Below are 144,179 nucleotides of genomic sequence, written 5' to 3'. Positions count from 1 at the left end.
GGGCAAGGGGGCCCAAGACTCTTGGTTAATATTCAAGGATCACCTGCTACAAGCTCAGGAGTGTTGCATCCCGACCAGAAGGAAGTGCAGCAGGAGGGCCAGGAGACCTCCTTGGATGGATAAGGAGCTGCTGAGAAAAATTCACAAGAAAAAAGAGGCTTATAAAAAGTGGAAGCAAGGACAGGTGGCCTGGGATGAATACAGGGATGTTGTCTGGGTAGTTAGGGACCAAGTTAGGAAAGCTAAGGCCCAATTGGAGCGAAACTTGGCAAGGGATGTTAAAGATAATAGGAAGGGATTTTATAGGTATGTAGCGGCTAAAAAACAGACTAGGGACAATGTAGGCTCCATCCGGAAGCTTTTGGGAGAACTGGCTACACAGGACTTGGAGAAGGCTGAGGTTCTGAATGGCTTCTTTGCCTCGGTCTTCACTGGCAAAGGCTCTGACTGCAGCACCCGAGTCTTGGAAGGCGGACGCAGGGACTGTGAAAACCTAGACCTTGGGCCCACTGTACATGAGGATCTGGTTCGAGACCATCTTAAGAACCTGAATGTGCACAAGTCCATGGGACCTGATGAAATCCATCCACGGGTCCTGAAGGAGCTGGTGAATGAAGTTGCAAAGCCACTGGCCATCATATTTGAAAAATCATGGCAGTCAGGTGAAGTTCCTGATGACTGAAAAAAGGCAAATATAACCCCCATTTTCAAGAAGGGGAAAATGGATGACCCAGGGAATTACAGACCAGTCAGTCTCACCTCTGTGCCTGGCAAAAGCTTGGAGCAGATTCTCCTGGAAGAGAATACTCCACTGTTATTTTGTGCTCAACTGCTTTTTGAGATTAACACGGTAGTACCATAGGTAACAGGATACTTAACAAATAACCAACAGTTATATTATGGTGACTGTGCCTCAAAATACATGCTTTGGTGTTCAAATGATCAGCCCGGGAATATCAAAAGAAGAGCCCCACATCAAGCTGACAATAAACCCCTATCTGAGATGAGCCACATGGGGCTGCAATGCGATGGCTGGCATTAAGCCCTGCCCAAAGCTTGGCGCAGGCAAGCATGGGTTATAGTGGCACTGACCATAATAAATATCTCCTTAAGCGCAGTGCCAAGTCTTGAAAGACAAGTTGCACACCATGCCAGGAACTTGTGAATGTGCTCCCTTGCACTTCTATTTTCTGTCCTTACAGGGCATCCAACAAAACAATGCATCCTTCTAATTGTTGAGAAAGGTCTTCTGCAGATGCGTGTTGGCTTGCTGTGGGGACATAGACTACTCTGAGAGATGCACCTGACCAAGGCACTTGAAGAAACACCCCAGCTTGGTGCGCCTGTCTATTGCTTTCCAATCCTGCTGTTGAGTGGTTCTGGGTGGAATTTCTTTAATTTTCTGATCCATGGAATCTGATGGGCACTCTAGGAACATTTTAAAGGAGGAAGAGTGTTTGCCGGCAACTAAGGGAGACCACCAGCACTGGCAGAGACAATGACACGGGTGCAAGGAGGTTTACAGAAGTTCCTATGAAGCTGATATAATTTTTGGAGGTTTCCACTTGTATTTAATTAAGATAGGGATAGTAATATGATTCTATTAGTATAGCCTTTTTCATTAAACACTCAAGAAGTCCTGTAAGTTCCCCTTGATGGAAGGTGCTATGAAGGTGGCTGAAATTTGCCCTCACTAAAGTCTTCTCCCTACAGACAACCCCATCAGTCTGAGTGTGCTGTTCCCAAAGCCTTATAAGTCAGTCAGAGACCTGGGACCCATTCAGTGACCAGAAGCCCAACACCCCTTCCCCAGAATAATGTGCTCAATAACAGTTACCCTTCAAAATATCTTAATTAGCAGGTCAGCCTCAGGAACGGTACCAAACAAATCACTCTGTACATGAAATGTCTAGAAAAATTCTTTGGCTTTGGAGCAATTTTGAAAGAGGGAATAGAAGAAGATTATTAACTTTTTCTTTCAAGGGGGAAGCCCTCTGCTAGCTCTCTCAATCCCAGAGAAAATAGAAATGACTGGGGATGAAATTAATATGTATGTATGGGTGCTGCGTTGTACTGATAAGAGTCTCTCCAGTTCTGCTGGCAGCACCATCCCTCCTCTTGGGCTCCCTGCATCCCTCCTGCCAATGAGAAAAGGAGGAGGAGGAGTGCAAGGAGGAAGGAGCAGAGCCAGCAGCACTGTCACTGGGGCTTCGGCTTTCAGAACCCGCCCAGCATTGCTCTTGTACTTGGATGCAAACACACAGCAGTGCTCACTCCTCTGCAGAGGCTTTCCCCTCTCAGCCCCATGCTCTGAAGGGCAGAGGGACCATACCGGCAGAACAAAGCCAGGATCTTAGCCACAAACACAATAGGCATCTGCAGGCCCTACAGTGTCTCTGTCACCTGGGGATGGAGCTGAGGGGTCTGCAGGTGACACTCTCTCTGCCCTGTCAGCTGCAGCAACCTCACTGTCCCAGAAAGTTAACCAACCAAATATTGTTTTCTTGTACTTAATCTACAAATGCTTGTTTTGCCAGTTATCCTGATTTACCACCACCCAGTGCTGGCAAACTGCCGAGAGTCTGCCTGTTGGACATGCAGGCCCAAAGCTTTCAGGTCTCAGCATCACTTAGAGATGGGGCCAAGTGAGGTGATGTGCCATGCCATGCTGTGCTGTGCCATGCTGCCTGTCACCACCTACATCACCTACTGAGGCAAGGAGCTGCGCTGAGCTGAACAGGTCTCATGGGTGCTGTGCTGCCTGTGGCTAGGGCTGCTGGGTGAGGTACTTCCCTTGATCACAGCCTTGGTTTTGCTTGGCTGAAGCAGCTCATCTGTCATAGACCTCTCTCATATGCCCTATACTCCCACTTAGGTCTTCTTTGATACTGGGGCTCGCCAGTGCCCAGTTATATCCATGTTAGCATTAATAGAAACATTCTGCTGCTACATCCTTGGATCCCATTTCGCTGATCCATACTTCATGTCTCTCAGTCTGTTAGCAATAGATACATAGAGAGCAATCACTTCCAAATAATAAGCCCTCCACTTACAGCAGAAGTGCTCATTAAGTGCATTACCTGGTGCTTTGATGCTACTAAACTACATCTCATATTTATTCCCCAGTGGTCATATCTTCTCTGTGGTGAAAATGCCTCCAGCTTTCTTTCCTTGCTAAACATCATTAGCATGCACTGTTTGCAGAGGCTGTTAATACATGAAATAGGCTTAAGCATAGGCTCTTAGAGGAACAGCCCCTTTCCCATCTCTGTTGCTCTAAAAGATTCTGGTTTCTCACTTTTATCCAGCTTTTTGGAACCATCATCCAGTTTTCACACCAGTGCATTTTTAACTATCATAATCAATCCCGCCTGAAGACACCATCAGCAAACAACTTGAGGATGTGCAAGCCTCCTTAAGCCTGCTACATTTCTCTTGGTTTACAAATCAACTGTTATATTTGACTGAGATGACAACCTCTTCAATGCCTCTTTTTCCCAGATCCTTGGAGGCTTCAGTGAAATTTGCTGCTGAGTATTTCAAGGTAATAAACTTCAGAGGAAGCAATTAAAAGCACTTGGCTGCAAGTAGCTGTGATCATGTGAGGGAGGAAAAAGCCTTTGTTTAGCCCATCCCTAACAAGTCATGGTGCCCTGGCCCACAGGTGCTGTTGCCATCCTGTCTCATTCTTCCTATGGGCTGGGAATGAGCTACATTCTCCGTGTTTATCATACCAAGATGGTTCTGGTGTTATAAAAAGAGCTCTATGTTTAAGCTCATATTCAGAGTTGATGCAATTTAGCACCACTCTTTTGCTTGCCAGCATACAGCATGTTTGCACAATATAAAGAAGTTTCTTTACAGACAGTGAAGTATTAAGATAGCGATGTTAGCCCAGTTGGGTGTTATACTCCAAAAGTGAGGCCAAGTAATGAGTGGGAAGCTTGAAGCCCTCACCCTCAACCAGACCATGGGTACCGCACAGCATGGTAACTCAGGAACATGGAAAGGCTGAAATAGCATGCAAAATCAGTCCCTCTCCCACAGCACACACACCCCACGTGTGCACAGACACTGGTCTGATTTCTTTATTCCTTCATGTTCCCAGATGGTTATTCTTCATTAATGTATTATATGACTTTTATATACTTGCCCATTCAGCCAAGGAGATTCTAAGTTAGAGCACACCTAATGAAATAGTGGTTATTTATTGAGTACGTCTGAGCCCCAGACTCAGCCACCAGCTCAGACAGAGGTGATTCCAAGTGTTGTTATACCTTTTCTGCAGCCTGTTTATCTCCTTCAACAGAAAACAAAGGATGGAAAGGACTCAAGGTGCTTCTAAATTGCGAAAATATGCCCCAGATCTCCCTAATACTTATGAGTTGATACTAGAATGGCAGAATGTGGCCCAAGGGGGTCATCTCAAACCTCAACTGAAGGTGGAAAAAATGTGGTTATACTGGGAATAAGAGCAGACGTGGAGCCCCATTCCCTGAGTGGCTTTCCTGGGCCACCCACAGCTGTACAAGGCCTGGGGTTGAATGCTCTCCTTTTCATCCACACTTGACACTCACAGCTTTCTTTATGCTAGTAGTAGTAAGCATGAAGCCATAAGAATGGGTGGCTTGTGTTCAGCTCAGCTGATATCCTGTGACTCCACAGCAGCTTGATTCAGCAGCAGCCCCAGGGTTTATATTTACAAGCTATGATTTCCTGATACCTAGTCCCCCAGCATGTTGCTCAGTCCCTTGCCATCTTAGCAGCTCTCCAAGAATCCCTCTTTGTTTTTTCTACATCCCTTTTCAGCTGGAGGACCCTAAACTGGGTGTTTAACACCAGATGCATTGCAGGCAAGGGGTAAAGAACTTCTCTTGATGTGCTGGCAAGGCTTTCATGGAAGCTCTTAGACGTACTTAGCAAGTAAAGTTAGAAAAACAAATTCCCCTGGCTTATTTGGAGAAGTCAACTCCATGCATGTGCATTTTCTGATCTGTTGGAAAGAGTGAGATGCTCTTTGCTGTTAGCTGCGGGATCGGTACCACTGTCTTCTTTCTTGGCCAAGCAGAGGGCTTCACAGAGCAATTTCATGTGCAGCCATGACTTAGTGCAGGAGGAGGCAAAGCAAGCGCAGTGAGATCTGGGAAGGGATGAGAAGCTCCCTGTGCGCTGGGAGTCGCTCTCGCAAAAGGAGACATCCGGCCCCATCAAGTGGCAGCTCAGCAAACTGCAGGAAAACACGGCTCAATCAGTTGAACTCGAGGATTAAATGTTTCCCTATCTCATCTTCCTTCTGCCTTGGCACAGTCAAAGTTACCCGTCTTATGCTCTTTTGCAAATAAAAAAGGTGCTGGTCATTTTTAGCAGCACCGATTTAAATGGTTAAATTGCTAAAGGGAAGCTTAGAAGTGGTCACTTTCTTTGCAATAATAAGTTCATAGAATCACAGAATAGTTAAGGTTGAAAAGGACCACAGGATCATCCAGCTCCAACCCCCCTGCCATGGGCAGGAACACCTCACACTAAACCATGTCACCCAAGGCTCTGTCCAAACTGGCCTTGAACACTGACAGGGATGGAGCATTCACAACCTCCCTGGGCAACCCATTCCAGTGCCTCACCACCCTAACAGTAAAGAACTTCTTCCTTATATCCAATCTAAACCTTCCCTAAGTTTGAACCCGTTACCCCTTGTCCTGTCACTACAGTCCCTAATGAGGAGTCCCTCCCCAGCATCCCTGTAGGCCCCCTTCAGATACTGGAAGGCTGCTATGAGGTCTCCATGCAGTCTTCTCCAGGCTGAACAGCCCCAGCTTTCTCAGCCTGTCTTCATACAGGAGGTGCTCCAGTTTCCTGATCATCCTCATGGCCCTCCTCTGGACTTGTTCCAACAGTTCCATGTTCTTTTCATGTTGAGGACACCAACATGAGTTCAGTTAATTTAAGTCATTGAGTTCAGTTAATTTAAGAAGTACTAAGGTTATTTTTCAAATAGCACTATTTATAATAGCTGTTCCTCACTGGAAGTGTTGTCAGGTTTGTAAGTTTAGAGTTTAATGTAGTATTATTCAGTGTAATTAGTATGCAATTATTTAGTGTGATGCTTAGAATTGTAGCTAAGATTACATTATGTGTCTGTGCCTCACACATAATTGTACAAATACCCTATGTTCTGCATAAGTGGGTCATAAATGATACATCTATGGTGAAAGTAATGTGGCTGGTTTTAGCTCCAGTCACAGCTGCAAACCACCCAATTCATTGACCCTTACTCAGCACAACCCAGGCAGGGGTCCAAGTGCAATCTTGTAAATACAGTTTCCCACTATTGTAAGCTTAGTACAAAGTGAATTTTGGTTATTATATGTATTACCTATCATATGAACTACAGGCTTAGAAACCTAGGTGTCTATTTCAGCACTCAAACATTTCACAGCAGTAAATGGATATGAAATGATGCTGTTACTGGCATCGAAGTGTTGTCTGGGGTTACAAATCCTAGGGCTTGCATTGAATCAACACATAGTTGAGATGCTTGATGCCTTGATTACTAATGCTGCCTGCACAGGCAGGGAAGAGTAGAGAGCAGGCTCTGCTGTTAGCAAATCCCTGTATTCCTGCTCAGCCCCATTTCAAGTACACTGAAGAAAGCTTCATAGAGCAGAAAGTCATGAGACTCTTGCACAGGAGAAAAAGGACAAACAGCCCTTGCTGTGGCTCATAAGCAGTGTTCCGTTCTCCATATTCTGATCTGTCAGCAAGGAAATGGGTCCTTAGCATGGCTAGAAGGGGCCTGTCCAGCTGGTAGCTCAATCTCCAGCTAGAGATGCCTGGTTTAAACTCAGCCAACCTGAGAGCCCTTGTGACTACCACCATTTTACTCAGTATCTTCCCATCAGCTAGGTACTTCCCTTCTCAAGTACCTGTGAAGAGCTTTGAAAGCAATTCTGTGATTGAATCTGTTAATAATTTTCTCTCCTCCTTACCTTCTGTTATGTTCATTTCAGGAAACATCAATCTAATACCCACTTCTGTGCAAATGTTCTCAGACACCTAAAGAAAACATGAGCTGATTTGCATCTACCTCAGCATAAAGTATCCTACAAGAAAAACCCTACACCTCTGCTACCAAAAACCAAAAACTTCACTTTTGCTGAATATTGATCATAACATCATTGCAGCTTTTGGATTCAGAGCACAACTTTTCTGATGGATCACAGGCATGGAAAGCCACCATGCCAGCCATGCCAGTCCTTTTAGGGCTCTTGCATTGCCTTGGCTCCAGCAGCATTTGCTGGCCAGAGATTTAACAGAGAGCCAAAAGAGAGCAGGCCTGAAAGTAATGCAAGCTCCAGCAATCTCCATTGAAATTCAACAGAATTCTAATAATCTGCTAAAAGGTCACTGAATAAAGAGTAATTCAACACGCAGCCTATAGCAAGATGATAGCGTTACTGGCACACAGCCTATTTGCTCTCACAGATAACTTGCTAAGTGAGGCCATTTTCCCTGAAAGACAAAAAGCTTGGGCTGGAAACACAGCCCTCTCACTGGGAGCTGGGATTTTCAGTTTAATTTCATGTTAGAGGGCTTCTAATGCCCCCAAGGCACCCAGCTGGATCCTGGAAAGAGAAAACGAGCACAACATATTCCTAGTATGGTCCCATGCGACAGAAACAGCAGCCAAAAAACAGTGGCATCACTGGGGAAAGCACTTTCCTGGAGGGAGGGAGCAGGGCTCCTGTTTCTGGGTGCATTTGGGCAAACAGGGAAGGTGCTGAGAGGGTGCTGTGACTGGGTGTTTTCTTCCTGCACTGCCACAATGGTGCCTGCAACTGCAGCTCTGCCAAGTGCCTGCACCAAATCATGTCCCAGGCGGGTGCCTGATATTCTCAGCATATCCATCCAGCCACGGGGTCTCTCCAAGCTGTCCCCCAGTGTCCTCACTACTGGAGAGTCTGGTGATGGGAGTGGCACCACCTCAGCACAAGACAGTGCCTCTTGCAGCATCACCAACCAGGGTGATGCATCCTCCAACACAGGGGATCATAGTTGCTCTCCAGCACAGACAAATCTGACTGGATTGTGCAAGGCATTTGGGGTCACATTCTTAGCCAGCATCAAGGACCTTCATTCCTGAGGTCAGTTCTTGAACAAGGACCCAGTTCAGTCTGAGAAAACAGCAGAGTTTTGTGTTGAGGCAGGAGAAAATATGCAACTGCTGCTTCACACCAACAAGCCCTCTGCTCTTTACATTCCCAAGGATCTCAGACAAAACCTCTGATCTAGTGTAATAAATAGAGCATGAAAATCAGGTTTGGGCTTCAGTTTTATCCATGACGTTAGCTCTGTTTTCTTTTTTTTTCTCCTGCAGGGTGAAGTCCTAATGAAAAATGGCAAAAGTCAGTGCTAATAATCTGGGTATTGTTTTTCCCTTCCTCTCTTTCAAACCTGAATAAAGTGGATTTCAGCAAGAATGGATTTACAGCTCAGAGCTTTCCAACACGCCCTTACTGTGCTGCTGGCTAAGCCACTGCAGCATCGGCATATCCTAACAGCAGGGTCGTCCCTGTTCCCAGAAAGGATCAGCCTGACTTCCAACTTCTCACTCCTTCCTGCAGAGAAATGACTGATAAAAAAAGTAAAATAAAATAAATCCATTGATCAACTTCTTTCCTACCAAGCTGCTCCACTTTCTAAAAATGGAAGGGTTGCATGGCAATTACCCACTTCTGCTATTTTTTACAGGGGTTCTGTGGCCTGGGAGAGCACTGATATTAGAAACCCAAGGCTTGGATCACTCACCTAGAACACAGGACACATCTCCTGCCCCTTTCACATCCTCACAAAGCAAGGCTTTTTACAGCCTTCTATTTCCAGGCAGATACCCACCCTGGGCATCCAGTCTGGGAGGCAGTTTGCTAGAGATCTCCTGGCTTTGGGAAGTGCTGGGAGCATCCCTGAACATACTCAGCTGCTCAGAAGCAAAGTTGGGATAAAGTCATAGTCAGGTTTGTCCAAAGCTGTGAAAAGCCTGATGGACTCATCTCATTGTGTGTTTTGCTGTGCTCACTCATCAAAAGCAAAGCATGGCAGAGAGGCATCTCACTCTTGAAAGGGACTGGCACGAGTGTGGGTGGGAACACAGCTCATGGCTCCCATCAGGTTATCAATCATCCCTCCACGACATAGCCGTTGGTGCCACTCAAGTCACTGCTTGACTGAACATCCTGTGATTGCCAGAAAACCACATGGCCCAAGCAGCTGCTGAGCAGTCAGCCAAGGAAATGCTGAGGATGGTGAGGGGAGAAGCAAAACCTTCAGCCACTTCTCCTGATTCAGAGAGCAACTAAATCTAAATTTGATGGTAGGCTTGGTTATTATTTAACTGACATGGGGGATTGATTTGGGTTGAATGGCTGCTGAATTCAACCCCAGCAGAAAGCTGCCCTAAGCTCTGCTGAGGCAGAGAAGGATGGTTTCCTGAAGTGCAAAGTGCCATGGGACATATAAGCCCAGGCAAGGTCCTGGCTTTGCAAAGTGATTTGTTGTAGAGATCAGAGTCATCTTCTAATTCAGAAGGTGAGAATTCATTGCATTACTTAAATAATATTGCATGGTGATGAATAGTGCCTGGATTGTAAAACACTCCCTGGCTTGGCAGAAGTTCCCCCTTTGATGCTCACCTAAAGAAAGAAAGAAAGATTACTTTCCAGAAATACATAAGCAGCAGTTCCTTTGCATTACAAAAGTCTCCTATTGGTCCTATAACATTTTCCAGAGGATTATTTTGGAACACCATGCAGGATCAAGGTCTCTGTGCAACTGCACGGTCCATTTGCTACCTACAGTCCCATTAGTGCTCCTTTCAGCTCCACATTCTGTGGGAACCCTTGCCTGTTGCTAATTCTACTGACCTCCCAAAAGGCTTTGAGGTCCAGCGATGGCAAATGGTGTATAAGAGCATGATGTTATCGCAATTAGCCAGAGTCATTAAGTGCATCCTGGCAGGTAATGAGTACATGTCATATGTCTGGACAATAATTCAACAGCTTAAGAGTGTTGAAAAAGCATTTGTGTTTTCAAAATGCCTTAGGTTTTAAAGGGGGGAATGAGGTCACAACAGCTTTTCACAGAGGAGCCACATGAGGGGGAGATTGAGAGATGCCAAGGCTGTGGGAAAGGACAGACCTAGCCTAGCATCCCCCTTCATCCCCGTCATTTAACACCCTTTACATTCAGACCATCCAAGTGAAGGCTGTCTTACAGTGAGATTTTACCCTGGAGGTAGACTTTAGGCAACAAAACCAGCCACCCTGGTTGGGGAGTCACCGTGGGAGGGTGGCAGAGGACCCATGTCCTGAACATGCCCATGTGTGCCCAGCTTCCACAACAAGCCAGGTTTCAGAGTGGTCTCCTGAAAGTTCCAGGACTGAACCAGGACGTGGAGCACCCTCAGCTCCTGCTGTCATCAGAAGAGTCCCTGATGGCTTCTCCATCATGGCATGGTGTTTCTCACGTCAGAAGCAGGAAACTCTCTTCTCTTTAGCTGTTCTGTCTGGACTGATTCAAACAACAAATGTACAGCTTGAGTGTGAATCAACATCATGATTCAGCCTTCCTGCAATGTATCCTTTCACTGTGATTAAACAGCTATTCTGTAAGACATGAACTTCACTTAAGTCTACATGGTTTATTTGGGTTTGGAAATACAGATGCGGTCCTGTTCAAACTGCCATGCCTGGGAGCCAGTGACAGCATATAAAAATAGCTTATGCTGTCAGCATGGCTTTTTCTTATTTGTATTCTGAGTATCATCACTTTGGCAGGCACAGGAAGCTCTTCTTGTTTGCATTTTATTTTGCCTACAGAAAATTTACAGTTCAAATGACTTCTCTATGCTTCATCAGACTAATCGGATGACAAATTGCTTGAGCTACAGAGAAGAGACCTTAGACAACAGAAAATTGTAATAGAAGACAAAATTAAATGCTTGCTTTTGGTAGGAGCAAAGGTTTTGCTTCTTACCAATCTGTTTTAATTTTTCCCTTCTATGTTAAAGCAAAGCTTTGTGAAATGGAAATCAGATTATTTAACCTGATTACAAGGATCTATAGGCTTGAAATCATCATTTTCTTCAGTGACATGAAGCCTCAGAAATGCCTCCCAACAGAAACAGCTATGTACTCTATTTATGTTCCACTTCCTACTTCTATTGAAGCCTCATAAAGCATCCAGAGAGAGGCTTATTTTTTCCTCATCTTATTTATATTGGTTTTGATGGCTTGCTGCTATCCAGAATGTGCAGTTTAACAAACACCCAAAGATATGTCCCTTTTTCAGAAGGGCACAGGAGCTGGGATGGATTTTCTCTTCCTTGTCATGCTGGCTGACCTTGCCTGGAGTGACACAGAGCAAAAGCAATGAAGATACATTGCCCTAGTTTTCAATAAGAGCCTTAACACATACTAAATGTCAGGTTTTGAGCTCTGAACTGCCCTTGAAAGTAAGTTTGGTCTTAAATTTAGATGAAGTATTAGTTTCTGTGCAAGGACTCTTTTCTGGGCTGGCAATTCACAGGCAGAACTGTGGCACCATCTTCTGGATGACTCTTAAGACAATAAAACATAACCCACCTAAAGAGAAGATGTTTCTTTATCATCCCTAACAAAGAGAACAGCTTGAATATTCATTGACTGTGTACTCCTGATTACAGCAGGCTTTAAATCATTTAATTATGCCACCCATTTTGGAAAGACTAAGCGCTAGTCAGCCTCTTGATTACTGAATATTGGTGTGAGAGAATACAGATTTTGCTTCTGAAAGGATATTTCTACCCACAGAGTGGTAATAAGAAGTGCCCTATGTATTAAACACAGGGGCATAAATAATTGTGCCCTGTTGTGAGGTCATGAGCTCAAGCTGTTCCGTAGTGAAACAGCATGAGTTATTCTGCCTCACACTGTTACCCATTGAAAGTTTGCATTTTGTAAGAGGAAAATTGAAGAAAGAGGTGCACAAGAGGGCTTGAAAAGCAGCCTGGGAGTGCCTATAAATGTAATGCACAGCCCAAGATACCTGCTACAGCCTAACACAGAACTAAGAAATTAGAAGAGTTTACAGACTTCTTATAAGCATGGCTTTCCTGAACACAGATTTTAGAACACTAATTACAGCTAAACCCATAAGGCATGCAGCTATCTAAGGATAACAAGCAGCTCCTTGGCACTAGGGCATTTTGGGAAGGAGATGCTGATGCACAGCATTTCTGCTGCCCCTCAGCTGCCAGTTCTGTGCATCCTCCCAGTGTGAGTTTCAAAAGCGTTTTTTACTCATGTACTTGTGTATTTTCAGGTGTTTTTTTCAGTCGGTGGTGACCACTGAAAGCTCTGTAACAGGTGAGATTACCAGTTGCATTCCAGCTATGGACTGTGGGTCATCCATCAGGTTAGTTTTTTCTTTAGTTCTTAAGACACTCTGACATCTTCTCCTTGACTAAAATGAAGAGCTGTTTTGATTCTCTTTTGGCTGAAGACAAGGGACTGAGGGCTGCAGAGGCTTCTCACCTCTGCTGTGTTTTCCTCTACTGGCATAGGGGGGCTGCAAGTTTCCCTTCTTCTGCCTCCTGCAGGTACCACATCCAGAGCCCTCAATGGGTACTCACTGGGACAAGTATGTAAATCTTGTGTGAAAGGAACACCCAAATACCTAAACTGTACTTGAGGCTGACACTTGATAAATTCTCCTCAGTCTCACACAGCATAAGGTGCTCTGCCCCTCCTGCCTCAGGTATCAGTGCTGCTTTCCTTTGTGATGCAAGTTTTTCAGGGTATATTCACTTGCACTATCATTTCTCATTCTTAAATCCAGTGTACAAAGCATCAGCCCATCCAAAGGATCCTTTTGTTTTTCTCTGTGCTCCAAACCATGCTCTGTGCACTGGGAAGCACAAACAACACAGGTAGCTCCCATTCAAATGAAGCCAGAGAGCCTTAAGTGTTTGTGCCATATTGTGCTGACTTTTCATAGCCCTCATATGTTATATTTGATCACTGTAATCATGCCATTTTTCTTTGATGAGTGATAACTGGGCTGGTTTTCATAGTTCTATATCATGACATACAAAATCATTCCAAAGGAGCTTCATGACTGGTGTAGCTTGACATTACACCGTGAGACTGAGCTGCTCATTCATGTATGGAGACCAGCTATGGTTCCCAGAACCAGCAGCACATTATCACACCAAATGAGATTTCTGGGGGTAAGAGTCCTATGTCTATAAGCATAAGAGACAACTTAGGTTGTTTTCCTTAATGGCAGCTTGAGGATGCAGTATATTCCCTGAAATGCCCAATACCCAATACCTGGCAGTGTTAAGGCCAGGATGGACAAGGCTTGGAGCAACCTGGTCTAGTGGAATTGGGCTGGAACTAGATGAGCTTTAAGGTCCCTTCCAACCGAAACCACTTCGTGATTCTATGATTCTGTTAAATAATGCAGGGTATCAGAGACACAGTCCTGCCCCCAGGAAATTCACAGGACTCCTGTTGCCACCAGCAATAGTTTCTCGGCTCACTCTCACGCTTCTGCAGCATACAACACTCCATCCCTGCTGAAATTAGCAGCTACAACTACCCAGCTCATCCTGGTACTACAAGCAGGACCCAGCCACTCAGCACTGACTGCACAGGTCTGCTCTTGCTGAAGAAATGAGCTCCTGCAACTGCTCCGAGCTCCCCATGGGTCACTGCATGCCATTTACCCTGCACCACCACTAATCCCATCAGCAGCAGTTTCTTCACTCGGATGTCCAGTAATTAAAATCACTGGGAATTTTGGCTCACATGCTGGGTTATAGAAAAATATTATGGCTGGGTATTAAACTCCTGCTGTGAAACACAACATATGCCAGAGGAAAATATTAGATATTCCTGCTTCTTTTTCCTTTTGAGGTTGTACCTGGTCAAGGTACAGCAGGGGTCAGAGGAGCATGGGCAAAGGTTACCTCTCTTAGCTGGCTCAGTAGGTGTTAACATTAAGGGAAAAGCTATTGCTTAGACCTCTGTTCTATCTCCCAAAATTAAACTCTAGCTGTAGAGTGAAGCACAGACCTCTGCTCTTTTCTCTCAGCTCAAAATTAAAGTCAAGCTGTGTAATGGAGCACAGATGTCTGCTCCATTCCTCTCTCCCCAAAATTAAAGTCTACCTGCACAAAATAGCTCCAAAGAGAGCTTTTCATGCCATAGCTATAAAATGTATTAGGGAAAGCATATACATAGTGTGATTAAGGAGTCTATGCAATGAAAAATGATGTATACTTTGGCCACTTACTATCCCTGGTGTTATTCGGATGTCTTTCTATGTTGGCAGCTGAAGCAAAAGGAAAGCTCATTTGATATGCAAGTGCTTTGCTCTTCAAAGGCTCCAAAGAATATGGGTCCAGATGCCATGCTCTTGATTAAAAGAGGACCAAGGGTGTGCAAATGACATACAAATATATTTGAAATTTTCAGTTCTTGATGATATCTATTCATGTTTGATCACCTTTTCTCTTTTGCCTTTCTCACAATGATGTGTGACAGGGTCTCACTGGACCTCACTTAGGAAGGAACTCTCACCTGTGCAAATTCAAGGTCTCCTGCAGAAGAATTACATTCTGATCTGTGCTAGAAGTGCTTCCAGAACCATCTTTTCACCCTCAGCAGCTATTCAATTACCTACAGCAAATGCAGCTGAAGAAAATCAAACATCAGATATGCCAAACATCTTGTATGTACTTAATTTTCTTGGTAAAAGCATTTTTCTGCATTTCTACAGCTCCTAGCACATGAACAAGACTGTAACTTACTCTCCAACACAAGTAATAAATCCCAGCTCTGTTTCACTTGGAGTTAAACACAACCAGCTTTGAAACTCATATGCTTAAGCAGAGCCAGGCAGGGTTTTCCTTTATTCAGGAAGAAAAGATTAATTGCCCAGATAGTGGCTTTGGGCAGTATGAAACTCATTTGCTCACATCCTCTGGGAGAGGCAGTGATGCACCTGGAAAGAGCATAGGGTGGTTTGCTGCTGTTGGCGGGTCTGTTTACAGGAGAAAATAGTTCTGTGTGTGGTTAGACTGTGACCAGCACCAGAGCTAGGGATGGTAGATGAAATACAATGACTGTGTTTGCTGACAGGGTAAAAGGGGTTGTTTTATGATCCAGTGTGATCAGAGAATGGTTTGGGTTGGAAAGGACCATAAGATCATCCAGTTCCAGCCCCTTACCACAGGCAGGGATGCCTTCCACTAGAGCAGGTTGCCCAAAGCCCTGTCCAACCTGGCCTTGAACACTTCTCATGATCTATTCACAAGCCTTGCAATGCTTGGGGATTTCCCTGGAGATGTGGTGGTTGAGGAACAATTTCAGGCTATTTTTTGACAAAATGAAAAATGTCACCCTTCAAAACTGTAAAAAATCGTGATTCCTGTGTATCCTGAGTTCAGTTGCGAAGAATCCTAACTTTATTTCAGCAAAACATGCTTTAAGGTGCCAGGCCTGTGCTTGAGTGACAAAACTGAGCTGAAACACAAGGTAGACAAACAAGAAACGATAACAAAGATCCTCACACTGAAGCTAAGGTAAGTGCAGGAGCCCAATAAAAGGTGCAGACAGTCATACCCACACCATTCGAGAGTCGGCAGTGGCTGCAGAATGTGCCATCTGGTCTGGGATAATCTGCCTTCCCGTGCAGTGGCTTTATGCGAGGGAAACACCACTGATCTCGCAGGACTTGCTCCAGATATAGCTTTGTGTGGGATCAGAATGAAACCAGCTGCAGCTGCTCCAGGCTGCCAGCCCTAAAGCACTGAGCAGCTCTGGGTCAGTGCTGCAGCATCCTCCAGGCCAGGGGTCCCCTGGGAGGCTCTGAGTACCACAGGAGTGGGAATGCTGGATGGCTTCAGTGCCTTATGCTGCATTGGAATGAATGCATCCAGGAAAGGACTTTCTGCAGGTTAAATGAACCATCCTCAGGCAGACGTTTGGCTTGTCCCAACTTCTTGATGCACATCCCAGCTCTGAAGCAGAAAACATGCTGGAAATGCCCTACGGGGAGGGTGGTGAGTTAACAACCTGTAGCTGGTGCTCAAGCAGTTTGAAAGTCATTCTCTGGAGCTCCCATCACTGCTATAAAGCATTTGACTGACAGCTTTCTCTCCCCAATCCTTTCATGAATGTCTGGACACTGGTATTTTTGTCTGCTCTTTACCATCCCAAACCCACTAAGAATTTCAAAACCAGAGGTGGCAGAAAGCCTCTCTTCTGCCCTGCGGAGTACAGCCATGAAGCAGAGAAATGGAGATGGCAATTAGGATGTGTTGCCAGGGATGTCAAGGCAGTATGATGGCAATGCAGAGGAAGTTTGACTAAAAATATCCACCGTGACAAATTGCATAGTAAAACAAAATTAATATTTATAAAATATTTAGGCTTCTCTGATTCGCATTTTGAATGTTACAGTTTTTTTTCCAAGCTCAGATTAGTGTGTAAATATGCATATAATAGGGCAATTATTTGCAAAAGTTATTCCTGTCATCATGGAATCCAAGCTGGTTTTTCTTTTTGATGCATTTTTGGTAAGGGGACTGATTCTTACTCATACTTTATACTGTGCCAGCAAATTACACTTACTTTTAGGCACCTTTTGCTTTCCTAAAAATGTGTAAAAGGCTTTTGTGCAAATGAGGATTGAGAATGAACTGTTAGTATGTGAAATGGAACTATACTTCATTTGAATTCTGAAAGATAGAAAATATAGCTCAAATATTTGAAGAAGTGACACATTAAATATAAAACTCATGATCTTTAACACACACTGCTGAAATGTTATCACTTATCAGTAGTCCTCAATTTATGCATTTCCCCCATGATCTAAAGGTTTTACATTTACAAAAGAAGGCTGATAATGGATTTACTCACAGCAAAATGAGTTCTCTAAAAGAATGAGATGAAAGGCAACTGAACAACCCCAAATCCTGCTGCTCTCATATTCACACTGAACAGCACAGAGCAGATTTTGCACTAGATGTCCTGCTTGAGAGTTTTGAAAACCTTCCTAACAATCTATTTCCTCACATTGTTACAAGCACATAATTTTCATTACTGCTAAGGGTTGTACCAGAAAAATAATATATCCTTAAAAAACACATAGAATGTTGTTCTATTTTTGTTCTTTTGATGGCTTAATTGTTTTCTTCATTTCGTGGTGTGGTTTGTGGCAATAGAGGTTTTATTGCAAAACAAAGCAAACTGTCCCCTGTTTCCACATCAAGGGAATGTGATATGAAATACTTTTGAAAAGCATTTTAAGTGCCTGACCTGTATCTTTTTAAATGAATCAAAATATTTATATTGCTAGAGGATTTAATACAGCCTTACTTTTGAATCAATACGTCCCAATAAGGCATTTAATAGCAACCTTTTCACATCAATTTCCATAATCTTTTACTTCTGAAATGCAGCAGCTCCTGTGGGTCCTGAGCCTGCATGCTCAGATAGTGAATAATGAATGTGAGATCAGCTCTTCAGCTCAAGGAGTCCTTTCTTTTTCTCCTTCAATATGTTACATGGCCAGGATGGATTTTCTTTAATCTTTTCCTCCAGCACAACAGGATCAGATCAGGTGCTTGTACAAAACACATTTACTCATCCACTTTGCTTAAAGACCTCTATAATATTTTAGGATTAAAATTGATTGTTTTAACAAATTGTTCTTCAGGTTTTTATGCTTATTTCCCATTTTTCTCATTTCACTCATGATGGAGAGAAGTAGAGCCTGGCCACGTCAGCCACTGCTGTCTCTAATCAGAGCCCCTGCTCTCCCCTGGGGCAGCAACAGGATTAGGGAGCAGAGCACTCTGGATGCAACACTCCTGTTAGCTCATGTACGTATTTAGATTTCAGATTTGCAGGTAGTCTGTGTTAAACCCAGGACAAGAAGAAGGAGACTGTCTTGGGGAGGCCCATGAGCCTTTTGCATTATTTATAGAGCATACAAACCCAGATTATTAACTACTGCTGAGACACGAGCCTGGGTAATATAGATTTTGGGATATGCTCTTCTCTATCACACCAAGAAAAGCTGTTGTCAAAACACAACAGAGTTTCAGTCTAAACACTATGGGCATTGTTAGTTCCATTCTCAGACAGAAACCATGGAACAAACTAAGTTTCGATAGATGATCTTAACAACTCCTGCACCATGGTATATACTCAGGCACGTGCAGGGGTGCAAGTCAAGGGCTGTTTTCAAACCTCTTGGCCAACAGGTCAGCAGTAGGTGCAGAGGAAATGCTGGTCCTGGCCAGAGAAACTGAGCTTGAGACTTGAGCTTTCAGTATGCTTGCACACTTGGTACTTTTAGACAGGAGTAACACTCCCTTGCAGGTCTTATTTTGCTCAGAGAAGCATCTAAACTCTTTCACTCTCCTATTCGATCCTTTGTCTGTGATTACTTTTCTCATTCCTGAGTGGCCATAACATCACACAACATCTCACACTGTACTGGGGTACAAACACTCCTGTATCCCCATGGAAAATATCACCCCTGAAAGGATCCGTAACTGCGTCTGCCTTTTTGTGGCCATATTGCACTGCTGGCTCACAGCTGTATATATATGCATATACATGAATAGTCAGACCCTGTTCTTCTAGTCACACTTGCTGTGCTCCCTGCTTAATGCAAGAACAGCTGGACTTGGTCCTTTGGTCACATGTGTCCCCTATAGCTTACACTATTACAGGAAACACTGTCGATTGAGTCAGTGCTCCTTCTAAGTGCTAGAACTGTCACCCACTGAGATGCATGCATGAATACATATGTATACACAGAGACTGGGCTTCTCGACAGGTCTCCAACCTCATCACGAAGCTCTTGTGTATACAGGTCAATGAAATAAGCTGTGTGGCTTTCATAAAGAACAGGCTGCTCTAGAAGTTACTTCTGCCAAGGCAGATTTGGAGAAAAGCAGTGCAACATCACTACATCACCTCTTGCTGACAACAGCCTGGGGTGAAAAGAAACTTCTTTATTTTCTTCTCCAACCTCCCATTCTTCCCCAGGTCTACCAAATGCTCTCAGACATCCTGAGCCTGTCATTTCTCCCAGATAAGTTATTTCAGAGACTCAAACCTTTGTTTTCTATCTCCCAGCCTGATCCTGTGAGAGCTGCCATAGCCTCCAGCTCCTTCTGCACCTGAAGAGATGTCCTTGCAGGACTTCAAATGTTTTTGAAAACTGCAGCAGTAAATACAGTCAAAAGCCAAAGTTTGAGGAAGTGAGACAAGAAGTGGTAAAATACAACGAAAGAAAGAAACAAGATATTGCAGATTTCCTTTCTCCTACTCTCTTTCTGATATTTAAGGTCTCAGAACTCAAGATTTTTCTCATTACTAAGACCTTCAGCATGAAACATAACTTCTCTTAGGAGAAGCTATAAAGAAGATTAAACTAGAAAATACTCAACAAACATAGGCAGACTTTGGAGCAGCTCAGTACATCATCTACTACTGCATAAAACAAAACCTCATCTACCCCTCTCATTCTCCCCTCAGGCACTATATACAGCCTTCCCCAGCCCTCACTAATTGACTTACTGATGTCTCTGGGAGGAGCTAACTCAATATAATCCCTCCCTTCACTAAAGCCCATTTTCTCTTAGCTGCAGCTCTCTGATATTTTTGTGCTGGGCTGTGTCTGTTATGCTTTTCTGTTCCTTTTCTTGTTGTATTTGTGTTTTTAAAATCCTTTTTTATTATTTTTTCCATCCTCCTTTTCAATTTCAATTTCATGCTGTTTAGTCTGTTTGGTAACACCTTTTTACCATGGCTTTTGTGTTAGTGGTGTGTCTACCTGCTCTCTGTCCTGTAGGACTCATGGTGTTTCTCTTTCCAGTAAAGAAGCAAGGTCTAAGTTCTTCAAAACAAAGGCAGTCAATTCCTCTGCAGCTTCAGGGACTGTGGATATTTGGCAACTCTAGGAGTGTATTTCCGATGGGAAAGCTAATTTATCCTCATAAAAACTGGGTGTTGTTTGGTACATAAGGCTGAAGCACTGGCTGGTTCTTTGTGTTTTATGGTGCCTAAAGAATAACTTCAGGAGCAATTTGAGAAGAATGGCTTTCCCCTTTCACCCTGTCCCTGTGGCAAGGGAGAGCCTGGTCAGGATTTGACTACTGGTAAGGATCCAGGCTCTGCTCTACCTTTGGGGGTACATATGAAGCTGTGTAGAAGCTTTACATGTGAGTACCTTGTTTGAAATGAGGAGGGAGTGGGATCTGGAAGTCCTTGGTGGGGAGGAGAGACTTCAGTGCTGCCCATCTCAGTCTTGGGGGGAGCTGCACCCCTCCGTGTGAGTGCTCTAAGGGAAAATGATCTCACCAGGCTGTTGGAATGAGCACTAGAGGTTGCTGCTTTTCTTGTGTGTGTATTTTATCTTTCCACTAAACCTTAACAAAAAAAAAAACTTAATTAGTTCAAATTTGATGAAACACAAGTTTAAAACCACACAATCCTGGGAGGAAAGATGGATTTCACTTGTCAACAGTGTCATAAATAGTACTTCAGCAGCCAGCATGACTGTTGCAACAGCTTTATCCAGATTGCATATCCGAAGGAAACTCAGATCCCTTAGCATGAGAAAGGGATATTAATTGTTATGAAAAGGAATGTCTCCAGTTGCTTTTGGTGTTTATCTATTGTTTTAAATAATTCTTTTTGACAGGTAATAAATCTTCTGTTTTGAGATGTTACCAATAATCCAACTTCAGCACACACTGGTAAGCTATTCACACTGTTAGCTAAACTTCCAATTACATCCAGCAAAGTTCCTTACTAAAACCTGAAAGTTTCCAGCACTGTTTGTTATTCATCCCCAGAACTTGACAAAGCAGGTGGGGGAACAAAGATAAAGTGTGAATAAGGGCTAATGTTCAGGGATGTTATAGGCAGTATTTGAGATCTGTAGGTTCTTGCTTTCCCATAATTTGTAGTCCATTTCATCAAATGTGTAGTCCATTTTTTGTTTCTGATCCCCAGAAGTGGGATGTAAAGAGGTGCTCATTTCCTAAAAATTCCTTGAAATCCTGTTGCAGATTACAGGAACTGGTGCTATGCTTAACTCTTTTATCCATCCACTAAGTACTAATTAGGTGCCTTTTACAAGAACATCCAAATGGGTTACTGTCTTTAATGCCTTCAGTGCCCAGGCTTTCACCAAAGAAGTCTGCTGAGTGTTTTGATCTTATTTGGAGCATCCTCACTGCTGCTGTGACCTTGTCCAGGCTGCACAGCAGATGATGCTTTGCCTCTCATCCTGGCCTCAGCTGCAGCTCTGTGCTCGGGGCACCCTCTGGAAAGAATGATGTGAGTTTGAACTTTCCCTTGCTGCAGAAGAGACTGAATTTTCCTCTCATGCTTTGTGTGAGAGCTCAAACCAGCAAGCAGCAGGGTAAAAGGCAGGTAGCAGTTTTAACAAGGAACTGTTGTCACTCTGAAAAGACAGGCACCAGCTCCGATCTTCAGGCTGTAAATGCGTGTAGAGTTACATGGCTACTCCTTGGAGACCAATGGCATTTGGGATACTTGCACTCTTATTAGCCCTTGCACAGCCAGCTGTGAAAACATTCCTTCCAGCCTGCAGGGCAGTGATGGTGTGAGTTTTGAGGCAAATAAGTGCTCCCCTAGCAAGAAAAGAAGAGGGGAAAATACTTCTTGGGATACAGATGTGCATGCTGCATACCTACCTCATCCGTTTTTAAAGCTGTAAGTGGTGTGCATGCCCTTTATACCAGTATTGAGGGACATTGTCTGGGTTTGCAGTATTTCTCATCCATTCCTGGAGCTGGCAGGGTGAATCCTCTCCATCGCTGGCTAACCCTGGCCCTCTAATCCCTTACCTTGCTGCAGCAAGGTGGGTTTAGGGTTTTGCTATTGCTGTGGTTCCCTAAAGAGGCACTGGGGCAAGGCACAGCATGTACGTGTGGATATGTCTCCCATGCGGGTGGTACAGCTGAGGGCATCATCTCCATGTAGGACATGGTGCAAGCACCTTCCTCCGAGGTTACCCCAAAGCAGCTCTGGTTTGTGCAGCTGCACCTTGGAGACAGTGCACTGGTATTATTCCCTTCTTCCTTTAAGGAAAAAGAAAGAAAAAGAGAAAAAGATAAAATCTAGCATTTAAACATTTGCTTTGGTAAAGGATGAAATGGAAAAGTAGGGCGGGTTTGAAGGATCCCAGCCCTGACAGTGTCCCTTCTAGAGCTTCAGACCCAGATTTTTGGAGAGAGACAGAATATGACTGCAGCAGTTCTTCTCATACTCATTTGTGCTCTTTGTGTTCTTGTGTTCCTCTGTACAAAATCACCCTCAAAATACCCAGGATAAAATTATATACCCACACTTTTCAAGGCAGGATTTGCTTGCCAGCAATAGATGTATGAGCTGAAGGTACCCCTGTTCAGCTCCTTTGAAACTTAGCTGGGTTTTACCAGGAAGCAAGGTTATTTTTTTCTTTTAAACAGTCTGAGCTAAATTAGCTGGAACCTAATTACAGGATGCTTTTGATTAAAGCCAGACAATGCACTGTGGAAGCTAGGATCAAAAATGACAAGACTTGACGTCAGTGACAGCTTAAGAAGGAAAAGAAAACTGACGGATTAATTTTAAACATCAAATCAGGATTGCACTTTGTACATGGAAAGAAGGTGGCAGCGAAGTTGGGCATACCTTTTAGACTCAGAGAAACTTGACTTTTAGTTTCATTTCATGGGCACAGAGCTGAAAGCCAAACAGAAACACCAAAGATGATTTCTGCAGCTACACTTGGAGATCAGGAGTGAAATAATTGTCTTACATGAGATCTAGAACTCTGTTATAGTTTAAGCCCAGCCAGCAGCTCAGAAACCTGCAGCAGCTTGCTCACTCCCACCCTTCTTCCCTGCCCCCCAACTCCCAGAGGGATGAGGAGGAGAATTGAAAGAATGTAACTCCCATGAGTTAAGAACAGTCCAGTAACTAAGGTATAACACAAACCACTGCTGCTACCACGATAATAATAATGATAAGGGAAATAACAAGGGAAGAAAATACAACTGCTCACCACCCGCTGACCCATATCCAGCCCAACCCAGGCAGTGATCTAGCCCTTCTGGGTAACTGCCTCCGGTTTATGTACTGGGCATGACGTGCTGTGGTGTGGAATACCTCTTCAGCTAGTTTGGGTGGTGTCCTGTCTCTGCTTCCTCACGGCTTTCTGTGCCCCTTCTCACTTGCAGAGCATGAGACTAGAAGTCCTTGATCAGAGTAAATATTACTTAACAACAACTAAAATCATCCATGTTATCAGCTTTGTTCTGAGGCTAATGTCAAAACCACAGCACTGCACCAGCTACTAAGGAGAAAATGACTGACACTGCTGAACCCAGGAACAGTATTCACCCCTTATTCCATACCATTCATGTCATGCTCAGATCCTGTCATTTAAAATATACTATCACTTTTTACCTGATATATATATACACATATACATTCACAGAGAGATATCATTCCTTAGTCCACGAACCAATCCCTATAAAGTTGCTGAATTCGTCCAGTCCATGATGTCAGGCTCTACCTCCTGTAACAGTCTCTCAGGGCGGGAGAGATGGGGTATAATGTTTGATTGTTGCCTACTGACAACACTGCTGAACTTGTCACTGCTGAGCTCATCTGGTTTCATGGAAGCTTGTTTTTTGTTGGGGTGATGATCAGAGGGAAGTCAGGATCAGTTGATGGTGACCTGAAGACAGTTCTGCTGCTCCTGCTAGCTTTTCCCATGACTTTATTCTCCACTGACAACCCTGACAGCACGTATCTTCTTTTCAAGGCCTGAACTGGTGGAGATGGGCATCTAGCTGAGACCTTTTGGGTCTCTGAAGTACCCTCTCCTGACATAGTCTATGCCAAGGATGCATGGATTCTCTAGACCTGTCACAATGGGGTGCTTTTGCCACTCCTTCCCAGTCAGGCTAATTTCAGCCTCCAGTACAGTCAACTCTTGGGATCCTCCTGTCACTCCAGAAACATAAATGAGTTCCACCCCTTGATAGCTTGATGGCATCAGGGTACACTGTGCACCAGTATCTACTAAAGCCTTATGCTCCTGTGGGACTGATGTTCCAGGCCATCTGATCCGCACAGTCCAGTAAATCCGATTGCCCCCTGCTGCCGCCTGGCTGGAGGCAGGGCCCCTCTAGTACTGAGCATAAGATTCTCCACTTAGGTCTTGTAGAAAGGGATTAGAATTCCTTATCACAGAAGTTGCAGTAAAATCAGCTCTTCCACTGGGAAGTTGCTCATCGAAGGCTGGCGCACAGCTTTCTTGGGAGGATCATCCTTGACCATTTTTCTCCTCTTCAATTCACTCACACGTTCTTCCAGACCTGAGGTAGTTTCTCCATCGCACTTTCTCATGTCCTCTCTGTGATCCTGCAGGTAAAACCATAGTGTGGCCAATGGCATGTACCTCTTATATCTTCGAGCAGTAGGAAGCCTTTTGTTAATAGCTGAGACGTGGGTTGGTACATGTAGGGAGCTGGATAGATCAGATAGATCGTCTCTCAATTGTTTGAACTCCTGGGACAGTTTTTCCACACTGGAAATGATGGAAAGGATGCTATTGTCTTTGAACTCTTGGAGCTGACAAGTTGCTTCATCCACTGTTGGTATTGCTGCCTCACTCCAGGTTATTGCTGCCAACGAGTGGGCATATGATGATGGCTCACTCTGTGTTAAGTTTCTGCCACATGAGTCATGTACCTTCGACTTCATCTGGATCTACGGATGCATTCCTGTCATCTGGTTTGTGATAAATCATCTTTAGAATGGCTGAATCCCTTAGGGACTGGATAGGTAGCTTCACTTGTAGACATGATACTTTTTGGGTAACATCAGCTGTGCAGCCAAACAGCTGGCTGCTTGCCTTAATCACTGAACCTTTAGAAAGTGCTCCATAATTATTTTCATACCATACTCTGCAAATAACCATGCTTAAAGAAATTGTGCATGTTGCTAGAAAAACAAATGCTGATTCAGCACAGCTCCTCTAAAAAATACTTTTGTACCTTCAGCTTAATAATGAACAATGGCCTTGTTGCTCTGCTGGTTTGAATCCTGAAGACTTTTTATTGTCTATCTGGCAACATATTGGGATATGCATTTTTTTTCCCAAGCTATTTTCCTCTGAAACAAGCATGCGTGGGTTTCTATATACGGACTTTTGTCAGCTTCTGAGGGAGGGATATGGTGCAGTGCTGTGACATTCGTTGTTTATTGACCTTAACATGTAGTGAGAGGGGATTGATGTATTGATGTCACTATCCTCCTGACAAAAGGAAAATTTGGAAATGAGATCGCTTAGGAAATTAGATTTATTGAAGATTATTTATAGGCAGGGTTGCAAACCTAGAACTTGAAACCAGAACAAGGTGTGGGAGGCTTCTGGGTGCTGGAAAATGTGGAGCAGGAATAGAGACTGGTCCCTCCCACAGACCCCACATGTGGTGCCTGCTCACATGGAAGGCAATTCCTGGCTCTCCCAAGGCCTCATATTTTGTTGCTTATCTGCTATTATGTTTTAGAGTGAAGACATGAAACAAATGAAGCCAAGCCATGAAATGACTGGCAGTTAGCATTAGGATGGGAGAGTGGACTTCCCTGCACCAGGAAAAGGTGAAAGCTTCCTGGCGCAGAATACAGCCCTGAGGGAAAATATTACAGCCTAATCAAAATGACTGGTGGCTTTAAAAACAACAGAAAGCCAAGAGATGGCACTGAGCTCCCCCTTTCTGGGATAATGTATTGCAAGCTAATTTGATGGAGACCCCGAGAGGATGAAATGACCCTAGGCAGTGTGGATCTTGAGAAGAGTGACAGGTAGAGTGTGAGACTGAGGCCTGGCTGGAGCTGGGAAATCTGGTGTGGTAAGCACCATATGGTCCTTCTAGCGCGTGTGCGAGACCTAATTTCCACACCCAACAGCTCACAGAAGAAATAGCACTGGTGCTATCACCAGTTGCCTTAATCCTGCTTCAGACCGGATGTCCCCACCGTCTGGTCCTCCCTCCTGCAGCCCAAATGACCCATGGGTCATAGGCTTTGTGCTCTGCCCTGAGCAAGAAGAGATGCATTTTCAGCTATTTACTTTCCATTGAGGTGTGTGCCTATACCTGTAAGTGTATCTGGCTTACATTTAATGTCCAGTCTGGCAGAATGAGAGATCATTCCTTACTATTTCCCCATTAGCAGATGGAAGTAAGATTTAAACAAAAGTTGTCCCAGGCAAAGACAAATCTCTGCTGTCCTCTTTCAGTCCCTCAAGGTTGGTATGGTTCTGCAGCATCACCCCCATCCCTGAAGTCAGTGTCTTCTTGAAATGCCCATTTCTCCATTCCCACAGGGACAATTTGAGCCTGAGCCATGTGCTGGCACAGCTGTGATTGCACTGATCTGCTGCTTGCATTGATCTGTGGCTTTCAAGCACAGAGTGGGCTGCAGTCCATGCATGTGGAGCAATAGGCTTCATTTAGTTGCCCTGGTACTTGGAGGACGCAGGAAACTGTTTTCCAAAATACAGGTTCAGGCAGGTTAGAAGTCTAACATGTATCTTTTGGTAGAGCTCTGAAAGAAAACCTTTCCAAGGCAAGAGTGAGAGGTAGGCACCTCTTGATGCTTTTCTTACTGATATATAACATCCAACAGATACAGTTCTTGCATTTGCCATTAATTAGGGAAGCTTTCCACCTTCTGTACCCAAATGAAAAAACAGGGTATGTGCTTCCTAGAGACAGGAAAGAAATCACTGCTTGTAGCTGGACAAGATCTGAAATTAGGACTTCAGCTTTTAAACTTGTTCTATCAAGATTTGTGCCAATTAAACTGATTTCCCTGAAGAGGGAAGAACACTTAATCAATAATGTCCTGTGGGGCACTGGCATTGCTGCTTCCCTTATGGCACTGGTAAACTCTCTCCATGGAAAGGAAAGGGCAGGAGGCTCCTGTCTTTAGGGAGCACACTGAGTGTCCCTGTGAAACATCTCAGGTCTCTCCAGGCTACTTTTCATTCATCACAGAGATTTGTAACTGTACCTGTGTAGTGGGTTTTGATCCATGCATGTCCAGAACAGTCATCCAGGTGTGAGAACAGTGAATATAATTTAGTATCTTGATATATAGCTTCTTGTGGTACCTCCAGTAGTTGCAGACATATCTCTGCTTGTTTGAACGTATATTTCAGACTGTGTTTTATTATGTGGTATCAAAAGAGGTGTGGATCTTTCATGTCATTTGCAGAGCAAGGTTTTGAAACTTGAGCACTGGGAAGGAGTTAGCTCTTGCTTCTGAGCTAACTGGGACCATGCATAAAGAGAGCAATTGTGAAAGCGAAAGAGAGACAGTCTGCCATATTAAACTGCAAAGGCTAATAGGCATCTGGAAGACATAATAATAGCTAGAAGAGGAACTGACTATAAAATTGGGTTGCTGTCATGGTCCTGGAAACATTTCCAGCCAAAGAGAGAGCTGAGGTGGGGATGGTTGAGCACTGAAGAGCACCAAGCCAAAATGCAGCTGGAATGGTAGAAAGGGAATGGAAAACACAGCATGAGGGATCTCTGGTCACTGCTGCAAGCTAGAGAGCAGTGGGGAAACCATCCTAGGCTTTTAGAGAGCCCAGCCTACCAGTGGTGAAGGACCTGGAAAACCAAAAGCAAATAGTTATCTTTGATAAGTTATGAATACTGAAGTTCAAGTGCTACTACAAATCTATAATGCTATAATGAAAGGTGATTACTACAGAGTGAGTGAACTAGGCTTTCAGTTCTCCATGGCGATTAATGGGGATTTGACCTATCTTTCCCAAAATATACTATTAATAAAATTAAGGGGAAAAAATTCTCCATCTCTCCCCAGCTGACTGCTCAGCTATGCCTTTATTAAATATTTAATTATTTTCTTGATCTCTGGAGGTTTTTGAACTCCTTCAGTACATCCACAGCTGCAAGTCTCTCCATGAAAGAAACCTGTTAAAGAAAACAGTACGAGAGTTGCAGTAAATCACAAGCAATGAAACTTCCCACAGCTGAAAGCTTTAATAGTTCTTGTGTCGGCACAAATTAGAGCTGAGATCAGATACCAGAGCTGGAATCTCTGCAGGAGGGAGCATAGTTACCCTGCTCCTCTTGGGAACTGAGCTAATCTCTTCCTTAGGTGTGAGTGCTGAAGGCTCGCACTGATCCGGCTCTCTACCATCTGCACGCACCGGTGGAGACGTTCTGGCTGGAAGTCAGAGGGATATTGTGTGTCCCTGCCCACTCTTGCCTTCTGGAGACTGGGAAAAGCTTTGTCCCTGTGCCTCTGTGAAGGGCTCAGCCTCCCATAGCACTAGGCCACCAGCAGGCAGCTGCTAGAATTGCTGAGAAGTGTTTTGTATTTCCTAGAGGTTATTATTTAAATAAATAAAAGCTTGCTTGGTAACATTTAAGGAAAAGTTCTCTGGTTTTATCCATTCCCCCCCCCCCCCCCTTTTTCTCTCCTAGGGCAGAAAAAGGGCACGAAACACTTTTTTTTTTTTTGTGAAAAAAAATACCATGTGTTTTCAGTTCTGACCTCAAAGCTGGGTTTGGTGGGGTTAAAATTTATTTTATAAAAATACATCTGGACCCTGCCTTATTGCTGCTACAGACTTGAGCTGGGTTTGTTGCAAATCCATGACTTTGAAACAAAATCCCCTGCCTCAGATTCCAGTTAAACCTTCACAAATTCACTCACCCTCCCCCCCCCTCCCCTCCCCCAGTACATCTTGTTTATTCTGGGTACTATTCTATTTGGGTACTATTGATTTTTTTAAACAGAGCCTCAGTCTGAGCAATGCCTTATTAAACTTTTGCAGATGGCTGGTTCCTTATAGGGCATAAAAGCTTCAGGTATTTTTTAGGCAGATACTGTAGTCCCTGACCTACTTAGGTTCCAAATCCTATTTGAGCACTGGTGTCCTGCTGGTGGCACAGCTGGTTGTCAGGGTGGCAGTTCACTTGAACATCTGAGTGTTTGCAGAGCAGCAGACTGAATCCAGCTGCTGGATGTGTGCTGTTACACAGGGTGATGAGTTTGTGTCCTCTGCGCTTTGCTGGGGCAGGACCTGACTTCATTGCAAAATCCTCATGGTTTTGCTTGAATGCCATGAGGATCTGGAAATGCTGTCAGCAAGCTAGGGCAGCACAAGTGTGGATGAACACAGGGAGCTGCTGCTCCAGCAAGGCTGTGCCACCCGGGATGTGTTACAATTACTAAGGCTATGTTGGGGAAAAAAGGCCAAAACAACAATAAGGCAGAAAACGTTCTGCTGTCAAGCAAATGCTACAGAAACAAGAGGAGGGAGTGCTCTGAGATCAGTCTAACCGAGCTGCGCCCTGCTGCCGCCGACCCGGGGGAGGGCAAGAGGAGCATGAAGGACAGGATGCAACGTGGTGCTATCCCCATCGCTGCTGCTGCCAAGAAGACGTTACCGGTTCCTCCGCAGCCGATGCGGGAGCAGGGTTATTTTCATCTTGCTTTTCCTTTTCCTTCCTGCCCCGGAATAAAACAATCATTTAACCCCAGATTAATGCCGGTTTAAGAAGCGGCGGGCGCGGTGCGGGGCGGTGCGGGGTGTGCGGGGCCCCGCCTGGCTGCTCCGCCCGGCGTGCTCGGGGGCGGCTCCGCTCAGCTCCGCTCGGCTCCGCGGGGCTGCGGCGCCATGGAGGCGGTGGACCAGGTGCGCGGAGCCCCGCGGGCGGGATGCGGGGGGGAAGCGGCAGGGATGGAGCGGGGGGTGCGCGGAGCGGGCAGCGGGCGCGGTGCTGACGCTCTGTCTCTGCCCGCAGCTCGCCTCCGCGGGCACTTTCCGCGTGGTGAAGGAGCCGCTGGCCTTCCTCAGGGTGCTCGAGTGGGTGAGTCCGGGGGGGGGGTCGGGCAGCGATTCGGCCGCAGGTGGGTTTGGGAGGGGGGATACCCCCGAAGTGCGCCCCGGGGAACAGGTGGGAAAAGGTTGGGATTGGGGTTGGGGGCTTGGTTTGAGGGCTCATATTCTCCAGTGATGTAGCCGGGTGGGTTGGGTGCCGTGTTTGTGTGTGTGCCAGTCCCCCCCCGCCCCCCCTCCCCTTCCATCCTTGTGCTGGATGTAAACCATTTATTCTCTTTTAAACGGGAGGGTTGGGGGGGGGATAATCCCCGTTATGCATTTAGCAAACTTGTTTCTGGGCCGAGCCGCGAAAGAGGCAGATAATTGGTTTGTGGAGCAATGTCACTGTTTGTTGCTCTGATGCTCATTCGTAGTGAAGTCTGCAGGTCAAATGACATTCATCGCCAGTAGGTCTGCGGGAGGAGAGAGCCTCTCTGAACGGAAAGTTCAGAACATGTCATGGAGGATTAATCACATTCCCTAACGCCGGCTGGCTGGGGAATTATGTAAGCCGTGTATTTTGGGGGTTGAGTCCCTGTGTGGGTGCTTTTATCCACATTCCACCCACTGCAAGGGGCTAGTTTGGTGTGCTGGGGGCAGCAGCTAACACCAGACCCCATCTCTGCCCATGTTCAGCAACTCCTCATCACTGCTGGGCATCTCGGAGTACCAGGTCTGGTGGAGCTAGGTGATGAGGGTGTGGTGGTGCCATAGGCTTGGGATGAGGTGGCCCCACAGAGGGTGACCTGCTTGTGGAGCATGGTCAAGGTACCTTGTGTTCCTCACCCAGAGCTCCCTCAGTCCCACCTGGTGCTGCTGCCACCGTCTCAAAGAGAAGTCAGGACATCCAGGGGCTGAGCTTTAGCCACTGGTCTAAGAGTGCTTTATCCACTCTGCATCACTTGCTGCGATGCAAAAGAATTACGAGCAAAGCTATTTCTATAGCATATAGGTGCTGTGAGAGTGGTCTCTTTACTATCTGCCCTGTGTATAATGGTGTTTAGGAAATGAGCTTCTCCAGGAAGGGCTTTGGGGGAGAGGGTCAGGTTGTGCCCTTGAGGAAACTGTTCCCTGTGGAGTGTTGACATCCTCAGGACAGCAAGTGGGAACTCCTTGGCAGTTTCCTACGTTTGTAACTTCTTCCAATGGCTGAATATAAAAGCTGCTGTTGTCATGGTTGAAAGCCACATGTAGAACTCTTCTGGCTGCTCTATCCACACGTTGCCCATTTGCGTACATATGAATGCACATGCGGCTGTATGTAAACAGCTCTGCTGCCATGGCTGGGATGTGTCAGTTCTTAGCCATAAGGGAATGCAAGAGAAGGGTGCAAAGTGTGTTAACATTTAAGATGGTCAGAGGAATTACCTTTTTCCCCTTTGACATCTATGTGTAAGTAGAATTAAGCATGTTATAATGTGTGGAAGACTTGGGGTTTTGTTGTTTGTATTTGCTTTTTGGTTTTTTTTAATATTCTTGAAAGGCTTTTTGGATCACCCATGTTCCAGCTCCATTCACTTCATCTTGTTGCTTCCATCTTTCTTCTCTTGCCATGCCTACAAACTGCTACCCACCTCTCTTTACCATCTCATTTCAGCTAAGTGCCCATCTCTCCCTCAGGCACCTTTTATCCCCCTAATTATCGTTTTAAACTTTAAAAGGTCACATGCTCCAGCTGATTCTGCATCCACTTCCACATTCCCCCGTCAGCCTCTCAGCCATGGTGTGCTCGATCAGTACAGTCAGATTACACTTCCTAACACCTCCCACTTGAGTCCTAGATTGCATCCGCAAAGAAATAAAGTTCATAGCCCAGCTGGTGATGCTGTGATTCAGGGTGTTGGGTGGCTCTCGTGCTTGGAGGGATGCTTTTGGTGTCGCAGCATAGACAGCAGAGGTATGGGGGTTCCTCAGAGAGGCTGGTGGTGTGGAGATGGTGTACACCAAACATGTCCTCAGCTGGTCCAGCCTTGAATCTGCACTCTTATCTGTTGGGCAATTTGTGTAGGCCCATGGTGGCTTAGGGGTCAGCATGTCTTTATTTGTAAACCTCTTGTATTGTGGTGCTGATGGAATCTGTGTATTAATGAGTGCAAATGCTTGCAAGTCCGGAGTAAACTGAAGTGATGGCAGATTTCTCAGGCAGGAAAATGTATCCATTACAGAATTAATCTATAGATGTGCAAATTCCAGTTTGCCTGAAGTCTGGCTCAGGCATGGATCATTGTCTTGAGGAGCAGGGACTTATCTGACCTTTTCGATCTTCTGCTTTGACTGTCACTTAACACCCTGAGAGAAGATGCTGAGACAAGACTGATTCTTCTCAATATTCACAGCACTGTGATACGTTTTCATTGGTATTTCCCATGTACTTTGCAGTCTTATTTTCAGCCAAGAAAATTGATTTAGAAGCCATTAAGAGACAACATTGGCTCAGGCCCAGGAAAGGTTAAAAGAAAGAAGGAGAAAAGAAGGAAAGAAAAAGTATCTGGTAGCAATTAAGCAAGAGTTGCAATTTTTGAACTCTACCTTGGTAATAGACTGTGTACTTGGAATATGTGGATCACAGATCTGGGCTTGGAAAACTGCACACACAGCTGTGCAAGATAGACCCTGATATTTTTCCAGCTTAGAGTCAACTCTTGCTTCATGACATGTACCAGGGGCAGGGAAGACCTGTTTAAAAGCTGCATTTGTTCTTGCTCTTCTTTACTGCCTTGGCTGTTACTCCACAGATCTCTGCATGAGAAGAGGGTGTCCTTCTGAAGCTTATTTCTTATCGTAATCTGTTGTGGCACTACGACCAGTTGCAATGTCACAAACACTATTACAGCTTCTCTTGAAAAGAGGCTCTCCTACACGCACACCTGACAATAATGAATAAGGAAAGATGAAGGAGAAGAAATGTGTTTATTTGTTTCCCTGGATTAATTTCTGTGAATCTCTGGAAGTATTTAGATGGCTTTTATTGGGGTTCACAAACACTGATCAAGACAAGCAAGTTTCTGCAGTCGTTGCTTCTTTGGAGCCCTACAAGAGAGATGAAGCCAAAAAGCAGGGCTCTGCCCATTCCAGTGATGTATGAGCTACCTCAGGTATTGTTTTATCCAAATATTTGTCTGACAACGGCAACTTTGTGTCACCAGGCTGAGGTTTGTAATTACTTCTGCTACTTTCTTGCTGCTTTGCCGCAAACAACTTCCCTTCTGCAAAGCAACCTGTCAGATTTCAGTGTAAAACTATGGGAGCTGCAGTGATGTCCATCACATCTTTCCTTTGTAACTGCACAGATGCAGGAACTCCACCAGTTTGCAAGCTGGGAGGTGCTATGATTGCCTTGCTGACTATCTGCTGGTGGCTGTTTTACAGTTGCTCCCTCCTCTGCCAGCTTGCAGCCCTATCTAGGCACAATAGAAGGGGTGTTTTGGGCACAAAAACCATAAAAGCAGCTCTGTCTTAAGGCAGTGCTGCTTGTATCAGGGCAGAAGTGAGTTGTTTATGTAGTAGGACAAATCTTGTGAAGATTGGGGCTGTTCTTGATAAGACGACTTAGATGTGGACATTAGGATGTTCAGTGAACCCAAATGTGCCTGAAGAGTTGTTTTAAGTCTTGCCTTTGTGCAGAAAAATACATTCTAGGCCTTGCATGATTCCATATAGTTACTGCTGATGAGCATCTTCATGGGATGCACCAAAGATGTCCAAAGCAGTGCAAGGCATTTGGGCAACAACCCACCACTCATTTTTGGTGGCAAACTGGAGAAAGGAATTACAAAGTGATTTGGAAATATTTGGACCAGGCTAACTTTGCTTTGCTTCCTTGCTTGCATGATGTGATTATTTGCCTGGTGAGCTAGGAAAAAGGCCAGGCTGCTGCTTCAGTTGTATAGATTCTGTATATATGTAAGAGTCAAGCTTGCTTTAATTATATAGATTCTGAAAGAGTTAGCACCCCTCACCTTGCAAACAGATGTGTGTTTGGAAGGCAGAGGGAATCGGTCTTGAAAGACTGATAACAAGTCTTGTCTTTTATCCTAATGCTGATTGCTCATCTGGCCATGGAGCACGTTTGTTGGATTATATTTGCATGCATATGAATGGACATAAGTAGCTGCATGCTTTCAAGTGTGTCCTAGAAAAGCTTAAAGAACTTGAGATGCTGAAAATAAGTGGGGGGGAAAATTCAGAAGGTAATGCTTGTATGAGGCATGTGTGATTAGTAGTTTGCTCTGTATAGTGTATTATGGACCTGAGATATTTTAATAGTTGCTTGAGACTCTTCATCATGTTTGCTTATGTGTGTCTGGCTTTGGCTTAACCAGAAGGCTGGTGTCTACTCTGACATGGGCAGAGACTTCAGATGGTGGAGCAGGGTAACCTTGCTAGAGCTTCATGCTCCATACGGATACAGGGCTCGGAGGAGTTGAGTGTTTGCTCTTCTCTACCCTCATATTGGAAGAAAAGCCTTAATGAAAAGAATGTTTCTTTCTGCTTGCTGAAGTGGCTTATGCAATGCGAGGATCAGATGCTGCATTTAGTGTTAGGTCTATTCATGCTGACATGTAAGGCACATAAACACATGTAAAAACTGTATTGTTGTCTTTTCTTTCTATGTCTGCCTTGGGGTATAGGTATGTATCTGTTCTTCAAAACCTGGTGCTACTTACTGCCTTCAAGATCTTGCATATGTAGTGTCAGGTCAATGAAACACGTGCCACTTAATCAAAAAAATGTAAATCCATTTCTACAGTATTTTAATATTAGAAAGGTAATTACCATGTAACTAACCCTTCTCTGTAAGCTGTCATTAATTGGATGATTTCTTATAGGCAGCTTAGCATAATGCATGCAAAATACACTGCAGCTCTCTACAGACAAAAACTGCCTCAGTCAAACAAGGGGATGTGAGCATGCAAGAGACCTGAGTTCTCTGTATCAGCTTTGCCAGCCCTTGTCATTGCACCTACAGCTTACAAACACATATTGGGGCATCAGTAACCTGCAGGCAGGGAACTCTCTTGGGCAAACATTTTTATTAGGAAGAAGTGGGTGGTGGATTTTGTCATTTCCCATCACACACAATAGAACCTTATGTCTAAGATCTGAAAAGTTTTTGTAGTCTTGTCAAAGCCAGATGTGAAAGCCATATGCCACTCCGTCAGAGCGACTGGGATAAAGGCAGCAGCAGCAATAACAATGCCTATGTGGTATTTCACCTTGTGGTTATAAAGCCTCAATGTCTGGGAGTTTTGTGATTCTGAAAGCTTTGGCTTTGATAAACCATATGCCTTTGGATCAGGTGAATGGAAGCCCTAAAGACTGAAAACCCAGAACTCAAGTGAAAGAGCAGAAAGTCTGTCTTGTGATGCCATGGTTTTATGCAGGCTGCAGAGCACTGGCTGTTCTGCATGCTCCTCACATGCATGTTTATCTGTGTACAGATCTTGTTGGAAACTGCAAACAATGTTGTTCCATCAAAATGTTGCTGTTCAATGGTACAAATGCTGGTACAGGCAAGGAGGGAATGAGAAAGGTCAGCAATGCCTGACCGTATTGCAGATAAATGGCATCTTTCATCAGGAAAATACCTTGGGCTCATGTTGTGATTACAGAAAGGTTGACTTTAAAAAGGCACGCAATGGTTCATTTAAATCTTGATGATTATCTAGCAGCCCAAAGTGGGACCTGGTATAAAACAGTTAAATAGGATTTTAGTGCATATGGTTGAGCTACAGTACTCCAGGAGGCAGAACTTTTGGGGTTATGTACTGGTTTTGTGGAAATCACAGGGTTAAACTGGTTAAACCTTCTCATGGCAAGCACTTTTGATGGCTGGTGTCATCCAAGTGTAGCTGTTTGAAGCAGTAGGAATAGAGCTGAGGAGAGAGACTCATTAATGCTAAATTTGATTATATATGCAAACCAGGTTTCTATGAAAGGAAGAACAAAAATGATCTGACTTTCAAACTAGCAAGAAGATGCATAGAGATAGAGGGCTCTGCCATTAGACAATACACAGTTAAAGTCTCCTTGCCAATTTTTATGAGGGAGATGTTTCAGTCATCACTCCTGTAAATCAGCATCTGCATAATCAGAGCCGCGGGTAAAAGCCCTGCATGTTGACATCTCTGGATTCAGTCGTTGCAGTTGGGGGGGGACAGGATTCCAGGTTCTTGTGATAAAACCCTTTCATTCACTATGAGGGTGCTGAGGCGCTGGCACAGGGTGCCCAGAGAAGCTGTGGCTGCCCTATCCCTGGCAGTGTTCAAGGCCAGGTTGGACACAGGGGCTTGGAGCAGTCTGCTCTAGTGGAAGGGGTCCCTGCCTGTGGGAGGGGTTGGAACTGGATGAGCTTTAATGTTCCTTCCAACCCAAACTATGCTGTATTCACAGCACTACGTGTGAATGAAGGGATGGGAGACCTCCTGCTCCTTGGCTGAAGTCTCCAATCTGCTCTGGAGAGACCCCCTCTTGATGTAGGGGGAGAGAGGCAGGAAGCAGGTGATGCTGAGCTCTGCCCAGGGCTGGCAATGGAAGGCAAAGTACTGAGGCCTCAGCTCTGCAAGCACAGCTTTCTCCTTTGGAACCAAATAAAAGCTGCTAAGTAGTGTTCTAGTCCTGAGGTGCAGTGTGGAAAACAGCACTTGGCCTTCTGTCTGCCTGTCCAGCCTGGCAACGGCCCAGAGGGGTCTTAAAGGTTTTTAATCTCAGGGGGGATCTGCAAAGTGCTGTAAGGAGCATGATGGAAAGGAACATACAGTGTGGAGGTGCTGCTTTTAAGGTGTTTGTTCAAAGTGGCATATGTACTGTAAAGTGTGGCATAGTTGCTAAGGTGACAGCTTGCTTTTTGGCAAAAGCAAAAGAATACTGAATATAGACAAACTGTAAGCTTTTGCTTTGTTTAATTTGCACAGTTTTATCTTCAGGCCATTGTAGAAACTTCTTGGATTTCTCTTTGGAAGCAATATTTTCCCATTCAGAATGCTTCACACCATTAGAAAATCTAATATTGCTCCCCATTCTTAAGGAAATGCTTAAATTGCATAAAATGATGGGGTTTTTAATGGTTATAACTGTACATACAAATTATGTCATGGTAAGGGTTTGTTAATGGCTTCACACAAGTAAGGAAGTATTCTTTAAGAACCTTTAATATAAACAAATATTAGGTGTTGCCTGTGGATGTGGGCACATTCCTGAGTGCACAGCCCAGAGGATTTTTGCATGCAGTATTTGCATACATTTGCAAAGTGCTCCAACCCACACTAAAATGCATGGTGAGGTGAGAACTCCTGTCAGTCAGGCTCGAAGGCTGGCTGTGGTGAGAGGGTGTGAAGCCCAGGCAGGGAATCCAGCATCAGACAGTGTGGTTACTGCCAGGGCTGAGTATTTTCATAATGTTGCTAAAGGGGGAGAATCAGCAGAGGATTAGACTGACATGGCCTCTCAAGAGAGGGGGTTTTCCACATAAGCAGCCATATGTGGCAGGAAGCAATGTTATGGTCTTCAGTGTGGAGAGGAAAGAAGAAAGATCTCAAAACCTAATGCCGACTTTGGTCCTTCAAGCAGTAGGGTACATGCATGATCCATGAGAAATGGCCAGGAAGTAACGTACTCATTGTCCTTTATTGTTTCACCTTTCCCTTCTTTATGGTGTTCTCATGGATAGATAAATGTGTTTCTCTGAACGAGCTGTTCTGTCTGTGCCTTTTCCAAAATGCCTTACCATCTGGGGAGAAGACTGTTTTAGAGGCAGAGCCTGTGGGAGCTGATGAGCTAATACTGTGGGGAGCAGCAAGTGCTGCAGCCTGGAGCTTGGGATAAAAGTTGGGGGAAGCTCTGTGGGCTCCTGTTCCCAAATAAGTGCTGGTACAGATGTCTCAGTTTGTCAGTGCCATTGCCAAGGCCGAAGTTAGTAAGGGTATTTTCAGAGTGGTCAGAGATCATGATGCCCTAGATAGGCAGCTTTTGTCGGGGGAATGGGGATGTCTCTTTGTTAAGAAGACCCCAACAAGCATCCTTTGCTCTGAGATCTGTAGGGATGTTGTAGTCCCCTGTTTCCCTGTGTTAAGGAAGCAGGAGAAATACTGTAGAGCAGGAAGGTATCAATGAGTTATACATTATCAGATGAGAGGGGAATAATAGTCCCAGCACCACGGTCAGAAATAAATCTAATTTGACTGTCTTGCAAAACTCTCAATCTGTCAACTTGATCTTTATTCCATGAGAAATACCAGACCTGCTGCATACAGCCTGACTGAAGTGCTCATGAACCTGAACTATTGAGGGTGAAATTCTGCCCAGATGATCTCGGAAAGAAATGCTAACTAACATTGGCAAGATCATAGATACATCAGGCACTAATTTATAGTAATAGCTCTTCAGTAGCTGTTTGAATTTCAAAAAGAAGTTTGTTGTGTCTGTCCTCAATCTTCACTTTTCCTGTTGTTAATTCTCTGCTCCCCTGTGTTATTTCTCAAGTGATGCCTTGGCTCAAATCCTTTGGCACTTGCACTCTTGTGTGCATGTTTGACACTGCATTTGCAGACCTTCCTAATATTGGGTGAAAAGCCTCTGTGGCACCCCAAATAGTATTATAGAAGTAGCAAAATCTTCCTTGCAGGGTTCCCAAAAGCTGAGGAGACTAGTGGATTCTTTGTTCAGCCTCCCTGATGTGGGTCATATTATGGCCTATGGCTGCCTTCAGCATCTAAGTCAAAATACCCCAGGATGTCAGGAAACGTCTTACAATTTAATGAGCATACTTCATCCTTTCCTGAACTTTTTGAAGAGCAAATCTTCTCCCTGGCTGCGTGCTGGAGGTATGCTTGAAGTAAACCAAGAGAAGTCTCCCATCTACATTCAAGTTTAAAACCATCTAGTTCCTTACCCCTGCTACTCCTCATGCAGAGTCTGTGTTGCACAGGACCCCACCGCTGTGTGTCAGTTTTTTACCCCATTTAGAACAGCCTTTATATGGAAAGAGTGGTGGCTGGGAGCAATCAAACATGGAAAGGTCATAGCTCCCTTTTGGGACTGTGAAGGGAAATGCTGGTGGGTGTCTATCATTCCCAACCAAATGGAGTTAGGTTTGATACTGGAAACTGGCTTATTACTGCAGAATAAGTATATTGCAATAATTATCCTTTGGAGTTGAGTAGTTTTTCTAAGTGCTTTTATAGAGACTGTGCTTGAAAGGCAAAGCAAGCATGGGATTCCCCCACTGCCAAATCCAGCAGCCGATAAATCCGGTAGAGCTCTCCCAGTTGCCATCTCCAAGGGCAGTCAGTGTGCTGGAGTGGAATTAGGTCCTAGTCTGAAGGAACACGCCTGCCAAAAAATTAAACAATGGATGCCTTCCTGTTTAATTTTAACATTTTAATTAAATTCTTTGCTGCTGTGCACCTTTGATCTCAGTGAGCTGATATACGTGGTGTCTGCTGTTGAGTCGTAGCAGTGAGTTGTTCTAATCTTGCAAGCAGATGTAACAATGTGTTTGAGTGTGGATGAAAGTGCAAAAGCTGAGCACTGCCAAGTACATTGTAAGCTGACTTTTCCAACTGGTGACCAAATGGATGTGTACAGGGAGATTACCCATGAGTATGGCTCAGTAGAGCTGCTTTCTGAATATATTATCTCCCTATTTTTGATCTACTTCTGTGAATGGTGCTGCAAGAAGAGTTTGCTTGATGGAATTGCTCATTGAGAGGACTGAAGCCAGGAGCTGAGATTTGATTGCTAAACAAATTCAGTTTCAAGTTGGTTGATTAATAGAATTTGATCCTTTAGAGAGCTTAAGCAATACGGTGTGGTGTTGACTCGGCACAGCTATCAATTAGTCCCATGCAAGTGTCTAGCCTGAGACCATTTGGTTGCTGTTTTCTATGCAGCCATGCAAAATGTAGGTACCAAGCAGCATGTAGCTAAGCAGCCCCACTACATCTGATTTCTAAATGTGTGGAAAAGTCTTTAAATAAAGACATGGTTACGCATTGTTTCCGCTGGACTGTTGGTAGATAGTCTTCAATGATGTTCAGAGGAAGTAGCAAGCTGGGAGCAGGATGTATTTTCATGGCAATGAAAGATGTTAAAGTGAGTTTCCTTGTGTATAATAACCTGGAACAGGTGACTGAGAAGTGTGTGAAGCATTTGTCCTTTGCAGTTTGAGCTTTACCTATATGTCAGGAAAGCATCTGTGGTTGCTGCATCAGTAAGTCACTGGTAGAGCTTGATATGGGACAAAAAGCATTTCATTTCCTTGGGGGAAAAATAATTTTCAATATAAATTTCCATTGAAAACTGTCATTCTGTTGAAATCATGGAGTCACAGAATGGTTTGGGTTGGAAAGAACCTTAACAATCATCTAGTTCCAACTCCCTGCCATAGACCAGGTTGCTCCAAGCCCCATCCAACCTGGCCTTGAACTCTGCAAAGCATGGGGCACCCACAGCTTCTCTGGACAACCTCTGCTTATTGTCTGTCCCTTATTTTGGTCAAACGTGGAGTTTTTCAGAGGCAGCACAGTCCACAGAGAAGCACTGAGCTGCCTTCACAAACCTTCCTGTTTTGCTGCGTTGTCTTCGTGAGCAGTGCCCGCTCCCTCTGCTGCCTTTCAGCCTGTCACTCGTGGCAGGCGGCTCAGCGGAGAGGGCACCCGTTCCAGCACAAAATCTGTGCCTGTCCAGATTGCGTGGCCCTGGCAGGCAGCAGGATCTGGCTTAGCAGTGGGCTGACATATGCAGGGGACGCTGGGTGTGCCACACTGCAAAGCCTCCTGCCTCCGCTGCCTGCGCACACATTACGGCGCTTCCTGGGGAGGGATGATACTGTGAAAATGAGCTCTTTGCCTGCAGTCCTGCACGGCCCCGCAGCACTCCCCACTGTGAGGACCAAGTGCTGTCACTGCTTTATTCCCCTTTTCTTTTTCTCATCCCATTCATCATGGTTTTTGCAGCAGAACAGCAGCAACATGGGATCACGATAGGGCTCGCTTCTCATGGTGGAAGTGAATAAACACAGCTTTTGCTGCTGAGGAGTTAACTAGAGCAGCTCTTTCTGCCATATACCCATGGCTCACTCTTTTATAAAAATAGTTTTCCATCTTTTTATTTATGTGCTCATTAGTGCTGGCCTCCCATGGGTGCAGTGCTGGCTGTTAATGCAGCTGAAGAGCTCTGATGGGGCCAATAGATGGGGTTTTTGTGCAGCTTATTCCCCCCAAAGTAGTGACTCAGCAATGATCAGACATCTCTCATGGGACAAACAGTTCCCAGCTATTCCCAACTGGCAATAAAACCTGTGTGTCACTGGGCTGCCAGGAGGTAGGGCTTGAGTACCCCACATCTGTATTTCTTCTGCACAGAGAGATTGGTAAGCATGTTCTGGGTGTTAGGACAAAAGTACTCTTGCTTGATTTAAAAGAGATGATTATTTTTTTCCTGGGGATTTTTACACTCCACCCTGTGATGCGCTTTGGGATGCATTCAGCTTTCTCTTCTGAATAGGGCTCCAGATGATGGAAATAAATTATCATAAATTAGAATAGATTGCACTCTTCAGCATCTCTACATCTGTCATTATGTTTCTTTAACAGTTCAGTTTAACATTTATACACACTCTGACAGCAGCTACTGGTGTGTATGCTATAAATATTGGCTTGGAGAAGACATTAATGGAGTTTAGGTAAACGTTTGATGCCGCTGAGATTCTGTTCCATATGGTGGTATGCAGCAAAATCCTATTCAATGTGCCATGTATAGAGCTCATGTATTCTCTATAGACTGGCCTCTTGGAATTGCATAAGCTTACTGTGTTCCTAAGAAAGCACAGGTGCCTTCAAAGAAGAAAGTGAGTCTCTTGCAGTCTGATCTGTTTTTCACCACCTGTATTCTTTGTTTAAAGCCAACTTGTAGTGTGTATGGATGGGAACGGCTCAGAGAAAAGAGAGCTCTTGCAGAAACAGTGGTCAGGTATTAGGCAACGAGCTGCGGGAGCTTTCTGCTTTGAATGTGTGTGAAGAAAATCCATGTGATTTTCTGACCAAGATGCTATTCTGTTAAACAGTAATTAACAGGGTAAAAGTTTTGCATGTTGGCTGGTCACCATTGCTAAACCTGAAATTTGTGACTCTTAACCCCTGATGAAACCATCACCAAAACCACTTATAGGAGCATGGACTTTGCTTGAGGAATCTGACTTGCAGGAGGACAAACAGCTGAGAACATCATGGCAAGAGGCAGGAAGAAATATATTCTGGTCCCTTATGTTCCTTCCGTAGATCAACAGGATTTGGATGTCTCCCACAATTTTACTTCGGTTTTGTTTTGTTGGTTTGAGTTTTCTTTATTTTGTTGTTTTGATCACTGCAACGCCTTGATTAGTGTAGGTTGATAATGTGGCTGCTTCCTTTGCAGTGTTTCTCAGATTTAGAAGCAGAATCACAGAATGGTTTGAGTTGGAAGGGGCCTTAAAGCTCATCCAGGTCCAACTGCCTGCCATGGGCAGGAACACTTTCCACTAGAGCAGGTTGCTCCAAGCCACATCCAGGGTGGCGTTGAACACTGCCAGGGATGGAGCATTCACAGCTCCCTTGGGCAGCCTGTTCCAGTGCCTTACCATTCTTACAGTAAAGAATTTCTCCCTTATATCTAACCTAAATCTCCCCTGTGTAAGTCTGAATTTACCTTGTTCTCAAGCTAGCATGAAGGTAAGCAGTGTGTTGTCTGGCTTGGCACCACAGAGGGACATTTGGGGTACAGCAGTGGGGCAGCCCAGCCTCTGTGCCTGATGTGGAAACATCTGGGTTGTACCAGCCCCAGGGAATATCTGCAGCAGAGAGGTGGCTGCTTCATTTGCCCCTGTGTAATGCAATGTAAGTAATGAAGTAACCATAATGTACAAACTGGCTCAAAGCAGGGCAATCTGAAGAGAAAGCGCTCTTCACACTGTAAATTGCTGAAGGTCTTTATGATGCCAGTGAATTAAAAATCCGACAAAAAAAACCCTCCAGTGCTGCAAGTTCAAGGCGCATCTTTTAAAAGTTGCTGGTGGGGAGGGGAAGAGATAACTTATCTGAATGGAAATGTATTTAAACTCTGTGTCTTGTACAGTTCTGGGTTACTGCAAAGAAAACAGTGTATTCGCTGTTGCATAGACTGAATGTGTTTCTGTGATAATGTTTCCCCTTTTGATCTGAATCATTATTGAAATCTAAAGACCTTTGCAGGTGTTTCTTTTAAAAGAAGAAGTTGCTTCAGGTGTTCTGGTGATGAGCTTATGTTTATCCGCACTGGTGGTACAGAGGAGCCTGATGCACCTCTATGTACATCCAGCAAGGCACAAGGCATCCACAGCCTCTTTCCACTCGGCTGGGCAGAACCCCCTCTCTTAGCTTTTCTCAAGTTTCCAGGTTTTATTGGTGTTCTGAGTGCTTCTGTGGTGGTTCTGCCTCAAATTCCCTTTTCTTTCTGGCTCCTACAGGAAAAAATGCTTTGCAAAACCATTAGCAGAATCCTTTTGCCCAGAGCAAAATCTTGCCCATGGTTTTCCTCTGAAAACCTTGTTGTCTCTGAGCTTGCAGCTGGCATTTATGTCTCTTGAATGATGCTATAAAAGAACTAAACTGCATTTAAAGGAAAACAGCCTTTACATTCACCTGATGCTAAAGACATTTTAGCCCAGTCAGCAAGATTTCATGGTGAGCCTTGATCTAGCAGGAAACCCTTCAGCCTTCTTGAAGTTGAAAGAGAAGATGCATTCCAGGGAGCAATTTCAAAGCAATGAAACTGTTGTTGATATTTGTTGTATTTATTTCCTGCATCTTTTGTCTATTTGAGGCCTGGACAGTCTGGGTGCAGTCCCTACAAGATACCTTTGACAGGCATGGGCTTCTCCTTGATACCCTCATGTGAGCTGATTGAATTTGAGAAGGGATGTGCAGCAGGAGGAAATTCATGTGAACAGTTTCCATTGGACCATTTGCCATGAGACTATCTCCTTGAATTATTTAATTAGTTGCATTTTTTAATTTAGCTCTGATCTAGCCTGTAAAGATCTTCTTGGGTAGAGGGGAGAGAAAAGAGTCCTCATTCCAACTGATTTTTTTTTTGTTCTCATAGGAAATGGGCCTATGTTCTTTTTCAATAAATCTGCCAGGTTTTAGCTTTCCCATATGACTGATGTCCATAAATCCCAAATCTATTTCTTTTAGGCTTTTTGTCCCCGTAGTAAACCTGAAGATGGTGCATTCCCAGTTCCTAGTGTCACCAGTATGTGGCTGAAAGACCCTTTAGGGTAGGACGGGAGGAAAGGCACACTTCTTGCACTCCAATCAGTGCTGGATCCCAGTGTTTAAAAATATCACAAGTGAAAAACATGGATGTGAGTCATACAGAAACCACCCTTCATAGCTCAGGGAGAACAAATATCAGAGAAACACATTCTTCAGATGTTTCCTCCTCCTGAGAAGGAGCCACATCTAAGGTCTATTTGAAGTATGCAATCATAAACATTGGTCCCCTGCTGTCAGAGTGACCACTAGACACAGGAGACACCTATTAAATGTTAATAGCTAATACTGTGCCAGAGCTACGTCAGACATGAGAGTCTGAGTGAGCTTTGCATCAAGAGAAAAGGTGGAGGAGGCAGTGACTTCACTTCTTGGGTCAAGATACTCCAGTGATCACATTCTGCAGTAAATGTCTCGCTTCTGGAAAGATTAGTTCTCACTTTGGACCTAAATTCTCATCCACATCTAACATCACTGGTGTCACATTCTAGGACAGCATGTCTGCATGCTTTGGGGAGAGCTAGCTTCCTTTTCATCATCCCCTTTACGCCTCAGCAGTTGGGAAACTGTGATTTTTGTATCAGCTGGCATTAATTGTATGTTTGAAGCAAGCATGTTCAAATGCATATGCATTTCTCTGTGTTCTTACAAGATTAATATTTGAAAGGCTATTCAATACAAAATTGCTGAAAATTATTTAAATCTGAGACATGCTGGAAAGATCAGAGAACTCCTGTCAACTATTGAATTAGTAATGTTGAATTAGACATGAGAAAACCCTTTTCAATTTAAGTGGCTTTTCTCAGAACTTTTTACTTGTTTCTTTACATCCTTCTAATAATTGCTTGAGTTTTGTCTCTCCCTAAATATCCCTGCAGATGTGCACAGTGCCTATAGTTCAGGCCTTGATCCGTTCAGCCAAGCCACACATCCCTGAGGACTATGAGGGAGTCCCAAAACCACTTATCTCTTGGGAGTACAGTTTCCTACTATTCCTGCTATGGATGCAGTGCAAAGATTGAGCCCTTTGTAGGTAATTTCATACCTATATTTGAAAACTGGTTGTGCTGTTGTTTGAACAGTTGGGGTTGGAAAGGACCTTAAGATCATCATGAGTGCTTTTCAGTGTAGACCGTTCAGTGTTATCTTCCATGAATCTTAACATTTGAACTAGAAATAACATTTGTGTAATAGTTTCAGGAAGGGTCCTGTGAGGCTCTTCAAGGGGAATTACAAATGTTGCATTTGGTTCTTCATAACCCTTGGAGGGGGTCAGCCTCTCTCCAGCCCCCTTGACAAAAAGCCTCTGTGAGAGCTTAGCAGAGCAATGTGTGTCCTGGTTGCAGCAGATGGATCTCATTTGTGTTGCTGTTCATAGTCATGATAGGCAGCAAATGGAGTGGAGCCTGAGGCAGCACTTTGCTGCCTGAAGTTGATGTCTGATGAATTACAGAGATAAATAAGGCAAGAGTCTGCCTTTGCTTCTCCTTTTGAGTGTGCACACAAGTGTGTTAGGTGGTCCATGTTTGAAGACACAATGTGAAATGAACTTTAAAATATTTCCTTGATGTTGTCTTTATTATTTCATTATAATGGTAAGGAACAAAGCAGAAGAATCAATACGCTTAATTATTACATCTAAATGCGAGAGAAATTAGCCAGTGAACTCTCCCTTCTCTAGGGAGGATTAATCTTCCTATGCTCTATTTCAAATGTCTTCCAGAAAAATGAAAGTCTTATCACCTAGGAAACACGAGGTCCTAATCGGCCAGGTCTGGCACTTGGGTTTACAAATGGTTGGGGGGACTCTTAGTTGGTCTTCTGAAGCACAAAATTAAATTGTTTTGCTTGTGTTTAACTGTTGGAGTTTTGTAGCTGGGTGATTTGAATGACAAATGCTAGTGAGGCATGTACCACATGTCATCCAGATCCACCTTGGCTGGCTCTGGATGAGCTGGAGGACCTGCTCAACACCAGGCAGTGCCAGGTGGAGGGGATGGGTTGGGATCCTAATGTGATGCTGCCAGTGCAGCAGTGCTAATGAGCTCAGCTTCTCAGCAGTGAAGTGCTATATTGATGAGTCTATAATGCTTACAGAGCATTTATCTTTGTACTGTGCAATATACGCTTATTTATTAGCTGTAAGAGACTCCAAGAAGATATTCATTTTTCTGTGGCCTGGTGGCAAATAGCCACAAGATGCTTGCAGGTGATCCTGGCAGGACTCAATCCTTCATTCTGGAATTAGTCACTAAATTGAAATGACAAAAATATTCCCTGCATGCCAGGCTTAGTATGGCAATAAATCATGGTTCTATCTCCTTGCTGTTGCCTTGTACCAAGCCAATGATGTCTTGTGATATTTCCTACTGGGTTCATTATAACAATATCAAGCTGTGATGCAGATATAAGATTATTTCAGGTAAAGTGTTAATGAACAAATTTATGTTTATAAAAGATGTGTTCAACCCCCACCTCCCATGAAGTCTGACTTTCTTTAGATTTGTCATTTGTTGTCATGTCCTGTCCCACCAGAAATCCAAGACTAGAAGTACCAAGATGTGCTTCCCTAGAACATCACCATGTTTTTGCCCAGGGAGATCATACCCAGGAAGAGAAGAGCTACGTTTATTCCTTGCCTTCAAACCCCACCCCAGTGTAAAAAAGACTCAGCAGCTAAAATATAAAGTCTAAATAAAAGGGGGAAAGGGCCATTTCTTTGCATAATGCTGGGGAAATCATCCTCAGAATTCACAAACTGAGATGACAGCTCGCTGTAGGGAAAACATCAGTCCATTATTATTTTGCATTTTTTTGGGTTGCGTTACACAGTTTATTAATTAGTTTTTATTTTGCACTCTTTCTGAAACAAAAAGATTTCAACTCATTATATATCACCCTTGTACCTTTCCTCTTCCCAAATTACTCTTTGCTTCATGGTCAGTTCCTGTCTTTCCTGGCTGTCTAGTTGATTAACTGGGTGATGCTGACTGGAGGGCATGAGATGGGCCACTGATGCATCACCTGATTATGTGGCCATGGAAACCCCCAGAGGTAAGACCTCTGTTATCAAAATAAATTGGGATTTTCTGCCAACTAATAGTTGGCAGAGCTTGCACTAATGCTAGATTCTGCTGGGTGATGCAGTATGGAAGCCAATTAGCCTTTGCTGATAAGCTAGGCTTTGATTAAACTTTTCCAGGCTTTCTCATCACGAGAAACATGTATTACTCATTGAACATGCAAATGCATTTGCAGTGTGTAATTACAGGATTCTCTAAAGAAGTGACCTATTTTAAACAGGGCTTTTGTGTCACTCTTATTCCTTCTCTGAGCTTACCAACTCAGTCACACAGTTCAATTCAGCAAATGTAATTGACTGGTTTTAGGAGTTAAAGTATCCTGTTGTTGAATGTTTTATGCGTCAAATACTGAATATAATGAAGGCCACTGCGGTGGGTACATAAGCTATCTGGAGCCACTCTGAAAGCCTTGCCCTTTGTAGCAAGCCTTTGGGAAGCAGTGTGCTGGCAGTGTTGTGATGTGCAGTTTGAGCCAGTTAAAAAAATTATCTTGTCCTTATAATGCTGAAAATAAACTCTTTTTCTGCATCCATAGGCAGGGATAATTTACCCTGATAAATGTGAAGCTCATTGCACTTGATGGGAATTCACTTATTGATCCAATTAGCTCCTGACCTGTTCACAGGGTGATTGTGGATGAAATGATGTGATTAAAATTATGGCTGTGTATTGTGTCTTTAATCTTTGACACTCAGGATTTGAGTATTACAGCATGCCTTCTGTAGCTGATAGTTGATTGTGAAGAACATAAAGGGGTAAACATGTTTTCATGCTCCTTGGGGATACATTTCTGTGTTATATTCTCATTCATGATCTTGTGACAGTATCATGTTTCTTATCCAGTCATACATATTATGATAGTTTAGTGACTTTGTCTCGGATATTGCATGAGCTAGTAAATCTGTGTCTATATAGGACAAGGGGTAATGAGTTCGAATTTAAACAGGGGAAGTTCAGGTTAGATATAAAGCAGAAGTTCTTTACTGTGAGGGTGGTGAGGCACTGGAACAGGTTGCCTGGAGAAGTAGTAAATGCTCCATCCCTGGCAGTGTTCCAGGCCAGGCTGGACAGAGCCTTGCATGACCATAGCAGTGGGTTGGAACTAGATGATCTTAAGTTCCTTCCCAACCTTAGCTACTCTATGATTCTATGTCCATAAGATGGTGCTTTAGGAAAAAAAAAAGCCTAGGAAATAGAAATTTTATTTCCAGGTGTAATTCATGGTTATAGTCATTGAGTGTAACAAAGGCATTCCAATAGCTAGATGTACATACTTCCTGTTTGTGGGACAAGATCTACTGCTGCTGTCACAGAGCCTCTGAGATTGGGTGATTTTTGGAGTGATTTTTTGGTGGCAGGAACCAAGGTTTTGACCCCTGCAGAAAGCTGGTTGAGAGCCATTATAAGCCCCGATCCCACAGGAGTGATCTCATGTGTGATACAGGCTTTGTTCCCTTTGCAGATGATGATTGATGACTTTTGTTTCCTATACATTAGCACTGGGGCTGGTAGGTACAAGAAATGCTTGACATGAATGCTTATGTAGAGCTTGGGTAACTTGTACTTGTGGGGCCCTTCCTCAGTCAGTTCCCTCTGTTAATCCTGTGGATACTCCCAAGGTTTCAGCTAATGATCACAGAGCAGATTTCTCTTCTTGCTCTAAAGTCATGTGTTTATCCTCTTCCAAATTAACAGTTTTCAAGTGTCCTACTGGAAATTTGGCCTAAAATAGCCTGAACACTTCTGTTTTATTGTCATCACCAGTTTTCATGCATGTACGCAGGCTCCAGTGGAGCCACAATCTAAACTTGTGCCTTATTGGTTCCTTTATTTAAATCAGATTCCATCTATGGTAGGAATTTTGCAAGGGAACGTTCGAGGGATGATGTCTGAGTGTGAATATCTCAATTATAATTGCAATTCTACAGCATTTAGGCTTTAAAAGAATTTTCATAGAATCTTAAAAATTGTAATTCTTTCTCATTCTATCAATAGTAACTGCAAACTTGAACATATGCAGTGAAAGGCAGGGAAGCAAATCATTGAGCTAGAGAGAGAACACAAGTGCCTTTTTCATCTGAGGAAAATTAGCAGAAAGGAGACAACTTCCAGCAAACTGTGGCTTCCGATCCACAAGCTGATAAAATCTGCATATTAGTCACAAGTTATTTTTCCAGATTTCTAGTTCATTCTGTTTGCTTTAATTAAAGATGCTGAAATTCTCTTTCAGTCTTTTTAGTCTGTGTTTCATAACTAGTATACGCGGTGGGGGGAGAAAAATCAAGCTCAAAACCATCACCACCACCATTATTACAGCTCACATCTGGCAGGTTGTGATTTGGTTTTGTTTCAATCAACAAAGATGCCAAGCTGGGTTTTATTTAGGAGTAAATCCAAAGAAGAATGAATTCTATTAGTTGGACCACATTCTGTAAAAATTAGGTATTTTTTCCCCAAAAGAAGGCATTATTTTGTGACAAAACCCTCCACAAGACAAAATTATTAAATCCAAACCCTTCATTGCATGGTTTTTGTGCTCAACATCCCAGCACATCCAGTGTTGGCACATTTTATGCCAGTGTGGAAGGAGGTAGCCATTCTGAGTCTTTGCAGTGGTGGATGTGTGTCTGTCCAGGGCTTGTTCCACACTGAACTAATTGCTGTGAGGATTAATAATGTTTTACTTGCACACCAAATGAATTAAGTGCCATAAGCCCCTGGAGACTTTAAGTCCACAAGCCAGGGACATCTCGAGGTGGTGTAGCATCTTTTGGTGTAGCAGTAGTATCACCAGAGAATCAGCTTTTCTGCCAGAAATAGCAACCACTGGCTAAAGCATTGGCATTGCTGCTTAGGAGGATATGTAAGAGTGTTTTGGTTGCAAAGCTTGGCTTTTACAACTTTGTAGTGTTACAGTGACTGAGGAAATCACTTCAGTCACAGAAGATGTTTCCTGTGCTCTTCTGGCATGTGGTAGTTCCTGTAATAGTTGTTCAGGTTGTGCTGCTGAGCCTGAGTTTCTGCCACACCATCACCTCTGGAAAAGCATCACCTCTGGAAAATCATTCTCAGCATTGTAGCGCAGCTGGCACAATCAGAGCCCATACCATGAAATCTGTTGGCTCTCATGGTTTCCTAATGCTCCTGTAGTTTGCTGCTGGCTGTTGTTAGTGCATGGAAATTTTTATTGTCTTTTACTGTGTTTTCTATCCTAAATTTAATTTTTATTCACTTTCCTAGCAAGGAGGGATGTATAACGGGGAGGATGCATCAACGGTTGTCAGAGAACATGCTCAGAATTTGCAGAGTGGAGATGCTGACCTCTAAGCAGAAGACAGCCTTCAGCAAGGGCCAGTTTAATGTGTACAGCGTGTAGTTCCAGTTTAGCTTAGTTAGTTTGTGGTAGAAAGTGGTTCCTCTGCATTATGCATTATTTTTTTCCGCCAAGGAATCATCCATACTTGCGCTTTTCAATGGCTGTTTTCCTTCCTTGCATTCATCTCTTGTCCCATTTTAACTTCTACCAGCATACTCATTGCCTAGAGATGTACATGTGTTGGACCACCACTCATGAGGATTTTTTTGGTTGAAACCAGACTTCGCAAAAGGGCTAACATAGGGTTTGTATTTTATTCTTCAATCTGTAACAGAGAAACTTAAAGATTTCCCAATCCACTCTTTAACAGATAAGAGTGGAAGTGAATCTGCGCATCTAGATGCAGCAAGATGACCATTCCTTTATCCCTTATGAAATGCTAAAATGCCATTAAAGCAGAATGTCTGTGGTAATTTTATGTGTGTGTATGCATAAAAAACAGAAAGTGAACCATATCGATTTGATGGCATTCATTATCCTAGAGCTACTTTTTCACAGGGTCCTTCTACAGCATTTCTAGACCTTTTTTGTTTTCTCTTACAATTTGCACTGGCATATTTTGTGTTTCGGAGGAATTTTCCTGCCACAAGATGAAACACCATCCTGTCATCTTATTTATTACTTGTTTTTTCACTTGTGTCAAACTCTCAGAAGCTAAATGCTGAATTCACAGTGAGCCAGGAGGAATACCTGATTAGGTTAACCTTTATGCATTGTTCTGTACTGAAAATGTCCTCTGTTTATTTCCTGTTAAGGCAAACTACTTGATTTTCCCATGCAAGATTATACCTCCCCAGTGACATGTCACTAATAAAGACAGTCTGTTCTAATAGCTAGAGTGTTGTGTCTTTTTTATTACTGTTATTTTCAGTGTGACCTTCATGTTGGTTTTGCCTGTTGCTAGGTTGAGCAAGAGATGTTCTGCAGTGTTACAACACTAGCTATAACAACAGTGTTGGGGTATAAATTGTGACTATTGTTGTTGCACAATGTGTGAAGGTGATGGGATACTGCTGTGTTGATACTATTATATTTTGTTCTCTGGAAAAGATGGTTTGTTGCTAGAAAAATTAGACTCCTACAGAAACAACCCAAAGCTCTTTGTGCAATGGGGGAAGCTTAAGACATAGTTTGCAAGGGAGCAGCTCCTCTGGATCTAAGCAAAGCAGGTGAGACAGCCTGATTTGGTGGTGATGTTGGGTAACAAGCCTTTGGCATGTGCCCTTGCTCTGCATCTCCTGGAGGGTTCTGCTTTGGTGCTGGGATACAGAAAACCCTGCTGGAGACAAGAAATCACTGTGCCCATTTAGAAAAGAAATCACTAATTTAAATTTACCTTACCTCTGGCATGCTTAAAACTTCACTACCTGAAATATGCGATGGAGAGCCATCCATCTCTAGCCCATGGGGATCTAGGTAAAAACCCAGGGTATCTCCATGGACATACTGATTTTTACTTTCTAAAGGCAGAGGCTCTGATTACAGTCTGTGTCCACCAGGAATTTGTCTAAAGCAGATACACTCTCTAAAGGTTTAATGATCAGAAACCTTTTCCTCTTGTTTCGCTTCTTTTTTCAAGTGAAAGGTTGTAAAACATGGGCAAAATGCAAAGCTGAAAGGAAGAGAAGCCAGGAATACTAAAGAGTGAGAGGGAGCTTGCTTGAAAGTGTTGGCCAAGCAGCTGTTCATGCCTCCTATTTAGCATGAATGGAAGACATAGCCCTGATTAAAAATGGTAGGTAGCAGCTGCACAGCCTGGGCTAAGGATTACCAGATGGTTAACTGTGATTGACTTGTCTCCATGGAGCTCAGTGGGGAGGGAGGAATGGAATATCTCAAATGTGATGAATATGCTAGGTACACAATTTTTTTCATAATGAATGTGCCAGATTTGTTTACATGCTTCTTGAATAAAATATGGCTGCTAGTTTGACTTAAGACAGACATCTTTAGTACATGCTATGTTGCAAAACCTTGCTCTTTTGATTGTAGGTGTGATGATTCCCCCTCATCTCCCCCCCTTGTTCCCCCAGTGCTGTGATACAGCATAAAATAATTGGTTGACAGAATGTTGATTCTGCAGCACAGGGAGGATTTGCACAGATGGGAGTCAAAATATGTCTCTTTGCCTTATGCTAATGCCACCACAAAGGTTAAGGAGAAGTTCAGAACTGAATGTGGAATCCTTGTGCTGCTTTAGCTGTTGCAAAGTGCTTAAAGTCAGTACCTGAAGGAAGAAGATCTGGATCTAAACACTCCTTTTGCACCTTTACAGCAAAAGGGTACCAGCATTTGTTGCATATTCATAGTACGATGGTGCTTGTGTGGCTGCTTTCCCTTGCTATGTGCCTATCATGGCCGAAGTAGGTTGTTTTTTTTTCCCTAGCGTAGGAAAAGCTAGAAACCACAGATATCTCTAAAAATACTGTGGCAAGAGGATGATGCATCAACATGATTCCAAACAGCATCTTCTAATGGGGCTTGGCTGAATTTCTCCCAAGTGCCAAATAAGTGGCACTTGTTCCAGCAATATGCTCTGCAGAGGCCACGTGCAAGGTGGTGTATTCATCCCATAGCCTGCTCATTGGGGTGGTGGGAAAAAGCAGGCATCAGTCAGGTTGATGGCCAGACCCACCTCTTCTCGTGGGTCATTCATGGGAAGTTACAGCCCCATGGCTTGGATTCCCTTCCCCTCTCTCTGATCTCTACTTGTTTGGTAGGGACAACAGCTCTCATGGTGTGTTTTTGGAGCTGTAGCACCCTGAGTGCAGAGGGGTTTATGGCTCCCTCATTATTAGAGGCCAGTAACTTGGAAAGTGATACATTGGTATGTCTTTAGGAAAAATAAAATAGTCTTTGCAGTGAATAATTTAGAAATGCCAAGGCAAATAACGTGTTTGAGGGAATGTGTCACCTCCAGCTGAGGGGAGTGAGAGACATTTATTGCCTTTCTTTATCCTCTATGTTGGACATTTTTACTTTGTGTTTGCATTAACTTTTAAGAGCAAATTACAAATATGTCAAAAAGATGGAGCTGTCAGTTGTGCCAACTCATTCCCTCAGATTTGAGCATGAATGAGATTGTGATGCCGACTTGTCTTCGTAAATGCTTTGTTACCTAGAAAATATTACTTTTGAGCCTGTGACACTTAGTACTTCATTTTTAGTCTCACCTGAGTGTTGTCACTATACGAACACAAACAAAATGCTAGTTCAAGCTTCTGATACTGAAAAGCAAATGGTTTATTTTGATGTTGGATTTTTGGGGTTGTTTTGGCAGTATCAGAGCCTCCCTCCTTCTTTCCAAAATATAAAATCAACTGAAGAATCCATCTGATCTACTGAAAGTGGCAGAGTCTTAAAAGCAATTATTTAAAGGTTCATTATACTCAAACAGTACACGTAAGAGCTGAAGGTGGAGGTTGGCCTGGGGATGGTGGCCACAGCCTCTGCTTCTGTGGGATAAAACATTTGGCTGTGGGTTTTGTGGTCTTGGTGTAATGAGAGTCCCAGCTGCAGCAGCACAACAGAATTTCCTGCATGTTTTGAGTGCAGAAGAAGCTCAGAAGAAAAACAAACCCATGTTTGCCAGGCTGAGCATGAAACCCATGAGGTTTGTGCTGCCTTTGTAAGGGCTTTTGTTTTCCTTTTGAGCACTGAACCATTTGGATGCTGGGGTGTAGTGGCTGCCAATGGCTGGTTTGGTGAATTGGAGGTGCCCACTGAAGCAGGGTGTTTATTGGGGTCCCTGTACCTCCCTTTCTTCTGCATTCTCCTGGAGGTCTGATTTCTGGGCAAAACTCACCCTCAGCATGGTCTGCTTCTCAATGTGCTAAAAACTGAATGAACCTTAATGCTGTCATAGGCCAGGTAATGGAGGTGATAAATCTGTTAGCAATCACACCAAAAAGGCTGAAATACTCTGTGTTTGTGGAGGTCAGGCACTGTTTGTGGAAGAGAAATGTTTGTGATTGAGCTACACCTTGCAAAAAGAGCAAAAGAGGTAGCCAAGGAGAGCTTTCCTGCCCGGTGTGATGTTAAATTGTGTTCTGATAGCAGGGAAGGATATGAAAAAGTGCTGGTGTGATGTGAAATGGGGACTGCAAAAGAGGGCTTGGTTTGGTTATTTTGGGTGGAGTGGGCATACCTGAAAATAACTGCTGGTTGAGCTGATGAACCAGCTCTGTGTGGCTGTAGGCACACTGTAGGTTAGAGGAACCCTTGGGAATTCAAGGCTCCTTTGCCAGCATAGTGCGAAGAAAGGAAGCAAAGCTAGGTTTGTGAGAAAACCAAGAGTGATGATGCTGTGCTTCCTTAGCAGAGGGAGACTTGCCGACCCTCATGGTTGCTTCCAGCCCTGTGAGAGCATGGTGGTTGCAATGCCCTTGCGACAGGACAGGGCAGAGGCTGGCCCTGGTCACCACTGTGCTCTCAATGGGTTGTTGCAGAGTGCAGGGTATGGGAGGAGAAAAATCTGCTCTCTCCCTACATGTGAGGGCAATTTCTTCCTCAATGAAGAAGCCATGTGTGAAAAAGCCTTCATGTTTCACTGGAAAAAGGCAAGAATGCCAACATTTTGTCTGAATCAGAAAGAAATATTGAAATCTCGAAAGTCTGTTTGCCTTGAAAAAGATCCCAACACCCCAAAACTCAGATCTGGTCAACTGAAATGTTTTGATTTTGCTCCATTGTACTTCCTTTGTTATACATCTTTTGCAACCCAAACTGTTAAGTTTGGAAACTTCAGAAGAATTTTGACAGTGTAAAACAACTCTGTACCGAACATGTCATCCTTCCTGTCTACAATGGTTTGTGACAAATCTGAGTTTTAAGAGGAAAACACACATGCACCAGTATAGTTCCTTGGGAAATCCTTTCCAGCACCATCACTTAATACATTATTTCAGTTTCAATGGGAAAGGTAACAGCTAGTATAGACCTGTAGCATATTTTGGGAGTCAATTCCTCTTGAGGCTCAGACAATTGGCTTATTGTTGATGGAGAGGGAAGATGGGTCTTCTGTTGTCCTGATGGCACTTAAGAGCCATCAGGAAACCATCTCCCACTACTGCCCCTTCTTAGCAGAAGGACATGGTTGATGGACCCCTTGTCACAGTCCTGGTGGGAGACATGGCTTTACCTGCTGAAGAGTGGAGGAATATTGAAGCATTTGGAAATGCAAAGACAAAACTGAGGAGCCAGCAGCTCTGCAACCTTGGCTCTGTACAGGTGGCTGACTGCAAATGGAACAGTGAGGGGGAATGAAGGTCAGGCTGGTGCATTTTGGGAAGAAATATGATTCACAACGTGATCTTACGAGGAATGGTAGGGTCTGAGGAGTGTGAGTTTGCATGGTGCCTCCTCATGGGTCCTGCTTTTTCCTTCCAAAAGCAGTAGGCACCTCTTTATGAGGAGGCAGAGCAGTCAGGAGCAAAAGCACCCTACCAAAGGTGAATTCCAAAATCAAGAGAAGCCTCCTGTCCCTCGAGGGAAACTGCCCATGTGCACCACTGTGTTCAGTACTAGTATTTTAGCTACTATTAATGAGAACATATAACCACCCATCAGACAGCGGTGAAAGTGAGGAGGGGTAGAGCTGCACTGGTGAGTTCTCTGCCAATATAGCTGCAGCTTAGGCTTTCCTTTTGCTTTCAAAATGGTCAACAAACATGTGTTGTGGAAGCTGTCCTTGGAGGTGTTTATGGCCATGATTTTTATGTCATTTACTACTGCGCGTTGTAAATACTAATATGCATGAAGATGGAATATGTACCCTGTTGCTTCAGCACAGTGTTGTGTACTTGCTGGTGCAAGGTTGCTCGCCAATGTCTTTGCCATAAAATATTTTCATTTGAGTGAGCAGATGAAAATATACATCAAGAAGTGCTTGATAGCAAACAGAAAATACCTGACTGCTGCTTATGACTCCATCATAAACAAAACAGATGCAAGTGGTTTTTCTTCTTAGGGTTGTGTTCTGAGCTTTGGACTTTGAAAAAATCAGTGCTGTCCAAACCTATTTACATTCGGTATCAAAATACCATTTTATTCTCAGAATAAAACCCACAGTCTCCGTGTCATTCCATCATGGATATAGCTCATTGCTTGACATTTTCCCAGCCATATTTCTAAGCAGACTTTTTGTCCCCAGTAGCATAAACACTGTGGACATGGATTTATGCTCTGTAACTCAAGGCCTAGAACTCTGTATTGAGAATAACATCTCACCATCGATAAAAGTTTTGTGTCTGTGTATCAGGTGAGTACAGAATCTTACCTTCTGCACCACAGAATTTGTCTCAGAAAGGGCATGATGAATTAGCTCTTTGACACTTCTGTACGTGTAGTCTACTTTATGGGTGCTTGGGTGACTCACAAATATTCATGCAATGTAAATCAAATCTCTCTCACTGGCTGAATGCTACCTTGAATGTAGACAATAACTTCAGACATTTTCTTCTTTGACACTGTGTTGTTTATCAGCTTAAATGAGCTCTTAAGAATTGTTTGCAGTGATATAGGAAAAATGTGAACATTTGATGCAGTTTAAGACAAATATACATTGAGTTTTGTCTAAACTTATGCCATATTTTGCATGTATAAAGCAATATATAAATAGCTTGAAAGAGATTGCATCTGTAACGTGTGTTTTTTGCTTAGATCAACTAAAGTAAAACCTTGCCATTGTCCTGCTGCAATATGGAATACATCTATGTATAGAATATAGAAAACATATATATATGTAGGAAGAATATGTATAACTTTACACACACACATGTGGACACACACACACATATACATATGTGTGTATTAAGTAGAGAGTGCATGTGTGGATGGCAGTAGGATTCTGAATTTGAAGCATCATCTGTGAGTTTGAAATCTGTACTAAACTTTAATGGAGCAAGATGTCACTCTGCAGCAGTTTGTATTTAGATATGCCAAGAGTAGTCTGGGTTAAATGAGGCCAGGTTAAATCTCATCAGTGCTGTACATGTCATAAGCAATATGGTTTGGCCTTTGACCTCCCTCCTTGCCTGAGTATTGCTTTCAGTTGGGTGCTCCCATGTAGTCATCTTTAAGAGTAATCTATGGATGGAAAATTGAGACCCTTACTGTGCTGTCTTGTGAAGACTGCTATTGTGCAAGCCTTGCATTTGGGATCATCCATGATGAACATGTTTAGACATCCCAGCATTGCTCTCATGATGCATGTGACCCCTAAAGCCCTGTATTTAAAGCTTGGATAGCACAGGGAAGGCAGGCAGCAGGTTTTACACACATCTGTGCTTTGCATGTTCATATGTTTGTCTATAAAAGCAACATTCCCTCTGTTACCTGTGCCTGCAACATAAGGTAGTGCTGGGCTCAAGCACAGCCTGGGAGGGGTGTTAAGCCTCACAGGGCTCAGTGCCACTTGCACATACAAAGAGGTGCCCAGGACCTTGCTGTACAGATACGCCATCTCTTCTTGTGGTACCCTCTGTGTTTATACAGCACAAAAATCTCATCACAGGGGATTAGAGGGTTTAGCTCCAGTTAAGCTGCACTTGGTGGATCCACGTGCCCAGATATCTTAATAAATTCATCCTGCCTTACAGCATGTGCATGTTGTGCTCTGAATTAGTTTTATGTTTTTAAATTTCTAAAATAAAAACCCTAAATAAACTAACAGAGTTGAGCAATTCATCTGGATTAATGGGGACCAACTCTATTAGCCTAATACAACACTAATCTGATTCCAAACTGTTAACATATTAAAGCTGCTTAATTATATGTTTGTTTGACACAATGTAGTAATCCAGTATGATTTAGGGTATATTGTAGCAGCTCTTGACTTGCAATGCCTCACCATTGATAAAAACACAATTAAAACCCTCCAGTGTGGGTTAGGCATTCAATTCACCCTTTGCTGTATTGAAACATGGCTTGTTGAAAGTGCTGCCAAACATCCTCCCTCCTTTTATAGACAGGAGAAACAGTCACCACCTCTATTTCGTGCATGAAAAGCAAGGGGCAGGAAAGGCTGTTGTTGGCTTGTGCAGGGAATGGGTGTCTGAGCTGGGAATTTAATCCGGGGTTCCCAAGTTTTCATCACTGATTTAAGGATGTGGCAACCTTCTTCTCCTACTGCTGCTGGTTTTTTTTCATACAGCAAGAAAAACAAAAGTTCAATAGAGGTCTGGAATTACTTCTATATTAACCAGTAGGTTAAGGGATAAGAGGATATAGCACTTTGTATTTGGGCAGTTGTCTGGTGTTGTGCAGTATTTTCTACCCAGCCTGGATACAGCAGTGCTCCAAAAAGTGAAAAGCCTCCTCACATCTGCTCACTGTGAAGAGTGGGATAACGAGATGCAAAATCAAAGCAGCACGCAAGCCTTCTTTGCTTGTTTGAGCCAGGCACTGTCAGAGAAGAGACCATCAATGGGAACTTGCTCAGCTGTTTGAGTGCTGTTTATACAAAGGACCTAATGTGGGGAAGATGCTGCCTGGACCCACTGCAGGAGCAGGGACAAACCTAGGACGTTTCTGCCTCACTGCCATCTCTGTGGTGTGGTGTGTTTTTTGCAGCAAAACATGCAGTGTGAAATATACCATGGGCCCAAAGGCAGGATGTGTGTTTCCTTGGACAGAATACAGCATCTTTCTGGCTCTGCATAGAACCAGAGATTTGTGGCTCCTGGTGACAAATGAACTGAATGTGCTGTGGTCACTCATTACTGAAGATGTTATCAAAATAATTAGGACTTGCCTGTTCTATAAGCTCAGTTAGCACATCTGCTTTTCAGACTGTCCAAAATATCTTCTGTACCAGATTATAAATTGTTTGTTGTTGGATTTTTTTACACCTTGCATAATACCCTTGGGATTTTGCATTGCTACCGGGCAAGGCTGGGGGACAAATTTTACACAGCATCTTTGAAGTCAATAGAGATTGGAGGTATTTTTACTTACAGCTTTACACTGAATTGAAAATGTTAAGATTTTTAAATATAATTGAGTATCTTAAAGGATTTGTTGCAGCTTTGGTATGAAGATCTTAGTTTAAGCTTAATGTAGAGGACATGAGGCTTTGGTGCCCTTCCAAATTGGAAATATTCCTGGAATGGATGCCATAGAGAGTGATGCCTTGAAAACAAAGTAGAACATCTCTGGTCTTGTGTCTGTGTCTTGAATTCAGCATCTGCAAAAAATTCAGATTCCAGGGACTGTTTGATATGAAGGTATGGGCACCATCCTTCCTGAACCTAATGGTTAGTGATGGCGCCTTCAATGGACGTTATGGTTAGTGATGGCACCTTCAATGGACGTTATAGTAACCGTCTCAAGGAATATGATGATGTGAGTACCTGCCAGACAGATGCTATAAGTTCTGAGGTATTTGACAAGGCTCTGGCACTGGGATGAATAACAGAGAAAGAACAAAAAGTCCTAGTTTCCACAGGATTCTGGAGATTTTGAGTCTACTGTTTTGTCACTATGCAAGGGTTTGCTTGCTTCAACCAAAGGACCTGGGGCTTATCAACCAGTAAGGAAGGTCTGCTTCCAGTTGAATACACTTGTATACATGGCAGCCCAACTCAGAGAGTTTTGAGTCCCTCAGGGAGCGTCTTTCACATAATGAGGCAGTTACAAGATGCTGCAAGAATATTTCCTTATTGATCATCTTCAAAGTGTGGCAGTGTCTTTAGGCACTGAGTATGGTGGCAGCATTCCCAGGACTAGTGCTGGGTGCTGTGTTTCTGTACCCCTGCCTCCACACATGGCATTGCACTGTGAGCCTGGGGTACATTATTACATGACTTTAAACTGCCAGAGGGTAGATTGAGGTTAGATGTTAGGAAGTTCTTTGCTATGAGGATGGTGAGGTGCTGGCATAGGGTGCCCAGAGAAGCTGTGACTGCCCCATCCCTGGCAGTGCTCAAGGCCAGGTTGGACACAGGGGCTTGGAGCAACCTGCTCTAGTGGAAGGTGTGCCTGCCTGTAGCAGGGAGTTGGAACCAGGTGATCATTAAGGTCCCTTCCAACACAAACCATTCTATAATTTTCTCCTGTGAAAACTTTTTTTCCCAGTTAGTTTTGTAACTGATGCAGAAGTGCTGGTAACTCTCGTTTTCTCTCTAGTTCTTACATTATGCTGATGTAGAAATGTCATGCATGTACGTGAAGATATGAGACTGCGGAAAGATGATTTCCCTCATCTGAGCTGTTTCAATTTCTCTCACTCCCACTCTAGTGTTATTTCAGATTCATATAGGAAGTCTCTGTCTCAGCACCATTTGCTCCAGATGCCAGGATAGGTAACTGCTTTTTACAGTTATTCCTTACCTTTTTCCAAGCTACTCTTTAAATCTCATGCTTCACACATCTGGGGGCTAACTCTCCCCCAGATGAAGTTGTGGGATTGACCCCTTCTGGAAATCTGGACCATAACTGCTCTGTGGTTTGGGTTTTGGTAGAAAAGCAAAGGGCCGAATACTGTGTTTCCCTATGAACATCAGTCTGCCTTGTTCAGAGGCAGCACAGGACACCCGAGTCCCAACGTCTTTTGTGGGAACAAGAGTTATAAAAGCTTTTCTACAAGAATGGAGACAAACAGCGCCCGATTTTAGAGGGGAAAGTGGCTGTTTTTTCTGATTGTATTAGTGGTACGTGTGAAAATCGTTCCTTTGAGTCATAAATAGCCTCAGAAAAGGAGCGTTTTCAGATCAGATCTGCCTTAATCAAGAAGTTGGTGACACCTGGTGGCAGCGCCAGCCGACTGCGGAGCTCCCTGGAAAACAGCACTGCCTGACCCAGATTCGAAGACTGCCCTTTAAATGTGCTCCCGCAGAACTTGCTGCTCTTTCCTGACAAGGGCAAAACGCTTCACATTACAGTTATTGTTTGCCAGGGCTTTGCAGCCATAAAACCTGGTAGGTAATTGTGTGCAGCGACGGAGCATCCTGACTGTGATGTGGTTCCCGGCTGCACAGGCAGAGATGATGTTTTTGAGACTTTCTGTGCCTTTTTCTGGCTGCTTGAATTCAGCTGATCTCCTCCTCTTAGATCACTGGGAGTGTGCTTTCTGTAAAGGATAATGAATTTGGTGAAGAGTAGACTGTAGCAGAGGTTATGCTCAACTGACTTCTTATCTAGTATGTTTTGAAGTAACTAAATGCTGTTTCTACTTGCCACGATGCATAAGTTCTGTGTTGCTTCTATCTGGCTTATCTTACAGAGACATAGGGAATCAACTAAGGAAAAGACAATAACATGCTCATTTTTACCCATACCTGCTATACTTGCAAGTGTCTAGCTTGCACAGTTATCCTGGTGGTGGTTGACACCGCAGAGCTGAAGGAAGAGTCTTAGCAAGGCTGCGATTGGGATCCTTCTGTATTTCCAAGAGTATAAAATGGTTCCAGTCCCCAAACTCTGTAAAATTAAAACCATTTAAAATTGGTTTCTGATGGCTTCTTGAAAGTGACTTTTCATCCTTTAAAATCACATCTTCTGGTTGATTGAAGTATAGCATCGTATCAGAGGAGTGACATGAAAGGATTATTCAGTGGATATTGCCACAAATGTTCTCCAATGGTGTCTTTGTCACAAGAGATTAACTATGAAACATATTTTTTTGGGCAGCCTAAAACCTCCCATGTTTTAAGATCAGAGAAATAGCAACTTTTCCACAACCCAGTCAGTTCAGTTGTACTAAGGTGTATTTCCAGGCATTATTCAATGTTTTAGGCTCTCAGTCTAATTAGTTTCCTCCAGTTGAATTTGGATTTTGCATGTTGATGAAGTGACTCTTCCCCAAAACTGCCTGAGGCATCAAGTTGATCTTGACAGAAATGCTGAAGTAAACATTATTATTTGGTAGCTGCCACCATTCAGAGCTGCATCACTGGTGCTGAACTGTTACTTGCTGTGACAGCTCATTATCTCCCTGCTTTCCCAGGCTCGGTAATACCAAAATCACTCTGTGTTCTTAGGAGATCTTTTTGTTTATCCTGGAGGGCTGAAAATAGATATGTGTCCATTTTTGCTGTTTTCTGTAACCATGATTATTAAGTGTGCAACATCTTACTTGTGTAAGTTTTGTAAGTGCAGAAGCCAATAAATGATGGTGCAGAAGCATGTACTGGTGTAAGCTTGTTTTGTGACGTCCAGGGTATACATATGCATATATATATATAAATAAATGCATATATATATATAAAAATATACTACAATATATAGTATATATGTATACTATACATGTACAATATATATACTACGTAAGAGTATATATAATACTATATAATAGTATATATAATGCTATAAGTGTTTGTGAGCAGATCAGCCTGTGCATGGATGAAGATGACAGCTGTTTACAGTACAGGTTAAGTCTGTGCATACCTTCTGGAAATAGGCAATAAAGAGCTTTCCTGGTCTAAGATACCTGGGGATGTCTTTCTGAGGTCATCTGGCTACTGTGATGGATAAAGATATTAACATTGTGCACTCCAGGTTACTTATTTTAATAATACACCAAGTGTATCTGTTGTGATCCATCAGGGGTTTGTTGGAATTGTTGTAAACTTTTGGAACCAATCTGAATCTGTGTTGGATATTAAATGTCCATCTCAATAAAAGTGAAAATATTAAGCATTGAAACTCATTCCTATACTGTATTATTTAGATGAAATATGAAAATATAAAAGCCTGTGTTTACTTTGCAGTTTGTCCCTCTCTTGGTTTAGAAGATGGCCTTTCATGCAATATGTGTCAGGGATGTGGAGCAGAGGGAAAACTAGTGTGTCCTTCTCTGGCTGGGGATTTGTGTTTCATTGCACTTTATTGCAACTGGATCATCTTGGCAATCAAGCTTATTTTGATTGGGAGTTTCCAGGTTTTGCACAGGTGGCTGTATTTATATCAAGTTCCATAAAATGTGTCTAAAAGCAAAGGAAAGAGTTGTTTCCTGTTATGTATTAGGGGGAACAGCAACAGGATCATAATTGCAGAGACTTTTCCAGGTAAAAAACACTGTGACCGGGGTTATGCCACGTGGATGGAGGACTCCAGATACAGAATGTGTTTTCAGTAGAACAGCTTGCACAGCTGTTGTAGCATTGCTAGGTTGACGAAAGTCACCAGTTGTAATTTTTAATGAAAGATGTTGCCTTTTTGGTCATGACCTGGGACAACCTTGTAATTCTGACCTTCTGACGAAGCAAGCAGCTGTTTTTATATGTACATGGAGCCTGTAACCTGCATTACACAGCACATCATGGTATATTTAAAACCAAAATAAAATCAGGTATCTGGCCTTAGCAACGAACTGCTTTTCAATTTCATCAGAAACAGGGACAGAGCCATTTGAAGGCCACAGGTTTGCCTGCAGTTGTGGTTCATACACTTTAGAGAGTGGTTTCTAACACTAGAACACATCCCTGGCAGTGTTCATGGCCAGGTTGGATGGGGCTTGGAGCAACCTGCCCTAGTGGAAGGTGTCGCTACCCATGGCAGGGGGTTGGAACTGGGTGAGCTTTAAGGTCCCTTTCAACCCAAGCCAGTCTGGGATTTGATGAAAGTCATCAGCTGTGACTGGTGCTGGGAAATGCCACTGCAGAGGAAGGATGTCCTGCTCTCAGAGCATCCAAGCATCTCTGTCCATGGCAGATCCCTGGTGCAACAACCAGCAGCCTGGTCTTTCAAGGCTTGACTAAAGGGATCATGCTCTCACAAGGTGCTGGACTATGAAGCTCCATTAACATCATCTGCCTAGATCTCAAACCCTCAGAGTGATGTCTCTTGAAGCTGTAATGTGATTTTATTTAGTCAGCTAGGGGACATTATTCTCAAAGCTCTGAGATAACAAATGCACAGCTTAATGTGCTACAGATGTGTGTGATGATGAATCAGGGCCTTGGAAAACTTCCAAAGAGCTTTGCTGCTGATGGTTGTGCATTACAGGAGCTCACATTGGAAGCCAGCCCTGTCACCCCTGTGTACTTTGGTGTGGTATAAATGCAAGCAAGCTCTGAGGGGTGGTTTGCAGAGGATGGTCATTAGAGATTTATTTCCTTCTTCTTGTGTTTACTTTTCTTTCATCTGCAATAAATCTCAACAGTGAAGAAACTTATGAATAATTTTAGGAAGATGCTGACAGTCATTCCAGACCAGAATATTTTTTCCCTAAATCTTCCAAATTTTCTCAGAAATGCCTTTTTTTTTTTCTTCTGTATTCATTGCATTATGTATGTATATGTTGTCATAAAAATGCTGACAAAAAATTTGCCAAAATAGTATTTGTTTGCAAACATTTAGCATATAAGAACCTACTTGTGATGAAGTTGGATACAGGGAAAAGCTATTTGGTATGAAGAGCAATGGTCTCCATTTATGCCATGAATTATAACTTTGGCATCAGAGACAACCAAAGGTATTCCTGTGCACTGGTTAGTGCATATTTATATGTAATGTACGGGAAGAGTGATATTTTAATGGTATTTCAAATAGTGTAGAAGGAGCCTGTGCTGCTGCAGTGAGGCAGTGAATGCTGAGGGTGTGTGCAACCCTTCTCTCCTCTTTGGTGAGCTCCTATTGCCCATGTATTACTCATGTCACAGCTACAGGTTGGACAGAGAAGAGATTCAGAGCAGCCCTGCAGAGAAGGACTTGGGGGTGTTAGTTAATGAGAAAATGAACATGAGTTGGCTTCAGTGTGTGCTCACAGCCCAGAAAGTCAACCGTATCCTGGGCTGCATCAAAAGGAGCGTGACCAGCAGGTCGAAGGAGGTGATCCTGCCCCTCTACTCTGCTCTCGTGAGACCTCACTTGGAGTATTGTGTGCAGTTCTGGTGTCCTCAACATAAAAAGGACATGGAACTGTTGGAACAAGTCCAGAGGAGGTCCACAAGGATGATCAGGGACTGGAGCACCTCCCACATGAAACAGGCTGAGAAAGTTGGGTCTGTTCAGCCTGGCGAAGAGAAGGCTGCTTGGAGACCTCATAGCAGCCTTCCAGTATCTGAAGGGGGCCTACAGGGATGCTGGGGAGGGACTCTTCATTAGGGACTGCAGTGATAGGACAAGGGGTAATGGGTTCAAACTTAGACAGGGAAGCTTTAAATTGGATATAAGGAAGAAGGTCTTTACTGTTAGGGTGGTGAGGTACTGGAATGGGTTGCCCAAGGAAGTTGTGAATGCTCCATCCCTGTCAGTGTTCAAGGCCAGTTTGGACAGAGCCTTGGATGACATGATTTAGTGTGAGGTGTTCCTGCCCATGGCAGGGGGGGTTGGAACTGGATGATCTTAAGGTCTTTTCCACCCCTGTTCTATGATTCTATGATTCTATGTTATGATCAAGCTCCTGTGCTTGTCAGCAGCTCTAGAGTTGTAAAGATTTGAGAAACCCACAAATTCCCATGTTTTTGTCCTGTAACATCCAAAATACTACTCTTACTTTTCAGTTACTGCCACAGTTTATCTCCCCGCCCCCAACACACCTGTTATCTATGGTGTAAGAATATGGAAAGAAAACAAAACCCAGAAAATGAATATGGGACAATTTGAAGGCAGTCAGCCTTATATTGAATGTACACAGTTCTTATTTAAATCATAGAGAAAGAGAATGGTTTGTGTTGTAAGGGACATTAATAATCATCTAGTTCCAGCTGCCTGCCATGGGCAAGGATACCTTCCTCTAGGCCAGGCTGCTCAAAGCCCTAGCCTACCTGGCCTTGAACACTGCCAGGGATGAGGCATTCTCTTGCTTCCATCACAACTGAACTTATGCCATGGGAGATAATTCCATACAAGCAGAATCTACGTTTATCTGTGGAGTTTCAACCACCTTGATATTAAATGCCAGTCAAGGGTGCTTTATGCATGGAGCTCAATGCAAAAGCTTGGAGGCAGAAAGGAGGCAGTCTGACCTCCTCTATCAGTGAGGACTGATGACTAATAAGCAACTGTGTGTAAAAGACAAGATCACATCCATCCTCAACAGATGTGTGCATGTTATATTTGGAATGGTCATGCTGGAAGCCTGACCCAGAGGGAACTGTCTTCGTGGATGGAGGATACAAAGAGAATGAACATGTTTGATGCAGCCCAGATCCAATACTGTTTTCTCAGCGAACAGACTGAGCTCTCCTGTGGGATTAGCTGCTGCTGCTGCTTGTGAGGCAGGGACAGGTTAGAGAAAAACAAACTCTTCTAAATGGGCTCTAACCCAGCATGATTCAACACTGAGGTGGCTGATGTCCCAGGACTGGCCCTTCTGGGCAGAGGAGGGAGGTAATGCCTTGTCCTGAGAGCTGCTTGTCTCTGAAATATCCCAGAAGAACCAGGTATACAGCCAGTGTGGATGAGGGCTGGAGGATAACTCTAGACTGGGATTGACACAAGAGATGTTTGCTGAGAGCTCTTTAATGAACTTTACTGTGTGTCCTTCCTGGTGTCTGCAGTGACTGAGGCTTTCCCTGACAGTAGTGGCACTGTAACTCACTTAGGAGTCTTCCCTGGCTTTTAATAGACTTTCTGTGTTTCTTGGTGCTCTGAGCTATTAAATTACCCAGTTGGCTGCAGTGCCAGAGGGACGGTAAGAAAAAGCTGCCTTCTCAAGAGTGAACACTAACATCTCTGTGTATAGGAAATGACCCCACACCGAGTGCTCTGTGTGTGCCAAAAGCATCTTACTTCATACATATCCAAAGAGTCAGAAAAGGTAGAAGCAAGTTTAAGAAGTGCCATGGAATGGACTCAGTCAGAGATCAATATGATCAGACCAAAAGCTGTTTCTTGCAAAGCATTAACTCCTTATATACTATTGCTTACACACACCTACAGTGATTTGGCATATTATGATTGGATACATGTCTTGAAGACCCTTAGTGACTAACATATAGTTGGTCAAGCACAGGTGTGAGAACTTGACCTTGAAAGATTGCCAACAGTCCACAGTTCTCATAACTCGATGAATTCCAGCTTCTTATCTTGCTTGCTTAAGCTTCCTCGGGCCTCTCATGGCCTTGCTGTATCTTTCGGGGTTATTCAGAGCTCATGTTCAAATCATCATATTCAAATATCCATTCTCCTTTGAGAACACTGTCTCCACAAAGAAGCCACTGAAAAAGCTTTGTTTGGAATCTATCACAAGGAAGCCATCATCCTCCAGCTGCTCCTTCTTGATGTTGCTTTTCCCAGCAGGTAAAAGTGGGGTGCAGGGAGGGTTGTCCCTGGAGCCCCTCCAACAGCAGTACCTGCACCCCAGTTTCTGCAGGTTTGCCCAGCAAAACTCTCTACCATCACTTCATCTCCACAGGCTTTTTAAGGTAAGTGCCTCTGCATTGTCAGCTTTGCGTGGCTCGGCTGTCAAAACAGCACCAGGGGAGATGCTCCCTGAAGTCAGACTGATGCTATGCAAACCCTGTGGGTAATCCCACATTCACCCCTTGGGAAACTTGCCCCTGGGTGTTACACATCAACTAAAGTCAAGGGGAGAAACAACTGAAAGTATTTTTTCCTGTTACCTGTTTTGATATCATACTGCATAGTTGCATTTGTAGTGTCCATAGGTGCTACAAGTGTTTTAGTGTGTTTTTTTTCAGCAAGTGCACAAATGGTGCTCCCTTAAAGTAGAATTTAAAGCAAAGCATCTGTTTTCTGTTCTGTGTGTGTTTAAGCAACTGTGACAAGCTCCCTGGCTTTACAGGCACACTCCCTGCTTTCCTGCAGTACCTCAAACACATTTCCTTCTCACTGATGATCACCAGAAAAGTCCTGCTCCTTTCCCAAGCGCTGCACTCCTTACCTTGCCTGTGAATCTTTCTGTGGCTGTCTGGCACTGATGGGGTGATGCAGGCTGGGCAGTTAGGAAGCTGAGAAGCCAGCCCTGCAGGTGAGGTATGGCTCTCTGATACACTTCAGCCTTCAGATCCATATGTCACACAGATAGATACATAAAACTATATGTTTGGTAGCAAATTCTTACTTACGAAGGTAGGAAAAAAGTGCAAACTGATAAATGGGCAAAAGCAGTGTGGTGATTGTAATGGATTTTTTGTTCAGCATCTCAACTAACCTCCAGTTCTTCCTTTTAGGTCTAGCTGGAATCTCCCTCCATTAGTTTAAGGTGAAGGTTCTTGCTTGTATTTTCTAGTGGTTGAAGCTATACCTTCTTCTTCCATGTGGAGAAGGGACTGACCTGGGCAGGAAACAAAAGCCAAGTCCTGCACCATCCCAGGCAAGAACGCAGCACTCATTCTTATTTCAGGGTATTTCCTACAGTTGGGTATTGGAAAAACCTGGCACATGGTGGAGGGGGTTTCCTCTGTCTTTTATATGGGTTTGGAGGATTTTTTTCTTACTTAACATGTTGCTTGAATTTAATAACTGGCCTAATTTTGGTTTCTGGCTGCTATGTCTGTCATGATAGATCCTAAGTGAATCCTTTCCTGAACAGGTTTGTAACTACTCTTCCTCTGTGAGCAGCACATAAGAGCAGTTATGTGACACAGACTGTGAATTTGGGAATAGGGTGCTTGATAAGAGCAGTTCTTTCCACAGCAGAGCGACCACACTTGACTTTACAGGATCTCTTCTCATTTAGAGGAACACAATGATGATCAAGTAATTGCTCAATTTTGTCCATCCAGTGAGTAATAATTTTTCCATATAATTCAGTTTTTTCACATCCTTTTACACCTTGAGAGTTCATTTCATCTACTCTTGTGCTCCAGGACAGGATCAGCCTAAATTGTTCCTGACAAGCATTTATCTAACCTACCTATTCCCAATATGTTCCGTGATGGAAACCCATTATCTTCCTAACAGGGGTATGGTGTTTCAGTATCTCCAGCTACTTATTTTCATTCATGGGAATAACATGCTGTGAAGAAGATAGAAGTTTGAAACAGACGACTGTCAGGATAGCACACTTTAACATAAACTAAGTTGAGTAGCTTTGTATATTGTATGTAAAAAATGGGCAATAGAATATGTAACAAAACCCAAACCAACAAACTATTCAGTTACAGTCATAGCCGTATAACAGAACTACTGCACCTGTTGCTGTAGGATTTTAAAAGATACAGAGAAAACAGCTTTAGTTTCTAAACTCAAGTGTGTGAATTGGGTGTAACTGGGTATACAATAGCAGGCAACAGTGAGCAGTCTTTTTAAAAGATGAGTCCTAAATAAATGAATAGTTCTTTTATGTGAGGGAACTTGAGTGAAGTTGTAGGAGTCAATGCCTGATAATGGCATGAAAGTGAAAAGCTGAAAGAAGTGGGCAGATTTAAGGAAGAGAAGAGGGGAAAAAAGTAGCTTTTGAAGATGGTTTCCAGCTCAGCAAGTCTTTAACCCACTCATTGATAGAAGTGGGGAAAGTGAGAATTGGTCTGTATATGCCCTGCATCTCCCTCTCTTCCCCTCTTTTCCTGAGTATTAGCTGGCACTAGTAATTTCTCAGCTGTGCAATGTGAAGAAAGGACACAGCTAGATGGACTTGTGGGATCACCCTGGATGGCTGTTCCTGTTTGCCCTAGGGAGGATGCCATGGGGTGACTGTTTGGTGCTGTGCCACCATTGCCATATTTCCTTCCATATCCTTTGGATCTCTATTAACATATTACTGAAGCAGTCAAAGCAGTGTGAGATTATGAGACAACGAGAGAAATTGCTCTTGATCTCTACTAATAGATTACACAGACACGGAGGAATATTTTCTTAATTAGGTAGGTTGAATTTTCTTGTATGGATTTGCACTGCCAGTGCATTTCTTCCAGCTTTCCTTTGATAGGAAGGATGTGTTCATGGTGCTGGACTGGCACCGGGAAATCTGGATTCTTGGCTGGGTCACAGACTTTGTGAAATGTTGGCAAGCAGCTTCTTCTTGTGCCTTGGCTGTAAATGAGGAGATCTTTTCCCCTGTCAGGAGCTCAAGGCTGTTAATAATGCACCAGCCTCAGTGCTGTGATATAAAAAAGCTTTCTTTTACATAATTCTGTGCAGTAGTTTGATCATCACTTCAAAGTTATCTCCAGATATTTCATTCTTTCTTTATTGATCGGTATTATCCTGTCTCACATTTTCATTAGCCTTTGCCTAGCACTGATGAAAAAGAGATGCACATGGTGATAAAGTACAGCTGCTGGTTTCTGCCTTGCAAGGCAAGCTAGGGTGAAGAGCTTATTGCTTGCAAGCCTCCTCTTGAAATCCTGACATATAGGTTGGAGCACAAAAAAGACCTTTTCTGAATGATGTTGGAGGTAGTGTTCGGGTCATAAATATTTGTGTTTCATCACTGCATCAATGCAAATCCAAAAGGGTGTTATAACCCAGTCAGTTCTGTCTTCAGTAACAGGAAAGTTTTAATTGCTTTTACTACTGGTGCTTCTTAACCCAAATGCGATGCGTGTAATGTGTGCTTTCATGTTGAGTTCAAGGAGAAATGAAATCCCTTCCAAAATCTTTGAGATAAATCATTTAAATAGGGCCTGTTTTTGTGATTAATTCTTTCAAGAAAAAAACATTTTCTGCTTTTTGTAGAGGAAAAGCCTCCCACTGCCTTTATCCATGTCCTGAGTTCAGCCAACTTGTTTACAAGGACTGTACTTTAAAATCAAAGCACAGTAAGGACTCAGCTGTGACTTTGTCTGGATTATAGCATTGACAAGATTGCTAAATACCTGCATTGTGTTATTGCTGTAAGCTCTATGGAAGAGGCAGCCTTTGCTCTTTACTTTTTGTACCATCTCCTCCAAAACATACTGGACCCCAGGTGAAACATCCATCCTGACCATCCCATGGGAAGCTCTGGTTTGACACTGTTTCTATAAGCCTCAAACTGGGATCAAGCTTAGCGGATCGGTCTTTTACCCTTATGGTAGAAGGAACTGCCAACCTGCTGGAGATAAAACCTTGGGAAAACAAGGTGGATCTGCAGAAGAAAAGATTGATGAGCAAACCAGGCTTTGGAGGAAACCATCTCTCATCACTGGGTCATCTCTGTTAGGGAAGCTGGGTGTCCTTGCGATAAATTCCTCTGCACTTGACCAGCTCCAGTCTGGGTTTAGGGAGTCCCTGCAGCTGAGCCAGCCCCAGCGCATTGCCCAGGGGCATCCCACTGATCAAAGCAGTGAGCGTTTGCCCTGCTTCCAGCTAGCTTCATGGAGTGCTCCTGTGGGCTCCTGTACCAGAGCAGGCTGGTACCAAAATAAACCCCAGCAGCAAAGCCAGCTTTCCCTAGTCTTGAATATGGAAGTTTCAAAACTTCTGTTCCTTTCCTAGGTCCAAACAGCAATTAGGGAGAGAGAGCATAATTGCTGTGCCCTATTTCTTTAGTTAGCTAGGAACTTGAAGATTCAGTACAGCCACCCTGGCTTGGATAGATAGTGACTGAACTCTGCCCCTCCAGCATAGTCAAGCTCCAGAGAAAGAAGGAAAACCATTGCAGAAGAAGACAGAGATTTCTTCCAGTGTGTGGATACTCAACCCCGGGTTGGGCCATGCATAACACTGCCAGTGGGAACTTCACTCCACTCCCCAGCATTAATTTGGGAATGTGCAGGTAGCAGAGAGCTTTAGCTGTGGGCTTAGAAAACATGGTGTTCAGTTTTTAGAGGTTTGGGGGTTTTCTGTGATGGCTTAAAAAACAATAACTGCAATTAATTTTGCAGTGCTGTGGTTAATTCAGGGGGCTGGCTGAAATCATATACCATAGGAATAAAGGCCTGTTTCCCCCATCACCTCGCAGGGCTTAATGGATGCAAAAGAGAAGGCAGTCCGACTTCTGTTTTATTTGATGCAACTAGTTATAGTCACAGAGGGTGCCAATTCCCCCAAAGCTGAATGAATGCACTTGTTTTGACACCCTTAGTATCATAGAATTATTTCGGTTCTAAGGGACCTTAAAGATCATCTAGTTCCAACCCACTATCTACAAAGCCTTATTTTAAGCCACTGTGGGTTTGATGTCACATACTACAGAATATTACTGAATTTGTCACTGACAATCCCCATGCAGAGGAGCCACCAAACTCCAATTAGAAACAATGAAAAGTAAAATTAATAAATAATATAATACTACATATCTGGCTGAAATAAACATAGGACTAAAGGGCTTTTTTCCTTATTTCTCACTGTTTCCTTCTCAAAGTACAGTGAAGTATCTACAGCTTGAGTTACTCCAAAACATGAGCCTTGGTGTCATCCACTTGAAGTGACCTGGTGATACAAACATTTTTAACCCTGCCCCAAACTGCCCAACATGAACAGTAAGCTGTCACCTCCAAACTTGGTATTAAGATCACAGTTCAGGTATGAACCAGCAGTTCATTTACAACTGTAATTATTAGTCTTAACTGAATCTGGCAGGCTGGAAACATAAAGCTCTTTCCTGCATTAAAACATCTTCAGGCAATGCTAGAACTTTGCAGAGCTCTATAGAACATACTGTCTCTAGTGAAATCAGTCTCTTTGATGTCAGTATCTATTTGGGGTTTCTACAAAAACTAGGCAAATATTTGAGAAGAGAATCAAATAGTTACATTACAAATAAAGCAGCTTTCGTTCCTTTCATATGAAACATGTTTTTATTAAAACTGGTGTTCCTGAAATTGAAAATACTTGCTTGACAGACGAGAGGTGGGTTTGTTAATTGCATGGATTTACAGCAGGTGATTCTTGGTTTTTAAATGTCACAGCAGATATTCTTTAACATCTTTTTATCCCCTAACTGGTAAAAGAACTCTTCCAAAGTACTTGGCAGCAATGTGAGTCACACAAAGTAAGCTGCAGGTTAAAGGCTGAGAGGTGATAGAGGAAACAACCCAAGGGTGTGGGGAGAGCAGTTTGATGTCTGCTGACCTGCTGGGGAGCACATGAGGAGTGTGCATCTGCAGCTCCCACTACCCATTGCCATCTGCCTTGCAGCACTGTCTGCCCTGTGAGGCTGCTTTGCAAGGGCACATTTCCCTGCTACATGCCCAGGTCCTTCACATCAGATACCCCAAGCTGGGTCCCTTTCCCCCCCACCATGGGATGCAACCCTGGCTGCATCTACAGGCACCAAGAAAAGCAGCCTTTACAAGCATAGGAAGCATCACATAGGTAAGGATGAGCACAGCCTGATCCAAAACTACTGTGTGAAACGGCACCTGCACAGTCCCTGTACAAGCTCCTCCTGGATGGCCAGCTATGCCTAAATATTACATAAGAACATATTACAAGTCACATTTAATATGATAATATATATAGCCAAATACACACACGTAGAGATTCATGCATTAAATTGTTTGCAGATTCTTCTTTACCACTATTGATTCATGCCAGCTCTGCTCTGATTTTAAATCCATCCAGGCCTTGGTGTTCTTTGGCTTTGATGTTCAGACTCCTCAGATAGCAATTTGTATGTGTTTTGTTTATAACTTCACGACAGGCCACAGTTTTTCTGTGACAAAAAGGGTGCTTTAGAATGATTAAATTGTCAAGCAGCTTCTGAGCATGCACTGAAAAATTGCCCAAGCTAATTGTGTCTTTATGGTTTTCATGAGAACTTACATGGGCAAATTAGATATTTTATTGCACAACCACCATAGGAGTTGCTGCAAATGCATACAAGCAGGTTTGGCAGGTGTACTTGGGCAAGAGACAAGAGCTGCTACGTGCTAAAAGCCTGGAGGGTGGCTGAAACCAGGCTCAGTCTTAGTCATTGACATTAGGCCAATATTATCTTTGTAATGTATCTTAATCCTTGTCTGGCTGCCCTGGTTTTGGTTGGGATAGAGTTAATTTTCTTCCTAGTAGCTTGTACAGTGCTGTGTTTTGGGTGTAGTTTGAAAGTCATATTGATAACACACTGACATTTTAGCTGTTGCTCAGTAGTGCTCACCGTATGTCAAGGACTTCATTCTCTCATGCTCTGCCGAAGAAGAGAAGCACAAGAAGCCTGGAGGGAGAAGAGCCAGACAACTGACCCAAACTAGTCAAAGGGATATTCCATACCATAGAATGTCATGTTCAGTATAGAAACTGGGGGGACTGGTTGGCCAGGAGCAATTGGTCACTGTTTGTGAATGGGTTGGGCATCAGTCAGGGAGTGGTAAGCAATGGTATTGTGCATCACTTGTGTTTCTTGGGTTTTGTTCCTCTCTCTCCTTCTGCTGTCTCCCTTTTCATAACAATTACTATTATTAGGTTTTGGTTTATTTTATTTCAGTTATGAAACTGTTCTTACCTCAACCCATGGGGTTTACCTTTTGTTTTCCCTGATTCTCCTCCCCATCCCACTGGGGAAAGGGGAGCAACTGAGCAGCTGAATAGTGCTTAGTTGTCAGCTGGGGTTAAACCATGCCACTGGCTTCATTTTATTATCTGCAGGGGTGCTAATATTCTGCATTTCCTTTGATAGGGAGCTAGTCCTTTTTTGGACAACCACAGTCACAGAGGGATGACCATGCAGCTGGTGAAACTTATGTATCTAATATTAGCATGCTGCTTTCCAGGAGTAATTTGCTAGTAATTATTTGGGAAACAGGGACAATATCCATCTTAGTGCTCTGCCCAACTCTGTTTAAAGAAGAGTTTAAGTGACAAATTGTTCATACACAGAAAGGAGTGAAGGAAGTTTATCTGCAAATCTCAACATTGCTCAAGTTTTGCACAAACCCAGAGTTGCCTGTACTTTGCCGGATGTCGAGGGAAGGATGAATGGAACAGTGATGGATGAGCTGAGGAGGAGCCTGGCCACACCTATGGTGCATTTGGGATTTGTGAGCATGAAGTTAAATCACCAAACCCTGTGTGCTAAAGTCAGTGCAGGTGAGCTCAACCAGACACAGTGTAAGAGTTTGTCATTAATCATATTTGAGGAGTCTCATTCAGCCATAGCTTTTAAGGAAGGCAGGAAGGAAGGGAGAAGGAGAAGCAGCAGCAGCAGCAGCATTTTTAACACTGGCTGGTGCAGATGCAAGCAGAACATGTGATGTGTAAGTCAGGCCTCTCTTTCCTGTTGCCTTTCTCTGCAGCACAACTCCTGCGCATATGTGGGGTAAGACTGAAGACCTGCACAAACCAAAGTGACCACTGAATAACGGAATCAGGAGATTTTAAGATGTTTAAATTGTGCTGTGCAGTTTGATAGGGCTTTATGCAGCCAGTGGAACAAGAGAGGCTGCCCTTTAAGGTAATTTAAGAGATGACTTTGATGTGGAGAAAATATCTGGACCCATCTGATTTTATCTAAGCATTCTTTGAGGAGATTCAGGAATAGCACATTTGGGGTGGAACTCTGCAGGGAGCGGAGGTCTGAGGAAAGGGTTTGGTTATGACATGATGTTTCATAGACAGCAATAACAAGTATTCTCCTGCAAAGCAGCCAGATGGGTATGTTTCGCTGTAAATATATGCCAAACAGCTACAGCAAACTGGGAGAGCTGCCTAATGGGGAGGTGAGGCAATTCTTCCTCTTTTACTCTGTGCTGGTTAGATCTTGTGAAAGTATCATACTTGGGCTTTATCCTCAAAAGAAGAGATAATTGGGGAAACCAAGTCAAGAAAAGTACAGAAAAAATTAGCTGTGTATAGAAGCTTTGGGAAGAACAGTTGTGGTGTTAAAGCTCTTTACTGTCAAGAGGAGATAACTGCAAGGACATAAGCTCATGCTGTTTGAGTGCTCCTGGGTTGCTTCAGAAAAGAGGAGAATGGGCAGTTCTCTATGTCCTTGGTGGCTGGTAAACCAGGATAGATGAGAAGAAGTGGTATTATGGGATATGTAACTGTAAGATGAGGATGGAGAAGTACTGGGATAGGTTTGCCTTGGGAAGTTGTAGAGTTGTAGTCACTGGGGGTCAGAAGTCAAACAAACATCTGCAAGAACAGATAGAGCTGACCCTGCTTCAGGCAGGGTGATGGGCTACCTGGCCACTGTTCTGCAGCTCCTTCCAGCCCTCTTTGTTATGATGACATGGAAACTAAATTCTGCATAAAAATAACTCAATGTGTTGCCCTATTCTGTGTTTTCCTCTGCAAGGAAGGAGGAGCAGGGTGTGCCCAGGAGGAAGAGAAACGGAATAAAGCAGCTGTGTCAAGGGGCACAATGTGACTGAGCTGTGAAACCAATATAATTATTACTTTCTTCCTTCTCTTTATTAATAATAGACTTTTTTTTCATGCTCTCAAGGTAGTCAACTGTTGCCTAAGCCATTAATGCCCTGTGCTCTGAGTTATGTTTTGCAGGCTTTTTTTGCCCCCTCTCAGGAGAGATTTTCTTATGAAGTGTTTTATGAAGGCAGTGGAGCTGGATGCTGGGGTACAATGCACTGTGGCCCTTTGTGAACTGTTCCTCATGTTCTGGAACAAACAGTGACTTTCTGACACAAGAATCCTTTGCTTCCCAGCTCCACAGAATAACTGGTATTGACAATAATAAAGCACACTGTGTGCACTGGGGAAATAATAAGAAAAGGATTTGTAAGTGGTTTGGAGTGGGATTTTAAGGGCTGGCATCCACGTTTGAGGGAGCTGTCAGTACCAGCAATGTGCAATAAAAAAGTCAGAAAGTGACTATATAGAATACCAGACTGGTTTGAGTTGAAAACGACTTTAAAGCCCATCCAGTTCCAACCCTGTGCTGTGTGCAGGGACACGTTCCACTGGAGCAGCTTGCTCCAAGCCCTTATGTCCAACCTGGCCTTGAACACTGCCAGGGATGGGGCAGACACAGCTTCTCTGGACACCCTGTGCCAGCGCCTCAGCACCATCACAGGGAAGAGGACCTTAAGATCATCCAGTTCCAACCCCCCCCCACCATGGGCAGGAACACCTCACACTAAACCATATCACCCAAGGCTCTGCCCAACCTGGCCTTGAACACTGACAGGGATGGAGCATTCACAGCATCCTTGGGCAACCCATTCCAGTACCTCACCACCCTAACAGTAAAGACCTTCTTCCTTATATCCAATTTAAAGCTTCCCTGTCTAAGTTTGAACCCGTTACCCCTTGTCCTATCACTACAGTCCCTAATGAAGAGTCCCTCCCCAGCATCCCTGTAGGCCCCCTTCAGATACTGGAAGGCTGCTATGAGGTCTCCACGCAGCCTTCTCTTCTCCAGGCTGAACAGCCCCAACTTTCTCAGCCTGTCTTCATATGGGAGGTGCTCCAGTCCCCTGATCATCCTCGTGGCCTCCTCTGGACTTGTTCCATGTCCTTTTTATGTTGAGGACACCAGAACTGCACACAATACTCCAAGTGAGGTCTCACGAGAGCAGAGTAGAGGGGCAGGATCACCTCCTTCGACCTGCTGGTCATGCTCCTTTTGATGTAGCCAAGGATACGGTTGGCTTTCTGGGCTTTAAGTGCACACTGAAGCCGACTCATGTTCATTTTCTCATCAGCCAACACCCCCAGTCCTTCTTCGCAGAGCAGAAAAAAAAAACAGAGGAGAGCATGAACGCAGTCCCTAGTTATCTTCCTAATATCTAACCTACACCTACCCTAAATGTACCTAAATCTAATTTAAATGTACCTTTCCAAAAACCTTTGCATGAAACAGCACGAGTTTCCCAGGTTTGGGAATTACAGTCTCTCTTATCCTTCCTGAGCTAGGCTCAGCAATCTGAGGAATGGCAGCTGTAGTGGTAGGGTGATGTGCCATCAGAGTCCTGCCTCCCCAGCTGCAGGGGTTAATGTGTGTTGTAGTCATCTGCTCGAAACCAAAGCTAAATAAAGCCTGGAAAGCTTTTGTCTGTCTGGAAGCATTTATCATCTGTTGAGATGCTGGGCAGCAGAGTGTCAGTGTGGTCCATAGTTTTGGGTCTCTGTGATCAAAGCTTCCTGATGAGTAAGGCCTTTTATGAACATCAGTGGTGGGAGGAAAGCAGGCTTTGTTATGTTCCTGCTGTGGAGGTTAGGGCTGGCAGTGCTGCTGCTGTGTTGGCAAGGGCTCTTCCACACACAGAGGTCTTCCCATCTTACTAAAGACAGTCAAAGCAAGGAAGCGCAGGCTCTCCGTTGGCTCATTAATGCTTGTGCTTGTCACTTCCAATTGGAAATATGTTGTGTGGATTTTGCGTATTAACAGGCTTTTGCTATTGCACAGGACTGTGGAGAATTCAGAAGCTGTTTCAAAGTCAGGATGCTTTTTCCCTAGTCTCGGATCTGCTGAGGGTAAACAGCTCTGCCCTCTAGTGCCGCTTCCCAAATCTGTTAAAACGGAACACATCGGTGATCCTGGGAATATACCTCACCCAGAGCATTTCTTGGAGCACACTGATGAGCGCCAGTCCAGGGCTGCTCTGCACATCGTGCTGAAACCAAACAGCTGCCCTGTTAGAAGGGCTTTAGCCCCATACCAGGCAGGGGGAGCATGGCACATGGTTGGCATATCCCCTGCACAGCATCCATAAGGTAATTTCTGTATTTTCCCTGAAGCAACCCTATTGAGCCTGCTATTTGCTTTCCCATAATGTTTGTTATGCCTTTGAGAGACATACAGAAGAGCTAAATGATGAACAGCCATTTCAGCAGCTTTGCTCTTTCAGCCCCATAAATAATTAATTCATCAGGGTGAGAAAACATGTGCCCAGACACAAACACATGCAGAGCTTTGTAAAGGAGAGGGAATAAGCACAGAAGCTTGAGATCCAAATGCAGAACCCTGTGCCAGCAAAATGGGAACTGCTTTTTGGAGTGAGACAATGTCAGAGGGTGGGTATGGAGTTAATTGCCTCAAGAGGAGACAAAAAGCAATTAGGAATGCAGGCAAGTGCTAGCTGAACTTTAAAGTGGGAGGTTGCTACCTGGTTGGCTTTTGGAGAGGGTCATTAGCTCAAAGGGGACATTTGCTTTATTGTCTGTCTTTAAGCATCAGCTGAAATAATCTAGTTGCGACACAACTTGCATGGTGCTGGCTCCCAGCAGCCCAACAAGGTACACAGGTGTGTTTTGAACCTGCTGTCCAGCTTCAACTCAATAGGACAGGGTGGTTTCAAAGAGCATTCCTGGAAGTTTTGTGAGAGTGAATAAATAAATGAAACCCCACAATTCCCACAACTGCCCCTGCTGGAAGTCCCTATAGAGGCAGCATGTGCACAACTTTTTATAGACACCAGAGAATCCACACTGGGGAGGACTGGAAAGGCAGCTCCATGGTGCTTCCTTAGCCCCACTGCTCACAAACAAGTCATGACGGTTGCATGGCAGGGCATTGCATTGCAGAACATGCTGTTTCCAGGGCTAATGTGAGAAGAAGGGAAGAGCTGGTTTCTTCTGCTTTGTTGGCAATTCAAATGGGCTAGCACAGCAGAGTGAGGGCTGTGCATGCTGGCAGAGCATCTCAGCTGAGCCCTGCAGATCCAAGTCTAATCAGCTGAAGTACAGAGTTGCAAGTGCTAGCCAGGGGCTGGGGAGGCCGTTGGGATTCAATGCTTCATGCTTTTTGCTCTGATGTATTTTGTCCAATTTCTCAGCACCACCAGCTCCTGTCTTCAAAGAAGCTCCTGCCTGCTCTTTTGATCAACAGATTGCATGTGGCTTGACAGCAACAGCCTCTGTCAGGAGTCACGTCTCCTCTTTGGCCATGGGAGCACACATGAAAGAGCCAGGCCTGCTACACGTGAGACGTGGCACTGCTGAGTCCCTGTGGTGGCGGAGGAGTTTCAGGGCACCATCACCATTCCTCCTCTGCCAGGCTGGTTGTGCATCCCTGGGCTTTGCAGGGGCTCTTTTGCCGCTGATGCTTTTGGGTGCCTTTTCCTGGAGAACCCTTGTGCAGCAGGAGGTTTGAGCCCAGTAGTGTTGGCAGCTGCTGGGTGGGATGCTGGGCAGGGTGAGCTCAGGAGTATGCAAACCTGGCTTACATTGGGAAGATAATAAGATGGTTCACCTGGGCAAGCTTAACAGTGTTTTGCTGTCATCTTTCAGATAACTCTGTTAAGTTCTTTTCTGCATAAACAGCAAAGAAAAATATACCTGCTTGCAGTTAGTCCTTCAAACACAAGTGCTTCTGGACAGCCAGCTGAGCACATAGGTGGCTCTTTGATTTATGAAACACTAAGGCTTCAGTTCTCTGGTCCATCTTAGCTTGATTTGCACTGATAAGAGCTAGGGCATTTTCATAGCATTTGATCATCTGCTTATAGCCTTGTCTAAAATGTTTCATAAGGCAGCTGCCAAGATGAGATCATCTTTTGTGGAGCTGGAAATTCGTTTGGAGAGGGCTGGACAATTCAATTTGTAGGCACTCTGCCACGCAGTGGGTGATAATGGGGGGCAAATTCATGCAGAGTTTAAAGATACTGAATTTCTGAGCTTAACTGCAGCTTGCAGTTCTTATGGTGGCATCAAAGCATAACTGCTTCACTAGTGCATAAACAGCCCAACAATCTGCATTGATTTTACTGTCTTTTACTTTATTTTTCCTCTTGAAACTTGGACCATTTATGACAGCTCTTGATTTTCTGTATTTTTCTTGTTGACCTCTGAAGCAAGTGAAGACTACAGAATCTAAGCTCCTTCCTGCTCCCCATAGATTTTGAGCTTCCTTACTCTGTGTTAGCCAAATTTGACTGGGAGTAAATACTCTGCCACTGGGTTTTATGACCCTTGGTGGCTGGAATAAGTAGAGATCTCTTAGTATCTGGAGAGGTTCACAGCAAAGCTGACAAACAAAAGCAGGGAGAAAGGAAACAGAGGTCTTAGTAATTCCCAAGATCAGGAAAAGTTCAGCCAGAGCTTCCCCTGGTAACTGCCAGTTCTCTTCTTATCTCACTTTATATATCTGCTTGGTGTCATGATGAAAGCTTAAATGTGAATGCAAAGGCAAGGTAATTTTGCAGAGCATTGTTCCTACTAGTGCTACAGTCATTACAGGCTGAAATAATGTAAGTACAGAGATAATAGTGAAGAGAGGAAAATAGAGAAGCGTGAGCAGAGAGAAAATAAGTTTTCAGCCTAGTTTTGGGAAGAAACAAAGCTAATGAGTTGGAGCTCATCTAGATGGCAGCAGCAGGCATTGCTTTTCCTACCAAAAGAGGTGATGTCTTTTTTTCTCCTTTATTCTGTCTGCAGAATAAAGGAGAATTTAGCAACTGTCTGATTAGCTCCTTTAAGCCCCATCCACTAGAGAAAAGGATTAGAAGTAGACTGAAGTGAGGTATCATGGATTTATATGTACTTTGGTTTATTCAAAATGAGTGCCTTGTGTTGGGCAGTTCGTAAAATCAGGTTGCTTTATCTGTCCTTATTCACAGAATAATGTTTGGGTTGAGCAGTTTTCATCTTGTTGCTGCTACATAGTGGCCAGGAAGAGAGAATGAAGTTGACAGCAGAGGGTTTGCCCCAGCCTGGAGACCAGCATCAGGGTTTGGGGCCATCAGCATGCCCAGCCTGACCCCACTGCCTCCAGCTGATGGGAGTGAATTTTGGCAGCTCTTGGACTGTGCCATGGCCTGGGTGTGAGCACAGGGTGGCACTCCAGCTAAAGGCAGCTCACAGATAGGCAGAGCCCTCCTGCTCAGCTGCTCGCTCAGGGTGGACCATGAATGTGGGAAGAGGCTAATAGCCCCCAGCATCCTCATGAGCTTGAAGCACATGTATTTTATGGGCTTGTTTATCTCCTGCCCTCTCCTATGGGAACAAACCTGGTGCACTGAGTACCTTGGGAAGGCTGCAGCCTTTTGCCCCAGAGATGGTGCCAACCAGGGGATGTTTTGCATTTGATGTAGGCAGCTCCTTTACCTTTTTTCTTCTTCCTTTTTCCCTTTTTTGGCATGTGAATCCCAGTCAAGGCAACTAATAAAGTCAGCAGCTGCATAGTTAACAGGAGCAGGTCTTCACGCTTGCAGGGGTCATTTGTTAGCGAGGCTGAGCACACACAGTGCATGCAGAGGTGCTCAGTCTGCCGCCTCACTGCTGCGCCAGATGGAGACAGTGAGGATGGACACAGGTGGGCTGCTTGGTGTGATGGGAAATAATTAGCAGAACATTAGTTTTAGGGTGAAGTAAATGGGCTGTCCAGCTGTAGCTGCTGTAGCGAGGAAGTTGAATGTTAATTATATGCCACCAGTAATTATGGTGATTATGTATTTTTTGAGTGGCTGTTGGGAATAGCCAGATTCACATCCAGAGGGGGGTGTGAATGACATTTCTAATCCCTTTAAAGAAGAGAGAAGGTACTTTTGTTTTAAACAAGGGCAATTACAGTAAAACAAATCTCCAGTAGAATTCAAAGAGCTGTAAGTGGTTTGATGTGACTGCTCAGGAAAAATGAGTGTCAGCTGAAGGAAGGGAAAATGCTTTGTGTTGGGACAAGATGCACACATCCTGCTTTCCTACATAGAAAAGCTAGACCATGGCAGAGATGGGACCTGCACCTGTTCTTCTATTTCCTGGTGCATTTTCTTAACTGAGAGACAAGCAATCCTCTTAAAAACAACTCAGTTTATTTTGCTGGCTTTCAGGCCTGTCTGATGCTTCCCTTTCCTTCTTCCACAGATAAACAAAGGTGATGCCAGTAAAATTAATGAAAGCAGTGATTTTGTGAGACACTACTATTTTATGTTATTTGCAGGCATTTCTGTTTTAATATTTAGACCAGAAACCTGATTTCACAGGCTTGTCCATAGACAGGGCTACTCTGAAACAGTTGCTCCATGCATATTTTCATAGGCATTGCGATAAAACAAATGCCCACATTCGAATCTGTTCAGGAATAGCTGTTGTGCTCAAAATTCAGTTTGCCTTTCAGTGTTTTCTTTCAGTTGTAGATCAAGCCTCTCACTTAAACCCACTAGTTAAGAGCTGAACTCATTAACATGCCACCCACTGTGTCTGATAACCTAACTAACACCTTCGATCTCAGACAGTCACAGCTCAAGTTCACTCTTAGCATTATTTGTCGAGATTATTTGTAGAATAGATTTGCATAAATTCCTAACAGGCGTGTTCTGGACACACAGCCTTTTGTGGAATACTTTGCTGGAAATGGCTGGTGTGCAGCAGTGCTGTTTTCTGTGCAAACCCACTTTAGTGCTCCTGAGGGTTCCTCACTTCAAGAAATAAGAACAAGCACTTCAATGCATCTTATATGCACAAAAACATGCAAAAGCCCAAGCATCATGAGCTGATTTGTACAGAAACCCTCCAATGGTTGGACAAGGACAGTCTTCTGCGATCCACAGGGAAGGTCCACCTAAAGCACTTGTGCAGCTGCCTAACTTGAGACTTAAAAATGCACAGCTCCCCTTCATTCGCAGGGGAAATACAGTACATCACCACTGACTTTCCTGAAGCTGGTGTTCGGAAGAGCCCTGCTGATGATGATTCAGGTAAGATATTACCTGGTTTTTACATCAACAATGTTACTTGCTGTCAGGGGAAGGACTGATTTTTCTGAGCATGGGGACCATACAAGATACCCTCATGACTTTCAGGGGTCAGCTTACCTCAAACAGAACTAAATAGATACCCAGCACAGTGGCATAGCCACCTTCTTGGTCTTGCACTGTCTGCCTGGGTGTTGATTGGAGAGGTGTAATCTCCAGATGGCCAACCCCTCACTTTCCTTCAGCTTCTTTCTCCATGGAAGGATTGCATGTCGGGGGGAGCTGCAGCAGTGGAGTGCCCTGCAACTGGGAACAAGTCTTGGGCTAACATCTGGTTGAAAACTTTTGGTGAGTTGGATGTGTCCAGGGCTATACAATTTGCCAAAGGAAAGGCTCCCCTCTGAAGTGCAAAGACAACAACCCTTGCATTTCTTAATTACTTCTATCTAGGAAAGCTGATTGAACTTTCTAGGCATTTAAGCATCTTTGATTGAACTATGTTCAATAAAAAGCAGATGGCAAGATGAATGCTTTGCTCTTTGGAGCTAAAATCCCACACCTAATTAAATATTATGGAAGCAGGAATGCACTTTTTTCCTTTTTCCCTGGTCAATGAATCAATTGAAATACATTTTCACCCTTTTATCTAATTCAGAGAATAGTGAGACCCTGCACACATTTTCTTGCATGCTCAGACATGTGCAAACTTGAAAGCTGGGCTTGCCTTGATTTACCCAGTGCTTACACAGCCTGTTCTCTCTTCTTCCAGATTCCTCCTGAAGGATCTACTGCTGGTTGATGGGAAGTTGTCAAATGCATTGTGCCACTTCAGGAGGAACACAGGATAGCTTGGGACTCTTGTTCCTCCTCTTTGAGGATGAAGAGTTGACAAGTTTAAATGGACACACCACAAGTAGCTGAGTCTGTGGGAGATGGAGGAAGATCAGGAGCCTCTGACAGTTTTTGAGGCTTTGAAGAATCAGACCCCAAGGATGTTCATCTAGATATTAAGGCCTGTGTTTATAAGAGCAATTGCTTTGCCATGTTCTCCTTGAGGACCTGGCTGAGCATCCAAAGAGGAGGTATGCATTGTCACTCCCAGTAGAGGCAGGTTGGCTCATGTGACTGTATCTGTTCTGATGCTTTGAGCTTCTTGGCATGCTGTGCCATCACCAGCAATTGTTCTTATAGAAGTTTTTGCTGCTCCTGTGCCCAGTAGCTTATGTTCGCTGTTTCCTCTTCTCATTCTGTACTTGGACACAGAGGTAGTTCTCAGTCTTGGAGATGGGTTTGCTTCAGCCCTGGTGTGTTGATGTTTCCCTCCATTCTTTCTATGTCTGGTGCAGATGTGGAGGCTCTGCCCACTGGCCAGGGGCTGGCAGCTCACTGATCAAGCCATCGGCACAGTAACTTTGACTGTATCAGTTTCTCTTGGTCTCTGCAGCTTTCTGGGTTAGGAGATTCATCAGCCTGAGGGTTTATTTGCACTAACACCATGGGTGAGAAAACAAGCACTGCATCAGGCCATGTTTATTTTAAATGTCAGAGGCTGCTGGGAGCTGTGTCAGCCAAGGCAGTCCCACAGGCCCTGCTGGCCTGCAGGCTGTGAGGACCATCTCTTGGGAGGCAGTTGTACACACTCCCCCCTGCCTAAGCTTCAGCCACTGGGAACACCAGGACTCTCCAGGCTGGGCTTGCTGGGAGCTCTCCTGGTTTGCCTGAGAGCACCATGGTGCTGCTTGGCAGCCCAGGCGGTGGCATAAATGATTTTCTATCCTCTTGTCTCAAGCATTAAAGTGACTACAGTGATGGAGAGAGGAAGGAATAATGTAGCTCAGGGAAGAGCTGTGCTCCCACAGGGGTTGCACTAGGCACACTCATTCTCCCAGTGCACACAGAGGGGGTTTTCAACCCTGGGATCCCTCTTTGGTGTTGGTAAGGATGTCTCAGGCTTGTGTGTGGCTGCAGAGTGTGCTGGGGCTGGTCCCTCTGTGCTTTGGGGTGGGGGAGATGGTCCATCCCAAGGATGGCTCCAGCTCCAGACCATGAGTGAAGGCTGCAGTACTGCAGCTCTGTGCAGTATTACCTGCCTGCGGCTGTAATAGTCAGGGTGATGGCTCTTCCAGGAGGAAGACACCTCAGCTGAAGCAGTGTTCTGTGATCCCCCATGGACTCATCAGCGTGCTTTGTGCTGTCAGGCTGCACATCAGTCACAGCAAAGAGAGCGGCTCCAGGGGCAGCCGACGATGTGATGAGGATGTAGCAAGTGCGATGACTCCAGAGCTGGTTCAGGTTCGTGCAGAGCCCTGGTGCTGGCTCCCTTCTGGCATGGACACCCCGGGCCCTCGCTCTGGGACACTGCTTTGGGAAAAGTGTTGTTTCCAATCTGTTCCTCGCCAGCTGTCAGCAGTTTCTCTGTGTGCCCACCAGAGAGCAACCCCAGCACAGGGTTGTTGTCTCCAGAGAGACGGAGGCTGAGATGTAAGCCAGTGGCATGAAGTCCCAGGGTAGGCAGTCACATCTGGGCTGGAGGTAACGCTCAGCTGTGCAACATCAAATATCTTACCTGAGCTGCCTGTATCAGCAGGGAGAGATGGACAGTTTATCCTATCCAGGAGAGGGGAACAGAATCGTCTGCTGGAAGGATCTGTCCCTCTCCTCCATTCTTTGCCTGAGCCAGAGGAGCAGCGTTCACGTGTTGTTGGTGGGTGCAACAGTCCATGGCATTGCCAACCTGCAGCCCTGGTACCTGCAGAAAGGGGCTTTGAGAGAAAGCTGAAGGAAGAAACAACCTCTTGCTATTTTTATCACTGTACCAGCCCCTGGGGATTTCAATTGACAGGATTAGTTATGAAGCCAATATTATGAGTTTAACTATGAGGGAAATAACACAACTTCTGTGGGAAGCAGAGTAAAAGAAGCAATTATACAGTAGTTTAATAATAGTGCTCTGCTGGCTGGGAAGCTGAAAACTTCTGGTTGACAGTAATTAGATTTTTTCATTCTTCCTGTTAAATAGCTATAAAAATTACAATAGAAATTCATCTGGTTCTCTTTTATTCCATGCTGGTTTTATCATCCAGTTCGTGCCCATTTGGCCTTCAGATTATAATTTTATATGTTTTTAGTGCCTGGTATTTAAGACATGCAGAAACAACATTTAATGCTGAAAAATGCAGAAAGCCTGAAGGCGTGGGTGGCAGTAACACTCTTCCGAGCATTCTTCTTGCAAGATGTTTGGAGGGACAGTGAGGGCTTTCCAAATTGTCTTACCCTGAATCACAGCTAGACTTCTAGCCACAGGAGTTATTCCAAATAATTTAAAATTGCAGTAAAAATTAGATGTTAGAAACTGAAGTGCTCTTTTTTGCCTGCCTGTTACTGTAATGGACTGTGTGTAGTGAACTGCTGGGGGGGGAGGCAGCGAGGTGCTGTGATACCTCACTCTGCATGCTGGTTGCTTGCTGCCCTCACTTCCCTGGTGAGATGGGAGTTGATGCAGTGATCTGGTTTGAGGCTCTGCTCCCCGCTCGGGCTCTGTGCTGGTAAGGCAGTCTAAGTGATAGGGGGGTATTTGTCGGCTGGCAAAGAGCTCGGGCTGTACTAATTCAAAGCAAGAGCCTATGGGGCATCGTCTCTTCCCAATCTTTGCTGCTCCTTTTCAGCCCTGCAGTGCTATGGTGTGTGCCGGCAAGCAGGGGCTGTGCAGAGATCTCATCTCCCTGTCATTTACATCCCAAGGGATGCTTAGTTCTCAGCTGCCCTCCTTTCAAGCACTGTCCTTTTTGTGTGTCTAGACAGTAGTGGGTTTTCTCTTATGCCATTAAAACTCGAATTACTTTGGCAGCTGTGTGTTTCCAAACTTGCAGGGTGAAACTTGATGAGCCAGCAAATGTGTGGCACTTGGGCTGCCTATGATCACAGCTTGAAAGCATTATATAGAACAAAGGAAAGAGCTCTCAGGTTTGCTCTCATGGTTGAAAGCTCAGGTGCTTGGAGGCTGAAAGCATTCTTCCTCTTGTTCCCTTTTATTTTATAATGTGAGAGAGCCAGGTATGATAAATGATATCCTGATGTTGTGAAGGGGATTGAGTGTGAGGTGATGTGTTGCAGCTCTGGTGCCTGGTGTGATCACTGACACATGCAATAAACAGGCTCTGCAGCAGCACACCTGATCTCACAGCACAGCGTACCTCTTATTTGATGTCTTTTCCTCTGCAATGGCAGAAACAACAAAGGTCAACTTCACACTTATGTTTCAGTTTTAAAACTCACTGGAGATACCCAGAGCCATTAACAGGGCAGAGGCCACTTCCAGGTATGATGTTATCCCATTTACTTCCACTTGTCAACAGAAATACACTGTGCAAATGCTGTGCAAATCTGTGGCAGCGCAAATGCTCCAGATGGTACTGGGAAAAGTGCAAATGAAAGACTTGATTCCAGCCCTTCCTCACTTTAATAAAATCTTGTTCATCTCTCTAGTAGAGCCTTTTTTTCTATGAGCTTTTACAAATGCATCCCTCCTTTCTTTCTGAGCTTGTGCCCTTGAGCTCATCCCCATGTCATTGGAAGGCACGCTGATGGTTGTTGCAGTCTGTCATCCAATGCCCGTGCTTTCCAGCACGTCATTCTGGTGCTGGGATCATGGTCTGTAAGAACTGGGTATAATCCAGTAATTGTGTTGTCCAGATGTGCCTGTGGTGGGGCCAGTGGCCACGTTTGGGCCAGGTAGTGATGGTTCATGGGGTTTCAGCACCCAGCCATGCACTGGTGTGGTGCAGTGCAGACCCTCAGTGCATGCTGAGACAAATAAACCCTTGTGTCCTGGGTTCCCACCACCCCAGTGTAACTGCAGCAGAGGCAGCATCTACCCTGATGCCGCTCTTGGGCTTTGCCTGATGCCCAGGTGTGCAATGTTCTTCTGCAAAGCCAATGTAGAGGAGCAGGGAGGCTGAAAGCAGTCACCCTCTGGGGGCGGCCCAACCCATGGGGCACTACCTGGACCTAAATTTGGCTTGGGAGGATGAGGGAGTGGAGAGCTGTCATTTCCCCCATTAGCTCCATCTGGAATGACATGTGTGCTCCTGATTGTCTGCTGTGCTGATGCTCATACAGTGCCCGAGTCACCACCCTGCATTAGCTTATTCCAGCACATTTCCTTGTTACAAAATTAGATCCACTTTGCAAATTGCTGCTGCACTAGTAATGGAATTGGAGGGGGGTGGGGGGGTGTTTGTTGTTTGTCTATTTTTTCTCTATTTTTTTCCTTTTTTCACTGGAGTAAATCAGGAATAAGTCAACAGAATCAAGCCCTTAGTGCTTTCAGCAACATGCTTATTTAAATTGGATGCAAGAGGGTGTCTGTGTTTACATTTGGCCTGCCAAGAATCTCTGTTTCAGAAACTGGCTTACATAATATGTCAAAATTGGTTTACTCATTAGCATTGCAAACTGCATGAAACAAGCCGCAGATTGATAAACTCGCAGCAATATTTTGCAGCCAGAGCTGAACAGCACAGGGGGAGGGGAGATTCATTAGGAAATGTTCCATTTCCACAGGAAAAACCAAAGGTTTCCAGTTATGTGCCTCAGACTTCATTGATTTTTTGGTGTCTTCCTAAATTTAGATAAAGATTGAGAAGGAAATGTGAAAATCTCTGCTAGCAAACAGGAGCCCATCTTAGTATTTGCTGGGCTGATGGATTATGTGCTGCAGCAACTCCAGGTTGGACCGTTCTCCATTCCTTGGCTGAGGCTGTAGCCCCTCTGCCAGGCTCCATCCTGCTCACACAGCCACTGCTGCCTTGACTGATGTTTTTGCTATAGCACAGGTGGAATGGAGGCTCTGATATGATTAATTAGCTCCTCCAGATGTTGAGTAGGCACAGATGTTGTAGCATGGTCCAATGGGCTCGTGGTGCTGCTGTCTCCTTTTTCCTTAGTCTGGCCATGATGAGCATGGGTGCAATGCAGCCTCATACGAAGCTGAGGACCGTGATGCTGAAAGACCAATAAACTTTCATCCCTACCATGTGGTGTGTGATTTTATAGGCATCTGTAAATCTGCACACACACACACATGAAAACATGAGCAATGCTTCTAGAGAAATATGGGCAAATAAATATAGAGTAAAGCAGCAGTGAGAAGGTCCAAGTGTAATTGGTGCTTCCACTATGTGGGCTTTACATAGCCTGCGATGGGCTGGGGGAAGAGACGGCAGAGAGTGGTGGATAGCCAGAAGAGCAGCCCTGTCTCATGCTGTTCTCATGCAGATCCCTCCTGTGACTACTGCTGTACTCGGGGAGAAGCCTCTTCCCAGGCTGCAGCCCTAACCATTACTGGTGTCACTGCATCCCTTTTAGCTGCAATCCTTCTACAGGCAAAGGTTAAATGTCTTCAAACCCTGAGTGATGTGCAAAGCTGGTGGAAATCTGCTGGGTGTGTGCAGCTTTTCAGTGGTATCTAAAGGAGTTTGGGGCTTAAATCCCAGGGAGCTTTTTAGTTCACTTTGAATCTACTAACTTAAGAATCAAAAGTGGAAAGCTCGGATACGGAGAGAGATGTGGCACAACAGCCCTGGTATTGGTAGCATCTGGTTTTATGCTTGATGATCCTGAGTGCCCCATCCAGTGTTTCAGATGAATTTTTGGAATGGTATCTAGTAAAGCTGAAGAAAGCACCAGCCTGCAGTGCTGCAGGGTCCGCAAATGGCAAATGGCAAACACCAACACATCCTCCTTCAGCAGTGTTAAACCTAATCCACAGCATTCATGGCATGCCATGAGCAAAAAGCAGACTTTGATCTCCTTATTCTGTGGACTCCGTGTTGCAGCATTGTTTGAAGGAGCTGTGTGAAAGAACAGGTCACATCATGCTCTGTTTAAAGCTGCATCTGTATCCTCACATCCCACAGAGGTACCCAAGTGGGCACATATTTTAGAGGGCTGACACAGTAGCTCCCAGCGGCGCCTCTGCAAAACTATTTTAATGGATGTTTCATAAAGTTTTCAGAAGAGTTTTGTGAGTTGAAGTAACAGCAGTTGTTAGCTGTGGGAAGGGAAAATAAAATTATCTCATTGGAAAATGAAAATGAGAGGTGTTTGCATTTCACTTGCTGTCACACCTTGCAGCAAGAGGCTGGTCACCATGAGATACAGTGAGTTTCAGTGCCAGCTGGAGAGCTGAATGCAATGAAAAAGGCCAAGAGGGATGAGATGCATCAGCTGGGGAGCTCAGGCAGGCTGAGGATCCTTCGCCAATGTGTGGGAGCAACCCAGGCACTCACAGGCTTGAGAAGAGCTCTCCCAAGGGTGTGGGAGCACCAGCATCGCCCCTTGTGCTGATGCAGTGGGTGGTAAGTTCTGTGTGGTCCTCAGTCACCTTTGCCCATTGCTGGCTTTTGGTTCATGTTCCAATTCAGGTCTGTGCTATTCCTACAAAACCTCCTCCACACCTTGTCTGGGCTGTTCTGTCTTTTCTAGAGACAGCAAGGGAGGAGGAGTGAGGTATGTGAGCCCTGTCCTTGAGGACAAAGGCATGTCAGCCAATGCTAACCAGGCAAATGCAGCCTGTGTGGTGTGATGTATGTCTTCAGAGGGCAATTCCAGTGTGGATCGGGCGTCCGAGGGCTGTTCCCAGTGCAGTGGGAGGCAAATTCTGCCCACCTCTGCAGACCAGAGGTGCCGAGTTGTTTAATCTTTGCAGCTGGGACTCAGGCAGTGTGCACAGTGGCTGGCAAGCGCTTACGCATACATTAAAATGCACCAAGCAGCAGAGCAGTGCTTCAGCCTGGAGAACTCTCTCAGTGCTGCGATGTCTTCTCGTTACAGCATCAGGCTGTATCTGTTGGAAACCAGTGGCCACATCGTTGGCAGTGACATCTCTCAGCGTGGCAATGCAGCTCCTGCTTGTGGGAAAAGGGCCCTGAAGGTTCAGCACTCATAAAGCACTGTTGGAATCTCCTCTGTTCCTGGTTTGTGTTAGAAGTTCCAGCCCCAACCAGATAAATTCAGTTACCAGATCAGTTCAGTCTCCTTGGCTTTGTGTTTAGGGTTTACCCGGTGAATTCTAGCTCTTCTCGCACAGTGTAAATCCCAAGCTGCTGGGGAAAAGCAATTGTTCCCCAGTTCTGCTGCGCAGAGAACTGTTGTCACCCAGCAGGTGTTTCTGTATAGCAGCATGTAACTTCTGTCTCCAAATAAAAGACAAAGTTCACCTTGTGTCTCATCCAATGTCATGTGTATTTGAAAATATTTGATGCAGTGTGCAGAAAAGAGGGCAAAACAGTGACAAACCCCGGGCTGATAAATAAATAGCACGGAGTGTGATTTCACAGCCTCAGTTACACCAAGCAGTGCTGGTAAGCGGAGAGCTGGGTGTCTGGTAGAGAGGGATCCATGAATCCATTTTGTGCTCTCAATGTGCTGAAGTCCTGAATGCAGAGTGGAGACAAGGGACCAGCCTGAAAACCCTCTTGTGAGCAGGTTTATAGTGACAGGACATGGGGTTTGAGTGCTTGTATAGCTGCTGTGGGGAGATGCTGTGGCATCTCTTCAAAGAGGTGGCATGTGTTTGCCACTGATGTGTCCCATTCACAAGCAGATGCCTGTATGTTAGAGGCAACGAGCTTACCTCCTGCTACCTGCTCCTCCTCCTCCTTCCAACACACATACAGCACAGCAAAGGCTTTGTTTGTGTGGATTAATAGCACAGAAGTGTCCTCTTTTGGCACGAGGGGACCCATGGGTTTCCCACAGGTTTTCTCTGATATACAAAAAAGGGGCAAAAGCTCCAAGTTCCAGGAATACACTTTGTGCAGGAGGACGCTTTGTGCAGGAAGATGCTTTGTGGATCTGGTCCTGTTTGAGCACAGGAGGAGCTTAGTGCACATTGAAGTATGGGAGACCTGAGAGGTCTTTTCCCTTTTCTGAATGATCTCGTTGCTCTAGCTTCAGGGCAGCTTTCTAAGATGTGTAACATAGAACCCCAAAAGCCCCCAAATCCAGCAACGAAGCACTGCTCCAGCAGCAGTCTGTGTCAGAGCTTTGGAGGATCTTCAAGCTTAGTACAACTTCAGCCTAGATCTGTGAACTGTTTTTTTCCTACAGTGCACATACAAGGACTAAAGCTATGTTTCATTAGCAGTGGGGAGGAAGGGGTTGCATCTTCCAGCCCACTGTGGTGGTACCTGCACCACAACAAAGCAATTAGCCTCTCACTGCCAGACAAGTATTTGCTTTCTCTACTTAGAGTGTGTGTAGTCATTGTCTAATAATATGAGCGTTTTGCCATCCCTCTGCAAATAAGGCTGAGGCTGCTGCCTGATTGGTATATCATCTCACTTTCTCTCGGCATTGATTTTCTTGCTCTCCTTATTTGCTTCATAAAAAGAGAGGCAAGGAGCTCGCTCCCTCTTCTTCCCTCCCTCCCTCCCTCTCTCTCTCTCTCCCCCTCCTGTGAGAAGCTTTTGGGAGCCTTTATTTTTAGTATGAGACAAACCTTGCTTTATTCCAGGAGACGCAAGTTGGATTATAAACCCTTTTGTAAATGTGTATGGTGATATTTGCTCCGGTAAGTTATATGCATCTCTATTTATGTGTGTAACTGTACTGTCTGGGGGAGAAGTGGGGTTTTACCGGCATCGTGAAGCCCACTGAATTGGTTTTAGGTTTGGTTTCTTTGTACTCTCATGCTGAGCCCAAATGTTCCATGTTATTTAGATCTACTGGAATATTTTCAGTTTGTATTTTGTTTGAGCAAAGGGGGGTGCCTGCTTTGAAAACTTGCTTTGCACTTCATTTTACAGCAGAAACGTGGAGAGTGAGGATTAAAGGGAGAAGGAATGATGGTTTATCCTATTCCTTTTGGCATTTTAGATCAGATGCCTAAAATAATGCAGTAATATTTTATATAAGAAAAAAATCAGTAAGAGCTATTTAATATTGATCAAGCTCAAGTATGAATATCTGACTGCATATTACCTTAGAAAGATCAATCTATAGACTGGCAGGTTGGCAGCAAGCTGCTCCTCACCAAAATGTATTAGTGAAATAAAGAAAATCTTTAAAGTAATTAAGAAAATAGGTTGCATTTCAGAGTGTAACATCATTAATACAGGTCAATAGACTGTTGCTCTTTGTGCTGCCTGCCTCTGCTTTGAGCAGCTCAGGAGCCTCATTCCTCAGCACTCCCAGCTAACTTGGAGACCTCCTTTTTACCTGTAAATAACAGCGAGGGGCAGTTATTTCTCTCTCCCTGTCAGAGCTCTGCTGTGCTTTCCAGGCAGAACAAGACAGTGATTGTAACAGCATGGCTGAGGAAAACAAGATGTATGGCTGCAATATTTTGATTTTACATAATAAATACTTGAATTTGCAGCATTATATTGTTTAATTTATTGGCACTTCTATTCTTTCATACTTGAATCATATTCATGGGCGCTGATCACTGTGGTGTTTCAGAAGTCTTTATGAACTCCAGCTGTAGCACAAGCTGGAGCTGCAGTGAGCTTGAGTATATATACCTGCTCAGAAAATTAACATGTTAGACCCAGAATAACCTGCCTATTGCCGTGATAGGAGGCTATGCTAATAGATATATGAAGCATACTTTAATAAGAGATTAGAAGACTGTAACTGGGTTTATTAAACCCACAGGAGAAACTAAGGATGTTGTGTCTGTCACTTCAAGCTAAACTCTTCCAGAGAGAAATTTCAGATTGGCAATAATTGCTTAGTCATTTTAAGCTGCTTTTGGACCAGTTTAATTGTTCCTGTTTTTCCAGGGTGGAATAGTTGCACTTGCCTTCTCACCTGCCTGGAAAAACAGCATTCTGTGGGGCTCCTGAGCTCTGCAGAGCGTTGCACAGGCGAGAACATGATCTTGGTTCCTGAAAGTGTGATAACCAGGCACTACATTCAGTGGCTTTTGAGGGTTTGCTGTTTCATAAGGACCATGTCTATTTATACCAGCTGTGTAATGGGAATGTATGTGCTCGGCACAGTGTTACAAATCGTGGTATGTAAAATGCTTTATATACCACAGTGTTAGAGGACAAGGTACGTAACAGTCATTGTCTTTCACAATCATATAGCGACTTGGGTGTGAAGGGCATGGGTGTCTGAGCTGTGCACATCTCATACACTTTCTAAGCATAATCCTGCTTGCCTGAGGATAGCATGAAGCAATCCCAACTTTGCTGAGCCTTGCTATCTGGCTCAGATAGCAGCAGGACAATGCTGAAGGGCACATTTGGGTGATCCTAGAGGGAAACGGGCTGGACGGCATGACCTGAGGAGCATGTTTCCTGCTTCCCACACCACAAAACTAAAGGTCTGGTGTTTTGTGCCATGTAACTCCTCATAGCAGGGGTGCCAGACTGCCCTGAAGACTGGACTGTGGTTTATTAAGGAAGCCAGTTGAGCTCATCGTAATAGCTTTGAAGCAGGAAGGGAGGCCAGGGATGGTTCGTTTGACTGCAGGCAGGGGGAGGTCTCACCTCTGTCCAGGAGGGCAGGTTGCCAGCAGCCAAGGGATTGTGAGGCATAAAGTGAATACTATGATTAAGCCCATCACGACAAGGCTTTCCCTTGGCAGAGAAGTTTGTGGCTGAGGAGGAATGATCCCTTCAGTCCTACAGGCCGTATCTATAGGATACAGCTGAGACAAACTCAGGGGAACAGGAGAGCTTCCTCTGCTCCTCATATTGTACATACGAAAGTTGTCAGTGTTCATGGTTTTCCATCTGTTGCCTTTTGCTCATGCTAGCATGTGTGACATTCCTTCATCTCCAGCTATTTGGTGGTAGCAGGTCTGGGGGCAGCTTCTCCTGAGTCCTGTACGCCCAACCACCATTCACCCCTCAGAGATTGGAGAAGCCTCCATCACCTACCCAGAAGCATGACATCTTCTCTCCAAGATAACCTCAGACTGATGTGCAAACCAGGGCTTGGTGCAGCTCCAGGGACAGATTGACAGCATTGGCAAGCTCCAGGGCTGAAAACAGGATATTTGTGCCAGTAGGACTGAGGAGTCAGTCTAGCAGATGCATCAGGGTTTGAAACCATTATTTTAGGGGTGCCTGGATCCTCTAAGACCTGTCTTCTTGGCTGCTCCTGCAGTACATCAAGCAGTTCCTAGAGAAATTCCTTAAACTATTAAAACATTGATTTCTTAAATATCTGCCTCATTCTGAATGCCAGATCCTCCTTTTTTTAGCCAAGTCCTTGGAAGAATTAATGAGTTCTTTCCTCACCTCTGTTAATCCTGCTCATATCAATAGGCACTGTACAGGGGGAGAGGTGTTTGTGTTGATATTGGGTAGCAGCTGCCTGTCACTGCTGGTGATGGCAGGTGGTGTTTTATTCTTCATGTCACTCCTGATTAGAAGTTCCTGTACAATTATATGACCATTTCTTTCAGGGAGTATTTCCCCATACATAGGATGGCAGATGGCAACTTGACCTAGAGTCTGGTCCTTTCTGATTTTGCTTTTGGGCTCTTTTTCCGTCTGAGTACAAATTGTTTTAAATAGTAGGGTGGTACACCCTTGTGAATACAACACGCTTGTTTGTGGTGGGCTGGAGGCTCAGCACAGCTATTTTGAGAAGAACTGGGGTCCCTGTGTCTCTGCCTGAGCTCTGACTGTGTGGGTACCACTGTGGGATGCAGGCATCAGGAGAGTGGTGGATTCGGGACACATCCCAGTTCAGTGCACCCATGCTCCTTCATTCAGAGCTGGCGTGGGCAGCCTGATGGAAGATGAAGAGATGAAGCTGTTGCCTGCCAGCACAGCACATGTGTTTCAATATGTGGGATACACAGAGAGTGCAGGCAGGCCCAAAGGAAAGATTTAGCTCCTCACCAGGGTGGGTGGTGTCATAGCACTAGCCCTGAAGAAGGCACCCATCGGTGTTTCTGGTGATAGGCAAGGCTGAGTCCAGGGACACACATACTCCTGAAGGGTCGGTGGAAGTACAACTGTGGAGTACTTGCTCAGTTTTCATTTCATTCAATGTCCAGTGCAGAAGGAGGGTCTGATCCTGCCTGTCCTGAGCTTGTAAATCTGGTTGTTGCCTATTACCCAAAGGACTACTCAGAGGCCTTGAAGCTGCAGTAAAACTCCTCAGTAAGTGAGCTCTGGGCCAGAGACATGATGATACTGTGAAACTCCAGCCTTCCACTTCCATCATGTGCAGCCTTTTATTTTGGAGAAGAAAAAAGAAAAGGAAAGAAAGGGAAATGTGAAGGATGTGCTGAGCGCTTCTGCAGAGCCAGGGGAATAGAGAGGTGATCAGCATGGGGTGCCGAATATCCAGTGCTGTGCATTTCCTCTCCAAAGCACCAGGACTGTCTGTCCATCCATGCAGAGCCAGGCTGTCTGGGTGTAAGGGCTCTGCTCCACCTGAGTGGCTGTGTAAAGCCTCATGTGTCACTAAACTTTCCTGGCATCGTGGCAAAGCAAATATGCTGCAGCAGGCTGTAAAGCTGTAAACATATGGGCACTAACAACAGATTGAGTGATTTAGTCTAAGGGGCTTGGTAGATTACCATAGAATGTATCTTAATTAGAAAAGCAATCAAACTTGCACAGAGTCAATGAGGATGAAATGTCCCTGTTGGCAACAGTGAGTGCTTTGTCGCTCGTGCCAGGGGATGAGGATGGTGATGGATGCATCTCATGCCCACTTTGGGGGGTTTGCTGTGGTTTCCCCAGTCCAGGTATGGGTGGAGGGTACCCTCATGCTGAATTGTTTGGATTTTGACCTATGAGACCAAGCTGCTCAGAATGAGACCAATGATGAAGTCAGGCTCCTGTAACAGCATTAACAAACCAGGAGTAGCTGCAGGTGAAAGAACAGAGCATTTGTATATTTTCCTTAAAAACTGTGTGCAATTACCCAAAGATATATTTGAGTTTGCCATGTATAGCACATCTAGTCCCAGAAAAAGGACTGGGGCTTCTAAGTGCTACCATAACACAAATAATTAATAAGTCTATCTCCCTCACAGTGTCCTTATCTTCTTAGTGAGTGTGGCCATAATTAGCTTTCACCTGATTGTGAATTTATAGCATGTTCAATTACTTTTTTTCATTCTGCTTGTGTTGTCTTTGCTTCCTTAGTTTTCTTGGCACAAGTTTTATTCCACAGGCCTGACTCTACAGATAAAAAAGCCAGATAATCATCTCTATCAGTGCAGATATAAAGGTTGCAACAGCTAAAACCATATTGATGCATTATTGGTTTTGTGCAAGTGCTTGGAAGGATTTGAAGTACATTGGGAAGTGGCACAGAAGATGTGCAGCAGCTGCTAGCAGCTGAGAGAAAAGAAAGGACGAAGGAAATGGAGACATTCAGACAAAGCTTTTGCCAAGGTTTTTTTTGTTATCTTTTGTGTTCAGAAGCAGGAATGGGTTGCAGATTTCAGGGAACCTCAATGAAAGGCTGTGAAAAGAAAAATATGCATGAGGTGTGGAGGAGCACAGTAAGGGAGAGGATGTAGTGAGAGCAGGACAACTTAAGCTGTCCAGTTCAAGTGTGTTAACAGTGAGCAAGATCAGCAATATGCTTTTATTTCAGTTTAAGGACACTGTTAGCAGCATGTTGATGCACAGGTGTTGCTTTTCATGGTGAAGTGTGGGGAGGAGAGTGGGGCCAGCTGTGGGGACACTCACATAAGATGAGAGGCAGAAAAGGGAGGTTTTACTTTAAAAACTGTTTCTTGCTCAAAACGTTCCCTGTGAATTCCCAGGGCTCAGACAGCAGAGTTTCATTTATAGTCCATCATTTTAATTTTTAGAAAATAAATTATTTTTACCATGCGGGCTGCTAGCTAGCCAGGAGCAAATTCTTCTTCCATCCATTTGCACAGAGGTGGGTGCCGAGGTCAGAGCCAGCTCCAGTGGAATTTTCCATCTAAAACTGGTTTGAGATGAGCCAACAGGTCCTAACTTTGGGTCCCAAATACCCAACAGAGCTCTGGTACAAAGGGCTCAAGCCGTACTCCATCATAAAAGGTGCCATGGTGAGTCTGGGTCTGGGGCAAGAAGGAGATATCTGTGATGGTCAGATTAATGAAGGACACCCTAACAGGTCTCAGTGGCCAGGGATGGGAGGCTTTGTAGGCATAGTACCTAGAAACCAGCAGTGCTTTTCCAAAAGCAGAGCCTTGGTTCCCAGTGGTGCTGCTCATAGAGGACTGAAATAAAGAGGGAAAAATTGGGCAGGCATCATCTGAAAGAGTGCTGCTGGGTGTGTAAGAAGGGATTGGAGGCCCCATTGCTGAGAGATTTGAAAGCACTCTGAAAACCTCAGAGCAAAAAGCTGTTGCATCAGAATATTAATCCCAAGGGCTTTGTGGATTCTTTCCCAAGTCATTTTCACCCATTTCCTTAAATCTGCTTGAGAAAGGAGGCAGCTGAATGCAAGCGTGCGCAAGTGTGGGGAGACAGTAGATGACACCAAATAGCAACACAGCAGCACAGGGAGCTGAGAGGAAGACACTAATGGCCTCTGATGAGCACAGACGTGATAATAATGAGGTTAATGACCTTTCATTCACCCATAAACATCTTAAAGAACTATAATCCCTGCTAGTCAACGGGCAATCAGTAGGTCATAAATAATACAGTGTGACTGAAGGATGGGAGCCTTTCCTGTACTAATAACATTCAGGTGGTGCCGACCTGGCAAGGGTTTTGTTGCAGTCCCCATGATGTGGGGACCGAGCTGAAGGAGCATTTCCTAGTCAGAGGAGCGCTCCCATCTCTCATTTCTGCCATGTGCATCTGTCATCAGAGCAGGAAAATGCTCCACTGGAGCCCAGGTCTGGCAGGTAGTGCTGGGAAAGGAGATGAAGCTAATGGAAAAGAGAAAGATGCAACCTAGATAAGGCAGCAGTTACAGCAGCCATCAGATGGTGCTTCCAGGGGCCTCAATCTGCCCAGGGGTACATGGTGGTGATACTGGGAGAGATGGAGATGGGGATTGGCTCCCCAGATGGGAGAAGTGCCATGTCCCAGCCAGATGGTGTGTACATTGTGTACAACACCGCTTTTACAAGCTGGGTCTGCAGTCCTCTGCCGTCCAATGCTGTGGTGGCATAGTCCTGGTTGTTGTTGAGGTCCTGAGGCTGTATCCACCATCAGGGGTTTAGCAACATTAAGTTCGGGGGCACCTTCCCTTCACAGAGTGCTTCCCATGTGTGGATGTCACTCAGCCATAATGTAAATCCCTGCCCTTATTAGAGGGAGTAAATCCTACTTAGTAATAACTTGGATCACGCTCTGTATTCATTTATGTTTTATTGTGGGCCATTTTAAACCCAGATGCTTTTAAACCCACCAAGCAAACAAGGAAATGAGCAGCCATCCAACCTTTTTTATTTTATAATTAAATGTTTACACTTGTAACATGGTAAATCCCATATAATCAGCCTGTAAAGCCTTCACAAAACCTGTGCTTTCAAAAGAGAGCAGGAACAGAATTACATTACATTACATTTATGCACATTATGAATGTTTGCTGGGTTGCTGAACAATACCTGTTAATAAAGCAAGAATTAGCATGACCTTTTAGAAAACCTCTCTTTTACCTGACCATGGTTTTCCTTGGGTTTTTGTGGTCACACATGATTGATGCCAAAGCAGCTCATGAAACAATACGAGCATGTGGAGGGACAGATAGCACAGGTGATAGGAAGGGGATACAGCTCAGGGGTGGCTGCTCTCTTGGGCTGGCAGTGATGCTCTGGATGCTGTCTGAATGTGTATCCTGGTAGAGACCACCACAGTTGTTTTTTGCTAGCAGTCTAGGGCTGGAAAAGTTTTCATGGCCAAAAATCAGTGCATGTCTCTGCTGAAGTAATGCATGTCACAACATGAGCTATTCAGGTATCATATGTACAAATCTAAACAAATCTGTCCAACTTGTGCTCCCACATGCTTAAAAGAAGAGGGTACAAATGTGGAGCTGTGGAGACTGCAGAGGAAGAGCTGTAACTTCCAGACAGCTCTACAGCTGGGGGAAGAAAGGGCTGCAGACTGTAAAGGCAGTGAAACTACCACTATGTGCTATGTTTCAAATGAAACAACATGCACCCAGTAAATAATACAGGTACTCCTAAATCTGTCTGCAACAAGTATTGGTGTATTTTGTTTCATGGAAGGGTCCGTGCCAATCTGTCAATGTCCATGTGCAGTAAACAATTTATACAATAAATAAAACAACCCCTATGGAAGAGCTTAACATCTCTGCCCCGCTGGTGTAAGTAGCTTTGTCCTCTGACAACATTTAATTTCAATGAGTCCAAGAATAGGGTGGTTGAAATATATGTCTTTATATAAAATAGATGTCTTTATTTTCTGCCCGTTAACTCTTGCATGCATGCTGCCAACCTCAGCATTATGGCTGACCCATTAAATACTGGACAAAATACATCTCATCAGCTTGCATTACATTTTGAACTTATTAAATAGGAAAGGCATTACCCAGATTCTGTCTGGCCATCTGGAGGAACAATGTTCTGTAGCTCAACAAATGTCTATCTAATCCTCCCATTTACAGTTGGGTTTTATTCTATTAAAAATATAATGAGAAAAGACTACCATACCATTATGTGGTGGAGCTAAATGGGATTTTTAGAATAATCAATGAAAGATGAATAAAGAAGATAAAGGTTTTCTTTAAAGAAAAAGAGAGAAAATTGTCTCCTTGGGATTAAAGTATTGTAAAACTGAATTATTATAACATGATCTTTACTCATTAAAAATACCCCAGTTTCATTTCCATAAATCTTCCCATTAAGAATAAAATTAAGTTCTGTTTGTTTTCTGTAGGGTTGTTTCTTTTTTATAATTTAAAAAATGCAAAGCATTAAATGGAATGCTGTGCTTTAAACAGAGGATGCTGCAAGCTCCTGCCTGCTGTGGGCTCAAGTCTTTCCATCCAGCTGGTGGCATTGAGGGCTGCTCTCTGTGGGGTGCCCTGAAACGCCAGAGGTTTGCTGCTGCAAATGGCCTGGTGAAGACCCCAGCCATGTGGGGTGCTTTTGAGGTTGCTCTCTTCTGTTGGCTGCCTCCAGCATGGTGGTACCTAAAACCCTTTCCCAGCTGCCACCATGTCCTGGACGTGCCCATGGTCTGCAAGTGCCTCCTGGTGTGGGACAGTCATAGAATCCCAGACTGATTTGTGTTGGAAGGGACACTGCCAGGGACGAGGCAGCCACAGCTTCTGTAGGTAACCTGTGCCAGTGCCTCACCACCTTTATAGTGAAGACCAAGGCAAAAAAGCCATTTGAATGCTAAAACCAAGGCACGACTGGAACCAATGTTTGGGCACATGTGGTTCTTCAAGCCCCGAATCCTGAGATATTCCCTCATTCCTGAGTTTCCCCTCCATGCAGACCAGGTCTGGGCAAGGCACTGAATTGTCCTTTGCCCTGCTACAGTTTATTTGAGAGAGGGCACATTAAACCCCAGCAATTAGTGAACAACTGCTTTAGGGTTTATTTCTCAGTAGGAGCAGAACATATTTCAACTTTCTGCCTGTATAGCTGTTGGAGGAAAATGACTCCTGCTAGTTGTTGCCTGACCCCCAGTACTGCATCGACTGCAATGCTATCCACCTCCAATTCATCAATCAGTCAAGTCGATATAATTAGGAATCCCAAAGTCAATAATCTGATAATCTCCAGTGCACAAAGGCTCGTATGTAGGAGAAGTGATTCCAGGAAGTCTGCAGCTCAGATCAGTGCAGGAAATATGCCAGGTTTTAAAAAAGAAACAGGCAGAGACTTGGAGGAGAAAGTGCTTCCTAATCCTTCACTGATGACATATTTTGGGCTATCAGCTCTGCAGTAAATGCTTTCCCGTACACTCATTTAGTGCCTTTGAACCTTCCCTTTACAGCCTTAATAATAATGTTCAATTACTGGTTCTGCTCTATAAATGAATGTTCTCAGTTTAACGAGACACTCAGCTGGGTGAGCAATTCTGACTGTGGGGGGATGTCTCCAGGGTGGATGCTCTCCCTCTCACGTGCACTGTTGGCCATGGTGAGTGGTAGAAAGTGTAAAGCAATATAACGTTTGGCAAACGTTTCACAGTCTGTCTATTAAGGAGCTCCAGAGAAAGGGAAGTCTTACATTCAGAAATGATGCCAAAGAAATATGTCATTTGTAAAACACTTGGAGTGTGTAAAATGACTAATAAAGAGTATTACAAATATTTCAGGTTGCTTTTTGAAAGTGTCAGGAGTTCCCCTCGGTTTTCCAGTATTTGGAAGTGGAGGGACCAGGGGACACCTCTCTGGAAAAGCAACCAGCATGTTTATTCCCATTTTCCTCCCTCAATCCCAAGGAGAAATGCTGAAGACCAACCCATATAGTGAGCTATGTGTGTTTACACCTCTTTTTGAGGTCCAGGCAAGACAGACATGGTTTCTTTTTAATAACTTGCCATACTGAAGGAGTCACAGCAGATCCCTCAGGCAGAGCAGGGATCTCCCCTTTGCACCAGGATGTATTTAGGATGCATCCCCAGGACGGCTCCATCTCATCTCCCAGCTATCTGCCAGAGGCTGCTGCACAGGGCAGATGTGCTCCCAGAAAAAAAAAAAAAAAAAGTGGTTTATATAAAAGTTTCATCAATTTTAAATGACAGTGTTATCTTCCTAATAGGATGTTTTAGCTGTAACACATTCCACATAAGCCTTTTAACTCGCCTTGTCAGAAACCATTCTGCCTTCTTCTGGTGCACACAGCAAGCCTGTTGCTCAGCAGGCATTGAAGGGCATTGTCAGAAAGCCAAAAACAGAGAAGCAATGGGAAATCATCCTACTTTTCCCATCCACAGTGGGGATGGAATGCCAGGGTCACATACTGAAGCTCTGCCAAGTGTCTAATGCACAGCTGGCAATTCAGCTCCACCAGGGCATTGCACAACCTGAGCCCCCAGCCATCAGGGGTGGCTGGGCTGGGAAAGGAAGGTACCAGCCTTGAATGTGGACTCTAGGTAAGTCACAGCTCCTGAGTACTGTATTAGAGCATCCATTGCCGTTGTGTTGAAGCCTAGCATCAGAAGAAGAAGGGCTTCCATTTCATCCCATAAATCAGCTGAGGAAGCTTTTCCTTCCCTGTGCTGGTGTGAGAAGCATGTGCTCTGCTGGATATATTATCACTATTTTTCCTCAAAGTGCTGAGGAACCAACTGATCTTTAAAACATGCTAATCTGATTTGATAGGGAAGGCTGTTTATTATTGCTCAGTACCATAATATAAATCCTGTTGGTTAAGTTAGAATATGGGATTTATTTGACTTCCTTACAGGAATATAGCAATAATGCGGGCCAAGGATGGAAGGTCATCACAATGACGCGAAGGTCATCACCATGACATGTTAATCAGCATGTAGAAAGTCACTGCAAGCTTCAGAGATGTGCTGCCTTGTTAGAGATGTCTCTGAAACCATATGGAAGAATCATCCAGCCAGGCTGGACTGGACACAAGGAATGAACATTGTTCAAGATCCATGCTAGGGAACACAAATAATGTCCATTCCTCCTCCTCCCTTCGGTCTATGGTCTCTTCAGGTACCTGCTTCAAGAGTGCATATCGAAAGAGCAGGATGCTTGCTTGGGGTGTTTTGGCACATTGAACATGGATCATTGATCTAGGTTGGGGACTGGCATTTTCCATTCCCCTGCAAGGTTCCTGTTGGCTGTGAAGGCACCAACAATGCTGTTGAATCACAATTGCAAGGCTATACCTGCTGCTGTAGGAGGGATGGGGTGCACAGGGGATGGCTGGGCTTTGCAGGAGCAGCCCAGAACAGCATAGATTTATTGCCTCAAGGGCTCCACGTTTCTCCCAGGTGTTGCTCCAAGGAAGGCAAGCACAGCACTGGCCATCAGGGCTGAGCCTTGAGCCATGCGATAACCAGAGGTAGCTCTGTGCTGGGGAGTTTTATGTAATATGAAGGGGGAAAACAATATGCATGTACATTGCAGATGGGGCTAGCACTGCATATGGATTTATAGGCAGAAAGTAAATTGGAACATAGGGAAATGCTTTCCCTTTCTCCATAAACTTTTCAATTTCAGAGAGGCCAGATTCAATAAAATTATCTTGCAGATGGAGGTTTTATTGAATCTGGCCCATAAAGCTCACATTATGGGGTTTACAACTGCCATTTACACAAATCCTGCTATAATAAAATACAGTGGTGTTTACAGCATTCCTGCAACTGCCACAGAATTACAGTGTGCACAAAACCTGATGAGTAAATCTTGTTTTATTGCACTGGGTGCTCCACTGACAATGTAAAGCAGCAAAACTTGAGGGGAGAAAAAGGCAAAATGCAGAGGTAGGAGGAAAAGGTTGCTTGGGTGGGAGGAGAATTATCCCTGCTGCTTGGCCAAGATACTCCAGGGAAATACCATTGATTAACAGCCATGCTCTCCTTCAGTGCAATACACAAATATGCTTCCAAAAGGTGCTGCATGGCCTCAGCACTCATTACTGGCAGCTGGGTGATCCCAGCTGTTAGCATCATTTGGTGCAGCCACAGCACAGAGCCAAGCTTGGGCTGGCTGAGGCCTGGCTAAAGTGTGGTATAAAAATCTGCAGCTGAGGTCTTTGTTGTTTCCCACCTGTCATATGGGTGCTGCCTGTGTGCTTGCAGCAGTGTGTGTGCTAAGCAAGGATGGGAACTGCTGGCTAGTGGCTGGAAAGGAAGGAGAATGAAGGGTTTGCTGACTGAAAGCATCTGAGAAGCTTGAGAACTGAACATGGGGCTAACTGGTGAGTGAAGTCTGGAGCTCAATTGTGAGTGACTGAGATTCATGCTTGAGGCTGCTGTAAAGGTGCTCTCAGTAGGGGAAAGGAAAAGCTGGGAACTCTGGAGATCCTTTCTGAGGAGGAAGAACCTGGGCTGTGTTTTTAGGCGTGGCTCCATGGCCTTGGTGAATAAACATGGTGGCACACATGCAATTGAAATGCATCTCCTTAAATTAAGTAATGAAAATTAGCATGTCTTTCCTCTGCTTGTTCTCCTGCTGAGCACTGATGGCTTTTCCTTTATGGTAGGTCTGTCTCACACCACAAGTTTTCTGTTCCCTCCTTCTGTACCACAGTATTAATTCTTTGTCCCTCCCTATGTATCTGCAAAGCACTTGCATTTGCAACTCCATTAATTAGGCCAGAAAACAGGTCAGCACTAATCCCTCCTGTTCTCCTTAATATACTGTTTTCTGACACCGCCTCACAAATTAAACTGAGATGATTAATATTGGTTTTCAGTCCTGTGCTACATGTAAGAACAGAAATTTGTGTTTACAGAGGAAGTATCCCATTTAGGATGAAGGAACACTATTCCATTTATAGTAGAAACATTTGTTTCATAGCATTTATTTCATAAGTCAATTCACAGTAAAATTCAGCTTTCCTTTTTTCCCCAGTTAGCTCAGCATGAAGAATTGATTGAAAATTTGTATCAACTTCTCTTAGCACTGGGCATCTAAATACCTTTGCAAATCCATCCTGGGTGATGTGCCCCAGTCACATTAGAAGTGGGTAACAGGGTGGCAACTTGCATTATTCTGCTATTCTCTGTGCTCTACCTTGCAAGTTACTTTGTCACTGGGGTGGCTCTCCCTGCCCCAGTGCCCAGGAATCATCCCTGTGACCTAGCAGTCTAGGGAAAAGATGCCCATACAAAGTCCGTGGAGGCTGCTGAAACCTCTGGCTTTGCTTCTGCTGTGAAATGGGGGAGCTAAGATTAGCAGTCTGTTTCACAGAGCCTGGGGCAGCGAAGATAGGTCTGTTTATTTATTGTATTTCTGTATTGCTTTTATTGCCCTTTATTTTGTGATTACATCCATTTGCTGTATGATTTTTCAGGGCCCAAGAACATGTTTTCTTTTCCAGATGTGCACACTGGTTTTTCTGGGTTGCTGACTTTTTTTTAATTGTGACTGGTATCGAGTGTTTGTCATTTCCCATATCTGCCCCACTGTAGGTCTCAGAGTAACTCTGTTAGAGCTGATGGAGTTGCTTCAGAGCTACAGTGCTACAATGAACAAAATCTAACCTGTCCTTCAATTTAAACAGCAACTGCATAAATGAACTGTTCTCACTTCTGCTCATGGTCTTTCAAGGAAGCCTGAGTTGGTGATGTTTAAAGACACTTATGCCTACTTACACTTTATATATGGATCCTTGATATAAATACAAATGCTGATGTGTCTCTGGCCTGCAAACTTCCTCCTTCACCTTCTTCTCCTGGAAGATTAAGATTCATCAAATGCAGCCAAGCTCTTCGTTCCTGTCTGGTTTTCCTGAGCTTATCCTAAGTCTTAATTTCCCCCCCCATTTTGCATCAGTTTACTGCACCTCTACAGCCATGTTGGCTTATAGTAGTCATTTAGGAAAAAGAAACATGTATTGTGGGGTTTTTGCCAAGTCATAACAGAAAGGGAAGAGAGGGGCAGTGTGATTCTTGGTTTTGCTGTGTAATGGGATGGTGGCCACATGAACTGTCTTGGTCTACTATTGCTACTCCTGGTTGCTCCTTCTAAATACTTCTGCCAGCACTTTATTCGCTTTAAGACTGATTCATTCTGCTCGGTCAATATTCATCCTTCTCTTGTCCAAGCTTGTCTGTCAGTGGGATGGTTTAAATAGCCTGCCTGGGTTGTGAATCCCAAATGGGGTTCAAAACAGGAGGGGAGGGCTGAGATGCCTGGCACAGGCAAATGGTGATGTTTGTGTCTACATTTGGCAGCAGAGCTTCGTGTTTTGTGGTTCTTTTTATTTCCTTTTGGGAAGGACGCAGGAGTAGTGTCATGCAATGCTTTGAGTGCACGGAGTGATGGATAGACCTGACCTGAGGGGGCTGGTGCTGCAGCAAGAGCTGCTGCAGGGATCTGATTGTGGGGGTTGCTGAAATGAAATAAAACAAAAATGTTGTTTGTTTTTGACAGCTTTTTGCAATCTTTGCGTTTGCAACATGCGGTGGGTACTCTGGAGAGCTGCGCCTCAGTGTGGACTGTGCAAACAAGTCAGAGAGTGACCTCAGCATTGACATAGCCTTTGCCTACCCCTTCAGGTAACCCGGCTTGTTTCGTGGTGGTTTGCTTGCAGGCAGGCACTCAGGGCTGATGTGAAGCCCATTTTCAGTGGGGTTTCCCATCATTTATAGCAGGTTTTAATAAAACACTGAATCTGGGGCTCCAAGGTATTTTTCACAATGTTGCTTAAATGCTCCAGGTGTGCATGAGGGATGGATTTGGCTAAACCTGATGTGGATGGGGCTACAGGAACCTCTGGGGAATGGGAGCTTAGTGAAGGAGAAGAGAGCAGTTGTGAGCATACAGAGCTGTGTAAATGCCAGGACAGCCCAGGGAATGGAAAAAGGAAAGCAAGAAAAAGGAACAAAACCACACTGGCCCAAGAGTAAAATGCGGATAATGTATATATTAACTATAGTGAGCTATTAACTAAGCTGGAAATGTGGGAGGATACTCAAAGCAAGTTTGAACCATAATGTTAACATGCTTTTGAAAATTCCACTAGCTGCCTCTCTGGATCTCTTGGTGCCTGAATGCTTTAAACCTTGGAATCTAGTGCATTAAGAAAAACTTTTCTTGTTTAAGTATGCCTGAAAGCTGTAATGAGGTTAAATATACATAAAAATACATATATTTATATTAAAAATGTTCATGATATTTAGGATCCTGCTTCAAAAGAACATCCAGAGTCTTCTGCTTTTAAAGATGTCAAATCCACTCTAGAAACCTTTCACTTCTGTAAAAGTGATTTCTTTGAGGAATTGAGATGATTAAGAAAATGTATAATCCAATCTCAAATCTAGTGCACTATGACTCAAGTTATTTTGCTTCCTTGTGAGATCACATCCTGCTTTGCCAATGATTGCTACGCACAGACCAGATGTAATAGCATCCACTTCTTTTAACATGTGCTAAAATGCAGCAATTTCCAAACAGAGAAAACTGAACTTGATGCTTTTATTTTATTTATTACTCCAAAGAGGCACATTTCCTGGTATTACAAATGTTTATCTTTTGTCTTTAACTTGTCTGCATTTTCTTTCATTTCTGCTTAGTATGTATGAGATAGATCCTGAAAATTGAGTTATATGAATTTGTAATTTGATTCACTTCCAAATAGGTCATTTCTCCAGCACTCGTTACAGATTACACCCTACAGTAAAGTGCTTTTAGTTTGCATGATTATGAAATAGTACTTCCTATGAAAAGTTAATAAAATAGGAGTAGCCAGAAAGTATTTCCTGGTGTTTTACAAGACATGACAACTGCTGCTTCTAGAAGGAAGTGACTGGGTCTGCAGTTTCCCACAGTTTTGCTAATTAGAAAATTGGAAATAATTGCTGGTAATTGTGTTATTCTAGCATGTTGTAATGATTCAAAATAGGGTTTATTTGCAGAAGGGATCCAACTGAGGCTGTAGCTAGTCCATGAACTGTGTGGCTCGCAGCTGTGTCTGAATGTGCTCAGCACGCACAGAGTGCAAGACATCTGCAGTAGGATGGCTGGCCATGTGGTATAGATATACCTGTAATTTGCAGGTGAGAAGGGAGATGACACTTAGCCAACTGGTGTTTATAGAGTTTATTTGCCAAGAGCTTAATCATAGAATCAAAGAATAGTTAGGGTTGGAAAGGACCTTAAGATCTTCCAGTTCCAACCCCCGGCAACAGGTAGGAACACCTCACACTAAACCATGTCACCCAAGACTCCATTCAACCCAGCCTTGAACACTGCCAGGGATGGAACATTCACAACTCCCTTGGGAGAAGCATGAAGATACTTGGTTCTTGTGCAATTTGGAGCTTCCATGCAAACTTGAGGCACCCGTAAGAAGTGCCCAAACATGTACAGACTATGTGGGGTAGCAGATGTGTGCCTGTAAAATCTGACCCAGTGCTGTGTGTGGAACTTGGTATTATTTTACTGTTTTGTCTAAATATTCTTGTGACTTCCTAATAAACTTGCTCTTTCTGCTTTTCTCCTGTGCTGCTTCAACAGAATAGGGAAGGGATGCTCTAAAACCAGAAGTGAGATTAGTTGGGAAAGGTGATGTCTCACAGAGCAGTTGATACCCCTGAAAAAAAGTGGGTACATTATAAATTCAGGGTCCTTCATCAGATGTGATCCTGAAGCTCAATTTGCCTTTGTAGGCTTTGTAGGTAGGATGGATTTCCCACCAGTTGTCTTGCATCCAGGTCTGAACAAATCTGTATTCATGTGGCATTTTCCTTTCAAGTGCCTTCAGTGTCCTGATTTTTGGCTGACAGCTAGGGGAGGTATAGGTGGAAGGAGAGATACTGCTGAGCATCTGACACAGCAGTGCAGTCGAGGCTGTCAGTAACGACACAGAAGCAGTCATGTACCTGAGTGCTGCCTTGAGCTGTGCCTTCCAGCATGACTTGAAACAAAGAAAGCCACGCAGCCATACCAGCTGCTTTCGTTCCTCTTGCTGCGAGTCTGAGTTTATGTTTTCTTCTCCTAGAAGTTGAACTGCTAGACCTTGGCTACTTGATGACAAGTGTCAAGAGCTTTAAGCAAGTAAACAAAATTGTAAGGCTCAACAGGACAGCTTGGCAAAGCAAGAGGGCTTGGATTCTTTGGGAATGAGACTGAAGGAGCCTGCAAATGTTCCTATTAAGTCAAGATAGGAACAGTGAGGGAGTTTTCAAGATTGAAAAGTGGAAGGTCATACTTTTGGCCATGTGCTTCTGGGGCACATCTCACTTTTGATGAGGTCTGGGGATGTGTGATTAAAACATACCATTTGCCAAGCTGACTTCAAACCAGTGATTCATGTAGCTTCAGCCCAGTTCTGAATGTACTGAAGCACTGCACTCCACAGCAGGCAGCTCCAGATGCTTCTGCAAACCAAGGAGCATCTCCATATTGCCTTACTGAGTTTCTCAGCCCCAACTTACAAGCTGCAAAAGTCTCCAGCAAACAATATAAATGAATTCAAGAGAAATTGAGTTCCACCATATGGGGAGTTTTGAAGGGTACAGTTAAAAAAAACAAGACAAATATGATAAACTTGTAGTTGGCTCATGCATTACCTCACTGCTGTTGTAACTGTGGCAGCAGGAACTTGTGAAGCACCAAAAAAAAGCCCTCAAAGAAACCCCCTATACAAGATAGTCACTTCTCACTTCTGCCAGAATTCAATCCTTTTCCCAGTTTAATTCTTCTTTTCTGGTATCACTGTTGAGTAACTGAACCTAAATCTGGCTCCACCATCTCCTGGAATATGAGGTAAGGTGTACACCTTTCCATTTTTAACTACACTGATTCATTTAAGCTTCCTGCAACCCACATCCATGACCTGATATTCAACCAGTAGTATGCAAATAAACCTGTAGTCCAAACCCTACACCCTCCAGCTGTGTCTCCTGGAGCTCTGCCGCACTTTTCTGAATATTCTGCCATGACTCTTCCATGCCCCAGCCCATATTCATAAGGCTGCTTCAAATAATCACCTGATGTTTTCCATCATTATTGCCTGATTCTAGTTTTATGGCAAAGGATTTCTTTGCCTCTTCATGCTTTGGAACATAAACCAGCCTTTTTTTCTGGGTACCTCTATACGTATTTCAAAAGTTCTACAAGTTTGTCCATCAATGAATATGGACCAAACTTCTCTGGTTGCACACTAGTAGTTTTTCTCAGCAGTAGGATCTGTGCCTGTATATTACCTATTGCAAATGTGGCACACATTAGGATATTCATCAGCTTGACCCTCACCCCAGTAATGATTCTTTGAGTGGAGAAAAAAATGATCAGCATCTTGGAATTATTTGTTTCTCCTGCAGCCCATCACCCTTTCAGATTGGATTTGTTACTCATCCAAGTGCCCTGAAGCAGTATTTTTTCTGTAGTAAGCGTTCTGAAGATCTTATTTGTTTATTTTTAATTATTTCTTCTAATCTCAGCAACATTTTTATCATGTACTTTGCTATTCGTAGGTTTTACTTTCATAGTAAGTAGTAACTTTGAGTAATACACCTACTGTGCATTGCAACAGAGAAAACCATTTCAATACAATCCTGTAAGTGAACTGTCTCTTAACTGTTGAGGCAGATCTTGAACTAAAATCTCTTTGCCTTTAGCTTTTGGAGGTGCTTTAGCCCAGCCTACATACACAGAGTATTCCCAAGTTGAATGGAAACTCGTTTGAAATTCATATATTGCCTTTTCTTGTGGCACTTATCTTGCAAGCTGCTTGGAAAATATTGGCCCAGAGGATTACATGATTAAATTTTAAATACAGTCTGACCTAAACAATGGTTAAGGTAAGTATGTGCATAGGTGCTAGGAGAATTGAGCCTACTGGAGAATAAGAGTCTGTTAGAAGCATAGTTACTAGTAGGACAGAATGGGGTTGCTTTGTGGTGCTAACATGGGAGCCTGTTGCAAGAATAGGTCTGTGCACACCTCCATATCACAACAGTGAGCAAAAGAAAGGTTGTTTTCCATTTCATTTTAAATCACCTATTAGTATCTTTCCAGTGTATTAGTAAAACTGTCTCTTGAAGTAATCCTTGCTTCTGAAGGAAAAGGAAATTGTATTTCATGGGAGCTCTTCATTTATCCTCTAAGCATTCATTTGGATAAAGACATTCCCATTGAGCACCCTTTAAAGTGTACGCCTCATCTGCATGCAGTGGTTTCCATTTGAAATATGACAGCCAGATCTAAATTGCCTACTTAGAAGCTGCAGATGATAATTAAAGAGTAAACTAGCTCTTTCTGCTTTGCAACTAACTTTCTTTGGAAAAAGCCTCTGATAACATTAGCACATTTCTGTGTCAGAGTGTACTAGCCTTTTTTTGTTATTATCCATTTGCAGTAAATCTTGCTTCAGAATTCAGTGAAAAACCATCTTGGCCAAAAGATTATAAATATCTGTTATAGCGGGGAGACCAGGAGCTGCTGATTAATAAGTCTTCAAAAACAAAGTAGTTGCTGCAGCGCTGCCTTTCAGGCAACTGTGGCAGGCTCTCCTCCCAGGTGCCTTGGGCTGCTGTAGCAGGTAAGGGTGGGAGATAGGAAGGAATGAAGTCATCTAGTCAGATAAACTACCTAAGGTTCATGTTTTATTTTGCACGTGTTCATAGCACACAAGATGCTCCTTCTGCAAAGGCAAATTGTAGCCTTGTAACACTTGTGTAAACTCTGCTTCTGTCTACCCACATTAGATCCAGCTGTGCTCTGTGCCAAAATGTAGATACCCCATTTCCCAGATGGATTTTGCAGCTCCCAGGAAAGTGAGAGGTGCTGGTTAAATTCTGCATGACCCATTCCAGCTTAATGGAAGGAGGAATCTCCATTCTGGAAATCCTTGAATCAAAAAGTCCTTAGATTAAAGCTTGGTGTGTTTTGAAAAGCTGTGCTTTAGCACAAAGAGGAGTTGCAGGAATGCTCAGGTGAAGTTCAGCAGCAAAGACCGTAAGCTGCCTGGTCCTTTCTGCTCTGCAATCAATTGTTCTATGAAAGCTGCATCAATTTAGTCCCATTTCGTGCTGAACTGTGACCATCTCATCTAGCGCTACAGATCTGGGGTTACAATCTGGACTGAAAAGTAAAGGTGTTCAATAGTACATAAGTGAAGATGGAGATTTGCAGCAATACCTCAGCTATGGAAAATGGCTCTTTAGGATGGGCTGGGTCATGACTTTAGTTAGCTTCTTCCACAACAGTTTCAGAGCTGGTTCTCAACAGTGCTTTTTATACCCAATTTTGGCCTCCGGTTTAATAGATTTGCCTAACAAGGACTCTTAGGTTTTAACTACTGTTAGTAGAAACTGTAACTGATGTGAGTGAGGAGCCTAATGTTGTATCCTGCTGAACAAAATTCAGGAAATAAATCCTTCAGTATACAAATATCTCTAGTTCTGACACCTTCACAGAAGTCCCTTCCTATTTAATTGTGACCTAATGATGCAAAGCAGACTGAAGCATTGAGATGTATTTTTAACTAGGAAATAGAGATGTTAGGAGTTTTTTAGCTGTGATTTATACATTCTGTGAATTTCTAGTGCTGTCCAGGAAACTGCAGCTCAATTTTTCCGAAATATTTTCTTTCCAATGGGAACCCAATAAAAATACTGTATTCCATAGTAACATGAACATGAGAACTTTGACTTATTTAAAGTATTGCCACAGTACAATTCTTCCCTGATGGCGAAGGTATCAGAGACCTTTGTCTAGTTTTTGTACTGGAACAAATCTGTAAGCAACCTGAACATGGAGCTCACATAGGCAAAGTGAGCACTCTAATCAATAAGCCAATAAGCTTAGAGCTGTTTGATCTTACACTGTCTCCTGAGTGGAGGAAAAGGTGATCCAGGTCGGCAGAATGAATGTTTCTTTTCAGCTTTGAATGAACATAGTTTTTAATAGGAAAGAATATTTCACATTTTTTTGCAGCCAGCTCTGTTTATTATTAGAAAGTTCAGACTGAAACAGGGGTAGTTCAGGTTGGATATATTTCTTCTAAGGAAAAAATTCTTTACTGTTAGGGTGGTGAGGTACTGGAATGGGTTGCCCAGGGAGGTTGTGAATGCTCCATCCCTGGCAGTGTTCAAGGCCAGGCTGGATGAAGCCTTGGGTGATATGGTTTAGTGTGAGGTGTCCCTGCCAACAGGGGGGTTGGAACTGGATGATCTTAAGGTCCTTTCCAACCCTAACTATTCTATGATTCTAAGATTCTGTAAGGCAGAAGTTCTTCACCGTGAGGGTGGTGAGGCACTGGAGCAGGTTGCCCAGAGAAGTGGTAAATGCTCCATCCCAGGCAGAGTTCAAGGCTCGGCTGGGCAGAGCCTTGGGTGACATGGTCTAGTGCGAGGTGTCCAGGGATTGAAACTAGATGATCTTAAGGTCTTTTCCAACCCAAATCATTCTATGATTCTAGAAATGCCGTAATTCAGAGCCCTGATAGGATTTTTATTCACTTGTGCATGGCTACAGACTACTGAAGTAATTAAAATCTGTAAATCAGTGCTCTCCAGTATTCATAAGTCTTTAAAGACCATGCTAACTCTGGAAATACTGTCTTTAGACCAGGAGGATACTAGAATGGGAGAAAATGTCTATGCTTTTGTACTTGGACAGCCACAGTCTGCAGTAGTGGCTGTCCGTGAGCACAATGTACAATTTAATTCCTGTTATTGGGGAGTTTGATGAAATCATTGTTGGTCTGATTAAAACTGATAAAGTAAGGGTGACTGTGGCTTTTCTAGTTTTGAGTGTCTCTTCCTGACCCCAATTACAGTCTTCAAATCCCACTTTGTAGAAATCAAGATTGACAATCTGGCCAAAGAATGGTTATTACTGACAGTTTGCACTTCTGTTCTAACTGTGGATAAATGCAAGTACCCTTTTCCCACCAGTGAGGGACTGGAAGATGCTTCCAGGCACTTGACATTTTGTTCCTGCGTGAGATTTATATAGAACTACCTGCAGTCTGATACAGCCACATCTTTGCCTTCTCTTTGAGTAGCACAATGGATGCATTGTGTTGTATGAAGGAAGAAATATCTACCACCCTCACAACTTTCTAGCTGCTCAGAATGGCTTTGCTTCTGTGCCAACTATTTTGTAGGCAGACAAGAAGCCACAGCTGAAGGGTGGCTACCTAAGTGGCAAAATCTTTGCTTGTTCATTTGTGTTGCTGGTGTGTTGGGCTGTGTACAATGATAAGCTGTGTGAATATGTCGGAGAAGGTCTGGCTGCCAATATGTGTAAAACTGTAAAGTCCCCAGTCCATTGCACAGCCAGGTAGAGGCTGATTGCTCCAGTCAGTGGGATTGTCCCAGGGCAGCAACTCTGCACACAACATAACTTTTCCAGATCATAGAATCATGGCATGGTTTGGGTTGGAAGGGACCTTAAAGCTCATCCAGCTCCAACCCCTGCCACGGGCAGGGACACCTTCCACTGGAGCAGCTTGCTCCAAGCCCCTGTGTCCAACCTGGCCTTGAACACTGCCAGGGATGGGGCAGCCACAGCTTCTCTGGGCACCCTGTGCCAGCGCCTCAGCACCCTCACAAGGAAGAGCTTCTGCCTAAGAGCTCATCTAAATCTACCTTCTTTCTATTCAAAGACAGATGTTGAGGTCTTCTCAGTTGCCACTATCCTCTGTATTCTCAGTTTCTAGTTTGTCGTTTTTAATCCCTTAAAGCTTGAAGCAAACATGTCCTTGAGTGCTGAATTGAGGCCATAGAGGAGGTTTGTCTTTACAGCTTTTCAGACTGGTCATCTGCTGTCTTCTGTTATGAACATCCATGCACAGACATTGCATGGACACAGAGGGCTCATGGATGCACAGCTGTCTGGGAAGTAAACGGGGAGGGGAAAATGGTAGCAGCTTTCTGGAGATGACGTCTGCTGCCGAGAATGGATTTCTGCTTCTTAAAGCTTCTATAATTTGACAAAGATTTTCTTTTGGCCTCAAAACAATTGGATTCTTGATGAATTTGGATGGTATTGAACCAGATGGGCTTATTTTATTTCATAGAAGCTATATTTTATGCTTAACACTGTTTTGGTGACAGAAAAATTTTTCATTCATTAGTACTCTACACAGAATTTGTTCTTAAAGTGGAAGTCACTTTTGGGGTTGTTAACATATGCAGCTTTTTCACCATTTGAATTTTTAATATATATTCATGACTAGTCTCTGTGATATTGTGCAGTGATGGTGTTTTATCTGTGCCTGCCACAAAGGATTTTGCTAAAAGTCAGGCTTTTTACAACTTTCCTTGCAAATTTCTTTTTGCACATTTTCATGCTGCCTGTACAGAAGGAAATCAAAGCAGAAACCCTTTGGCTTTGCTTTGTTTGGCATTTGGTTCCATACAGCAGACAATGAGGGAACAATCAAACCCATCCTCTGCCTTTTCCCTGCTCCTGAATGTGTGTGCACTGAGTAGCAGCACTGAAGGTTTCCCCAGGACCATAGGAAATTGAATGCAGTCTGCTCTCACATGGTTTCTACATGAATTTATTTCCCAAGAGTTTAATTGTAGAATCATAGAATAGTTTGGATTGGAAAGGACCTTAGGATCATCCAGTTGCAACCCCCTGCCATGGGCAGGGACACCTTGCACCTAAATCATGTCATGCAAGACTCCAACGTTTCTTCTTATTCAATGGACTCTGGAGACAGTGGACATCTGACCCCATCCAGCATAGCCCTACTGTGTGAAGAACCTCTCACTGTGTTGTTTGGATTCCCAGAAGCAATGCTTTATGGGTTTTAAAGCATAAAGGTGCCACTGGTTTGTCCAGATCCAACAGCAGATCCACAGTTCTACCTTAGCTCCTGCCCTTGTGCTGCTCAGCCTTTAATTTTGCTCACTGCTCCCTGGGAAAAGGATTTAACATGTACTTGGAATGGAAATGTTTTGACTGGGAGTTTTACAGGTGTCATGCCATAAAACTCTACAGAGGACTTAATTTGATTGCTTTAAGTACCTTAGGACAATATATTTGGGAAAATTATAATTCAAATACAAAGCTAAAGTTTAAATACAATGCAAAGGAAGAAATAGTTGCTGTATCTTCCATAACTGCACTTGCATTTATCTCAGCTGGTCTTGGAGGGAAAATTGCTGCTTTCAGGGTTTATAGACCTAGTTTAATTGTATGTGAACCCTGCTTCTCATAGAGCAAAGGATTTATACTTTCACGTGTTTCTGGCTGAACATCAGATGATGTCCAAGAATTTGGATTGATTCTACATGGTGTTCATAGCCTGTTTGATTGTGGAAGGCAAGGTGATTGGAGGTGGCATGAATGTTGTGAACCAATGCGAGCAGCAGTAGACCATGTTGGGGTACAGGAAAAAGGGGCTCGGCAGTCCCATATCTCTCCATACAAGAGCACTGCCCAGGGATTTGATACATCCACTTCTCAGCAATGGTCGTATTAGATTCAATGGCTGTGTTTTAGGCCTCTGTTTTGTGCTTTCTGTTGCTTATGCTATATCTCTAGGGTTTTCGATTTCTTTAAATGGAAGCTTTTGTTCTGTTCTAACACAGGTTTGTTAATCAGGAAGCTGATTCCTGTGCCTGTCTAAATGAGAGGGCAGCAGGAGGAACAAAAAAGCTATGAGTTGAATAAGGATCCCATGGTGGGACCAGCCAGTATTGGACAGTTATGTATGTGGCAACGCTTGTGGTGTTTCCAGACTTCATAATTTGTGTTGGTCCGTTGACATGATGATTTGTTATAAGATAACCCAGGGTTATATTCTCCCAGAGGTAGCAGCTAAACTTCCCAGTGACTAGGAAGTGGTTCACTCCAAGAAAATAGCTCAATGAAGGGAAATCAGAGCAATGCCACTAATCTGTATCAAAAAGAATGCCAGTTCCCATTTTGAGAGGTTATTTGAGTATGTAAAGACCAGTGGAGCATGCCTTTGAGCACTGTGTTCTGCTTGCATACCAAGGAAAAGCATGTGTTTCTGAGAAGAGCTGTGAAAATATCTCAGGAGATAAATCTGGGTCTGGATGTAGGCTTGGAAGTGGGGTTGGGATCACCCACTCAGCTTTCTGAGCACTCCCTGTGGCATGTGTTCTATAATGAGCTGTTTTATTTCTTTTTTTGGTGCTACGATGGAGTACTAGGGTTTGCACTACTGCTATGTGCACAGCCTGGGGAGGTTCATTGCTATGGCTGGCACGCATCCGGAATGGTTCTTCCTCCAGGAGTGCAATGAAGCTGTTGTGTGTGCTGTTTCCCAAGACCTTTGTGAACCCAGTCCTTGGGAGTGGGCCCTGCAAGACCTGCAAGAGAGATGCCAAGCTGCGGATGTGACAATGATGCCCTCCCCACTGCTGTAGCTCTCCCTGTTCCAATGTATTTAGACTCCATCCTCAGAAGGGTTTTGTAGCTTTCTGGAAACCTGAGCACCTTGTAGGGTCTCTGATTTCCTGTGTTAAGAGATGTGAGATGGAGCAGAGAATGTGCCTGTTGCTCCAAGCTGCCTGTGCTGGGGGAATTACCACCTCTCCCAGCACAACACGCACAATGTGGGGTGTTGAGACAGCAACTGTGGCTGACAGCTTGCCCTATTAAAAACAACACTGTAGGGAAATAGTATTGGCCAAATGTTTGCACAACAGCTGTGTGTGAGTGAGGGCTGGGAACCTGGCAAAGTTAGAAATTGAAAATATGGGAGGAGGAATATTTATGGGGAGGGGGAGAATATTTTCAGTTGTTTTGACTGGACATAAACCAGAAGAGAATATAGGTTACTAGAGCTTTCCTGGTCAGCTTCCCTGCAGTACCTTCTGGGTGTTTTAGTGATGCTGCTCTGAACATGCTTTTGGATAGGTATAAGCCACTGAAGGCAGCTGTGACCAAGGGGAGATCTTTAGGATGCACAAAAGTCCAGGACAGGAGTTAGGAATAAATCTTTCCAAGATGAAGTATATATTTGTGTGAATCTACTGGCTGTGTTGAATACTTCTAGAGAGATACGGGCTTTGGGATATTTTTTTGAAGAAACTTAAGAGGTTTCATTAAGAGAACAGAAGTTCAACATTAAATACTTTCAAATATCTTTGATCAACAAACTGCATTCTTTCCTTTTTTAGAAAGCAAGGAAACAAAAGAGCAAGGTTAGATTGCTGAGTCAGCTGAATAATGTTGGTTTTGCTTCCTATCTCCACAGAAAATTGAATTGACGTTGTAAGAGTAGGGATTAAGTGGAGCTAACATGCTGCTGCTCTGAAAGGGGAGGAGATTCTGTAGAGGAGAGTTCTGAAGGCACTTTTGGATGCTGGGCAGTCTCAAGGGGTGTTGCTTCTGGGGGCTGGTAAAGTGAGGTATGGAATATTGCTGGGATGCTTGGCAAATATTGATAAGCATCTCCCAGTTTCAAATGGCTGTGGCATATGCAGGCAGCACTGGGATGTGCATCATGGCAGAGGGGCAGTGGGAAAGGTGGGGGATGGCAATGCTGGAGTACACGGTAATTCATCCTGGGAAAGGAGCTGTTAGAGAGTGTGCCTGGGATGAGAAACAGCCTTGTCACTGTTAGCAAAGGAGTAGACAACTCTTGTTTTGCCAGAGCATTATAGGTGTAGAAGGGCCAGGAAACAGCTACCTCTGTGGTACCTGTTGTCCCACTGCTGAGCTAAGCCCATCACATCACAATAGCTGTCCAGGGCTCTATTAACATTTCAGTTCTTTGGCTTGGAAGGGTTGAAATCAGCATTAATGACTTCAAGCAGTGAGAATGTGGTATTAACAGGCTGGCTGCCTCAAAAAGAGACTAATTTCAACAGCTTCAGTGTGCCTGCATGCGAAGATTCTGATCTTATGGGAATTGGTGGATAATAGTTTCTAATCAGCAATAAAATATGGAGTTGAGGGCAACTGCTTAGCAATGGCTCCTTCTACAAGAGTTTGTGGTGTGTGTGAGAGCTTGTAGTGTGACTTCATTGCTGTGGGGTTCAGATGTAGCACTGACCATGTGGGGATGTCCATCACAAGGGGAAATGCTCTTTGCAGAGAGGAGCACGGGTGCATTGCTTCCTGCTTCAGAACAGGCTGTGAAGAGTGTTGGGAGAGTGAAGTGACCTCAATTCCTTTAAAGACCTTTCCTCCTCAGGCATATTCCTACATTCACCTGAATATTAAAGGTTACTTTTGAAGTATTTTTCTTAATACAGGTAATATCTCTACAGAAGTTTTATGGGAATGCACTCTGCTGTGAGAGGAAAGGCTCCCATTTATTAGTCTTCTTCCACTAAACCTATGAAAAAATACACATTTGGCAGGTTGAGAAGGGGCATGTGCCCAGGGACTGGCTGATTGGAAGCAGCAATGTGATAGCCCATCAGCATAGTCCTCTGAAACAAGGGAGTCTCAGTATTTCCAGGGCTAACTAAAAGAAATGCCTTTACTTTTTATCCCAGAGCAAGGAAGGCAAAACCCCTGTCATGTTCTTATGCCTCAATAGAGCATTTGACTTGCTATAAGGGGCCTTGTGAATCTCAGCATTTTACTACTGCATTTTGAAATTCTGGTTTTCTCTTATTTTGGAGGTTTGGATCAACATTTCACAAGAAATTCCTTCTCAAGAACTACCTGCACTAACTGATGTCCAGTGGTGTATTTTTCTCATTGCTTTACAGACAATAAATACAATTGACAGTTTGACCACCAGAAACAAGCGAGGGGGAAATAAAGCCCAAGGAAAGGATAATGGATCTCTGGGTTTTTGCAAGCACATGTGTGGGTGTTGTAGATTTTGTTCAAGCACGTTGTAGATGGGTAGGGGGTGGAATACAAGATGCTATTTTCAGAAAATAGGACAACTTGCCAAAACAGCATTTTTATTTTTATTTTTTCACTTGTTCTTCACCACATTCTAGTAAAGGAATGGAGAAACAGTAACCCCCATTGAGAATTTTTGGAGGCAGAGCTTAATCTGTTATTTATTAGTCCAGGCACTGATCAAAGCCCAGGAGAGGAAATCTGTGCAAGTTCATCAATAATACTTGAGCGCATACTTGGCATTAATTACATGTTCTGTTGGTTTCAAGTCTAATCCCTGTGTGCACTGCTGAAGGGGGAGGTTTTGTGAGTCAGACAAGATTAGATCACTTGGGTGCATGCTCTTCTGTGTCTGCTGGCAGACTGTGGGACCTGGGACAAGACTGGTCTTTGGGGTGCTTGGCTCTGACCATCTTTGTGGTCAAAGATCATGAGGTGGACTAAGCTGCCTGGAAAAGAAACAAAGGGGCTACAATTAGAAGCAAACTGTGGCTTAAATAATGTGCTAAAGTAGTTCAGGAAGGAAAGGCAACTTCCCATTTACACAGTGAGAGCAGAGCTTCTGCTCCCCCGCTCCCTTGTAACAGCTGTAGCTTTGTTCAGTGTGTCTGGCTGGATGTATTGTTTTCAGAACGAGGGTAATTAGTGTCTGAAAATGTAACTGCTCTTTGCTATTGTGGAACAATGTAAAAATGCTTTTTTTCCCCCCGTGTAAAACATTCCTGCCCTCTTTTGATCTTGTCAAACTAAACAATACCTCTGTCTTGTCATCCTATTTCCCACGGCAACGGAAAGTTTGCCAAATGGTAGGAGAAACCTCAGAAGCCCTTAATTACTGTGACTTCATCAGTGAAACTTGACTGCCTTTGGACTTGCTTCAGATTCAAGTGTATTTGAAGGGATTTAGACCTGGGTGGCTAGACAATGATGGCTGCTGTTGGCAAACAGGCACAGTGGGTGAAGGGGACAGTGTCAGTAGTGATGAGCAGCAAGCACAACCTCAGTGCTGTTCTGCTGAGTGAGGGGTGCAAGTCACATTCAGGAGTTATCAACTTTATTTCTGAATTAATAATGATATTAATAAGTAAAAAAGCACCTACCAGCTTGTTTTGTGGAGGAACTTGGATGAGGGAAGGGCTTTCAATTACTTTTTCCCCATCATTATGTAGATTTATCATTGAAGTGTTACTGAAAATCACTTCTGCTAATGGAGGCCAGATATCTTGTTCAGGTGTCAACCAAGTGCAAAGGATCACTCTTGGGGCTCCTGCCTTTGTTTAGCAGCTGGAGAGGCAAAGGTGAAATGCAGAGGTGGTGCTGGAGGTAAGAAAAGCAACCAAAGGAAGATATTGGCCAAGGATGACTTAAAGGAAAAGATGGGATATAAAGAATGAGAGATAGGAGGAGGTTGAAGAAGTCAGCAAGTAAGAGAAAGAGCAGGTAGTCTTGCATCAAAAGCAGGAAACAGCGATAGAGGCAATTAGTTTTCCTGAGTCATCACCAAGCCATCCTGCCCCCAGAAAGGCTGACTGAGCAACATCAGTGGAAAAATCCCAGTTTCTCCTTGAGATGTCATTCCAGATCAAAGAGGTTTTGATCGGTGAGACTGGATTTTCTGTCACTGATCCTCCCCTGCTTTAAAGAAACTTCTCAAATGTATCTTGGGAAGTTAGCATCCACCCTAACCACCCCAGGGCTTGGTTCACTCACCTCTCTTCCCTGCCACATCTCCTCTTTCCAGTTCTGAGTCATGGTCTATTTCAGGGGCCCTTTGTACAACTGAGATCTCAGTTGTTTGGGCAGAGGTGAGGCAGCCACAAGAGGCACTGATTGCTGCACATCCTCCTAGAGGCTAGGGGAATCGAAAAAGAAAGAGCAAGTGAATAAAAATAACTTGCTGGAAGAAGGCTTCTGTGATCTGGAATTCCTGACAGATGCTTGGCCATAAGAGCACTGCTGGGAAGATACAAATGTGATGTTAATATATGATCATTTTTTTTCTAGTTTATCGTGATTCAGAACTGAAGTGCATTTGGGGAAACAGGGAATAGAAAAGCAAACTGGTCTCAGTTTACTGTGTTTCAGAAAGGTTGGTGGGTTGATGGTGATTAGAGTGGATGGGGCTGGGGCCAGGCAGAGGGTGGGCAGCAACTCCTGATCTAAATCTGGATAGAAATATTCCCTAAGTTATTTCATCTTTAGTGCAGGAGTTTGAATTGATACTTGGAACACCATGTGCTGCCTGGTGGGCTGCTTCAGGACTCGGGTTGGGGGGGGGGGGGGTGTAGGGAAGAAACAGGACCCTAAAGATGCGTTTTACACAATAAAATGCATGCAGAATTGCCTTGGGTTTTGTTCTTTAATTCCCCCAAAGCAAGCAAATTGCATTTTAATATAGTTCAGCCCGGTTTTGTAGTGCTTGTGCAAAGAATGTGAGGGCCAGAGCAATTCTCTAAAGCCTGTTTGCAGCGTGCGATGGTAACATAAACCACATCCCACACCCTGCAGTGGGACCTTAAAAAGGAGCTGTGGTACCTGAGCATGGCTGTTCAAACACTGCAAAGCTAGTTAATTATTTAAGAACTGGAAAATACAACTTATTTGGTGGTTTTAGAGAGGGAGAAAAACAACCAACAATGAGAGAAACAAACAAAATCCACCTGACCTTGAAGGCCTTTGTGTTGAGTTGCAAAGTCTGGGCTGATGCAGAGAACCTGGCTCTGCTGCTAGGTGGAAGCACAGCATGGTCCCCCGCTCTGGCTCTGCACACTGCCACAGGTATCATGCCTGCTCATGGGCTGGGCAGGGTGTGAAACCTGGCTTGAATCCAGCCACAAGCCCTGGAAGGACCTTGGGTCCTATGGTCCTAAAGAGGGCCATGAGCACACCATTGCATTCCCTAGGGGAAAAGTTTCTTACTGATCCCCACAAGAGCGTGCCACTGCTTTCGAGGGGTCTCAAACGAGGCTCCCAGTTTTGTTCTGTGTCAATACAGCCCCAAGCAGCTGTGCTTGAGGAAAGCAGAGAAAGTTTTCTTTTCAGACCATGCAAATCATGTGTTTCAAATCTTCCCATAATCCTGCTGATGAGTAAAACAAAACAGCTTTCTTTCCAGGCTGCAAAGTTGGCATGACAGGCACTAGGAAATCTTACTACCCTTTTCTCCCCTGCCTTTAGGAAAGAACAATAAGCCCTGACAAAAAGCATGTGTGCACTGATGCCAGGAAGCTTGGAAACCAAGTCAAGAAACTGCCTGATCATTAGAGTCTCTTGTGTGTTCAGAGTTTGCTGAGTTCACAGAGGGGAGGCAACTCAGCCACTGCTCATCTCCACCGTCGAGGCAGACTCTTTCCATGTTTTCATCCCACCACTTACTATAATGACAGAAGCTCAGGGATGAAAATGCCTGAAGCAAATAGCTAGTATTATGCATCAGCTGCTGATGAAAAGGTTCTGCCTATGTGTTTGGGTACATTTAGCTTGGACCAGCAAATGCAGAAAGTCATGCAATCCTCCAATGTCCATTAATCCATCTTCTGTGATTTCCATTGCGAGTGTTTTGTTTTCCTCAAGGGACTTAACTTTTTATTTAGTCATATATTCATGGCCTGCTGTTGCACACAGTAATTGCCCTTGATCAGACGAATGTTTCCCGGGAGGCCTCATCCTTTCTCTGCATCAGATCATAACTTCTTTAATTGCTGCTGTTAACTTGCTGCTGGCTTCATCCTCTGTGTGGAGCAGAACAGTGTGATCCCTCTTTGGAACCCGTGTCCCCACTGATGCTAATCTGGACTGTGCAACAAGCATTCCCTCCAAGGGTCCCCTTTCTAAATTGGAAATTAGAATTACTGCAGCAAAAAAGGGTTTGGCAGGAGTTGCAAAACAGAACCACAAATCTATTAGCTAGGTCACTAAGGTCACTGTGAGTGTTTGGGCTCAAAAGGTTAGTGCTTCGGTTGCTTAAACCAGGGCATGTGGACTATTCCTTTGACCCAAGCTGCATATTTCTGCTGCAGCTTGGTTTTAAAAGCTTTTAACTTAGAAGCCCTGTGTGGCTTACAGCCCCATGGGGTAGCAGGCACACTAGGCAATTTCACACAAGGAAGTCGTGAACTTCCAAACACAGCCATCTCATGGGCCTAGGTTAGAGGATAAGACTTGTTTTCTGCCACCTTGATTGTTAAGAATTCGAGAATCAAATAATTTCTCATGTTATTCTTTTTCAGTTGTTGCCATGGTAAAACCCCAGAGAGGAATGGGGGGAGGACTATACCAAACCGTTGGAACATCCACTTTCCTCTGAGGTTGATCAAAAGATATGTTCAGGTCCTCAGTCTCACCTAGATGCTCACATGGAAGTAACCTCACGTGTACAAGCCCACAAGATAACTTACAGGGCCAGTTATTCAAGCAGGAGATCAATGTGCATTGGGAATGAGACTGGAAGAACAGAGTAAAAGTATTTATATCTCTTGAGATAGGATTCCTTTCTCTATACTTTACCTGCTCCTGTTTGGGATGTTTTCCAGGTTGCATCAAGTGAACTTTGAGGCTCCCACTTGTGAAGGCAAGCGCCGAGAAAGGCTCTCCTTGATAGGGGACTTCTCCTCTTCAGCAGAGTTCTTTGTCACCATTGCAGTCTTCGCCTTCCTCTACTCGCTGGCTGCCACCGTGGTTTATATCTTCTTCCAGAACAAGTACCGTGAAAACAACAGAGGCCCTCTCATTGTAAGTGTGCGTTTGCAGTGTTTTCTGGTGTAGGTCTTAACCTTTTGCTTTTTTTTGGTGGGGTTCAAGAGATTCAAGTGGCCCAATGCCCAACGCATCTCTGCATTCACCTGTTGGGGGGGGTTTATCTTAATGGTGGTTTAAACTTTTAACAGGCTAACAAAAACTATATGCAGGTCAAATTTACTCCGAAACTTGTATGTACTTGTGGGATTCTCTGCTTCTCTCCTACTGCCTGCAGTGAAGTTCATACAAATAGTGAACAGTTGGTGTGTGGTGGCATGGTTGGGGTCTGAGCCATGTGTCTGTGACAGCAGAGCTTCACAGGTGGGGAAAAAAGGGAAGAGGAGATCTTGGGCATCAACCCAGCAGACAAATTAAACCATGCCCCTGACCAAAGCCTAGCCAGGGAAATTGTTTATTGCTTATTACTGCTGGGTTCAGCCAGATTATTTTGCCTTGGAGAGTTGTGTGGCTGATTTTCCAATATTACACTGAGCTCCCAGCACATTTGTGTCTCTGTGCTTGTTTATGAGGCTACTCATTTTCCAGTTACCATTCTATGCACCCATCAACCTGCAGCTGTTCGTGCCTTTATTTTTTTTTTTTTTTTTTACTGATTCCTGAAGGCTCGTGATAAAAAGGTTTAAGGAAGAAGTTCTTCCCTGTGACGGTGCTGAGGCGCTGGCACAGGGTGCCCAGAGAAGCTGTGGCTGCCCCATCCCTGGCAGTGTTCAAGGCCAGGTTGGACATAGGGGCTTGGAGCAAGGTGCTCTAGTGGAAGGTGTCCCTGCCCGTGGCAGGGGCTGGGGCTGGATGAGCTTTAAGGACCCTTCCAACCCAAACCAGTCTATAATATAATTCTGTAAAAAAGCAAAAATCAAGACTGTAAAGCCATTGAGAGCTATTTTGTTCTAGGCATCCGTTACCTGTCAGTGTATCCCACGCCATGATACACCCCTGTCTTGCTCGGCTGCTCAGGGCTGGGTGCTGATCCTCCATTGTGCTGAAGTTGGGCCAGGTCTCTGTATCTATGGGCTGTAGGGTTACATCACGCTCTTCCTTCCACAGGCAACCCTCTCCTCCATGATTGCAAGGATGAGGTTACACTAAGGTAGGGGAAATATTCCTTTGAAGTCTTGGTGTGAAGAGAGCAATTTCAAGGGAAGGTGGGGGGAGATCAGTGAACACTGATGTAAGGAAAGAGTCAGTCCTGGATTTCAGAAAAATCTAAAGTCTATGCCTGACAGAAACCAGGCATTTGGCTGAGATTTGACCCTTAAGTGACTGAAAGCCACTGATACAGGGCATCAGAAAAATAACAGAAAGGCAAGTAAGTCACCAGCTCAGAAAGGCTGTACCTGTTAAAGGAAATAGCTGCAGTAGCAAGAGGCAAAAGAATTAACTGTAGGAAGGTAACCTTAGCACAGGGTATTGAGGGAAAGATTTTCCTGCTGCAAGGAGATGCAAGTTGTTTTATGTTTGCATAACTAAAAACTGATGAATTGTTACAGAAGGAAAAATTCTCATTCCACACCAAAGGAAATTAATCCTCTTCCTTTTGGGGGTTGTTGGAACCTTTCCTCTCTCCCTAGAAAATAGGGAGGAAGGGGGGGGGGGAATCTTCAAAGAGGAGAGGTAGAACAAGCAAGATAAAGGGGTCCCTACAGAAGCAATAAATAAAGTGGCTTGCTTCTGCTTGTTGCAGTTAACATCAAACAATAACTCATTTCAAACTGTCTCATCAAAGAACTAGTTACAGAGGTTTGCCATTTTAGTTTTCTTGCAGGAAATAATTATTTCTTCTGACCAACCACATCATTCTGTGAAGCAAGAGAAGAAAAATAACAGAAAAAATAATGCAAATATGTCAGATTATGATGTGGCCATTTGCTGTTGTCCAGGACTTTCCATATACAGCTGCTGCAGTCATGCTTGTCACAGGATGCACGGTGCAGTCTGCGACAGCATTAACGTGGCATTGATTTAATTTGTTCTGTGTAATGGATTGTAATTGAATCTACAGGTTAAATTTAACGAGTGTCTGTTACCAAAGCCTCTGTTTGCAACTTCCCTGTTTCTAAACCAAGCCTAAATTACCTTATTTATTCAGAATAAAAAGATGCTTCTGAGTTTGTCCTGCAGTAAAAGCAGCTCTTGACAATGAATAGTGTTGGGAAGTGGCTGAGGGTAATGCTCAGCCTATGCCTGCCAGGAGGAGAGTCCTATCTGCATCTCCTTTGTATTGCCAGCTCTGTTGTGTTGGGTATTTTTAGGGGAAAGCCCCCTTTTCACTTGGGCCACATCCGCTGGTGTCACTAGCCAGTGCAGTGATTGTGATACCACAGCCTGACTGGGAGAGGGTGTGAGTCCTACTGTGCAGTGGAGATATAGGGAAAACTCAGAGCCCCAGCAGCAGCAAGCAGCTGTAGCCTGGAGGAATTCAAGGGTCAAGAGAAACTCAGAGCAAAAACCAGCTTCCCATGGCTACAGGCATCACCTAAGGGATGCAATGTGTTGTGCAAGGGAGGCAGGTGATGCGTTCTCCAGCTCCAGGCAGATGCTACACTGAGCTGATGTACCCAGCAAGATCACACGTATATTGGATCAGAAGTGTGAGTATGTCTCACCCACGAGATTGTCCCTCCCAAAGAAAAGTGCTGCAGAAATCTGAGGTGCTTTTGTGCCTGCATGAGCCCAGCCAGCACTCCCAACATGTGTCAGCACAGGAGGCTCGGCAGCCCTTGCTCCTTCATCACCAGGAGAGATCCGTGTTTCATGCAGTTTCGTTTCCAGACTACCATTCTTTCACCTCTCAGTGAAGAGCTAGAAGATAGTTTCATCTTTCCTTGCTTCTGTGGCAGTGACCGATCACAATTTCATATTTAAAGCCATTCCCATGTTAAACCTTGTGATTCCTTTTGGCTTGATATGCTCAGTCTGGGACGACATCTGCCTTTAAGCTGCACCCTCGCAGAGCTGGCTGCCTTTCCTCCTGATGAATTCTCAGGATTTGAACGAGTATGACAGGAGAAGAGGAGAGAGGAAAGAAAACTTTTCACTTGAGATTTTATGTGTTTTTAAAAAAAATCCTTGCACAGGCACTAAGAGGACCATCAGTGCACAACCAGCTGGATGCAGAATATAGGATTATAAATAATTTAGTGGCCACAAGGACATGGGAAAGAAAATTCCAGTCACAAATGTCTCAGGTTTACCTTGTTTGATATGTATGATATAGGGAAACCCAACTGCATGTGCTGAGATCTCACCAAAGCATCACTTTAACTGTGGAGAAATATTTTAATGTTTGGTGGGAAGTGAGACATTATGGCAAGGAAATATTTCCAGCAGGAGAAGGCATTAACTCCTTCCATGGCTGTTTGGATGGGACTGGCGTGTTTTATTCACTGTGCAGGGAGCCATGTCTGTTGCTAACATTGCCTGCAAGGTTTTGGCGATAAAAATCTTCCTTTCGGTCACAGAGGGTCCCTGTTGTGCTATTCATTTGTGATGGAGGTGGAAGTTTTCCTTTCCCATAGGGCTGTCAGCACCAAGCTTTTGCCATGTGTGCTCTCCACTTGCTTCACTGGCTCCATGGAGTGATCATTTGAGGGGGTTCATACTAGAGAAACATTAGAGAGGGTCTTTATTCCCAATTACTAAAGGAACAAGGAGCAGTTTACCAGGGATTAAACACCTAATAGATACGTGCAATGTGCTTTTGAGCTGTGCAAACCGCAGCTGGGATTTGAGTTGCAAGCGCCTGCCCAATGAACGTGTACAGCGAGGAGCTGTGGGGACAACAAGTGCAAGCTCTCGATTGACTGATCAGTGCTAATGAGCCAGAAACTCTTTAAAGAAATTAAATGGAGATGGCAACTTAATTTTAATGAATGTGATGTACAAAACCTCACTGGTTTTCAGTGTATCTGCATCTCTCAGACCAACAGAAGCTGATTTCCACATGCGTAACACTACATATCCAGGGGAGACATTGCTGGTTTGCAATGAGAGCAGAGATGAGCTGCACCCAGGGACTGCCACCCCAGGCACCTCTGTCTTGATGCCCTGCTTTGGATCCTTATGTTTGCAGCTGCTTGCAAGTGGAGAGTAACCAACCCAACAGCTAGTCCTGTGCTGAAGTTTTAGTGGATCAAAAGAAGATGCTTCCATATACCTCTGGAGTGGCAAAAATAAAGGACAGAATAGTCACAGCAATGTGCACCCATCACTCAGATTTCTTGCTTTTTCATAGTTTCTGTACCCCATATGCTCCATTGAAAATCCACACTCTGAAACTGTCTCTATGTTCCTTCAGGTTTGTCTTTGGGAAGCTACAGATTAGCCATGAAAAAAAAAAACCCACATGCATTCATGTTTAATGCAAACCACTTTACTTGTATTCCAATCAGTTAATATAAAAGCATAAAATGATTCAGCAAGGTGACTGACATAGCCCTGAAAAGAGGCATTTCATTTTTTATAGTGATTTCTTGAGAATCTCATTTTTACAGTGTATAAAGATGCTTACATGCAAGAAGATGAGATCTCTTCTTTGCATCTGGAGCCCTGTGAATTATCACATTGAGCAAAAAAGCATTTAGTTCTTTACATATGTTATGGACCAAGTGAGCCAAGTACACTTCTAGTCTGCTCTTTAGAGATGCCTTTGATTAAACATCTTTTGTTTCCTCCCTTCTGCCCAGCTTTCCAGAAAATAAATAGGAAAAGAATAAAGAGCCACCTGTAAAAGCACTGATTGAGCACTTTGCAGTTGAAAAATTAAATTATAATAATTTGACTAATTTTTTGCATTTCAAAGAGCTGTTTCAGCCCACTGTTTTCATCTCCTTTCTGAAACAAAACCACAGTGACCTTGCTGTGCATGCTGGTGCCTTCCAAAGGGCTCTGCACATCGTTGCCAGAAGCAAGCTTACAGGGCCATACAATACTTGCAATAACCATATAATTCTTTCAAAGCTTCATTCAGCAGAAAATTTGGGGTGGGACCTTGTTCAGACCAAAAAGAGCTAAAATGCCGCTGCAGGAAGGCTTTTCTGCAGTTGCCTGCAGTGTCCTGCTGTTGACCGCTTTCCCGGGCCAGGACTGGGACTGTGGCTCTCACTGGGGTTCTTAAATTTTTAGGTCAGTTTGAACCGTGAAAATGAATCTTCTGAACAGTTTGGGCTTGATGGGATAAAGAAAACTCCCTCTGTTCTTGTGTGGCTCTCCATTAAACCTGTTGGCAGGGCTGCTGGGCTAGGTATGCTCTGATTAGGAGGGTTTATGGACTTCTGCTTTCTTCCCTTGTTTGTGTGAATGCACGAGGGGGTTTTGTCACATGAAAAGGTTTTGTAGCATGAACATTAGTGAATGGAAATGTTGTGGAGAGGCACTGACAGCCCTGTGTGGAAGCCAGTTACAGGGCCAGCAACTACAGTAGAGCAAGAGAGGAGGGCAGGTGACGGCTGCAGGGATGCCAGGGCCCTCCAGCCAGGCCAAAGCAGAGGCTTTGTGTGTTTTCAAGCATAACAGCCCAGGGCTGTCATGGCAAACTTGGGCCACTCTGGCTGGGAGGGAGAGCAGAGCATGGAGTGCATGCAGGGACACATACTACAGCACACTGGGGGTTGCTGAATCCACCAGTCAGCTCAGAGCAGATGAAACACATCCCCTTTCTGAGCTTCTGCAGATGCTGGGTGAGATTGAGTTGGACACTGGGGTTCCAAAACTGTGCTTAGGAGACTTAAGTGTCTGCGCCTCCAGAGACAGGCGTTTTGCAAAAGCTGCTAGCTTGATAGCGAGGAGAAATGCTTTACTCATCATGAAAAGAAAAGGCATTCACAGTTCTATTCTATAACAGATAATATATAAAATTCTTCCAAGCTGGCATTTTTGGCAAACTCCTTTATAGCAAGTTTCAACTTGAAAAAGGCAACAAGAGTGTTTTGGGTTGGTTTTTTTTGTTTGTTTTTGGTTTTGTTTGTTTGTTTGTTTTTGTGGGTTTTTTTTTTGTTTGTTTGTTTTTTTTTGTTCAGGCTGTTAAAAACTCCCTTTTGGGATATTCAGCCTATTTTAAATCTTGTTTTCTTCTTTCTCTTACATTCTCCTATTTTGCCTCCTTCCCAAAGGCACCTGTAGGCAGACTGAAGTATCCCAGCTGAGATCTGAAAAAGGAACTTTGCAATTACAAGTGTAGCTTAACTGTACAACAATACACACTGAAGAGATCTGTAGACACCATTTCAAGAGAGCAACTACAAAAATTACTTTGTTCCAAAGGAAAAGGAAAATTCACCCATGCTATAGGGTTATTAAACATTCAAATGCAAGATTTGTTTTAGTCTGCAGACGCTCTGGCTTTAATTACCAAGAGAAATCCCCCAGATAGACATTAAGCCACAGAACAACTTAGCTTGAAATTCACTTTTATTCTCAGCATGTCATTATCTTGTAACTCTGTTCCACCCAGAGCTGTGAAAATGTTCAGCCAGAAATGCAAACCCACTTGAAAACAAGAGAGGTTCAAGTTCCAGCCAAAGATGAAGATTAGCAAACTTCTGAAATAAATAGGAAGACACAAGTTTGCTGTAGTCAGATTTTGCTTCTTGCACAGCACACAGGAGATGGAACAAAACCTCCAAGAGCCTGACTCCAGCTACATAGCCTTGATGAGAGCACCTGTGGGAAAAATCCTGGTGTTTCGTTGGCCTTTCTGTTCTATGGAATCGTGGAATCCCAGACTGGTTTGGCTTGGAAAGGATCTTAGAGCTCATCCAGTTCCAAACCACTGCCACAGGCAGGGACACCTTCCACTAGAGCGGCTTGCTCCAAGCCCCTGTGCCCAACATGGCCTTGAGCACTGCCAGGGATGGGGCAGCCACAGCTTCTTCGGGCAACCTCTTCCTAATATTTATTCCAAATCTACCTAATATCTAATCTAAATATCCCTCTAATCTAAATTTATCTTCTTGATCAGCGGTTGGCCAGCTAGTGGACAGGCTGCATGGTTTCTTCTCTAAGTCCCAGTGTGTGATCTTTCCCATTTGGCTTAATGTGCATCTTGCACCCAGCCAGACTTCACAGTTTTGGTGTGTTCCTGTGTAAAAGGGCTTATCTCGGCCCCCAGCGAGCAGGGACCCTTTTCCCAAGGCTCTGACCTGCTCTCAAACAGGGAAACTAGAGGCAGATTGGGCAAGGTTAGGTTTTGTGTGGACACCCTGGTACAGGGGAGCAGGGGAAATCAGCAGAAAGCTGGAGGATGAGATGGAGAAATAACATGAAATACTTAGTCCCTTTAGGAGCAGCCCTTCAACTGCCCAGTGCTATTGGGTGTTTCTAGCAGAGACATGAGCCACTAGCAGTTAGAGTGAGGGACTCTTGCAAATGGCAGTCGTTTGTGCCATGAGTTGTGCAAATGCGTCACCAACATGGGGTGAGGATCTGGCAAATCCCTGCTGCCATCTCCTGCTTGAAGAACTTTGCTCACTTTTAAAACTTCCCTCTGTTTAGCAGTTCCAAGCTTCAATACTCTGTTTGGGTCAGTTTGTCTCTGCTTCAAATTTCTACCTGCTGTTCAGCATTTATTTCATTGTTATTGCCAATGCACTGACTGCAGAGCTTGATTTAGCTGGCAGAGTCTAAAAGTGAGGTGGCATTGTGGGAGAATCGTTTGGCATTTAAAAAACGTGTTCTCCAAAACACTGTTGTGTGCCTCCCTGTTGGATCAATCAGAGCCTATACAAGGGCTTGACATCCGTAACATGTCAAGCCTCGTAGCAAATACAAAGGGTATCCCATCATAATCCACAGCTCAGTGAATATCTGGTGTGTCTACCAGCTGGAATATTTAGGGAATGTTTGCAATTGAACAGTTGCCTCTAGGACTCTTTCTCAGTCAGTTACTGCCAGGACATATATAATAATTTATTTTGCTGGAAATCTCCCTAAGAAGAATAATTACTTTGGGCTATATGCCTCTGCCTACACGGGGTCTCTTTGGGTGTTAAGAGAGTTGTCAGCTCCAAGGCTTCACGCTCTTCAAGAGAGCCCATTTGGGCAGCATGAAGGGAGGTCAGAGGATCTCAAAGCTTGGTGGCAGACACAGGCCTGCAGAAAAAGAACTGTGGCACTGTTAAAAGAGAAGGATGTATCCTTTGGGAAAGCATCCAAGCACAGTTAATTTAATCCCATCTGCGTGAGCAGAGAAATCCTTTGTTCGTGGCTCACTTGTGCGGCTGGTTTATTGACTGGTGCCTCTTCCATCATGACAGAGGCTCATGTCCTCCATTCCTGCAGTGCTGTGGAGAGTTCCTTCCCCAAATGTCAGGTGTGATTGTAGAAGATGAGAGTATTTCCTAGGGATCACTTATTTCTTTGCTTAGCAACCCAAAATGCTGTGTTCTTAATGAATGTTTTCTCTTCCTTCCATGTACACCTTCACTTTGTAAGGGGGAAGGGGAAGCAGCCCCCATGGGAGGTGGGATATCAAGACAGAGTGATGCAGTTAGTGGTACGTTAGACTTTGGCACCTCTACCATCTGCTGTGGACTGACAGATGGGATGAAATATGACAGCAGAAAGGCTCTTCTGTTTTAGCAAGACACAAGAAAGCTTGAAAAATCACACCTCCTCCCTCCTTTCCCCCCAAACCCACACAACAACAGTGTCACTTGGCCACTTGTTCTGGCTAAGACAGGAAGAAGTTTATGCCTCTGTGTGCTCCTGAGAGTCTTTCAAGGGAAAAGTGAGCAGAGTGGTTCAGAGCAGAGCTGCTTGGGGGTACCGGATGCTGGAGGGCCTACCACCCCTTCTCCCCTCTTTTCACATGGATGGGAATTAGGAGCAAATGCTTTACCAGGACAGGGAGGAGCTGAGGAGTCTCTGTGCTTGGCAAGTCTTGCTGTTTAGATGTTCACTTGTGATGATTAGTGGCTGCACGGCTCGTGAAGCAGGGACATTTGGCCTTACCTGTAGCTGTGAGAAAACTCCTCATCTGGTAGCTGAGGATTAGCCAGTTTCAGGTTTTCCCTGTGATGCTGCCAAAGATAGAAACGTATCCCATTGGAAACCCACCCTGGATGTCTGTAGGAGCACCCAGGGAAAGAGCCAGCCCTCACAAGGGCCCTGCTCCTTTCCAGGCATCTATATTTTTTAACTGATCCCAGTTCATCAGCCAGGTGCTGTGAATAGCCAAATTTCCAGGGCAGCACAGCATCCTGAGTACCAGACACATGTTTGTGGGAATGTGGCTCAAGGCTGGAGGTGCAAATGGTAGCCAAAGGGTTTTGTCCCATCAGGCACGTCTAGCACTTCTGAAAACCATCTCTGTAAATGATGATAATAAATTACAACCTTGCACAAAAAAATAAGCTCTTGGTCTTGTTTTTTTGTGTCCTCTGATGCAAGCTGTCAGTTTCCTGGTGATTTTTAATGTTCTTTTCTTCCCCATGGACACACGAGTATAATGCTTCTAATTTGTCTTTTAGGATTTCATTGTGACAGTGGTCTTCTCGTTCTTGTGGCTAGTGAGCTCATCTGCTTGGGCTAAAGGACTGTCTGATGTAAAGATTGCAACCGACCCAGAAGAAGTGCTGCTGCTGATGTCTGCCTGCAAACAGCAGTCCAACAAATGCTTGCCTGTTCGCAGCCCTATTATGTCAAGCCTCAATACTTCGGTTGTAAGTGACTTTGACTACTACTTTTCACCCTTACCTTGCAAATGTGTTTTCCCCTCTTTTACTCATGTTTTGACCTAAATCAGCTGGTGTCAGTTAGCTGACATGATTTAATTGGAAGTACAGTCTTGCTGCAGGGAAAGGCAGAGCTTGACCCATTACAGCTATCTGCTGTGGAGCAGCAGTGAGATGCACGTGCAGGGTTGGGATGGGGAGAAAGCAAAGTGTCTGTCCAAGTGCATCGGGTGACCTGTCTGCTTTTAACTTGCTCCCTGCAACACTTTGAAAGGGGGTCTGAAACTCCTGCAAACCCTGACAAGGTTTTGTGCCTAAAATTTTCTAATCCTTGAAAATCAACAAAAAATTGATCTTCAGAATGTTTAAAAAGAAAACACACACAGCAAGCCTCTCCAGGCAGCTGATCGATTGATATCTCACTTTAAAGTTATTTTCCTTCTATTTTATCTTTCCATAGTTTCTTTAAACTAGATAATGTTTACAAACATAAGAATATTTGGCCTAAAAGCTCAACATTTTTTAAGGAAATCAAACCCCTTGTAAGATACAGTTAAGGGAGGTGAATTTGGGAATTCGCTCCAAAGCTGAAAAGATTTTCCAGCATGTTTTGGGCAAAGGATTAATTCAGAGCAGCACTGACTTCTCCCAGGATGATGCAGGGTCCATAACATTAGGCTGGGCTGTGAGACCCTGGCTGTTGGGTGACCAGCTCCTCTTCTTCCCTCTTAGGTCTTTGGCTTCTTGAACTTTATCCTCTGGGCAGGCAACATTTGGTTTGTGTTTAAGGAGACAGGCTGGCATTCCTCGGGCCAGCGGCATGCTCAGGACACCATGGAGAAGCAATCCAGTGGCTATAACCAAGGTGGCTACAACCAAGACAGCTATGGGCCAGCTGGTGGCTACAACCAGCCAGGCTCCTACAGCCAGGTGGGTGAATATGGCCAGTCCCAGAGCTATGGCCAGAGTGGGCCAACCTCCTTCGCTAATCAAATATAGGGTTCACACAGAGCAAGCTCTTGTATCCCTCATGTGTAGAGAGTTTAAAAGGTCTAAAGTTTCAGTGGTCCCAGGTTTTTAAGGGTTTTACATAAATTTATACTACAACATGGTGTTTAATGTCGATGGAAGGTCTAAGCCTATTTCCTGAGGTGGCCAGTGGGCTGGAGATAGCCTTTTCTAACCATGACTAGCCAGATACAGGGCATATGCTCATCGCTGGTGGTGACCTGAAGTCAGTCTTGTAGTATGTACTGTAGAGATAACTTTATGGTAGTTTTGTATGTGTTGAGATGGTAGAAGCATTTTGTAGCCTCAAGTCTGTAGTATTTAATATGCATAATAAAATTGAATTTCCTTCTGCATTTTGGTGAAAAACAAGAGTGTTTTACTATTATTTCTACAGATTATTCTGTATATCCATGCATGTAACATTGCACCTGAATTCTCAAAAATGCTTGTTTGTGACTCTTCAGAGCATTTGTTTTGGTTATACCTTTTGGGTTCAGAAGATTGCGCTCTTATTTCAGTTATCTGAGACATCTGTAATTCAGTGCATGGATAAGCAGTTTCATACTACCAAATGTCTGGACTGTGTAAATGGAACTTCTCAACTTCTGCCACTACATTTTGTCAAATGTATGTTTAAAACAAGTATGCATCTTTTATATATATTTTGCAGAGTTGAATATATGGCTTACCCAAGTTCTGAATGCTTTGTAACTAAAATGTTTTTCCTTGAAATAGCATTCAGTAGTATATATGGTACCTGACCAATGTTTATTCCATTTAACTCAGCTAAGTATTCATTCTATAAAATCACTATTTCTATGGATGTTTTGTGAATCTTTTAACGTGAGCTGTGGAGAATTAAGGACCAAGTAACTGTGTTATATGTTTACAAAGGTATCTATTTAACTAAGATAACAGAGGTGCAGATATCAGTATACAAATCTATGTGAAAATGCCCTGTTGCTTAATACAGCAAAACATGCAAATCACATGTATTGTTGTGACCTTAGAAAGCATAAATATTCCTTTATGCCCTCTTATAATACCAAAACCTTTCTATCCATGCTGTTTGAAGATTGTCAGGTCTCCCTCTGTTAGGTTGCTGCTCTGAGCATTAGCTTGATGCTACTGCAGAATGTAACTGGACTGACCAAATAACCCAGGCTCAGAGGAGCTCATCCTAAAATAGCCAAAGCCAGAATTGTAGCCCATTTGAATCTCTCCCTGGGAAATTCATCCCTTCCTCACTACAGCTTATGAAATGCATTGACACAAATGAAAGCCTGAAGCACAATATACTAACCAAAACTGATCATCTGCATTTCTAAATCAAAGTGTATCAGTATATAATCTTATTGTATGAGCTGTAATGTTGAAAGCATCTTAGCTTAAAACAGCTTAGTCTCTTCCATGATTGTTGTAACCAATTTATGGCTACTCGGTGGATGAATCTATATTGTGATATCTATTTGATCCTAATAAAGTTATTGCATACAATGCATGCTTTCAGAGTATGTTAATATTAAAATGTCTCTGCAAAATAACTAAGATAACTATTAAGGATAGATAACTGTTCCTGTGCTTGACCTTATTGGTCATATTCTTGCCGTTTTCCAACACTTTAACGAGGATTGTCTTAATGTACGGTGGAGTACAACATGTCTACAGACAGTGGTCATTAAATGTCAGCAGCATAAGTTTAATACAGAATAATTAAAACTGTGCAATTTAATACCTACCTGCCTCTTTACATCTTTTTCCACCTGTCAGTAAGACTAGCCTAGCACTGTGCTTAAGTATCCCACTTCTGTGTATTGTTGGAAACCCATGTTTCAGCTGAAGAGAGGACAAATTATATATATTGGAATGTCTCAATGTCCTGGTATTCCAAATGGGAGCAAATACAGTTCTCTAGGTCAATGACAAAATAATTCTGGCTCTCAGTTCTTTTATTCTTTGTTTTTTTTAAGTTTTGGTAAAGTGTGATAAAAATAAGCCAGGAGAAAATGAAATCTGTGTGTGTGCAGGAGATGGGGATGGAATGTGTGCTCTTCGTGCCCCTCCCACATAATCTTACCTTTTTTGGTTTAAATCCACTTTCTATTAGTTAATAAGGAATATCCCAAGGTTTATTGATGCCTCCCCACTAGAAATAGAGGTTTTTTGTGTCAGCTAGCTTTCTCTTCATGAACTTTTCCACCCAAATCAACAGGGTCCTATTTCCAGACTTTCCTAGGCAATGCTGAGGGTTAGAAACTAGAGTTTTGCTTAGGTTTATTCCTGCATTTCAAACAAGCTGAAATTCTTGTGTAACTCTGTGAGCACAGGAACTGCAGCTTTCAAACCCTTAGGAGTTGACACCCCTGGAGAAACGGCAGTTTCTAACACAAGACTGGGGCCAGAATTACTTATTTGGGGTATTATTTGTGTAACTTCAAATCTAAGATTTTCTCATGAAGGTCACAGCTGGTCAAAAAGTTGACAAAAGCAGTGAAAGAGGCACTTGTTTCCATGAGAGACCTGCGCTTTGCTTTACTCACATCTTCACAGGTACCTCAGCTCCCTGCTGCCAAGCAGAACAATTGAGCTGGTTGTTATACTTTGGGGGCTACAATCTTCACTGTGAATTAGGGATGATGAAAAATCTCTTCACCTATAGCTTCCCATAATAATATAGTATATAACAGTAGCAACAGTGAGAACAAAAATGATGCATGCACTTGCCTGTGTTATATAAGAAAGTGTATCTGAATATTTCCTCTGTGTTCTCCTGGATTCAACTCTTATCACATCCTTTGGCAGTCACTGAGAAATTGGAGGTTTATTTGAACTAGAAATAGTGACAGTACAGCAAAGTGTTGAGCTGCAAGATGGAAAAGCCTGTATTTGATGTTTTCTGGGCTTAAGACAAATAGCTAAGTACACTTGAGCATCCTCTGTGAAACTGCTGCTGGCAGGCTGATTGCTTTCCCACTTCATCATTAGTGTGTATCTCTGCCAGTTAGTTGAATAACTAGGTCAGCCTGGGAGAAAAAAAAAACATGTTTCTTGATCTTGTGTGCTGTCTCTCCTGTTTTCCCATGTGTTTCTCTTTATAGCCCGTTTCTCAGCTACCCAAGATAGGAGCATATTTGCATTATCAAGTGTAGAGATGTGGAGGAGAGCTGTGTACTCTCAGGTACCTCTGAGAGTGTGGCAGAGGAAGTGGAAGCACAGGACTTTCTCTCCAGGTGACTCAGAAGCCAAACAAGAGGAATCATGTTCACATTTCACCTTAGGGTTTCCCTACTGCTTTTGGCTGGGGAGGGATGCACTTTGCAAAGCTGCAGCATCATACCCTCTGTGGGGAGAGGAGGGAGCATGACTGTGGGTGTGCAGTGGCTTTGCAGCCTGCTTTGCTCCCTGCCCAGCATGTCAAGGAGCCAAGAAGTTCAGATGCGAATCCAGCCCACAGGGCTATGCCCTCACTAGACAAGGTATTTTCTTATTGTGCAATAATTTCCTGAATAAGCCTCCTTCACCATGGCCACTGAGCTGCCCATAACAGAGCCTCAGTGATGGGCAGGACTTGGAGGAAGTTTGCGCTCCTGTTGCATGAATTCTTATTGCAGTTGCCTGACCTGATTAGGTTAATTATTTCCAATCTGCATGTGCTCTCAATTTGAATGAGCAATTCAGGCTCTAGCCCTGAAGTATTCTTGGCTGAATGCTGATGTACTGATGACAGAGGCAGTTGCATGCAACCCACATTGCACCTGCCTGTAGTCTGCTCCTGACATCATCTCCAGAGTTTCACAATTAATGTTGCAGACAGATGAAGAAATACTGAGTAGAAAGTACCATGTATTGGTCCATCCTTTCTGGAAAAGTTCTTCCCCTATTATGCCATATCATGTCATAAGCATTTAGTCCTCTGTCTACTAGTTTTAAGCCAGATATGAGTCAAAATCTTTATGAATGTGAATGGATAGTATTAATATCTGGTGCTGATCATCCCATCATTTGTCAATGCCATACATCCTTAGTATGGAGACCTTAGCATTTCAATGTGAAATTTTAATACTTCAACAGAAATGCATCCCATTTATTGCATTTATCTACCAGTTTCATTTCTTGCACTTTTCTTGTTGTGTCCCTCTTTAATATCATTTTAGGATTTTATAGCTGTCTTTTTAAAGTCTAAATGTCCTATAATAAAACACTGCTCAAAGGAAAAGTTATTCAGTTAGTGTATTTTCAGGCCTCCTTCTGAAAATGAATACTATACCAAGAACACTGGGCTCATCCTTGTTATAGAAACTGGAAGAGCTGGGTGCTTGCACTCAGGGGATCCCCACAGCCACTGTGCTCCCTGACAGCCCTCACACGAGGCATGAGCATACTTTGGCCAAAGGGCTGTACCATGTCTGAAAAATGCCTGGATAAGAGGTGCCAAATGATGTTTGCCTGCAGACAGACCAGTTCTAGTGGCTTTTCTTATATGACATTTTACCTGCTCTTGTCTCAGTAATAGGATTCATATTTCAATCATTCATGACCCCAGAGGTAAATGTCAGTCTGAACTATCTCGTATGTGTGTGGAAGGGGACATGGGCCTTCCAACCATGCCTCCCAGCCAGGTCTTCCCCTCACCTCAACCCCTGCACAGACCCATCAAGCGTACCAACATTTGGCATTACCCAGAGAAGCGCTGGTCCCAGCTTCATCACCAGGCACCAGGCACCAAGCTGCACCCAGCCTGACTGAGGCAGGTAAACACTGGTGCAGATTTCACCCTTGGGCAAAATGAAATTGACTATGAAGAGATATTGTTTATAAAATGGTGATGTCCAAAAGGAAAATATTCCTGGGACACACAGATCATCACTTAAGCTACCCCCGCATGAATGCACGCAGCAGCAACAGCAGCATCCACCCCAAAGGCATGGTGATGGAGAAACAAGTGACTAGGAAACACTGATTTTATTTATCCTCATAGACCAATCTTTTTATCCTCCTCCTCAGGATGCTTGGCAGTACGTTAACATGGGTAAGCCAGTGACTGGTGAGCAGGAGCCAGCTGGGCTCTTTGACCAGAGGGGTACAGTGGCCACTTATTCACTTAGATTTGTAGAAAGCAGACTGCTTGTTGCAGCAGCAGGGATATTAATCCCTACAGCTGGTTAAATCCTCCATTGACCTGTGCTGGGTTGTGTCTCCTCTTTGCGTGCCACCATGCAGAAGGGAAGAAGGTCCTTCCCCAGTGGGGGCACCACAGGTTGCCGCTGGTGCTGAGACCAGCTGCAGCGAGCACATTAGACCTGCTGCTTCTGCTAGCTTTTCCCATGTTAAGTAATTGATTTCAAAGGGATGGAGCAAAAGGAACATGGTATTAGGCTGTGACAGCCAGTTCTGTTTTGGGCTAAGATGTTGTGGGGGCCTTCTCAGTCTTGGCTCTTTGGAAAAAAGTGCACATATCACGTAAGATCAAAATGACCGTATCCTGGTCACAAATCAAGCTATGCATAGAAACATCATGGAATCACAGACTGGTTCTGATTGGAAAGGGCCTTAAAACTCATCCAGTTCCAACCCCCTGCCATGGGCAAGGACACCTTCTATTAGAGCACGTTGCTCCAAGTCCCCTCCAACTAGTCCTTGAAAACTGCCAGGGATGAAAGTGTTTTTCCTCCCTGCGTGCAAGTTAGCATCACTTCTGCATTTGCTGAAGGGTCAGCTGAAGGAATGAAGTCTGAGCGGTTAATGGTGTGACTGGAACTCCTGGTTTAGGAATTCCATTATGTCTCTGTGCCTCCTGCCCTGGGCATGCCCACACCTGCCCAGTGCTGTAGGGTCATCTCTAAGAGAGCCAGGGCTCCATAACCCGCAACTGTTTCACAACATAAGACTTCCTGAATTGCACAAAGTACTTAAAAAGGCTGAGAAAACTCAGGGGAAATACCAAAAGTGAAGCAGAGGCTGAAGCTTTTTGTAGTGGCAATTATTTTAAGTGAACTGCCTGTAAAGATTTTGCAGTTTTAGGTGTCAGGTTGCTTATTTGGGGCAGACAATATTGTTAATGTGTGAAACATGCTAAAAATTGACCAATAAAAGCACCTGGATATTTCAAACATAAATAACATGTATAAAAATAGATACAGAGCAGATGGCCTGGCTCTCTGCTTACCTTGCTGACCAGAATACTCGAGCAACACATAGAGCCAAAATCTTGCCATCTTTGAAGCTGGTCATCTGCAAAGGCAAGGGTTATCCTCATGCTACTCTTTATCTGTTAGGCACTAACACTCCTGCATACGCTGATTAGTGTATCCTAGAGGGATAATGCACCCTGAGCTTGTTTGAACTTGTTACTACCTAAGCAAAGCAAATCATCTGGTTTAGAGCTCAGGTTCTCAGGAGTCTGTCAGATTAAAAAGACTGCAAGCTGAAATCTGATGTACAGTGGAAAGAGCCCAAAACACAGAGGGCTGGGTTTGCAGCCAGCTCACAGCACTGCTTGTAGCTGATAAACATGCAGCAGAGACTGCTTCTCATTCCCATTTTTAACTTGGACACTAAAACCAAACACCACCATCCTGCGGATTAAGCAGGATGTAAGGCTTTTCATGCCTCCTTGTATGGTTCAACAGATGTGAAAGGGAATTATCACTTCAACATGATATCAAGACTCTCTCTTTTTTTTTTCTAGCTGATGGCAGATTACTAAGCCTGAATTCTTGTTTAATTTTAGTGTGTTAATTGATGGGATAATGAGCATTGATTATATGTGTTTTGGCTGCGTCATTGCAATTACAGGCTCTGTTTTATTCATGAGCCAGTCCTAAAGAATGCACTAGAGATCTAAGACAGCTTAAACCTCTCAGAAAAAGGCTCTGAATTGTTTGAGTAATGACACTCTTAGATGGAAAATTAAAGGTTCTCTTTTCCCATGCTTTTTAAGATAATTAAAATCCAGGAACAGTAAGGTGGTGAACATCCTTATTCATTAGTCTTCAGTAATTTAGCTTCTACTAACTGAGGAAAACATTTTAATTCTCTAGGCCATCTGTTGCAGTCTCCTTTGCGTGTCCTGTTACATAAAGTCTCATCCTGGGTAGTTTTAGCATCAGCATTGTATTCTTTCACCAGGAATGATGAGCTGGGTGAGATGGTTGAAGTCACTATCTAATAACAGACCGCCCTGGGATTAAAAGGGTTGCTTAATCTTTTAGATTCAAGTTATCCCATCCAGACACCTCTGGGTTTCCGTGCATGGAGATAGGCAGTGTGACAAGATGTGTGTTTTCTAGAAGCAATATCCATGCCAATAAATAACAAAGTTCATC

General features: G+C 43.9%; 1 protein-coding gene across 1 annotated transcript; it reads left to right on the top strand.

The window, feature by feature from the left end:
- The first annotated feature begins 29,760 nt into the window (after nt 1-29,760).
- Nucleotides 29,761-138,355, top strand: SYNPR (synaptoporin). Its single transcript, XM_013129119.3, has 6 exons — nt 29,761-29,829; nt 29,939-30,004; nt 108,047-108,171; nt 125,950-126,148; nt 135,640-135,831; nt 136,576-138,355. The coding sequence occupies exons 1-6, from the start codon at nt 29,812-29,814 to the stop codon at nt 136,840-136,842; spliced, it is 867 nt and encodes a 288-aa protein (XP_012984573.1). The 5' UTR covers nt 29,761-29,811; the 3' UTR covers nt 136,843-138,355.
- Nucleotides 138,356-144,179: the final 5,824 nt, after the last annotated feature.

This window comes from Melopsittacus undulatus, chromosome 9 (genome assembly GCF_012275295.1).
Source record: "Melopsittacus undulatus isolate bMelUnd1 chromosome 9, bMelUnd1.mat.Z, whole genome shotgun sequence".
Taxonomy (NCBI): Eukaryota; Metazoa; Chordata; class Aves; order Psittaciformes; family Psittaculidae; genus Melopsittacus; species Melopsittacus undulatus.
The sequence above is the reverse complement of the archived record's forward strand: the minus strand, read 5'-3'. Positions and strand labels throughout refer to the sequence as shown.

Bases quoted from the DNA above. Each gene is read 5' to 3' on its own strand.
- SYNPR (XM_013129119.3), top strand. The intron at 30,005-108,046 runs GTGAGTCCGGGG...TGTTTTTGACAG, and splicing joins TCCTCAGGGTGCTCGAGTGG to CTTTTTGCAATCTTTGCGTT. The intron at 135,832-136,575 runs GTAAGTGACTTT...CTTCCCTCTTAG, and splicing joins CAAGCCTCAATACTTCGGTT to GTCTTTGGCTTCTTGAACTT.